Below are 144,179 nucleotides of genomic sequence, written 5' to 3'. Positions count from 1 at the left end.
TCACATCATATTTGTTAACATCTATTTGCACAGTTAATTCATCCACCTTATTGCGGATACTCCTTGCATTAAGACACAAAGCCTTCAGGCTTGTTTTTTTAACACCCTTTGTCCTTTTAGAATTTTGCTGTACAGTGGCCCTTTTTGTTCTTTGCCTTGGGTTTCTCTGCCCTCCACTTTTCCTCATCTCCTTTCTGTCTTTTGCTTTTGCCTCCTTTTTGTCTCCCTCTGTCTCCCTGCATTGGTTCCCATCCCCCTGCCATATTAGTTTAACTCCTCCCCAACAGCACTAGCAAACACTCCCCCTGGGACATTAGTTCCGGTCCTGCCCAGGTGCAGACCGTCCGGTTTGTACTGGTCCCACCTCCCCCAGAACCGGTTCCAATGCCCCAGGAATTTGAATCCCTCCCTGCTGCACCACTGCTCAAGCCATGTATTCATCTGCGCTATCCTGCGATTCCTACTCTGACTAGCACGTGGCACTGGTAGCAATCCCGAGATTATTACTTTTGAGGTCTTACTTTTTAATTTAGCTCCTAGCTCCTTAAATTCGTTTCGTAGGACCTCATCCCTTTTTTTTAACCTATGTCGTTGGTACCAATGTGCACCACGACAACTGGCTGTTCTCCCTCCCTTTTCAGAATGTCCTGCACCCGCTCCGAGACATCCTTGACCCTTGCACCAGGGAGGCAACATACCATCCTGGAGTCTCGGTTGCGGCCGCAGAAACGCCTATCTATTCCCCTCACCATTGAATCTCCTATCACTATCGGTCTCCCACTCTTTTTCCTGCCCTCCTGTGCAGCAGAGCCAGCCACGGTGCCATGAACTTGGCTGCTGCTGCCTTCCCTTGATGAGTCATCCCCCCCAACAGTACTCAAAGCAGTGTATCTGTTTTGCAGGGGGATGACCGCAGGAGACCCCTGCACTACCTTCCTTGCACTACTCTTCCTGCTGGTCTTCCATTCCCTATCTGGCTGTGGACCCTTCTCCTGCGGTAAGACCAACTCGCTACACGTGCTACTCACGTCATTCTCAGCATCGTGGATGCTCCAGAGTGAATCCACCCTCAGCTCCAACTCCGCAACGCGGACCGTCAGGAGCTCGAGGCGGATACACTTCCCGCACACGTAGTCGTCAGGGACACCGGAAGTGTCCCTGAGTTCCCACATGGTACAGGAGGAGCATAACACCCGACCGAGCTCTCCTGCCATGACTTAACCCTTAGATACACTTAAATTGGCAACAACAATGTTAAAAGTTACTGACTAATATAAAAAAGAAAAAGAAAAACTACTCACCAATCACCTGCCAATCACTTACCCCCTAGGCTGTGACGTCACCTTTCTGTTTCTTTCTACTTTTTTGCCTTCTCCCTGTAGCTGCACCGGCTAGCCTTTTATAGGCCTCTGCTGATCCCCGGACTCACGTCTCAGCGACCACGAACTCCCACTGCCTCTCGCGGCCTTTTATAGGCCTCTGCTGATCCCCGGACTCACGCCTCAGCGACCACGAACTCCCACTGCCTCTCGCGGCCTTTTATAGGCCTCTGCTGATCCCCGGACTCACGCCTCAGCGACTTAAAAGATAGGGGATAAGGGGTTATGGGGAGTGGGCAGGGAAGTGGAACTGAGTCCATGATCATATCAGCCATGATCTTATTGAATGGCGGAGCAAGCTCGAGGGGCCGTATGGCCTACTTCTGCTCCTATTTCTTGAGTTCTTATATAGTCGCTGTTGTAATGTAGGAAATGTGGCAGCCAGAATTATGCACAGCAAGCTCCCACACACACAACAATGAGGCACGTGACCAGATAATATGTTTTAGTGATGTTGGTTGAGGGATAAATATTGGACATGGACATCGGAGGGAACTCCCCTGCTCTTTTTCGAAATAGTGCCGTGGGATCTTTTATGTCCAGCTGAGAGGTTAGATGTCTCGGTTTAATGTCTCATCCGAAAGAAGATGCCTCCATAAATGCAGCACTCCCTCAGTGCTACACTGTAGTCCTGTTATGTCTTTAATACTCTTATGAATGACTCCACAAGGTCTAGTATTGTACTTGAGCTGTTGTGACCATAGTCCCATTTATTGTAACTCCAGAGTGAGGCACAAACATGGTGGGCAGCTTTTTATACTGGGCCCTGCACACCTATGCAGGTGACCCTCATGTCTCCCACCGCAGTGCCCTCTGGTGGCACACCTTGTGTGACTATACAGTTAGTATACATGGTCTACATACATGACAAGTCCCATCCTAGACATGTACTTTAGAGTAGGAGATTGCTGCCTTGTATTGAATCCTAGGAAGACATTATTCTTTGTGTTCATTCGCTGAGAATATGTACATATTGGCCCAGAAATTGCGGTTGGAGGCTTCCCGCAGGTGGATGCCTCCGACCTGAAGCCCAGAAGCATTGCGCTCCTGGGCCTCTATGCGAAGGCCAGCGTGGAGCCCCACGTATTCCAGGGATGTAGGAGCTTCGCACGCATCACTGGGATCACGTGGGCTGCCCAACCGATCCACGTAGGGGTATTCCCATTCATACTTGTGGTGAGTTCCGTTTGTACGGAATCACCATAAGTTATGAATGGGACTATGCACAAACACTTAAAATAAAAAAAATTATAATCATATTCAAAATCCATCAAAATTAAAATTATTTAAAGCAAAAATTTCATTTTTTGAAAAATAAATTACATATTTTAAAGGGTCTAATCTTATTTAACAGGCTTTTAAAAGTTTAAATTATTGAAAAAAAAAGTATTTTTCTGTCCTTTAAAATGTTACGCTGATAAAAGCAGGCCTTACGCCTACTTTTATCAGTAGTAAGAATTTCACGGGCATTCGCCGGGCAGGAGTTGGGCAAATAGCCTACTTTTGCCTGTGGGGGCTCCTTTACTTCCCAATGCGTGTGATCTGTCGAGAGGATTCTTGACCGCTCGCAAGTTCCGGGTTTAGGTGCATGCGCTTTGCATACCTAAACCCGGAACTTGCGGGGGCCCCCATACGGGGTGCGCACCTCGTACCTGCCCGTAGGGACCGCGAATTCAGAGCCAATATTATCTTGGATGTGAGATTCCGTATTATAAATAGTCACCGCTGGCTGAAAATTGGATTAATTGAATAATTTTGTGCCAATGGAAAATGACACTTGTGGATACAAACCCTTAAACAACGGTTGTATATCTGGATTGTGTTTAATGACATTTTTAATTATAATTATTGTTGTCACATAAACCAGATTCACTTTGCTACTTCAGTGCCATTGTTTCGCTGTTATCTTCACTGCTCATTAAATCTACGCAACAAAAGGTTGAGCAGCATTGCTTTGGGCTGAGCATTGTTCATACTTGCCAGCGGTCTCTGGCTGATGGAGGATGAATGGAGCTACGTGCAAAACTATTACCATTGGAAGGTTTCCGACAAGACCTTTGGTTGGTGGAGTGCACCATCATGTTCAAAATATGTTCTAAGCTTCATTTGTGTTGTGTCCTGCAGCTGTTAGACATGTGGGATATCTGAGCATAGTCGCTCTAAAAACAACAAACTCATCTGGAAGGAGGAGAGCATGCCGGGAGATCTCAAAGATACAGTAATCGTGACCATCTTTAAAAAAGGGGACAAGTCCGACTGCGACGACTCCAGGGGAATCTCCCTGTTATCAGCCACTGGGAAAGTCGTCGCTAGAATCCTCTTCTCCCTGTGGCTGAGGAGCTCCTCCTGGAGTCTCAGTGCAGATTTCATACTCTACAGGGAACAATGGACATGATTTTTTACGGCGCGACAGCGGCAAGAAAAATGCAGGGAACAGCACCAACCCTTGTACATGGCCTTCTTTGACCTTACAAAGGCCTTTGACATCGTCAACCGCGAGGGACTATGGAGCGTCCTCTGTTTTGGCTGCCCCCAAAAGTTCGCCACCATCCTCCGCCTGCTCGGCGACAACGTGCAAGTGCATTAGTTTTCTAATGACAATCTTGTCTATCAAGAGAATATCTCCTCCTAACATAAAGCAGATTATGTATATGGGGCAACTCCATATGCCCGCCTTTTCCCCATATCCCTTAATACCTTGGTTGACAAGGTAACATAAAAAATAGGAGCAGGAGTAGGCCCTTGGGCTTGCTCCGCTATTCAATAAGATCATGGCTGAACCTTTACATCAACCCCACCTTCCCGACCTATCCCCATTTCCCTTGATTCCCTTAGTGTCAATAAATCTTATTGATCCGAGTCCTGAATATACTCAACGACTGGGTATCCACAGCCCTCTGGGGTAGAGAAATCCAAAGATTCACAACCCTCTGAGTGAAGAAATTTCTCTTCATCTCAGTCCTAAATGGCCGACCCCTTATCCTGTGACTGTGCCCCAGAGTTCTAGACTCTCCAGCCAGGTGAAACATCCTCTCAACATCTGCCCTCTCAATTCCGCTCAGAATCTTATATATTTCAATGCCGAGGGTATTCGAGCCAAGAAAAGGTTGTCTGCACCAAATAAAGAAGAATAATGGAGATCTTTCAGTATCCGAGCCAACATTCTTCCCTCAACCAACATCAGTAAAAAAAAACACATCACCTGTCCATTCATTCATTTGCTGCTTTGCAGTGTGTAAATTAGCTACCTTATTTACTGTCGGAAAGGTTGGTAGAGGCAGAAACCCTCACCACATTTAAAAAGTACTTGGATGTGCACTTGAAGTGCCGTAACCTACAGCTCGGGGAGCTGCCCACAGGCTCACAGGTGATACAAAGATTTGTGCAGTGCAGATGAAATACATTAAGGAAAGCCTATGACGGGCACAGTCATGATGGGCCGAATGACCTCCTCCTGTGCTATGACACTGAGGATTGCATCAGCCTTGGCAGTGATGCCCCAGTATTGAATAGCCTAGCAGCAATCACTGGCTAGGCTCAATGTGAGGACCAGCCATACACTTAATAGTTGAACAAAAATCTTTTATCAATAGCTAACTTTTCTCTCTGCCTGATTGTCAACTAGTAATGCTCCGAGAGAATCTCACCACCGATACTTTTAAAATAAAAATTCAACTGCAAAAAGAATGATAATTAAGTCAAGATGATTTTGCCATTCCCATTTCATCATCATCATAGGCAGTCCCTCGAAGCGAGGATGACTTGCTTCCACACCAAAAAGGGATGAGTTCACAGGTGTTTCAATGAAGGACCTAATATTCCAGATCTCAAACTGCATGTTGAAGGGTGGAAGATGTCTGTGTGTGGATTTTTTTAACGTGGGGTGGCCGTTGCACACCAGCCCCCACACGGGCTTGACAGAGCTCGGTCTTGGTCCAGTGGCAAGGATTACCCAAGACGACTGGAGACCAGCTCTGCTGCATGGATCTAGTGCGCACACATATCGCAGTGTGGGCTGGCCCGTGCAGCCCCTGGTCTCTCGCCTCTTCTGGGCCCCAAACTCACTGGTTCCCCAAACTCCTAGACCCCCCCCCCGGTCACTTCCCTCCACAAACTCTTGCCACTCCTTCGCCCCTCCTGCTGTGCCTGCCCGCACTGCCATCAGCGACCTGGCTTCGTAGCCGTAGCCGATGGTCTTGCAGGCTGGGACCGCGTCGATTTACGGGCCGGACCGCCGCACGCTGCTCTCTCTAATGAAGCCTTTCAATTACCCCCTATCTAGACCCATCTTTTGTTTCTTTACTTGTCCCATTGCCATCTTTTAGCCTTGTACCATCATCCTTTTGTCATTTAATCTCTCCTGCTTTCCACCCTATCAAAGTCCTTCCCTTTTATTCTATCCTCCCCGTCTCTCCTTTTCCTGTCTCAGTCACTTGCTTAAATCCAGTCACCTCTTAACTTTTTCAGACGAAAGGTCGCCGACCTGAAACGTTAACTCTGTTTCTCTCTCCACAGCTGTTGCCGAGCGTTTCCAGCATTTTCTGTTTTTTTAATTTCAGATTTCCAGCATCCAGCCGTATTTTGCTTTGGTTTTATAATTAAGCGCATAATGCATTTGTATTTTGAGTCATTTTTCAGGGTAAATTTTGTTGCTGCAATTACTGGTGACATTGCAAGTGGTGTCTGCAGGAGAGGTTATTAAAACCTACAGGAGCCGGTTCAACATCAGTAGACAATTGTGTTCCAACACCCTTATCATTTAATTGACTGCATTTATTCAGCTCTCTCACACTTTCTGAGACATCAACTTATCCCAGCCCATTTCCTTGATGAACACTTGCATTACCTCGTATAAAAAGGAAAAAGAAAGACTTGCATTTATATAGCGCCTTTCACGACGTCAGAGCATCGCAAAGCGCTTTACAGCCAATTAAGTACTTTTGAAGTGTAGTCACTGTCGTAATGTGGGAAACAGGGATGAGAACATAGGAGCAGGAGGAGGCCATTCAGCCCTTCAAGACTGTTCCGCCATTCTATTAGATCATGGCTGATCTGTATCTACAGCTACCTGCCTTGGTTCCGTAACCCTCAATAGCCTTGCCTCACAAAAATCTAACAATCTCAGTTTTGACATTTTCAATTATAGAATCATAGACATTTACAGCACGGAAGGAGGCCATTCGGCCCATTGTGTCTGTCCGGCCGACAAAGAGCTACCCAGCCTAATCCCACTTTCCAGCTCTGGGTCCGTAGCCCTGTAAGTCAAGTGCACATCCAAGTACTTTTTAAATGTGGTGAGGGTTTCTGCCTCTACCACCCTTTCAGGCCGTGAGTCCCAGACTCCCACCACCCACTGGGTGAAGAAATTTCCCCTCAAATCCTCTCTAAACCTCCAACCAAATACTTTAAATCTTTAAACAAACCCAGCCTATCCAATCTTTCCTCATAGCTAAAATTTTCCAGTCCAGGCAACATCCTGGTAAATTGACCCCCTCGCCTCAACAGCTTTTTAGTGGAGAGAGTTCCAGATTTCAATGCTACGAAGGGGGCACCCGGATATATTGCAGATTCAGTCTCAAGGGCTGGAATTTCGGCTCTTTCGTTTTTGCGGCGACAACAGAGGTGGGGCCGGAAAATTACCGCCCGATTAGTGTTACCGATTAATTGCCTAACTCTTGGCATTTCTGCTCTGTGCCAGGGGGCACAGCGTAAAGGGAGGCGTTGAATTGTTTTCGCGGCGCAAAAACGCGATCCTCGCCAACTTTAGTGTGAGGTCGGGAGCGCTCCGAGAGAGGCCTTGGTTGGGGGGGGGGGGGGGGGGGTGAGAAAATTCACAAAAACATTCAAAAAAACATTGCCAACACCCTTACCTCATAAATCGCTGCAAAAAAAAACTTTAACTTGCCTTTTTTCCAGTTTATCCAACTCACCGCCGCCGGCAGGTCTGCACCGCTGTGTCTTACCTGGTGGTCACCGCGGGGCGTGTTTCGCAGCGTGCAGGTCGGGTGATTCTCCAAACTCGCAGCTATTGTGTCTGTAAGCACTCTAGTAATGACTCCACGAGGTGAGGTGTTGCACTTGAACTGTTGTGACCTTAGCCCATTTATTGCAGCTCTTGAATGAGTTTACAGTAAGGTTATTGTGTTCCGAACACAGATGAGGCTGCACACAGGGAGGTTAAAGTAACAGTGACCTCAGTCTTTATTAAGACACTCCAGAGTGAGGAACAGGCCTTAGGGGCCGGCTTATATACAGTGCTCCCAAGGGATGCGGGAATCCCTTGGGACTTCAGGGGATGCGCTCCATGGTGGTGGAACATGGGAGGGCATGCTTTACAGATACACAACATCACTCCCCCGCACAAAGTCAAAGTGAAAACTATTTACAAGGTGAGGCGGTCGGGAGCCTTTCTTTCCCTGATGGACCGCCTCGGTACAAATGTCTGTTCTGGTGTGTTGGCTGTGCCCTCGCTGGGCTGGCATGTTGTTGGCCCTGCAGGGCTGCTGGGTGAGCCTGGCCTTGCTGGGCTGTTGGGCGTGATGGGTTCGATTTTCTGGTCCGGTGTGGTGTCGCTGATCCTTTGGGTGTGTGTTGTGGGCTCGAAAAAGGTGGTGTCTGCTGTGGGTTGTTCAGGGCAGTCTGTGAACCGCAGCCTCGTTTGGTCCAGGTGCTTTCTGCAAATTTGTTCATTGTCTAGTTTGACTACAAACACCCTACTCCCTTCTTTAGCTAACACCATGCCCGTGATCCACTTGGGACCATGTCCATAGTTTAGTACATACACAGGGTCATTCAGATCAATTTCCCGTGACACAGTGGCGCGACCATCGTTTACATTTTGTTGCTGCCGCCTGCTCTCTACCTGATCATGCAGGTTGGGGTGAACCAGCGAGAGTCTGGTTTTAAGTGTCCTTTTCATGAGTAGCTCAGCCGGGGGCACCCCTCTGAGCGAGTGGGGTCTCGTGCGGTAGCTGGGCAGTACTTGGGACAGGCGGGTTTGGAGTGAGCCTTCTGTGACTCGTTTAAGGCTCTGTTTGATTGTGTGTACTGCCCGCTCTGCCTGTCCATTGGAGGCTGCTTTAAACGGGGCCGAGGTGACATGTTTGATCTCATTGCGGGTCATGAATTCTTTAAATTCGGCACTGGTGAAACATGGCCCGTTGTCACTGACCAGTATGTCAGGCAGGCCGTGGGTGGCAAACATGGCCCTCAGGCTTTCAATGGTGGCGGTGGCGGTGCTTCCCGACATTATTTCACATTCAATCCATGTTGAAAAAGCATCCACCACCAGCAGGAACATTTTACCGAGAAACAGGCCCGCATAGTCGACATGGATCCTCGACCATGGTCTGGAGGGCCAGGACCACAAACTTAGTGGTGCCTCTCTGGGCGCGTTGCTCAACTGAGCACACATGCTGCATTGCCGTACACAGGACCCTAAGTCAGAGAAAATAACAGGCCACCACACGTGGGATCTGGCTATCGCTTTCATCATTACTATACCCGGGTGTGTGCTGTGGAGATCCAAGATGAACGTCTCCCTGCCCTTTTTGGGTAGCACGATGCGGTTACCCCACAACAGGCAGTCTGCCTGAATGGACAGCTCGTCCTCTCGCCGCTGGAACGGCTTGATTAGTTCTTGCATTTCAACGGGGATGCAGGCCCAGCTCCCATGCAGTACACAGTTTTTTACTAGGGACAGCAGAGGATCTTGGCTGGTCCAAGTCCTAATTTGGCGGGCTGTGACAGGTGATTTATCATTTTCAAACGCTTCCATGACCATCAACAAGTCTGCGGGCTGCGCTACCACCAACAAGTTTGCAGGCTGCGTCATTTCTTCCCCCGTGGTGGGCAATGGTAGCCGACTGAGAGCATCCGCACAGTTCTCGGTGCCTGGCCTGTGGCGGATGGTATAGTTATACGCTGATAGCGCGGGTGCCCACCTTTGTATGTGGGCTGAGGCATTAGTATTTATCCCCTTGTTTTCAGCGAACAGGGATATGAGGGGCTTGTGATCGGTTTCCAGCTCAAATTTGAGGCCTATCAGGTACTGATGCATTTTCTTTACCCCGAACACACACGCTAATGCCTCTTTCTCAATCATGCTGTAGGCCCTTTCGGCCTCAGACAAGCTCCTGGAGGCATAGGCGACAAGTTGCAACATCCCCGCAATGTTAGCTTGTTGTAATACACACCCGACTCCGTACGACGATGCATCACATGCTAGCACAAGTCTTTTACACGGGTTATACAATACAAGCAGCTTGTTGGAGCATAAAATATTTCTGGCTTTCTCAAAAGCAATTACTTGGTTTTTTTTCCCCATACCCAGTTCTCACCTTTACGCAATAACACATGTAGGGGCTCTAAGAGAGTGCTTAACCCCGGTAGGAAGTTACCAAAATAGTTGAGGAGTCCCCGGAACGACCGCAGCTCCATGATGTTCTGTGGCCTGGGCACGTTCCTGATAGCCTCTGTCTTGGCGTTTGTGGGCCGAATGCCGTCCGCCGCGATCTTTCTCCCCAAAAACTCCACTTCTGTTGTCATGAAGACGCATTTCGACCTCTTCAGCCGCAGCCCTACGCGATCCAGTTGCTGGACAACCTCCTCCAGGATTTGTAGGTGCTCGATGGTGTCCCGACCCGTGACCAATATGTTGTCCTGAAAAACCACTGTGTGTGGTACCGACTTGAGTAGGCTCTCCATGTTTCTCTGGAAGATCGCTGCAGCCGACCGAATTCTAAACGGGCATCTGTTCTAGATGAACAGTCCCTTGTGCGTGTTGATGCAGGTGAGGCCCTTCGAAGACTCCTCCAGCTCCTGCGTCATGTAGGCCGAAGTCAGGTCGAGTTTGATGAACGTCTTGCCTCCTGCCAGCGTCGCAAATAGATCGTCTGCCTTAGGTAGCAGGTATTGGTCCTGTAGCGAGAAACGATTAATAGTTACTTTATAATTGCCGCAAATCCTGACCGTGCCATCACTTTTGAGTACTGGAACAATCGGGCTGGCCCACTCGCTGAATTCCACTGGGGAGATGATGCCCTCGCGTTGCAGCCTGTCCAGCTCGATTTCCACTCTCTCCCTCATCATGTGACGTACCGCTCGTGCCTTGTGGTGAATGGGTCGTGCCTCTGGGACCAAGTTGATCCGCACCTTCGCCCCGGAAAAGTTTCCAATGCCTGGCTCAAAAAGGGAAGGAAATTTGTTCAGACCTGGGTACATGAGGCCTCATCGACAGGTGATAGCGCTCGGATGTCATCCCAGTTCCAGCGGATTTTGCCCAACCAGCTCCTTCTAAGCAGTGTGGAGCCATCGCCCGGGACAATCCAGAGTGGCAGTTTGTGCACCGTGCCCTCGTAGGTGACCTTGACCATGGCGTTGCCCAGGACAGTGATGAGCTGTTGGGTGTATGTTCTCAGTTTCGTGTGGATGGGGCTCAGGGCTGGTCTGAGTGCCTTGTTGCACCACAGTCTCTCAAACATCTTTTTACTCATGATGGATTGGCTTGTGCCAGTGTCCAGTTCCATGGCTACGGGTAAGCCATTCAATTTTACATTTAGCATTATAGGTGGACATTTCGTCGGAAATGTGTGCACCCCGTGTAATTCAGCATCTGCCTCCTCTCTCTGAGGCTCAAAATTGCTTTGATCCACCATGAACCGATCTTCCTCTGCCACGTGGTGGTTAGCAGGTTTTGCAGAGCTTGCAGCTCATTGGAGGTGCCCCATTGTTCCACAGCTCTTGCAAATATACCCTTTGAAGCGGCATGAATAGGCTGAATGGAAGCCTCCACAACGCCAACAAGGTGTGAATTGCCTTGCATTCATCCTTTGTTGCGGACTCTGAGTCATCTGGGTCACCTGAGGCCTGCTGGCAGTTGCAGACACGCGGTTTCTGCCCTGTACATTTCTGCTCGCAAACACAGTTCCAGTTAATTTATGAACATTGCTAGCAATTGTGTGCTGAGAGATTTGTTTGGTGTTATCACTAGTGGACATAAACGCCTGTGCTATCGCAATGGCCTTACTGAGGGTCGGTGTCTCTACAGTCAAAAGTTTTCGTAGGATGGTCTCGTGGCCAATGCCCAGTGCAAAAAAGTCTCTGAACATCTGCTCCAGGTAGCCATCAAACTCACATTGTCCTGCAAGTCGCCTTAGCTCGGCGACGTAGCTCGCCACTTCCTGACCTTGAGTTCGCTGGCACGTGTAGAACCGATACCTCGCCATCAGCACGCTCTCCCTCGGGTTAAGATGCTCCCGAACCAGTGTACACAGCTCCTCATACGACTTATCTGTGGGTTTCACCGGAGCCAGAAGATTCTTCATGAGGCTGTAGGTTGGTGCCCCGCAGACCGTGAGGAGGACTGCTCTCCTTTTTGCAGCGCTTCCTTCTCCGTTCAGCTCGTTGGCTACAAAGTACTGGTCTAGCTGTTCGACATAGGCTTCCCTGTTCTCATCCTTCGAGAATTTCTTCAGGATGTCCACAGTTTGCTGCATCTTTGCGTTGAATTCATATACTCGTCGCCAGTTATTGTGTTCCTAACACAGATGAGACTGCACACAGGGAGGTTAAAGTGACAGTGACCTCAGTCTTTATTAAGACACTCCAGAGTGAGGAACAGGCCTTAGGGGCTGGCTTATATACAGTGCTCCCAAGGGATGCGGGGATCCCTTGGGACTTCAGTGGATGTGCTCCCTGGTGGTGGAACATGGGAGTGCATGCTTTACAGATACGCAACAAAGGTGAGCTCCTTTTATACTTGGTTACCTGCGGTGTGCAGGTGACCTCTAGGTCTCCAGCAGTTGCACCCACTGGTGGTACAGGCATATTGTATACAGTGCGAAGATACATTCAGTGGTCTTATGTAACTGTACATTAAGTGTACAGGGTATATATATATATATATACACAACAGCAGCGGTGTCGCAAGGCGAGCCGTTGCAAACCCGGCGCGGCTCTCCCCGGCGGTGCTTCCACGCGCTGCCGCACAAACCGAGCCGAGGATCGCGACCGGACTGTAAAACAGCTGAGCGCCCCATTTCCTGCTGCAGAGGGTCAAAACGCAGCGAAAACCCGGTCGCAAACCACCCGGAAATCCAGCCCTTAAAGGCATTCTGACAGTCCGTGTACAGCACATCCAGGCGTTCGGGGAATGTTTCGTTTAGGGCCAATGCCACCAGGTCGAAGGCAGTACCGCAAAAGCACCTCCCCCGCCCCTAAATCATTAAAACAATGCAAATACAAATGGTCCCTTCAAAGTAAGAGCGGCACAAAAATACACAGAATAACCTGAATCATAATCGTGTTGTCGTTTTTGTAATGACTCAAGAGTCTGATTCCTGTAAACTAACTCAGGTGCAACCTGATTCATCTTTATTCCAGCCCAAGAGTGCCAGCGTGACAACATGCGTACAGCCCGATGACCTCCGACCGCGACGCCCTCTGCTATCTGGTGACCCCCAAGCATTAACACATAACAGTTATCAAGGAGTATCCCAGGCCAGAAAGGGGAACAGTAAGCGCCGATTCCCACTTCCGGTTGCTACAAAGTACAACGTTTGCTGATCAGGCTTAGGCTTGACACCAGCTACAAAAGAAAGACATGCATGTATATAGCACCTTTCACGACCACCAGACGTCTCAAAGCACTTTGCAGCCAATGAAGTCTTGTCACTGTTGTAATGTGGGAAACGCAGCAGCCAATTTGCACACAGCAAGCTCCCACAAACAGCAATGTAATAATGACCAAGATCATCTGTTTTTTTTGATTGAGGGATAAATATTGGCTAGGACACTGGGGATAACTCCCCTGCACTTACTCTGAAATAGTGCCATGGGATCTTTTACATCCACCTGAGAAAGCAGACAGGGCCTCAGTTTAACATCTCATCCTAAAGACATCACCTCCAACAGTGCAGCACTCCCTCAGCACTGCACTAGGAGTGTCAGCCTATATTTTTTGTGCTCAAGTCCTTGGACTGGGGCTTGAACCCACAACCTTTTGGCTCTAAGGCAAGCATGCTACCCACTGAGCCACTGGCTGAGATAGGTATTGGTACAGCTACACTCGAACAGCCTTCTGGGCTGATACTTTGTCATGGCACTAAGTTGAAGAATGACTATTTGTTTGGTGGTTGAAGGCTGCTCAAGGGAAACTGCATGCTACAAGAATCAGCACCTTCAAGAGGAGAGAATATGTGGGGGAAAAAAATTCCGAATGTGATTGCCACCTTTATAACCTTTATGTGCTGGTGCCTCGACAGTACTCAGCATGCTTTAGATAAAACTTGAGCATAATTGGTCAAATATGAAACCGAAGATTTTAAATGAATGGATTCTCCTTGATGTTCAAAAAGCCTCTAGCTTTGTGTTTGCTATGTATGACTTCAAAGCCACTTTATTGGATTGCTGTTGCATGATTCATGGCCAGTTACCTCTTCAACTGCATTCTGTAAGGAAACGACTAAATTTCCTATTGGATATAAGTTTCAAATCCTTGTGTCAAATAAATGTAAAAGAAAGACTTTGTTTTTAAATGTACAACATTTATTACAGTGGTTGGTGAGTTGGTCACACCACAGGTAAGGGTTAGGACAGATAGTGAATGGGTGACCAAGAGACAAGGCAAGAGCAGGAAAGTAGTGCAGGGGTCCCCTGCGGTCATCTCCCTCCAAAACAGATATACCATTTTGGATACTGTTGGGGGAGATGACTTACCAGGGAAGGCACCAGCAGCCAGGTTCATGGCACTATGGGTGGCTCTGCTGCACAGAAGGGCAGAAAAAAGAGTGGGAGAGCTATAGTGATAGGGGACTCTATTGTAAGGGGAATAGATAGGAGTTTCTGTGGCCGCAACCAAGACTCCAGGATGGTATGTTGCCTCCCTGGTGCAAGGGTCAAGGATGTCTCAGAGCGGCTGCAGAGCATTCTGGAGAGGGAGGGTGAACAGCCAGTTGTCGTGGTACATGTAGGTACCAACGATATAGGTTAGAAGCGGGAAGAGGTCCTACAAGCTGAATTTAGAGAGCTAGGAGTTAAATTAAAAAGTAGGACCTCAAAGGTAGTAATCTCTGGATTGCTACCAGTGCCACGTGCAAATCAGAGTAGAGGGAACAGGATAGTTAGAATAAATATGTGGCTTGAGCAGTGGTGCAAGAGGGAGAGATTCAAATTCCTGGAACATTGGAACCAGTTCTGGGGGAAGTGGGACCTGTACAAAAGGGACGGTTTGCACTTGGGCAGGACTGGAACTGATGTCCTGGGGGTAACATTTGCTAATGCAGTTTGGGAGTGTTTAAACTAATATGGCAGAGGGATGGGAACCTATGCAGCGAGATAGGGCGAAGTAATATGGAGTCAGAAACAGATGGTAGAAAGGTAAAAAGCAATAGTGGAAGGCCGAGAAACAAAAAGGGCCACACTACAACATAATTCTAAAAGGACAAAGGGTGTTAAAAAAACAAGTCTGAAGGCTTTGTGTCTTAATGCAAGGAGTATCCGTAATAAAGTGGATGAATTAACTGTGCAAATAGATGTTAACAGATATGATGTGATTGGGATTACAGAGACGTGGCTTCAGGATGATCAGGGCTGGGAACTCAACATCCAAGGATATTCAACATTCAGGAAGGATAGAATAAAAGGAAAAGGGGGTGGGGTAGCATTGCTGGTTAAAGAGGAGATTAATGCAATAGTTAGGAAGGACATTCGCTTGGATGATGTGGAACCTATATGGGTAGAGCTGCAGAACACCAAAGGGCAAAAAATGTTAGTGGGAGTTGTGTACAGACCTCCAAACAGTAGTAGTGATGTTGGGGAGGGCATCAATCAGGAAATTAGGGGTGCATGCAATAAAGGTGCAGCAGTTATCATGGGTGACTTTAATATGCATATATATTGGGCTAACCAAACTGGAAGCAATACGGTGGAGGAGGATTTCCTGGAGTGCATAAGGGATGGTTTTCTAGATCAATATGTCGAGGAACCAACTCGGGGGGAGGCCATCTTAGACTGGGTGTTGTGTAATGAGAGAGGATTAACTAGCAATCTCATTGTGTGAGGCCCCTTGGGGAAGAGTGACCATAATATGGTGGAATTCTACATTAGGATGGAGAATGAACAGTTAATTCAGAGACCATGGTCCAGAACTTAAAGAAGGCTAACTTTGAAGGTATGAGGCGTGAATTGGCTAGGATAGATTGGCGAATGATACTGAAGGGGTTGACAGTGGATGGGCAATGGCAGACATTTAGAGACCGCATGGATGAATTACAACAATTGCACATTCCTGTCTGGCGTAAAAATAAAAAAGGGAAGGTGGCTCAACCGTGGCTATCAAGGGAAATCAGGGATAGTATTAAAGCCAAGGAAGTGGCATACAAATTGGCCAGAAATAGCAGCGAACCCGGGGACTGGGAGAAATTTAGAACTCAGCAGAGGAGGACAAAGGGTTTGATTAGGGCAGGAAATTAGAGTACGAGAGGAAGCTTGCAGGAAACATTAAGACGGACTGCAAAAACTTCTATAGATATGTAAAGAGGAAAAGGATAGTAAAGGCAAACGTAGATCTCCTGCAGTCAGAATCAGGGGAAGTCATAACGGGGAACAAAGAAATGGCAGACCAATTGAACAAGTACTTTGGTTCGGTATTCACTAATGAGTACACAAACAACCTTCCGGATATAAAAGGGGTCAGAGGGTCTAGTAAGAAGGAGGAACTGAGGGAAATCTTTATTAGTCAGGAAATTGTGTTGGGGAAATTGATGGGATTGAAGGCCGATAAATCCCAGGGCCTGATGGACTGCATCTCAGAGTACTTAAGGAGGTGGCCTTGGAAATAGCGGATACATTGACAGTCATTTTCCAACATTCCATAGACTCTGGATCAGTTCCTATCGAGTGGAGGGTAGCCAATGTAACCCCACTTTTTAAAAAAGGAGGGAGAGAGAAAACAGGGAATTATAGACCGGTCAGCCTGACATCAGTAGTGGGTAAAATGATGGAATCAATTATTAAGGATGTCATAGCAGCGCATTTGGAAAGAGGTGACATGATAGGTCCAAGTCGGCATGGATTTGTGAAAGGGAAATCATGCTTGACAAATCTTCTGGAATTTTTTGAGGATGTTTCCAGTAGAGTGGACAAGGGAGAATCAGTTGATGTGGTGTATTTGGACTTTCAGAAGGCTTTCGACAAGGTCCCACACAAGAGATTAATGAGCAAAGTTAAAGCACATGGGATTGGGGGTAGTGTGCTGACATGGATTGAGAACTGGTTGTCAGACAGGAAGCAAAGAGTAGGAGTAAATGGGTACTTTTCAGAATGGCAGGCAGTGACTAGTGGGGTACCGCAAGGTTCTGTGCTGGGGCCCCAGCTGTTTACATTGTACATTAATGATTTGGACGAGGGGATTAAATGTAGTATCTCCAAATTTGCAGATGACACTAAGTTGGGTGGCAGTGTGAGCTGCGAGGAGGATGCTATGAGGCTGCAGAGTGACTTGGATAGGTTAGGTGAGTGGGCAAATGCATGGCAGATGAAGCATAATGTGGATAAATGTGAGGTTATCCACTTTGGTGGTAAAAACAGAGAGACAGACTATTATCTGAATGGTGACAGATTAGGAAAAGGGGAGGTGCAATGAGACCTGGGTGTCATGGTGCATCAGTCATTGAAGGTTGGCATGCAGGAACAGCAGGTGCTTAAGAAAGCAAATGGCATGTTGGCCTTCATAGCGAGGGGATTTGAGTACAGGGGCAGGGAGGTGTTGCTACAGTTGTACAAGGCCTTGGTGAGGCCACACCTGGAGTATTGTGTACAGTTTTGGTCTCCTAACTTGAGAAAGGACATTCTTGCTATTGAGGGAGTGCAGCGAAGGTTCACCAGACTGATTCCCGGGATGACGGGACTGACATATCAAGAAAGACTGGATCAACTGGGCTTGTATTCACTGAAGTTCAGAAGAATGAGAGGGGATCCCATAGAAACGTTTAAAATTCTGACGGGTTTAGACAGGTTAGATGCAGGAAGAATGTTCCCAATGTTGGGGAAGTCCAGAACCAGGGGTCACAGTTCAAGGACAAGGGGTAAACCATTTAGGACCGAGATGAGGAGAAACTTCTTCACGCAGAGAGTGGTGAACCTGTGGAATTCTCTACCACAGAAAGTTGTTGAGGCCAATTCACTAAATATATTCAAAAAGGAGTTAGATGTAGTCCTTACTACTAGAGGGATCAAGGGGTATGGTGAGAAAGCAGGAATGGGGTACTGAAGTTGCATGTTCAACCATGAACTCATTGAATGGCGGTGCAGGCTCGAAGGGCCGAATGCCCTACTCCTGCACTTATTTTCTATGTTTTTAAGCATTTTGTGGCGACTTACACCAAATAAGAAAAAAAAAGACTTGCATTTATATAGCGCCTTTCACGACCCCAGTACGTCCCAAAGCGCTTTACAGCCAATGAAGTACTTTTCCAAGTGTCGTCACTCTTGTAAATGTGGGAAACGCGGCAGCCAATTTGCATGCAGCAAGCTCCCACAAACAGCAATGTGATAATGACCAGATAAACTGTTTTAGTGGTGATGTTTGAGGGTTAAATATTGGCCAGGGACACCGGGGAGAGCTCCCCCTGCTCTTCTTCAAAATACAGGCAAATCTCGATTATCCGGGTCCCTCAGGGATTGGGCTATGCCGGGTAAACGAGTTCTCCGTTAGAGCGAGTTGACATTATAAAGTTAAAACTTCAATGAATAAATACTGTGCAATCAGCTACAAACAGTAACAAGGCAGTTAAGTATGGACATTACCGGCATGCATGCAGGTGGCCTCGAGGAGGAGATTGTCTACCTCCGGGGCTCCGGGGCTCCGGGGCTCCGGAACGCCCTGCCTTCCGGGCCGAAAGGACTCTGACGTCAGCGGCGGCCGCGAGAGACAGCGGCTGCAGGAGCGCGCACACACACGGAATTTTAAATGCCGTTAGATCCGTGTGCTGATAATCGAGAGTTGCCTGTAGTGCCATGGGATCTCTTCTCCTAGGCGGTTAATGAGGTAATGTCTCCACCCATCCAGGCCCGACCTTGCATAGCCATTGCAGAATGAGTACTAATACTTGGATAAATATTTTCAAAGCTCGCTGTGGCTATTTTACCTGTACACCTGTACTTACACAGCGGAGTGCAGTTCTGTAAGTTTACCTGAAAGCACAGTCTGGGTTGCCAGCTACACTTTGCATTATACTGCTTAGACGCATATGCAGTATAACTGAAGTCTTAGTTACAACAACAACTTGTATTTATATAGCGCCTTTAACATAGTGAAACGCCCTTTGGGGGCAAAGTCCTCAGAATTTCTCGAGAGGGGCGGGACTTTCGCGCCGGGCGTTAAATTTCCGCGCCTCTCAGATTTTGCCATCCCCAAACGGCACAATAATGAATTTCAACCCCTATATGTTTCCTCCTGCTCCTACAAGTAAAGGAAACCATGTGAAGTAATATTTGTGGTGAATAAATCTGGTTGCGAGTCGGTTATCTCATTAAGCCACAAGTACTTCTTCCTTATAGGCCTTCTACATTGAAGAATTTGGGGTCGCCTAGTTGGAACTGAGATGAGGAGGAATTTCTTCTCTCTGAGGATCGTGAATCTTTGGAATTCTCAACCCCAGAGAGCTGTAGAGGCTGGGTCATTGAATATATTTAAGCTGGAGATCGACAGATTTTTGAACGCTAAGGGAGTCAAGGGTTATGGGGAGCGGGCGGGGAAGTGGAGTTGAGGCCAGGATCAGATCAACCATGATCTTATTGAATGGCGGAGCAGGCTCGAGGGGCAAAATGGCCGACTCCTGCTCCTATTTCTTATGTTCTTATGTACATCCCATGGAAGACCTAGTTCCCTTGTTCTATATCACACACCCTGTTTACATAAGAATTAGGAACAGGAGTAGGCCATTCGGCCCCTCGAGCCTGTTCTGCCATTCAGTGAGATCATGGCTGGTCATCTACCTCAACTTCACTTTCCTGCACTACCCCCATACCCCTTGATTCCCTTAATATCCAAAAATCTATCAATCTCTAAAGGAACAAAAGCAGAAAAGAACATTTCTCTAATCATTACTCTCTTAATACAGTGTATGAATGGAACACCAAGGCACATATGAGTTTTTAGGAATGAGAAAAGGCCATTAAAATGAACAATACTGTTTCTGACAGCAATTTTCTCTCGTTTTACCATTTTATTTTCCCCGCTGTATGCAGCCAATCCTTCCTGTAAAATACAGGAATTCCTGTTGAAGTGGAAACACAGTAATTGTAAGGAACAGTTCAGTAATGCAGGTTACCTTGGAACTGCATTGCTATGTTAGGTCGTGCCGCAGGTTAAGAGCCGACAGGAACAGAAGTTAAGCAATTAAAAAATAGGACTCTTGAGATGCAAGAAACATTAGGCAGAAAATGAGAAACAAATTGATTGGAGAGACCTGATAATTGCTCACTTCTATGAGACAGAATTCACAGTGAGACCATGTTATATTTTGCTTAGGTTATAATCAACTAAAATAATTAGAAACAGATTAAGGTATTAACCTGCAAGCTATAATAGAGGGAGGTCAGATATTTCATGAAATCTCAACTCACAGTCATGTCAATATTGGCAAATGGCGAGCAGCTAGCACTCTCGTCTCTGAGTCAGAAGGTTGTGGGTTTAAGTCCCACTCCAGAAACTTGAGCACTCCCAGTGCGATGCTGAGGGAGCGCTGCACTGTCGGAGATACCATCTTTCGGATGAGACTGAGGCCCTGTCTGCTCTCTCAGGTGGACGCAAAAGATCTCATGGCACTATTTCGAAGAAGAGTAGGGGTGATCTCCCCAGTGTCTTGGCAAATATTTATCCCTCAATCAACATAACAAAAAACCACATTATCTGGTCATTATCACATTGCTGTTTGTGGGAGCTTGCTGTGCGCAAATTGGCTGCTGCGTTTCCTACATTACAACAGTGACTACACTCCAAAAAGTGCTTCATTGGCTGTAAAGCGCTTTGGGATGAAGGGACCAAATGTAATGTAACCAAGTTTGCTGATGATACAAAGGTGGATGGGAAAGCAAGTTGTGAGGAGGACACACAAAATCTGCAAAGGGATATAGACAGGCAAAGTGAGTGGGCAAATATTTGGCAATGGAGTATAATGTGGGAAAGTGTGAGGTTATCCATTTTGATAGGAAAAATAAAAAAGCTAATTATTATTTATATGGAGAGAAACTACAAAATGCTGCAGTACAGAGGGACCTAGGGATCCTTGTGCCTGAAACACAAAAAGTTAGGATGCGGGTACAGCAAGTAATCAGGAAGGCAAATGGAATGTTGGCCTTTATTGCAAGGGGGATGGAGTATAAAAACAGGGAAGTCCTGCTACAACTGGGTATTGGTGAGGCCACACCTAGAGTACTGCGTACAGTTTTGGTTACCTTATTTAAGGAAGGATATACTTGCATTGGAGGCAGTTCAGAGAAGTTTCACTAGGTTGATTCCGGAGATGAGGGGGTTGACTTATGAAGAAAGAATGAGCAGGTTGGGCCTATACTCATTGGAGTTTAGAAGAATGAGAGGTGATCTTTTGAAACATATAAGATACTGAGGGAGCTGGACAAGGTAGATGCAGGGAGGATGTTTCCCCTCGCGGGGAAATCTAGAACTAGGGGGGCATAGTTTAAGAATAAGGGGTCGCCCATTTAAAACTGAGATGAGGAATTTCTTCTCGCAGAGGGTTGTAAATCTCTGGAATTCTCTGCCTCAGAGAGCTGTGGAGGCTGAGTCATTGAATATATTTAAGGTGAAGATAGACATTTTTGCTCTCCGAATCCATATTTCATACATCAAAAATGATTATGCCTGAAGGAACATAAAATAATTGGAATTTATTTAAATATAGACTCAAGGCTATCTCCAATTGCAAACGTCAATCAGTAAAAAGTGATAATTGAGCAGTAATAGGAAAGTCAGACTTTCTTTCACTGTCTAACTGACTATTATTATTGCCTGTAATGCTTCATAAGAACTTATCATGCACTATTTCACTGCCATTTTCAAGAGATCCACTGTTCCTTTTGTAACACTGTACATGACGTACATTTGTAACACTACATACAAAAGCTGATGCTGGTACATATGGCAATACAGAGTGAGGTAAGGCCATTTGTTCATCAGAATTATGTACAGTCTTCACTTTGATGGCTTATCACAAATTGATATTGTAAGCGAGATGAAAAGGTGGAACAAGAAAATTGCTATTTTCCCACTAAGCCCAATCCTTCCACGGACCGTGTACAATCCACCCTTCCATGGACTCAAACGCCATTTATTTGATCTCTTGAGAAAAATTTCTACCTGACCGAAGCAAAACTCTAAAATCTTCGCCTATCATTACAGATCTACTATGCTAGCCTGGCTGGTTGCTTTCCACAGAGCCTATCAGCTTCACGTCCCATCGCAGCCTTGATCCGGACATGAGCACCGGAGCTGAATGCTGGATGGAGAGGTGGACGTAGCCGCCCTCAATATCAAAGCAACATTCCACCGAATATGGCACCAAGGAGCCCTGGCAAAACTGGTTCGTGGGGTCAAAGAAAACGCCCTTCATCCTTGGCCTAAACCTGGACTGGACTAGCCATATCAATGCCATAGCTACATTAAAAGAACATAAGAAATAGGAGCAGGAATCGGCCATTTGGCCCCTCGAGCCTGCTCCGCCATTCAGTAAGATCATGGCTGATCTGATCTTGGCCTTAGCTCCACTTCCCCGCCCTCTCCCCATATCCATTGACTCCCTTATCTTTCAAAAATCTGTCTATCTCCGTCTTAAATATATTCAAAGGGCGGAGGATAGCTAGTCTGCGATGGGTAGCTCACTTCTTGACTCCAAGCCTCTCCACTATCTGCAAGACTCAAGTCAGGAGTGTGATGGAATACTCCCAGTTGCCTGGATGAGTGCAACTGTAACATAGAAACATAGAAAAATAGGTGCAGGAGTAGGCCATTCGGCCCTTCGAGCCTGCATCACCATTCAATAAGATCATGGCTGATCATTCCTTCAGTACCCCTTTCCTGCTTTCTCTCCATACCCCTTGATCCCCTTAACCGTAAGGACCATATCTAACTCCCTCTTGAATATATCCAGTGAACTGGCATCAACAATTCTCTGCGGCAGGGAATTCCACAGGTTAACAACTCTCTGAGTGAAGAAGTTTCTCCTCATCTCAGTCCTAAATGGCCGATCCCTTATCCTAAGACTATGTCCCCTGGTTCTGGACTTCCCCAACATCGGGAACATTCTTCCCACATCTAACCTGTCCAGTCCTGTCAGAATCTTATATGTTTCTGTGAGATCCCCTCTCATCCTTCTAAACTCCAGTTGATCCAGTCTCTCCTCATATGACAGCCCAGCCATCCCTGGAATCAATCTGGTGAACCTTCGCTGCACTCCCTCAATAGCAAGAACGTCCTTCCTCAGACTAGGAGACCAAAACTGAACACAATATTCCAGGTGAGGCCTCACTAAGGCCCTGTACAACTACAATATTCAAAACCCCTAGCTATGAAGGCCAACATACCATTTGCCTTTTTTACCGCCTGCTGTACCTACGTGTCCACTTTCAATGACTGATGTACCATGACACCCAGGTCTCGTTGCACCTCCCCTTTTCCTAGTCTGCCACCATTCAGATAATATTCTGCCTTTGTGTTTTTGCCCCCAAAATGGATAACCTCACATTTATCCACATATACTGCATCTGCCATGCATTTGCCCACTCACCTAACCTGTCGAAGTCACCCTGCAGTCTCTCAGCATTCTCCTCACAGCTCACTCCGCCACCCAGTTTAGTGTCATCTGCAAACTTGGAGATATTACACTCTATTCCTTCATCCAAATCGTTAATGTACATTGTAAAGAGCTGGGGTCCCAGCACTGAGCCCTGCGGCACTCCACTAGTCACTGCCTGCCATTCTGAAAAGGACCCGTTTATCCCGACTCTCTGCTTCCTGTCTGCCAACCAGTTCTCTATCCACGTCAGTATATTACCCCCAATACCATGTGCTTTGATTTTGCACAACAATCTCTTATGCGGGACCTTGTCAAAAGCCTTCTGAAAGTCCAAATACACCACATCCACTGGTTCTCCCTTGTCCACTCTGCTAGTTACATCCTCAAAAAATTCCAGAAGACGCGTCAAGCATGATTTCCCTTTCATAAATCCATGCTGACTTGGTCCGATCGTGTCACTGCTTTCCAAATGCGCTGTAAAAATACTCATGAGGCTCGACACTATCCAGTTCACTTAATTGGTGCCCTTGACACTGGACTCAGCATCCAGCCTCTCCTCCTCTGATGCACTGTGACTGCAGTGTGTACGATGTGCAGGATGCATTGCAGCAACTCACCTGTGATATATTCTTTACGACATCACAGACACACAAGATGGCGCTACAGGAACTTGTCACGTAACCTTGTACACATGACCCTTTTATTGTCCACAGTTGCATTACCACAGTAGTCCACTGAGTGGAGTAGAGGGGACACTCTATATGACATCATCAAGGTTACTTCAACAGCACCTCCCTCCCCGTGACCACTACCGCCAAGAAGAACAATGGCGTGGGAACACAGTCACCCTCAGGTTTTCCCTCCAAGTCACACAGCGTCCTGACTAGGACAGACGTCGCTGTTGCTGGGTCAGAGTTACCATCTAAGAGCATTGTAGGAGAACCAGCACCACGGCAGATCAAGGAGAAGACCCACCCTCAGCTTCTCAGGGCAACTAGGAATGGACAGTAAATGTATCCCTCCCTGAATAACCACAGCCCGTCACAGCAACAACAACAACTTGTATTTATATAGCGCCTTTAGCGAAGTAAAACGTTCCAAGGCGCTTCACAGCGGTGTTCGAAGACAAAACAGATACATTTGACACCGAGCCACATAAGAAGGAATTATGGCAGATGACCAAAAGCTTGGTTAAAGAAGTAGGTTTTAAGGAGCGGTTTAAAGGAGGAAAGAGTGGTAGAGGCAGAGAGGTTTCGGGAGGGAGTTCCAGAGCTTAGGGCCCAGGCAACAGAAGGCACGGCCACCGATGGTTGAGCGATTATAATCAGGGATGCTCAAGAGGGCAGAATTTGAGGAGCGCAGACATCTCGTGGGGTTGTGAGGCTGAAGGAGATTACAGATATGAGGGGTAGGGGGGTGGGGGGGGAATGGTGAGGGGCGAGGCCATGGAGGGATTTGTAAACAAGGATGAGAATTTTGAAATCAAGGCGTTGCTTAACCGGGAGCCAATGTAGGTCAGCACAGTGGTGATGGGTGAGCGGGACTTGCTGCGAGTTAGGGCACGGGCTGCCGAGTTTTGGATGATCTCAAGTTTCCGTAGGGTAGAATGTGGGCGGCCGGCCAGGAGTGCGTTGGAATAGTCAAATCTAGAGGTAACAAAGACGTGGATGAGGGTTTCAGCAGCAGATGAGCTGAGGCAGGGGCGGAGATGGGCGATGTTACGGAGGTTGAAATAGGCGGTTTAGTTATGCCGTGGATCTGTTGTCGGAAGCTCATTTCAGGGTCAAATATGACGCCTGGGTTGCAAACAGTCTGGTTCAGCCTCAAACAGATGCTAGGGAGACGATGTGCCCTACAGTATTTGATTTTCTCTATCCATGCTATCAACAAAGCCAAATCAACTACTTGACACTTTTCTTAAAATTCCACTTTATTCATTATTTTAAGGAAAATCTATTGTATTTATTGTGTCCCGAACACAGATGAGGCTGCACACAGGGAGGTTAAAGTAACAGTGACCTCAGTCTTTAATAAGACACTCCAGAGTGAGGAACAGGCCTTAGGGGCCGGCTTATATACAGTGCTCCCAAGGGATGCTGGGATCCCTTGGGACTTCAGGGGATGAGCTCCCTGGTGGCGGAACATGGAAGTGCATGCTTTACAGATACACAACAGTATTCACTACGTTGCAGATTGAGATTTAATTGAAAAATAAAAGCTCCTGTGGTAACTTCTTTATACCAACCCAATCTTCCAGATTCAGGAATATAGACCAGGTGCAAAGAATATAAAGAAACAAATTACAAAGTTCAAATATATTTGCTACCCTTTCGGTTTGAGATCTTCCTTGACGTGAAACATAGGGTAGACATAGCGAGGATGTTTCCACTTGCAAGCGACACCAGGATTAGAAGCCATAAATATGAGATGGTCAGCAATAAATCCAATCGGGAATTCAGCAGAAACTTCTTTACTCAGAGAATGGTGAGAATGTGGAACTCGCTGCCATAGGGAATTACATCGATGCGTTTAAGGGGAAGCTGGATAAGTACATGAGGGAGAAAGGAATAGTGATGGGGTGAAAGAAAGAAAGACTTGCATTTATATAGCACTTTTTACAACCACCAGACGTTTTAAAGCACTTTGCAGCCAATGAAGTGGAGTGTAGTCACTGTTGTAATGTAGGAAACACGGCAGCCAACTTGCGCACAGCAAGCTCCCACACAAACAGCAATGTGATAATGACCAGATAATCTGCTTTTGTTATGTTGATTGAGGGATAAATATTCGCCAGGACACCGGGGATAACTCCCCTGCTCTTCTTCGAAATAGTGCCGCGGGATCTTTTACATCCACCCGAGAGAGCAGACGGGGCCTCGGTTTAACGTCTCATCTGAAAGGCAGCACCTCAGACAGTGCAGCACTCCCTCAGCACTGCACTGGGAGTGTCAGCTTAGATTTATGGGCTCAGGTCCCTGGAGTGGGACTCGAACCCACAACCTTCTGACTCAGAGGCAAGGGTGCTGCCCACTAGACCACAGGTGAGATGAAGAGTGGTGGGAGGAGACTTAGTGTGGAGCATAAACACCGGCATAGAGCTGATGGGCCGAATGGCCTGTTTCTGTGCTGTAAGTACTATGTAATATAACTTTACTGAGATGAGCTCTATATATTACGCTATTGTCTGATAGTTTCATGAAGTAGTTTCAGGGAAGATGGAAAGTTATGTGGCAGTAAGTGGTTGGCGCCCAACTGAAAATGGTGGCATTCTTCACATAGACCGCAAGACTAATTCAAATACTCTCTGATCCAAAGAACATTGGGAGGGGAGGGGCGAGGTACTAGGGAAGTTTCATCTTTCGCATAGAATCATAGAGCAGCACAGCACAGAAAGAGGCCATTAGGCCCATCGAGTCTATGCCGGCTCTTTTGAAGGGCAATCCAGTTAGGGCCGCTCCTCCCCTCGCTCTTCCCCATATCCCTGCAATTATTTTCTCCTTCCAAGTATTTCTCAAATTAAAGGATATGATGTAGTCGCCAATGCAGAGACCTGGCAACAAGCTGGGTGTAATGTATTTGCTTCATGGGTTCTTTGCTGAAGAATTCATAGCAACACGTTGCTATTAAAAACTAGCTGGTTTATTTGCAAAAGGTTTAACAATCACACCACACATTACCAGTTCATCCACCAGGCTCACAACCACCTGCCTCATCGTGGATCCCCCGAACCCAACTGGCTGGGGTTTTATTGAGTCTTGTGAACATCACGTGACTGGCTAAGCCACTCCCAACTCAACAGCTCTACAACTATTTTGAGTAGAAACTTTAAATCAAGTGCCTGGAACAGCGCCACAATTATTTTTGTGAATTTATAAATCAAGTGCCCCCTTGTTATGGAGGGGGGGGGGGGGGGCACTAAAACCAGCAAATTAAACAAATTAACTTTTAAACTTTAATGATCAAATTAAAATTTGGTTGCCGGAGGTGATGATGCACTCCACTCCCTCCGGTGCCCACCTCTCGCGGAAGGCCGCAAGCGTACCAGTGGACACCGCGTGCTCCATCTCCAGGAATACCCTGGCTCGGATGTAACCACGGAAGAGAGGCAGGCAGTCGGGCTGAACGACACCTCAACAGCTCTACAACTATTTTGTAGACACAAATAAACAAGTGCTTAAAGGGACACTCTAAAATAAAACTTTCCAAGTGTCCCCCTTTTTTTTGTCTTTTCTTTTTTTTTGAGGGCACGAAAACACAAATTATACAAGTGCCTCCTGGCTAAAAGGGAGGGGAGGGGGCACTAAAACTGACAACTTAAACAAATTAAACTTTAGACAAACCTATGAGCATACTCACAAGTGCATACGTTACACTGGGCATGACTTGGGGCTAAATATTCCAGGCTGTAGGATCCTCAGAAAGGACATGTTCTTATGACAGGGAAATTGGGAAAGGAGGAGGAATAGCAACATTGAGAAAATACACTAGTAGAGCAGTGGAACGGAAGGATTTCAGTGCGGGTGATCAAACGCCCCTCATTGGTTTGGCAAAGTCAAGCAATAACTTTGACCTTTTCCATATTATTATCTGCAGGCTGAACTTTTTGCTAAGTCAATGTTTAAAGGTCAGCTCGGTGTTAGAGCCGAATCACTTAGTCGTTCGCTACTTGACATCAATGTTTAAAATTCTCGGATCAAGAACATGACTTACTATCTCTAATGCACATATAATTTTACAGCACTACCGTCAAATACATTAAATTATTTTGCTATTTACTGAATGATTCATTGCTGATGGAGCAGTCAGCTACCACTCTCTGCAATAATAACTGGGCCCTAGGTTCACCAAAGGTCTTTACTGGGTTATGGCTTGCTTGGGGGGGTCACAAGGTGAGGGATAGCAGAACTGAAAATGAGGTTAAATCTTTCAACAGGGTTTGGAGAATGTGAGATTTAGTGCCTTGACCAATTTCGAAGTCACAGAATAATGCGGAGGAGGTTGGGACGTTGAAAGAAGGGTATTGATTCTGCTTTCTCAGAATGATTACTGATGTTAGGAAAGACATTAGCTTGGATGATGTGGAATCTATATGGGTAGAGCTGCAGAACACCAAAGGGCAAAAAACATTAGTGGGAGTTGTGTACAGACCTCCAAACAGTAGAAGTGATGTTGGGGAGGGCATCAAACAGGAAATTAGGGGTGCATGCAATAAAGGTGCAGCAGTTATAATGGGTGACTTTAATATGCACATAGATTGGGCTAGCCAAACTGGAAGCAATACGGTGGAGGAGGATTTCCTGGAGTGCATAAGGGATGGTTTTCTAGACCAATATGTCGAGGAACCAACTAGGGGGGAGGCCATCTTAGACTGGGTATTGTGTAATGAGAGAGGATTAATTAGCAATCTCATTGTGCGAGGCCCCTTGGGGAAGAGTGACCATAATATGGTGGAATTCTGCATTAGGATGGAGAATGAAACAGTTAATTCAGAGACCATGGTCCAGAACTTAAAGAAGGGTAACTTTGAAGGTATGAGGTGTGAATTGGCTAGGATAGATTGGCAAATGATACTTAAGGGGTTGACTGTGGATGGGCAATGGCAGACATTTAGAGACTGCATGGATGAACTACAACAATTGTACATTCCTGTCTGGCGTAAAAATAAAAAAGGGAAAGTGGCTCAACCGTGGCTATCTAGAGAAATCAGGAATAGTATTAAAGCCAAGGAAGTGGAATACAAATTGGCCAGAAATAGCAGCGAACCCGGGGACTGGGAGAAATTTAGAACTCAGCAGAGGAGGACAAAGGGTTTGATTAGGGCAGGGAAAATGGAGTACGAGAAGAAGCTTGCAGGGAACATTAAGGCGGATTGCAAAAGTTTCTATAGGTATGTAAAGAGAAAAAGGTTAGTAAAGACAAACGTAGGTCCCCTGCAGTCAGAATCAGGGGAAGTCATAACGGGGAACAAAGAAATGGCAGACCAATTGAACAAGTACTTTGGTTCGGTATTCACGAAGGAGGACACAAACAACCTTCCGGATATAAAAGGGGTCAGAGGGACTAGTAAGGAGGAGGAACTGAGGGAAATCTTTATTAGTCAGGAAATTATGTTGGGGAAATTGATGGGATTGAAGGCCGATAAATCCCCAGGGCCTAATGGACTGCATCCCAGAGTACTTAAGGAGGTGGCCTTGAAAATAGCGGATGCATTGACAGTCATTTTCCAACATTCCATAGACTCTGGATCAGTTCCTATCGAGTGGAGGGTAGCCAACGTAACCCCACTTTTTAAAAAAGGAGGGAGAGAGAAAACAGGGAATTATAGACCGGGCAGCCTGAGCTCAGTAGTGGGTAAAATGATAGAATCAATTATTAAGGATGGCATAGCAGCGCATTTGGAAAATGGTGACATGATAGGTCCAAGTCAGCATGGATTTGTGAAAGGGAAATCATGCTTGACAAATCTTCTGGAATTTTTTGAGGATGTTTCCAGTAAAGTGGACAAAGGAGAACCAGTTGATGTGGTATATTTGGACTTTCAGAAGGCTTTCGACAAGGTCCCACACAAGAGATTAATGTGCAAAGTTAAAGCACATGGGATTGGGGGTAGTGTGCTGATGTGGATTGAGAACTGGTTGTCAGACAGGAAGCAAAGAGTAGGAGTAAATGGGTACTTTTCAGAATGGCAGGCAGTGACTAGTGGGGTACCGCAAAGTTCTGTGCTGGGGCCCCAGCTGTTTACATTGCACATTAATGATTTAGACGAGGGGATTAAATGTAGTATCTCCAAATTTGCGGATGACACTAAGTTGGGTGGCAGTGTGAGCTGCGAGGAGGATGCTATGAGGCTGCAGAGTGACTTGGATAGGTTAGGTGAGTGGGCAAATGCATGGCAGATGAAGTATAATGTGGATAAATGTGAGGTTATCCACTTTGGTGGTAAAAACACAGAGACAGACTATTATCTGAATGGTGACAGATTAGGAAAAGGGGAGGTGCAACGAGATCTGGGTATCATGGTACATCAGTCATTGAAGGTTGGCATGCAGGTACAGCAGACGGTTAAGAAAGCAAATGGCATGTTGGCCTTCATAGCGAGGGGATTTGAGTACAGGGGCAGGGAGGTGTTTCTACAGTTGTACAGGGCCTTGGTGAGGCCACACCTGGAGTATTGTGTACAGTTTTGGTCTCCTAACTTGAGGAAGGACATTCTTGCTATTGAGGGAGTGCAGCGAAGATTTACCAGACTGATTCCTGGGATGGTGGGACTGACCTATCAAGAAAGACTGGATCAACTCGGCTTGTATTCACTGGAGTTCAGAAGAATGAGAGGGGACCTCATAGAAACGTTTAAAATTCTGACGGGTTTAGACAGGTTAGATGCAGGAAGAATGTTCCCAATGTTGGGGAAGTCCAGAACCAGGGGTCACAGTCTAAGGATAAGGGGTAAGCCATTTAGGACCGAGATGAGGAGAAACTTCTTCACCCAGAGAGTGGTGAACCTGTGGAATTCTCTACCACAGAAAGTAGTTGAGGCCAATTCACTAAATATATTCAAAAGGGAGTTAGATGAAGTCCTTACTACTCGGGGGATCAAGGGGTATGGCGAGAAAGCAGGAAGGGGGTACTGAAGTTTCATGTTCAGCCATGAACTCATTGAATGGCAGTGCAGGCTAGAAGGGCTGAATGGCCTACTCCTGCACCTATTTTCTATGTTTCTATGTTTCTATGTGCCAAAACGAGGGCTGGGAGTCAAAGGTTCTTTTGACTCTCCAGAAATCAAAATCAGTCGCGTTCATTAAGGTGAAGGACGTCAGGGCCGAGGAGCTGAATATTTTCCCACTTTGTCATCCAGTTACAGCACAAAATAACCCACAGCCCAGCTATCAGTCTGAGCCAAGTTATCAAGTGAGGTTCAACCCTGGCTTAGTGGGCAGCACACTCACCTCTGAGCCAGAAGGTTGTGGATTCCAGTCCCATTCCAGAGACCTGAGTGCAAAAATCTAGGCTGACACTCCAGTGCCGTCCTGAGGGAGCGCTGCACTGTTGGAGATGCCGTCCTTCGGATGAGACGTTAAACCGAGGCCCCGTTTGCTCTCTCGGGTGGACGTAAAAGATCCCATGATACTATAACGAAGTACATCAGAGGAGTTATCTCTATTTATAGAGATTTTTATTTATCCCTCAATCAACATAACAAAAAAACCCAGATTATCTGGCCATTATCACCTTGCTGTTTGTGGGAGCTTGCTGTGCGCAAATTGGCTACCGCTTTTCCCACACTACAACAGTGACTACGCTCCAAAAAGTACCTTATTGGCCGTAAAGCGCTTTAAGACATAGGGTGTTTTTTTTTCATTGAACTCGGCGTCATTTTGACGGCAAACTCTGGGCCATTGTGTTTTTGTGCTGCTAACCTCGTTAAAACGGCCAATCTTTGCACATTATTTACCAATTAAACTTGCTGCGGAAAGATAGGGCTGGAGCCTAACAGCGTAAGCACCTTTTTAATGACGAGATTTATGTTCCCTCAATGCCACTCAAGGGAGCAATTTAAACTGTGGAGTCTCATTCCTACAGGTAGTAAATTGTTGTGAGAGATTTTTAAAATAATTTTTTTTGAAGTGTAATAATATTAAATTTAATTATATTAAAAATGAAGGCCCTGAAATTGCCCTTCGCCCCAACTGGGCGTGGTAACCTTCCGGAGCCAGGACTTCTTGTGCCCGTCGTGGAACTCCCACCTCCGATGCGGAATTGGGCCTTCGGCGCTCTGCCTTGCTGGAGGGGCGCTCTCAGGACGGCAGCTCGACACTGAGAGCAGCGTCACACCTCAACGTCCCAACCTCCTCCACACTGTTCTGTGACCTCGAAACTGGTCAAAGCACTGAATCCCGCATTCTCCAAACCTCACTGAAAGATTTAACTTCATTTTCAGTTCTGCCATCCCTCATCTCCAAGCAAGGCGAAACCAAGTAAAGACCTTTAGTGAACCCAGGCCTAGTTAGTATTGCAGAGAGTGGTAGCTGTCAGCTACACCAGCAATGAAGCATTCAGTAAATAGCAAATTAATTTAATGCAGTTGGCAGTAGCGCTGTAAAGTGCAGGCCAGTGGTGCTCCACGTGAGGCGCTACAACGCCCCTCCCCTTTAATTAAAGGGGAAGGCCGCTGCACACTATGCAGGTCCTTTGTATGGCCGCCACTGGGCTACCACGGACGCGATTGACGGAGTGCCAGACTGCACGACGGCGACTCGGTTTACGCGAGGGCCGCCATCGTCGGGCTGACGCAAGAGTCGGGCGACAAATAAAAATGACGGCCCGAGGCGCTAAAGGCCTCCCCTTCGAGGGACGCCCCGGCAGCGATTGTATGCCAGCTGAGGGGGCGGTGAGGGGGGGGTCTGCGCGCATTGGCGATAGCGTCATCGCTGGTTGCGCGCCGGCCCGGGTCTCTAATCGCGGGGCGCGCAGCTGCTGGGCTAACGTCCCCCCAAACCTCCGGGGCAACTTCCTTGGAAGAGCCCAGGGTGAAAACGCCATTGCGCCCCATTAGTGCCCCCCGGAAGTGCGAACGGAGCCATAAAAACAGGCAATTTCGCCCCCGAATTCTTTATTAATGTGCAACAGATGTATCAGGAACCAAGCCCTGAAGTGTTGACTGTCAACGAGGAAAATATTTGACTGCCTAAAAACGCCTTGAAGTGCAAACTTTAACTTAAATAGTCCATTGAGTTGGAAAGTGTAATTATTTAACATGCAGGCAGATAAAGTCTGTGAGATGATGCATATCAATTAAATTGCCAGAGAGTAAAAAAATTCATTAGGATTATGCAATTATCAGCATTCAGCCAAGACAGATCTCTTTATGGCGGAGTTGGAATCGTTCAGAAGTCAAACTCTGCAACGACATTTAATTAAGTTTGCATGTAATTAAATTCCGGGGAAGAAGAGGCTGCGCATCGTAACAGTGCGGAACTGCTCCTGATTGGCTGTTACTAAACTGAGAGGCTTCACGGTCATGGAATTGTACAGCACTGATAAAGGAGGCACTCGTGCCTGTGCCAGCTCTTTCCAATGAGTCCAAACTCACCTGAACAAATGTTCCATGCTCGCAGTGAAATATAAGAACATAAGAAATAGGAGCAGGGGTCGGCCATACCACCCCTTGAGGCAGCTCCGCCATTTAATACAATCATGGCTGATCTGATCATGGACTCAGCTCCACTTCCCCGCCCGCTCTCCATAACCACTTATCCCCTTATCGTTTAAGAAACTGTCTATCTCTGTCTTAAATTTATTCAATGTCCCGGCTTCCACAGCTCTCTGAGGCAGCGAATTCCACAGATTTACAACCCTCTGAGAGAAGAAATTTCTCCTCATCTCAGTTTTAAATGGGCGGCCCCTTATTCTAAGATCGTGCCCTCTAGTTCTAGTCTCCCCCATCAGTGGAAACATCCTCTCTGCATCCACCTTGTCGAGCCCCCCATAATCTTATAAGTTTCGATAAGATCGTCTCTCATTCTTCCGAATAACAGAAAGATTAAAGGCAAGGGCAGCTGCTTTCTTATTAAAAGTAACAAATACAGGCGAGACAAAACTTTCACCGTCTAGACACAAGCCGTTTTGTACAGCTGAGGCATGAGCGACCCGCCGCTGGCTCGGGGATCGGATCCAAAGAATGGTGGAGCCGTGCAGCTCAGGAATCGCGGTTGCTCCTGTGCAAACGCTTCACGCACTGCTCCTAAATTCCCCAGCTCAATGTTGGATGACTGCCCCCGACAGAGAGAGTGTTTTAGTGGATCCACAATGCCGGAACTGGGGCTTATTTACACTGCCAGAGGGCAGCCGTTGTCGAAAGAAAGACTTGCATTTATATAGCGCCTTTCACGTCCCAAAGCACATTGCAACCAATGAAGTGCTCTGTACTTTTTGAAGCGTGGTCGCTGTTGTCATGTAGGAAGCGCGGCAGCCAATTTGCACACAGCAAGCTTCCGCAAAACATCAATGTGATAATGAGCGGATAATCTGCTTTTTAATGATGTTGATTGAGGGATAAATATTGGCCCTTGGACACCAGGGATAACTCCCCCTGCTCTTCTTCGTTATAGTACCATGGGATCTTTTACTTCCACCCGAGAGAGTAAACGGGGCCTCGGTTTAACGTCACATCTGAAAGATGGCGCCTCCGACAGTGCAGTACTCCCTCAGCACTGCACTGCAGTGCCAGCCTAGATCTATGTGCGACAGCATACCACTGCAGAGAGCAGAGCGTGCTGCTGCAGGAGGGCGACGGCTGACTGCAGTGCGGGCAGGTACAGCAGGAGCGGCGAGGTCAGGGCGAAGGAGCCGGGAGAGACTGTAGAGGGATGTGATCGGGGCCCAGGAGAGGCGAAAATTTGGGGCCCAGAAGAGGCGAGAGACCAGGGGCAGCACGAGCCAGCCCACACTGCGATATGTGTGCGCACTAGGTCCGTGCAGTAGAGCTGGTCTCCAGTCGTCTTGGATAATCCTTGCTACTGGACCAAGACCTAGTTCTGTCAAGCCCGTGTGGTGGCTGGTGTGCAACGGCCACCATATGTCAAAAAAATCCACACACAGGCATCTTCCACCCTTCAAGATGTAGTTCGGGGTCCGGAATATCATTGAAACACCTGTGAATGCATCTGTTTTCGGTGTGGAAGCAAGTCATCTTCATTTCGAGGGACTGCCTATGATGATGAGATTTATGTGCTCAAGTTAGAATGCACTAAGAAGGTCCAGCTTGGCCCAGTTAGTAGCACGCGCACCTTCTGAGTCAGAATGTTGTGCGTTCATGGACACTTGAGGAACCAAGCATATGAACCGGGAACTCTAGAGCAGTCCTGGATAAGTGCAACATTGTCAGAGTGTTGCCCTGTAGATGAGACTATGGAAGACCCTTTAGATAAAAACACCATATAAATGTTACCCCCATCTATCTGTTCAGATAAAGATCCCATGGCACTATTTGAAGAAGAGCAGAGAGGCCTCCCGGCTAATATGTCCTCAATGAATAGCAATGATAGATTAATTGGCTATTCATGTTGTGCTTAATTGTGTGGACAAAATAAGTGGCTACACTTCAAAGTCATTCATTATATTTGAAGCACTTTCTGATAACCTGAGAGATGTGAAGCACGATAAAAATGGGCATCCTTTCCATTCGTGCAAATCCTCATCTCATTGCTTTTTCTGAATTTCACACTTTGCTACTGACATCGGCACCTGTAGAGGCTAGAAGAGTCCTTGGTGTAGAGAGTATCAAGCTGCAACATAGGGTTTTACATGATATGAACTCATAACCCAAGGTCACATAGGGTATGGAGTGGTAACCTAGGCTCTTATAGGGTATGAACTGGTAACCTAGAAAAAAAGAAAGAGTTGCATTTATATAGCGCCTTTCATGACGTCCCAAAGCGCTTTACAGCCAATGAAGTACTTTTCACTGTTGTAATGCAGAAACGCCAATTTGCACACAGAAAGGTCCCACAAAAAACAATGTGATAATGACCAGATAATTTGTTTTTTTGTTAGGTTGATTGAGGAATAAATATTGGCCCCAGGACACCGGGGATAACTCCCCTGCTCTTCTTTGAAATAGTGCCGTGGGATTTTCACCTGAGAGGGCAGACAGGGCCTCGGTTTAACGTCTCATCCAAAAGATAGCACCTCCGACAGTGCAGCGCTCCCTCAGCACTGGACTGGAGTGTCAGCCTGGATTTATGTGCGCGAGTCTCTGGAGTGCGACTTGAACCCACAACCTTCTGACACAGAGGCGAGAGTGCTGCCCACTGAGCCACGGATGGTAGCATGATGGATTCACGAGGCAGTGCAATGCCTTTCTGGAGAGAGAATGGAGTGAGGAATTATGGTGAGTGGGGCATATTTCAAAAAAAATGTTCCGGCTTGTTTTGTCTAATGGCCTTTTGAAGTAAGCTAAACAAACCTCATGGTGCTGCTGGCCAGCACTGCTTGTAAATGTGATTGAATCAATAATCTGCAAGTCCTCAAATCAGTGCTTTTTTTCACCCTTTGCTTCTCTCGTCAGCATCAAGAACAATAATAACAACAATTTGTATTTATATAGCGCCGAGGTTCTTCACAAGGTGTTACAAGACAAAAATTTGACACCCGAACCACATAAGGAGAAATTCTGACAAAGGGTTACAGACCTGAAACGTTAACTCTGTTTCTCTCTCCACAGATGCTGCCTGACCCGCTGAGATTTCCAGCATTTTCTGTTTTTATTTCAGATTTCCATCACCTGCAGTATTTTTGTTTTGTTCGGAGAAATTAGGGCAGGTGACCAAAAGCTTGGTCAAAGAGGTAGGTTTTAAGGAGCGTCTTAAAGGAGGAGAGAGAGGTAGGGAGGCAGAGAGATTTAGAGAAGGAGTTCCAGAGCTTGGGGCCCAGGCAACAGAAGGCACGGCCACCGATGGTTGAGTGATTATAATCAGTGATGCTCAGGAGGGCAGAATTAGAGAAGAGCAGACATCTGGGGTGCGGGGGGAGGGGGGGTGGGGGCTGGAGGAGATTACAGAGATAGGGAGGGGCGATGGCCATGGAAGGATTTGTAAATAAGGATGAGAATTTTGAAATCGAGGCATTGCTTAACCGGGAGCCAATGTTGGTCAGCGAGCAGAGGAGGTGATGGGCGAGCGGGACTTGGTGCGAGTTAGGACACGGGGCAGCCGAGTTTTGGATGACTTCAAGTTTATGTAGGGTAGAAGATGGGAGGCCAGCCAGGAGTGCGTTGGTAGTCAAGTCTAGAGGTAACAAAGGCATGGATGAGGGCTTCAGCAGTGGATGAGCTAAGGCAGGGACGGAGACGGGCATCGCTCGATTTCACTTGGAGGGACCAGAAGGGTCATGGGTGATGCGGGTAACAGGCAGCAGGATTTTACAGGCTATGAGCTTGTAAAGTAGGACTTCCCAGGATGTGGGCCTGTAACACAGGATCTCATAGGGTTCCTTGTGTTCCTGTTCACCAGCGTTCCCTGTAGATGTGATTGAATCAATAATTTGCTCCTTTCTTCCAATTTGGATTGCAGGCTGCAATAAAATGGATTCACGCAAGTGGAGCGTTGGGACTGACACAGCATACATGTTGATTTGTCATTTTTCTTTCTAGACGAACGGATCCAATCTATCTTCCGCCAGTTGCCAAAGGGGCATTGTTGGACCTTGTACAGCAGACACCACAAATCGCTGGAGAAATACCACCAACGATGTCTCCGCAAGATCCTACAAATCCCCTGGGAGGACAGACGCACCAATATTAGTGTCCTCGACCAGGCCAACATCCCCAGCATCGAAGCACTGACCACACTCGATCAGCTCCGCTGGGCAGGCCACATTGTTCATTGAGACTCCCAAAGCAAGCGCTCTACTCCTACCCGGCAGGTGGGCAGAGGAAACGTTACAAGGACACCCTCAAAGCCTCCTTGATGAAGTACAACATCCCCACTGACACCTGGGAGTCCCTGGCCAAAGACCGCCCTAAGTAGAGGAGGAACATCCGGGAGGGCACTGAGCACCTCGAGTCTCGTCGCCGAGAGCATGTAGAAACCAAACGCAGTCAACGGAAAGAGCGTGCGACAAACCAGCCTCCCCACCCTTTTCCTCCAACCATTGTCTGTCCCACCTGTGACAGAGACTGCAATTCCTGTATTGGACTGTTCAGCCAACTGAGTACTCATTTTTGGAGTGGAAGCAAGTCTTCCTCGATTTCGATGGACTGCCTACGCTGCTGATGATTGTCGGTGTACGTCGCTCATTGAGCGACAATCAAACAGATGATTTGTACAACGTGACCCCATGGTGCCATACCACCTGCTTAACTGCTGTGAAATTAAATGGCTGCTGAAGCATCATCAGAATTTCAAACTCGGAGCATATGGCTTATTTACATGGTTAGTTGAAGCGAGAGTCCTAAACCTTCTGGAGGATGTGGGTGCTCTTTATTAAGGACCATCAGCAGCATTTTTGAATATCCTAACCAAGAACGTCATCACTAAAGAAAGACTTGCATTTCTATAGTGCCTTTCACAACTACCGGATGTCTCAAAGCAATTAACAGCCAATGATATACTATGGAGTGTAGTCACTGTTGTAATGTGGGAAACGCAGCAGCCAATTTGCACACAGCAAGCAAGCTCCCACAAACAGCAACATGACAATGGCCAGATAATTTGTTTTTAGTGATGTTGATTGAGGGATAAATATTGGGCCAGGACACCAGGGATAATTCCCTTGCTCTCCTTCGAAATCGTGCCTTGGGATCTTTTACATCCACCTAAGAGAGCAGACAGGGCTTCAGTTTAACGTCTCATCCGAAAGACAGCACCTCTGACAGTGTAGCACTCCCTCAGCACTACACTGGAGTGTCAGCCTAGATTTATGTTCTCAAGTCCCTGGAGTGGGACTTGAACCCACAACCTTCTGACTCAGAGGCGAGAGTGCTGCCCACTGAGCCACAGCTGATACTGCAAAAGTCATTGCTCATGGTGAAAAAGCATCACAGCCTTCCATGTGCGTGTCTTGCGGCAAAAATATAATTGATTGTTAAGTATGCCACTGTCCTTGCTTCAGAAAAAGTCCCTAATTCTTTTGATTTGACTGTGTCTGGTTGTCAACTGCACTATTGAGTATCTCTGGCAGCAGACTGGGTCCATAGCACCATATATAAGCAGTGGAGATTGCTCAGTTGAAATTTATTATCTTACTGTTTGATTCTCCCCCCAAACCTGTCTTAGAATCATAGAATCACTGAACGGTTACAGCACAGAAGGAGGCCATTCGGCCCGTCGAGCCCATGCCGGCTCTCTGCAAGAGCACTTCAGCCAGTCCCACTCCCCCGCCTTTTCCCCGTAACCCTGCACTTTTTTTTCCTTCAGGCTCTTATCCAATTCCCTTTTGAAAGCCACGACTGAGTGAACCTCCACCACCCTCTCAGGCAGTACATTCCAGATCCTAACTGTTATGTGTGTAAACCTGTAAATACTATATCTAACCACCAGAGGGCTCATCCCCTGGAGTCTCAAGGGATCCCACAATCCCTTGGGAGCATCTGTATACAAGGAGGCCTCACAGGCTGGAGAGGGACTCTGAGATCTATAATAAAGGACTTCGGTCACACCTTACTTTGAGCTTGCTGTATCAAGTCTGACTCTTTATTTAAGACATAACACTAACCACTCACTGTGTAAAAATTTTTTTCCTCATGTCGCCTTTGGTTCTTCTGCCAATCGCCTTAAATCTGTGTCCTCTGGTTCTCCAATGGGAACAGTTTCTCTCTATCTACTCTGTCCAGACCCCTCATGATCTTGAACACCTCGATCAAATCTCCTCTCAACCTCCTCTGCTCCAAGGAGACCAACCCCAGCTTCTCCAGTCTATCCACGTAACTCAAGTCCCTCATCCCTGGAACCATTCTCGTAAATCTTTTCCGCGTGCTGCCGCTGTCCCTTTTATTCCACGGGCTTCAACTTTGTTGGCAAGCCTATCATGTGGCACTTTATCAAACGCCTTTTGGAAGTCCCGAGTACACCACATCAACCGCATTGCCTTCATCGGACCCTCCCTGTTGGCGCGAGCGGATGTCAATGCCAGGTCGCGTGTCGCGAAGCTGGCCGACATCCGCTGTCGGGACGGTGCCTTCTTCCCATGTGAGAGCCCCAACCTTTGCTTTTCCCCCTTCAACATTTTTTATAAAGTTAAGATCAAAGGAGCTTTTCCACTTCCTGGTCTGTGAGAATTCCCACTTCGCTCTTTGTGAGAATTCTGCCTTTTGATTGGTTGCTTAGACAGCTGGTTGGCGTCACGGCAGCTCTGCGCTGGGAATCCCCGTCAACTTGCGCTGATTTCAATGGCGCGCGGGAAAAGCCAGAACTTCTCGCCACCGAGCCCGTGCGGTGTTTGCATTAAACCCTTACATCAGGGCCAGCGGCAAAAGCCTTTGACTTGCCGCAGACCGCAACATTTCCGACCATTGTGTTTTTATTATTCGCTCTCGGGATGTGGGCGTCGCTGGCAAGGCCGGTAATTATTGCCCTTCCCATGTTGTCCTTCATGAATTCAATCCCCAAATTTAGGTTTTTGGTTGTCGGACTTCTCCCCACCTGCCTGATGCTATGTGATGGGCCATGTAATGTATGCATCATAGGTGGTCCCTCGAAACGAGGATGATTTGCTTTCACACCAAAAAAGGATGAGTTCACAGATGTTTCAATGAAGGACCTAATATTCCGGATCCTGAACTACATGTTGAAGGGTGGAAGATGCCTGTGCGTGGATGTTTTTAACATGGGGTGGCCGTTGCACACCAGCCACCACACGGGCTTGACAGAGCTAGGTCTTGGTCCAGTGGCAAGGGTTAACCAGGACGATTGGAGACCTGCTCTGCTGCACGGACACATATCGCAGTTTGGGCTGGCCCGTGCTGCCCCAGGGCCCCTGGCCCCGAACTCATGCCTCTCCTGGACCCTGATCACCTCCCTCTACAATCTCTCGACTCTCCTTTGCCCTGACCTCGCTGCTCCTGCTTTATCTGCCCACGCTCCAATCACCGACCTGGACCTTGATGACGTCACTCTTCGCTGCTGTCGCCCTCCTGCACCAGCTCGCACTGCTCCCTGAAGTAGTATATCTCCACGCCGCTCCTGAGGCCGCTCGCCGCTCCTTCTCACGCAGGTCAGGGTCTCCACGCACCTACAAGGACGCTCACAGGTTTGTAGGGCTGTTGTCTCACTGCCTTCCCCAAAAACTGGAGGGACTTGAGTGCATCATTACAACAGGGAACAGAACTTTAATTTGATTTGTCAAGGTTCCCTTTAACGTTTATTTGTTCATTTGTGGGCTCTAGTCATGGTGACCCTTGGCTTTATTTGTTTAATTTTAAAGAGTTGTAGAGCTGTTGCATTGTGAGTGGCTCAGCCACTCAAGACTCAATAAAACCCCAGTCAGTTGGGTTCGGGGGATCCCCGATGAGGTATACAGTTGTGAGCCTGGTGGATGAACCGGTATTGTGTCATGTGATTGTTAAACCTTTGTTAATAAACCAACTAGTTCTTAATAGCAATGTGTTGCTATGAATTCTTAAGCAAAGAACCCATGAAGCAAATACATTACAGACATAATGCAGGACGGTGGGCTCAATCGCTCGAAAGGCATCAACGCATTGGCTTTGGCTCCAGAACTGTTGTTGGGGTCGCCAACCCTCCAGGATTGTCCTGGGGTTACCAGGAATTGCAGATAAATCTCTGGGGACACTGCTGCGAGAAATACAAGGAGCATTAAATAACATTTGCTGCATTTTATTCATTTGCGTTGGGCACTTTTGTTTCTTAGTGGGGCAGGCTGGACGCAGGAGGTCATGTAATAAAAGCTCCAGGAATACGTCCAGCCAGAATTGGCAACCCAACTGTTGTGTTTGTGTACAATAGGACTTGACTAATATTTAAGTAAAATCACTCATTTTACAAGAACAATGTATGTGGATCTTTAATCATCAGCGCTTCTCAACCAGAACTTTACCAAATAGAATTTTTTAGCATTTACCTCCAGGCGTCAACTCCCTCTGGTTGACAGATGTCTAATTGTTTAACAGCCTGAAACATAGGAACAGGAGGAGGCCATTGAGCCCCTCGAGCCTGTGGGAGTGGAGCGGAGAATGTCTGTCACTTTAATTCTCCCTCCACTCCCACTCTGACCTCTCCGTCCTTGGCCTCCTACACTGTTCCAACGAAGCTCAACGCAAGCTCGAGGAACAGCACCTCATCTTTCGTTTAGGTACTTTACAGCCTTCTGGACTCAACATTGAGTTCCAACAATTTCAAACCATAATCTCTGCACCTATTTTCTAACAATGACAGCTGTTGATGATTCTGCTATTCCCATTTGCACCTCACCTTTTTCTTAACTTGTCCCATTACCATCTCCTTTTGCCTCGCACCATCATCCCTTTTGTCTCTCTAATCTCTCCTGCCTTCCACCCTATCACAGACCTTCCCTTTTGTTCTTTCCTCCCCTCCGTCCCCCCCCCCTCCTCCCTGCCCTTACACTTGCTTAACATAGAAACATAGAAAATAGGTGCAGGAGTAGGCCATTCGGCCCTTCGAACCTGCACCACCCTTCAATATGATCATGGCTGATTATTCACCTCAGTACCCCATTCCTGCTTTCTCTCCATATCCCTTGATCCCTTTAGATGTCAGGGCCACATCTAACTCCCACTTCCGAACTGGCATCAACAACTCTCTGCGGTAGAGAATTCCACAGGTTAACAATTCTCTGAGTGAAGAAGTTTCTCCTCATCTCGGTCCTTATTGGCTTATCCCTTATCCTTAGACTGTGACCCCTGGCTCTGTGCTTCTCCAACATCGGGAACATTCTTCCTGCATCAAACCTGTCCAGTCCCGTCAGTATTTTATATATGTTTCTATGAGATCCCCTCTCATCCTTCTAAACTCCAGTGAATACAAGCCCAGTCGATCCAGTCTCTCCTCATATGTCAGTCCTGCCATCCCGGGAATCAATCTGGTGAACCTTCGCTGCACTCCCTCAATAGCAAGAATATCCTTCCTCAGATTAGGAGACCAAAACTGAACACAATATTCCAAGTGAGGCCTCAGCAAGACCCTGTACAACTGCATTAAGACCTCACTGCTCCTCTACTCAAATCCCCTAGCTATGAAGGCCAACATGCCATTTGCCTTCTTCACCGTCTGCTGTACCTGCATGCCAACTTTCAATGACTTAAAAACCTGTTACATCTCTAACTTTTTCCAGTTCTGACGAAGGGACATCGACCTAAGAACATAAGAAATAGGAGCAGGAGCCTGTTCAGCAGTTGTGGGCCCACTGTTCATGACCTTGTCGAGGATTTGCTAGCCCCAGAGAAGACGACAACGAAAATGTTTGCGGAGCTCATAAAGCTGATACAGGAACAGCTCAAGCTGACAGAGAGCATCCTCACAGCCAGACACCGGTTCTACAATAAATCGCAAAATATGCTGCAGACCTAAGACGATTGGCTGCACCGTGTGATTTTAATGACCACCTCACCGAAGTACTGAGGGACGTTTTTGTTGGTGGAATCAGCCACGAAGACCTCCTCCATAAGCTGCTCTTTGCGGACACCACCGTCACTCTGCAGAAAGCAATTTACGTGAGCCAAGCGTTCATGGCCTTGGCCTGCGATTCCAGAAGGATGATGCCTCAACCCCAGGACTCCAACACGGCAAGTACAGTGAACCGAATGGCGCCTTTCAGAGGCAAGACTGCAACTCCGAGCCCCGCAACCCTGAGTTCGCTGCAGGAGGCCAACCCCATGCTGGCGCTGTGGAGGAAATCACAGCCCACCAATGCCGATACAGAGACTATACTTTCAAGGGCTGTAACACGAAGGCCATCTACAGCGAATGTGTAAAATAAATTTTACTCACAGAGTCGCTGAAGAGTTGGTCGATCACATAAGAACATAAGAATTAGAAACAGGGGTAGGCCATCTAGCCCCTCGAACCTGCTCCGCCATTCAACAAGATCATGGCTGATCTGGCCGTGGACTCAGCTCCACTTACCCGCCCACTCCCCGTAACCCTTAATTCCCTTATTAGTTAAAAATCTATCTATTTGTGATTTGAATACATTCAATGAGCTAGCCTCAACTGCTTACTTGGGCAGAGAATTCCACAGATTCACAACCCTCTGGGAGAAGAAATTCCTTCTCAACTCGGTTTTAAATTGGCTCCCCCGTATTTTGAGGCTGTGCCCCCTAGTTCTAGTCTCCCTGACCAGTGGAAACAACCTCTCTGCCTCTATCTTGTCTATACCTTTCATTATTTTAAATGTTTCTATAAGATCCCCCCTCATCCTTCTGAACTCCAACGAGTAAAGACCCAGTCTACTCAATCTATCATCATAAGGTAACCCTCTCATCTCCGGAATCAGCCGAGTGAATTGTCTCTGTACCCCCTCCAAAGCTAGTATATCCTTCCTAGTATATCACCCGGGCTCCAGCGCTGATGAAGAGGAAGCGAGAGTCCAGGAGGCAGCTGAGCCCCAGGAAGAGGTGTACGGAGTGTTTACCTGCTCCACCGAGAGTTGAAAAGGTGTTAAGATTTTGGATGTCATGTTTGTATGAAGGACTGAATTTGCAACTTCTACATTATCGTTGAAAGTAGAAGTTGAAATCTACAGTGTTCCAGTCTCGATGGAGGTCGACACAGGGGCGAGCCAATCGCTGATGAACCAGGCGGCCTTCGAGAAACTCTGGGACAACCCTATCGAACAACCTAAAATGCTACCAATCCAGGCGAAGCTGCTCATTTACACAAACGACACCATCCCAGTCGTTGGCAGTGTGGATGTCCAGGTGTCCTCGGGCAGCGCGATGCACAAGCTACCTTTGTGGATCGCTGCTGGTGATGGTCCAACACTGCTAGAAAGAAGTTGGATAAGCAAATCCAAATCTGTTGGAGCTGGGAAAGCCTTCAGGCCCCGGCGATCAACGTCCTAGGCGGTCCCAAATTTGGATCCATTGCAGCACCTGAAGATCCTCCCGTCCAACTCGACTGCGCAGCAACGACACAGACCGCACTACCCAACGGCGAGGTCATCCAACCCGAACGACCAGAACTCACTTTTTGGGCCGTGGCAGGACACCGAAGGGAGAAAATCGACGCAGAAGGTAAAGCCCCGGCTTCAGTGGCAGAACCTGGGGAGAGAAGGATCACCACAGCCTACCTCGTGGAGAGAGAAAAGATGGCGCCCGTACCACGAGGCAAAGTGCCTGAAATCAAGATGGCCGCGACCAGACTTTGAGGGACAGCATTGAGGGAGCAAGGTTCAGTGCTGGGACCCCAGCTATTTACCATATACATCAATGATTTAGATGAGGAATTGAATGTAATATCTCCAAGTTTGCAGATGACACTAAGCTGGGTGGCAGTGTGAGCTGTGAGGAGGATGCTAAGAGGCTGCAGGGTGACTTGGGCAGGTTAGGTGAGTGGGCAATTGCATGGCAGATGCAGTATAATGTGGATAAATGTGAGGTTATCCATTTTGGTGGCAAAAACAGGAAGACAGAATATTATTTGAATGGTCACAGATTAGGAAAAGGGGAGGTGCAACGAGATCTGGGTGTCATGGTACATCAGTCATTGAAGTTTGGCATGCAGGTACAGTAGGCGGTGAAGAAGGCAAATGGCATGTTGGCCCTTAATAGCGAGAGGATTTGAGTACAGGAGCAGGGAGGTCTTACTGCAGTTGTACAGAGCCTTGGTGAGGCCACACCAAGAATATTGTGTTCAGTTTTGGTCACCTAATCTGAGGAAGGCCGTTCTTGCTATTGAGGGAGTACAGCGAAGGTTCACCAGATTGATTTCTGGGATGGCAGGACTGACATATGAGTAGAGATTGGATCAACTGAGCTTGTATCCACTGGAGTTTAGAAGAATGAGAGGGGATTCTTAGAAACATATGAAATTCTGACGGGATTGGACAGGTTAGAGGCAGGAAGAATGTTCCCGTTGCTGGAGAGTTCCAGAAAGGGGTCACAGTCTAAGAATAAGGGGTAAGCCATTTAGGACCGAGATGAGGAGAAACTTCTTCACTCAGAGAGTGGTTAACCTGTGGAATTCTGTACCGCAGAAAGGTGTTGAGGCCAGTTTGTTAGATATATTCTAAAGGGAGTTAGATATGGCCCTTACGGCCAAAGGGATCAAGTGGTATGGAGAGAAAGCAGGAAAGGGGTACTGAGGTTGAATGATCAGCCATGATCTTATTGAATGGCGGTGCAGGCTCGAAGAGCTAAATGGCCTACTCCTGCACCTAATTTCTATGTTTCTAACACGTGATGCCGAGCAGCGAACCAGATTGAGGTAAAGATTGCAAGGCCCTCTTAAAGGAGACTGGCAACCCAGAACAATTAAAGGGACAGTTCAACTTTTTGTACAGCGATGTCAGTGATACTAATGTGAGAAATGTAATTAACAAATGCAAGTATTTAAATGTACCGTTGAACAGTGATGCCGGTAGCATACGCGGAAAAGACGTCATTGATGAATACAAGTATCTAAATGTAACATTGTACAACGATGCCGGTAATATACAGGGAAAATATGTAATTGAGGAAAAAGATGTAATTGACAAATGTGAACTAGTACCTGAGTGCGATCGGAGCCAATGTATCATGAATGTAAACAATGGAATAATGTGTGATGCCGGGTCTAATATGCATGCCGACAAAACCAAGGGCAATCTCCCGTTTGAAGCACCCAGGTCCAGCGGGCTACCCGATCATGTAGCCTGCGCCTCCGGGACCAATGTGATGCCCCAGGGAGTGTGGCCACACACAGTGGGAGCTTACCCACTGCATGGCCAGCGATCAGCGGACGGCACAGGCACCACTACTGGCACCCTGCCCCAGATCGGCTCTACCCCTCTGGCCACCAGGCCTGGCACCGGGAGCAAGAGGCCAGCACCCTCCCGATGGGACCTGGGATGACCAGGCTCCCACTACCGCTGAAGGTCAGCAGGGAGACCCCGCAGCCCTCAAAGGAGGACAGGGAAGCCACACATTCCTGTGGCTCTTCCCACCACTAGACAATGGCAGAGGCCCTGAGACCCAGCCAAGGGAGCGATCCGAGCCTACCCAGCTGGCAGGGGGTGCAGCGCCGTCATCAGACAATCTGGACACAGTCCAGTTACTCTGGAACTAGCGTCCTCACCCACCTGCACCTACACCCCAGGGGCAAGACTGTAATACCACGTATGTACTACTGCTAAACCCAAACAGTGATGTAACCAATCCTACTTTTTTTTCCATTCTCTGTACATGTATGTAAATGCAAATGTCGAGCCACACACATGGTTTATGTATGGGGGGAGGGGGGGTGGGGAATGGGGGTATGTAGCCATGGACACATGGATCACACCCAGAACCCACTCAAACCCCCACTTTAACCTCCAACTGTCCATTGCTGACCATTTCCCAATGTCGTGGCAAGAAGGACTTGGGGTGTCTACAGGGAGAGAGCCATTCCCAAGCACAGACAAAGTGCTAGGACTTTGGGCATTCAAGTCGAGGGCCAGAGCACACAGTGCAAAGACCAGTGGCACAAGATTTAAGGGGGAGTGATGTTGTGCATGTATATACCCTGTACACTCAATGTACAGTTACATAAGACCAATGAATGTATCTTTACAGTGTATACAATATGCCGTACCACCAGAGGGTGCAACTGGTGGAGACCTCGAGGTCACCTGCACACCGCAGGTAGCCAAGTATAAAAGGGAGCCCACCATACTGTACCTTCATTCAGGAGCTGCAATAAATGGACTAAGGTCACAACAGTTCAAGTGCAATACCTTACCTCGTGGAGTCATTACTAGAGTGCTTACAGACACTACATCTGTAATCCCCTTTCAGCCTCACAACTCCCACGAGATGTCTGCGCTTCTCTAATTCTGTCCTCTTGAGCATCCCTGATTATATTTGCTCCACCATTGGTGGCCATACCTTCTGTTGTCTGGGCCCCAAGCTCTGGAGCTCCCTCCCTAAACGTCTCCTCCTCTCTACCGTTCTTTCCTTCTTTTGGTCGTCTGCCGTAATTTCTTCTTATGTGGCTTGGTGTCAAATTTATCTATTTTGTGTTATAACGCTCCTGTGAGGCGCCTCGGGACGTTGTACTACGTTAAAGGCGCTATATAAATAAAAGTTGTTGTTGTAACATAACCACGACCGTTACTGTACCTGTCACATTGAAAATTCCAGCAAAATTGTTTGTGTTTTACGACGCCTCAGCCTGCGGTTTCTGGTCACAAGTCATATGACTGTGGTGTCAACATGGATCTATCACGTGTCTGAACGCAGGAAGCTGCAGCTGTGATATTCACCAAGCTGCTTCAACCCTCCTCTTCCTTCACTCGTAACAATATTTTGGTCGGTCATGTCACAGGAGGGCACAGCTGCTGGACACACGTGTCATTCCTCTTGTTTGAGGTGGCATATATTGAAATTTATAGAAAAGAAGGACTTGCATTTCTATAGCGCCTTTCACGACCACCTGGACGACCCAAAGCACTTTACAGCCAATGAAGTACTTCTTGAAGCAAAGTCACTGTTGTAATGTAGGAAACGCGGCAGCCAATTTGCACACAGCAAGCTCCCACATGCAGCAATATGATAATGACCAGATAATCTATTTTTGTTATTTTGATTGAGGGATAAATATTGGCCAGGACACCGGGGATAACTCCCCTGCTCTTCTTCGAAATAGTGCCGTGGGATCTTTTGCGTCCACCCGAGAGAGCAGACGGGACCTCGGTTTAATACCACATCTGAAAGACGGCACCTCCGACAGTGCGGCGCTCCCTCAGCACTGTACTGGGAGTGTCAGCCTAGACTTATGTACTCATGTCCCTGGAGTGGAACTCAAACCCACAACCTTATGACTCAGAGGCGAGGGTGCTACCCACTGAACCACGGCTGACACTGACACAGGTGAGATGAAGAGTGGTGGGAGGAGACTAATGTGAACCATAAACACCGGCATGGACATGATGGGCCAAACGGCCTGTTTTTGTGCTGTAAATACTATGTAATATAACTGAGAGAACTCTATATTATGCTATAGTTTCATGAAATAGTTTCACTGTTGTAATGCAGGAAACGTGGCAGCCAATTTGCGCATAGCAAGCTCCCACAAACAGCAATGTGATAATGACCAGATAATTTGGGGGCCGCATTTCCTACATTACAACAGCAACTAAACTTCAAAAAAGTCCTTCATTGGCTGTAAAGCGCTTTGAGGAATCCGGTGGCCATGAATCCAAACCCAAGTCTTTTTTTACGATGTTACTGCAAGTGAGGGATTATATTGGATTACACAGGATATTCAACACAGAAACAGGCTATTCGGCCCAACCAGTCCATTCCGGCGTTTATGCTCCACTCGAGCCTCCTCCTGTCTTTCCTAATCTAGCTTTATCAGCATAACCCTCTATTCCCTTCTGGCTCATATGCTTATCTAACCTACCCTTAAATTCATCGATACTATTTGCTTCAACCACTCCCTGTGGTAGCGAGTTCCACATTCTCACCACTCTCTGAGAAAGAAGATTTCTCCAGAATTTCCTCTTGGATTTCTTGATGACTATCTTATATTAATGGCTTCTAGTTAAGCTCTTCCCCACAAGTGGAAACACTCCCTGTGTCTACTCTACCAAAACCTTTGATAATTTTAAAGACCTCTATTAGGTCACTCTTCAGCCTTCTCTTTTCAAGAGAAAAGAGACCCAGCCTGTTCATCCTTTCCTGATAGTTACTTGAGCACATCAATCTAGACTGCTACTCCCAGTGCAATGCTAAGGGAGCGCTGCACTGTCGGAGGTGCCGTCTTTTGGATGAGACGTTAACCCGAGGCCCCGTCTGCTCTCTCAAGGGGACCTAAAAGATCCCGCGGCACTGCTTCGAAGAAGAGCAGGGGAGTTATCCCCGGTGTGCTGGGGGCCAATATTTATCCCTCAATTCACATCACTAAAACAGATGATCTGGGTCACTATCACATTGCTGTTTGTTGGGCGCTAATTGGCTGCCGCGTTTTCCGGCAGTACAGGAGCGACTACGCTGCCAAAAAAAAAGTACTCCGTTGGCTGTAAAGCGCTTTGGGACGTCCAGCGGTCGGGAAAGGCGCTAAATAGATGCAAGTCTTCCTTTCGTTCTGTCGGTACAACCCTCGCAGTTCTGGTATCACCCTTGCCAAATTGACGATGCATCCTCTCCAGGGAAAGGGTTAAAGTTGGCAGGGAGACGTCACAATCCTCCCAGCAGTGTGAACATGATGTCACCTTGAACTGGACCGTGACGTCACCTTTAACTGGGTGGTGACGTCATTGACCCCCCCCCCCCCACGTTGCGTTATAAGAGGAGGTGACGCAGGTCTGGGTGAAGAGGCGCAGCGACCAAGATGGCGCCGATGGGGCTGAAGGCAGTGGTCGGGGAAAGTAAGCGTTTATCCTCCTTTAGCTTTATAAAACATTCCTTCTTTGTACGCGAGTCGAAATATTTTATTTTCAGGTACAGAATCAAAAGGGGCAGGAAAAAAAAAGGGGTGACATCGATGTTTTGTTTTTTTGTAAGAAATTCTCAGCGGCCCGATTCTGACAGGGCAGGTCCCGCCCCCTAGCTCTCTCCTGATTGGCTCGCCGGCCCGGCACGTCCTCTGCCCTCCTCTCCTGATTGGCTGCCGGCGCTGTCGGTCAAGCACCAAGCAGCACTTCCTGTCGGCCTTGCTGGTTTGGAGGGTTTGGGATCTGCTTGCAGGCAACAAGTGGTGGGCTCCAAATAATTAGCTCCAGGGTCTGTTGGGCTGGAACTCTCTACTTTCTAAAGTGGGTTTTCTTAAATTTAAGCTTTTATAAAGAGTTTATTTTACATGCATGTACACTGAATTTAAAATTACACATACATACATACATACATACATACATACATACATACATATACACACACATCCAGAACCCTTGGGGCCTGGCCTGTTCTGGTTAAAGGGATTTTTCTGAAGGAGGGGTAGTTGCTTTAAATTGGATGGTACTAAGCAAGGGGATATTGGGGCTGGGAGTGTGGCAGAGAGATCATGGGGTGGCGGTGGATTGCGGGGTCAGGCCAGCGATTGTGGGAGTCGGCAGTGGGAAAGGACTTCAATTTGTTCATGTTGGAGTTCTGTGCATGTGCCACCCGGTGGTTGAGAATGGTTCCAGAGGAGGTGTGATTCTGGATAAGGGAGTATTAACATCATGGGCAGTCCCTTGGTGTTGAGGATGACTTGCTTCCACTCTAAATGTGTGTTCTCAGGTGGCTGAAGAGTCTAATGTGGGACCTGCACTCTGTCACAGATGGGGAGACGGTGGTTGAGGGGAAGGGGGGAGGGGAGGGAGGAGCCTGGGTGAACACACGTTCCTTCCGCTGTCTGCGTTTCTGAAAAGCTCTACTCGGAGCTTTGTCACGACAAGCGAGCCCCAGGTGGGCAGAGAAAATGCTTCATGGACACCCTCATAGCCTCCTTGATAAAGTGCAACATCCCCACCAGCACCTGGGTATCCCTGGCTCAGGACCGCTCAATGTGGAGAAGCATCCGGGAAGGCACCCTAGGTGGAGGGCACTGAGCACCTTGAGTCTCGTCGCCGAGAGCAAGCAATATATGCACACACTGAGTTGAGGCTAAAGGAATTTTTTTTGTTTTTTTAAAAAAAAGAGGAAGGTGAGCTGTAGTTCCTGATAATTTATTTGATTATCTCGTCCATCAGAACTGTTAGCCCAAGTTCGCTCTAGTAGTTTCCTGTTTTGCAGAAGTTGTGAAATGCAACTTTAGATTGTTAATTAGTTTTTATTTGTAAAGAACATTCTGATTCATAAGAGTTAAAGGAGGCAGTCTTTTTGGGGGCCACAGTGGAAAGAATAAGATGCCCTGCCCACCCCCAGATATAAACTCAGTAAAAACCACAGTCAAAGTGTGTGTATGTGTCTTTGTTGTCTCTTGCTGTTATCCAGCTAGCTGATCCAAAGGATTCTGGGTACTTTTGTGGGTTGGCTTTTTTTGGGTGATGAAACAAGTTCTCCTCGTGACAAAAACAAAGTGTTCGAAATACACAGCAGGTCAGGCGGCAGCTGTGAAGAGAGAAACCAAGCTAAAGTTTCAGATCGGTCAACCTTCATCAGTACTGGAAAAAATTAAGAAATGTAGCAGTTTTTAAGCAAGTGCAGGGGCAGGGAAAGGAGGGAGGGGAGCAAAGAACACAAGGGAAAGTCTGTGAAGGGATGGAAGGCAGGAGGGATTAAATGACAAAAGCACTGATGGTGCAAGGCTAAAGGAGATGGTAATGGGTCAAGCAAAGAAACTAAAGATGGTCTCGAAGAGGTGTAAATGGAATTGGCTCGTCAACAGCTGCTGCCTAAAAAATGGGGGTAGAGGTTATGATCTGAAATCGTTGAACTCTGTGTTGAGTCTGGAAGGTTGTAAAGTGCCTGATTGAAAGATGAGGTGCTGTTCCTCAGGCTTATTGCTACTCCAATGTCAAGAATAGCTGTATTACTGAAATCTCATTACTTAAAAAAATCTCAATACTAATAAAGACAAGTGCTAAAAGATAAATTGCTTTTAGATGTTTTTCCTTTTTAATGTATTTGAGTTTAAATAACCGTGCCTCGGTGCATGTTTCATATAAATATAGGTGTCTCTGACTTAGAAGGGAGCTGATTTTTTTTAAGCAAAAAAAATGAATGTACATTGATATAGCTACATAGAATGTGAATCTGCTTACTTGAGAACCTAGCTTTTCATTTAAATAGGAAAAAAGTCTACTGCAAAGAACTTTTGTTTTAAGCCAGTGAGGAGACTGAACAGTATAGTTTCCCCTGGTTGGAGCAGCCAAGTCAAAGTATCTTGTGAAATGTGAACTGCTGTTTATTTAAAGCTGAGCTGAGGAGGAATTTTTTCTCCTGAGGGTTGTAAATCTGTGGAATTCACTGCCCCAGAGAGCTGTGGAGACTGGGTCTTTGAATATATTTAAGGTGGAGATAGACAGATTTTTGAGCAATAAGGGAGTCGAGGGTTATGGGGAGTGGGCGGGCAAGTAGAACTGAGTCCATGATCAGATCAACCATGATATTAAATAGCGGAGCAGGCTCGAAGGGTCAAATGGCCTACTCCAGCTCCTAGTTTTTGTGTTCTTGTGTTCAGCATCTCCAATTAACCAAATATTTGACACGAATGTCAAAAACATTAATAGAATCATAGAGATTTATAGCATGGAAGGAGGCCATTTCAGCCCATCGTGTCCGTAATCCAACTTTCCAGCTCTAGGTCCGTAGCTCTGTAGGCTACGGCACTTCAAGTGCACAGCCAAGCACATTTTAAATGCGGTGAGGGTTTCTGCCTCCACCACCCTTCCAGGCAGTGAGTTCCAGATCCCCACCACCCTCCTGGGCGAAGAAATTTCCCCTCTACCAATTACTCCAAATCCATGCCCCCTGGTTATCGACTGCCCCACCAAGGGAAACAAGTCCTTCCCCTCCACTCTATCCGGGCCTCCCATAACTTTATGCACCTCCAATAAGGTCTCCCCTAAGCCTCCTCTGCTCCAAAGAAAACAAACACATTCCCGGGTTAAACATCACTAAATCCAACAACACACAGTCTACTATATTTATAAAGAAAGCTTAGTAAGTTTGAATGTTACAGCACACAAATTTCAAACTAATAATGGAAGTTTTGTAATAGCCTTTTATTGCACAAAATGTGCAATTTGTAATGCTTTCTCGACATAAGTTGAAATGGTTTCCTGTATTTAGTATTTCTGATTAAATGTTGGTGGATCTTTTCTGCTGTATGTGGTTTAAAATTAACAATACTTTCATTTAAAGGTTTGAATTATCCTTGTGCCCCATTTTACTGCTTAATCATTGCTCTGTCATTTTGACTCTCTCTTTGACCAATGCTAGCAGAATTGTTGTTTCACATCATCTTTTGATGTATTTGGAGTGGACGACCTTGACACTTCTGCGAGTGTATTTTGTGTGTGGATTGGCTTATATTTTACAAGGCATTTGCAGCGCAGACAGCCCATTCGGCCCAATGGCTCCATGCCGGTGTTTATGCTCCACTCGAGCCTCCTCCCACCCTTCTTCATCTCAACCTATCAGCATATCCTTCTGTTCCTTTCTCCCTTGTGTTTATCCAGCCCCCCCCCCTTAAATGTATCATTGCTATTCGTCTCAACCACTCCCTGTGGTAGTGAGTTCCACTTTCTCATCACTCCTCCGGGTAAACAAGTTTCTCCTGATTTCCCTATTTGATTTATTAGTGACTGTCTTGTATTTATGGTCCCTAGCTTTGTTCTCTTTCCTTCTCTTTCCTCCCCACACTTGAGGGGAAACATTTTCACCCAGAGGGTGGTGGGGGTCTGGAACTCACTGCCTGAAAGGGTGGTAGAGGCAGAAACCCTCGCCACATTTAAAAAATACTTGGATGTGCACTTGTTGTGCCGTAACCTACAGGGCTACGGACCCAGAGCTGGAAAGTGGGATTAGGCTGGGTAGTTCTTTGTCGGCTGGCGTGGACACGATGGGCCGAATGGCCGTTTTCTGTGCTGTAAGATGATTTCTATGTGGAAACATCCTCTCTACATCTATCCGATCAAACCCTTTCATAATCTAAAAGACCCCTATATTGGGTCACCCCTCGCCTTCTCTTTTCTAGAGCAAAGAAGCCCCAGCCTGTTGTATTTCCTGATACTTTACCAGTATTATAACTATGATGGTGGAGTGTTAAAATGTTCCCAACACTGTTATTCCAAGGGTTAAAACTCGAGTGCATGGCCAATGAGTTCGGTAGGTTGGACTGAGGTCAGATCAGGTGCTCGCACCCCCTCTATGGGCCAACAGGAGCTTTCAGTGAACCCTATTGGACCAGTGCTCTTGTTGGGGATTGGTTTTGGCCACAGTGAGTCTTGGAAGCTAAGCAGAATCAAGCCTGGTTTAGTTGCTGGAGGGGAGACCACCTGGGGCAAAAATGGAAACACTGCCGATTCTGTAAGTTGTGGGATTAATTGGAGATGCTGAATTAAAAAAAAAATCTCGACAATTTAACTGTCATATTAAAGCACACAGCCACCAATCTCTCCCAGTTTTGTTTAGAATGTCTTCAACGCCACAAGCTGACACTTGTGGATGGTTTCAGATAAGTTCATTTGCGAATGGATGACGTCTTGGTTAGTGGTGTAGCTACTGTGATGTATTGCAAGCAGGAACCCTCCAACAGTTGGTGTTGCTGCTCAGTCAAGATTGAGGCTTTTGTGCAGCACTCCAGTTCTCCGAATCTTTGTGTGATTGTGATCCGAGACTTTGATGCTTAGTTTAGAGGTTTTTTTGACCAAGTGTAACTTTGACCAGCAGTATGTAGCATGATCAGTTTGTGACATTGAAAAACATAGCCACATGCCTGGAAACTTTAACATCCTCTACATTCAAATTGCAAATTGTACGATTCCCGTGACTTGCAATCACCAATAAACCGCTGTAATCTAATCTACAAAAAGGAGCTGGTGCCATTCACGCCTTTCATGACCACCGGGCATCTCAGTGCGCTTTACAGCCAATGAAGTACTTTTGGAGTGTAATCACTGTTGTAATGTTGGAAACGCGGCAGCCAATTTGCGCACAAGCTCCCACAAACAGTAATATGATAATGACCAGATAATCTGATTTTGTTATGTTGATTTGAGGGATAAGTATGCTTGAATTGCTTATTAAATGCACACTTTTTTCTTTTTAATTTTGGAGTGTGTATTTTTTTATTGAGTGCCCAAGCCTTTTGAGAGTTTGATGTGGTTACATCACGGGTTTAGGTGCTTCAAAACCCTTGCTGTCTGAATGCTGAAACAGTTTCCTGGGGGATGGCCAGTCTCCACAGACTGCAGCTCATGCAAATGTGGTGCCTCAGGCACGCCATCTGCACCAGACTCTACTGGCTCCATCCCGCTCAGCAAATTGATGTTATGATCCTTGTCCTTGCGTTCGCATCAGTCCTTGATCTTATCTCATCCCGCTCTATCTCGGTGATCCCCTCCAGCCATGTGCTCCTCGGGCACCAGATTACGCTTCATTCCATCTGCTTTCCACTGTGGCATTAGCAGAAGGTCCTTTAGCGATAATCCCCCGCCCTCCGGAACCCCCTCCCCCAGGACCTTTACTGACACCAGACCCTTTCCCTGCCTTCGAAAGTCTCCTTGAGATCCTTCTCTTTGACCATGCTGTTTCCTACATTACAACAGTGATTACACTCCAAAACTACTTCATTGGCTGTACAACGTCCGGTGGTTGTGAAAGGCACTATATAAATGCAAGTTTTTCTTTCCTGTTGCTCCGCATTCCTCCTTTCCTCCTTTCAGCTTGGCATGTGCCACCCTTCTCTACCACTTTCTGGGATGTGTCTCGACACATGAATCCCAGGTAGGAATCACAGCACCACTGCTATCTTTCTACCGACAGTTGGTGTTCTGGCAAGGAGGGTGTTGAATATACAGTTAAGAGTTGCCCCAAGAACAGTCATTCACTTCTCCTCCCTCACCCACTGTTAGTAAAGTGAACAGGTCAAAAAAGATATAGTGGCCTATACTTCACATTATTGTGAAACTCGCGTGCATGAGTGCGCCTTTCGGGCAGAGTTCCAGACCCCCACCACCCTCGGGGTGAAACATTTCCCCTCAAATCCCCTCTAAACCTCCTACAAATTACTTTAAATCTATGCCCCCTGGTTGTTTACCCCTCTGCCAAAGGAAACTGGTCCGTCCTATCCATTCTAGCTAGGCCCCTCATAATTTTATACACCTCAATAAGGTGTCTCCTCCACCTCCTCTGTTCCAAAGCAAACAACCCCAGCCCATCCAGTCTTTCCTCATGGCTAAAATTCTCCAGTCCAGGCAACATCCTCGTCAATCTCTTCTGTACCCTCTCTCTGGTGCAATCACATCTTTCCTGTAACGTGGTGACCAGAACTGCTCGCAGCACTCTAGCTGTGGCCTAACTAGGTTATCCTGAACCAGTCGGTCTTGCACCTCTCTGGAGTATGTTGAACAAGTGCCCGGATGTCGGAGGACCTCCAAGGCATTTTATAAACTTACTCCAGACTCTGTTAAGCAGACAGTCCTACCCACGCTCTCAAAAATGTACAGGCTAGAGAGCGGAGCTTGTAATATCTCACATATTAGCACCACCCCTGCAGAGCTGTCGCCTGGCAGGCAGAGTGTGATTCACAGCTACAGACAGCCTGCAGTATACCGGGAGCTTGCCACCTGAACTTAGTACCCTGCAGTTATTGGGCTCGGGTGGGTAGTACAGTTTAAGTGTAGCCTTGGGCAATCTGCAGATTTATTTTATTTCTACTTTGCACACTGTGATGCTGATGCACTAATATAATCCTACTGCACTAAAGCAAATATCTAACGCAATTTTGACCCAAATACATTTTAAACACTTTATCTGTGGGCACCCATTCTTTCGCTTTTTCCCATTTTCTCTTTCCGATTCACTCTTTCCCATGTTTTTACATCGCGCATGTAATGCATGTGTAGTAAGGCTGTCTTGCTCTTTTCACCTCGTTGCTTTAACTGTCGAATTACATGCGCACACACACAGTTGTAGCAAAAGCCGGATCGGGACTTTTATTCAGACATTCATGAGCCACAAAACACAAGCCAACTCTCTGCTTGCAACAGCAGCTCTCCAAGAAGTGTCACTGGTGTCCATGTGCGTCAAACTCTCATCTTTATACCAAAAAAGCCTTTGAACCCTTCTTTCTTTGCATAGTACATTTAGACAATTAACAAGCAGACGATGTTATCAAATGGTAACAAGGTACTCAAATACAGACAATGTCATGAATTACTCTACACAAACCAGGTGATCGTCATGCATAGATAGTATCGATGATGCATACAAATAATTAAGATACAGATGACCAGTACTCATTTCAATGGCGAAACATAGAAAATAGGTGCAGGAGCAGGCCATTCGGCCCTTCGAGCCTGCACCACCATTCAATATGATCATGGCTGATCATGCAACTTTAGTACCCCATTCCTGCTTTCTTTCCATACCCCTTGATCCCTTTAGCCGTAAAGGCCACATCTAACTCCCTTTTGAATATATCTAACGAACTGGCCTCAACAACTTTCTGTGGTAGAGAATTCCACAGGTTCACAATTCTCTGGGTGAAGAAGTTTCTCCTCATCTCGGTCCTAAATGGCTTACCCCTTATCCTTAGACTGTAACTGCTGCTTCTGGACTTCCCCAACATCGGGAACATTCTTCCTGCATCTAACCTGTCCAATCCCGTCAGAATTTTATGTTTCTATGAGCTCCCCTCTCATTCTTCTAAATTCCAGTGAATATAAGCCAAGTCGATCCAGTCTTTCTTGTGTCAGTCCTGCCATCCCAGGAATCATTCTGGTGAACCTTCGCTGCACTCCCTCAATAGCAAGAATGTCCTTCCTCAGATTAGGAGACCAGCAAAGGTCCCAACACTAATCCTTCAGGCACCTCACGAGACACCTCCCAACACTCCAATGCAGCTGCATGAACAGCCATCATCTGCCTCCTTGCAGCCAGTTAAGAGTCCATTTTGTTTACTGCCGAGCTGGTCTCTGCTTTTCCACCTATAGACCAATCTGCTATGGAGTACTATTTCGGAAACAAAGCTTAAAGCCAAGGTAAATGGTATCTATACTTTATTTATGTAGTGCCTTTAACGTAGTGAGACGTCCCAAGGCTCTTCACAGCCGTATTAAGAGATTTAAAACATTTGACGCCAATGCACAAACACATTTGTCAAATGCAGTCTCTTCTGTCGCTACCTAGCAGATCTATTCTGATTTCCCCTGATGACCATGCGTGGTTAGGTGTTTCGCAATACCCTTCTTCAGGATAGCAGCTGACATTTTACGCATGAAAAATGTCCAAAGCAATTTTGCAGTGGCCATTTATCTTGCACAGAAGAATGACGACAGCATGGTAATTAGCGTCCCTAAACTGTGTTTCAGGCACCTGATTTACTATCTTTCCACTCGCAGTGCAGTGAAGAAATAGGACATCGATTTTAATGCAAAGCAAGGCATCCTCTGGGCCTTTGGTAACGCGAGGCACAGGGAAACTCGCGAAGGGGAGCGGGCGGGCGGAGGGAAGAACAAAAGGAATCACATGCTGACATAAAAAGCAGTCCTAGCAGAACAGGAGTGCTGCCGTGCTGGAAATGTAATCAGTAACCCTGTACATATGGGCTATTGCAATTGCACAGAATTAAGGACCCTCATGTTTCAATAAATGACCGAAGCTGGCACTTTGCTGTCTTTACCGTATTGATACGTTGATGTGCTATAGGAAATCGGTTTCAAAATTCTCATCCTTGTTTTCAAATCCTTCTATGGCCTTGTTCCTCCCTATCTCTGACCTCCTCTGGCCCTGCAGCCCTCTGAGATGTCTGCGCTCCTCTAATTCTGTCCTCTTGAGCATCCCTGATTATAATCGCTCCACCATTGGCAGCCGGGCCTTCTGTTGCCTAGGCCCCAAGCTCTGGAATTCCCTGCCTAAACCTCTCGGCCTCTCTTCCCTCCTTCAAGACGCTCCTTAAAACCTACCTCTTTAACCAAACTCCTGCCCTAATTTCTACTTGTGTGGCTCGGTGTCAAATTTTTCTGATAATACTCCTGTGAAGCGCTTTGGGATGTTTCACTACCTTTTAAAGGTGCTATATAAATACAAGTTAAATCTCACTTTAACTAATGTGCTTTAATGTTGTGTAGTCTGGCTGTAGTGTGCTACTCCATTTATCACTTCAAATTGTTCCTATTGTAACCACCAGGACCAGTGACTGACCTGTCACCAATGTTCCCGGTAAGCTGTGCAGCCACACAGCTATCTGGTGGTCCCATGCAAGCCACTTACTGTAACTACGGATTCTTTTCCCTCAATCTGGTTCAGCGAATTCACTGAGTCGAACACCGTTGCTGCTTATAACAAAGCAGACTTTATTGATTGTTTCACCGGCCGGGACTTATCAGAAAGAAGGAATGCTCTCCCTTTAGAATGCACCCACTCCCTACGGACAAGTCCCGTTGCATTGTAAAGGAGCAACGGTTATACATTGTCACTCTAATTGTATCTTGTACTGAAATTCAGTTCAGCCTATCCCCTTTGATCCCTCCTTCCCTTTGTCCACTCATGAGCCGACATCTGTATGGGCTGTTTTTACACAAAGAGCCTTTCTTTCCCTTGTTAATGTTTCAAGTTTACTGGTGTGACTTAGCAAGACCTTGGAGCCAGCCTGTTAGTTGTATCAATGTTGTAACATTTACAGTCTGACATTCTTAAGGCGTGCTCCTGCACCTATTTTCTATGTTGGGCAGGAAACATACTCATCACGAAAGTGCTCCTGTACACATTTCAGGAATTCTTCGCCCTCCTTGCCCTTTACACTCTCGCTGCTCCCCATCTTATATTAGGATAATTGAAGTTCCCCATTATTACTACTCTTTTACTTGTTTGCAGATTTTCTCCTCCGTCTCCTTTTCACTATTTAATAGTCTATAGTATACACCCAGCAACGTAACAGCTCCTCTTCGGCTCCTTAACGCTATCTAAATTCTGTCTTTGAACCCTCAAGCACTTCATCCATTTCCAGTGTTGGAGCAGTATCTTTGATCAATACTGTCACCCATCTCCCCACCCCCTTTTTATCTTTCCTTATCCATCTTGAATACATTGTAGCCAGGAATATTAAGTTCGCATTCCAGTCCTTGTTTGAGCCAGATCTCGGTTATTGCCACTACAGTGAAACATGTAAATCGCTGTCCTTTTTTTGCAGGTGTCTGTCATTTGGCAGTATCTGTTTTATATAGGTTTCACTGTATATCATAAACTCGTGTTGCAACTTGTGCCTACAGCTCACCTACCTTATTTGTCACACTCCATGCATTTGTCGCGCTCCACGCTATAGTGTCAGTTGTGCCTCAGTGGATCGCACACTCTCCTGAGTCAGAAGGTTGTGGGTTCAAGTCCTACTCCAGGGACTTGAGCACATAAATCTAGGCTGACACTGCAGTGCAGTACTGAGGGAGCACTACACTGTCGGAGGTGCCGTCTTTCAGATGAGACATTAAACCGAGGAGAGCGTAAAAGATTCCATGGTGCTATTTCAAAAGAAGAGCAGGGGAGTTATCCTCGGTGTCCTGGCCAATATTTATCCCTAATCTGTTCCATCATCCACATCAACATAGCCCCAAAGCGGCGACGGCAGCAGAAGCAGTGCCGCAAAAAAACAACGCCGGGACACTCAAAGACCCAGCTAAGAGAGCTCTATACAGCCAGCACCTCACTGCTAACCTGGCGACCTTGATGATCCCGAGACGCAGAATGCCCACAGTGCTTGGTCTGCCCTCCAGGCCACCATAATCAGTGCCTGCGAAGAGACGCTCGGTCACTCAACCAGGAAACACCAGGACTGGTTTGATGAGAATGACCAGGAGATCCAAGAGCTAATAAATCGCAAGCGCAGGGCATTTCTGAACCGAAAACAACAACCCAATTCAGGAGCAACAAAGCAGCTTTACAGATGGCTTAAACCCAGGGCGGGGGACCGGAGGGGCCACATTGCAATGGAGGTTTGGGGGAGCGAAGTGTGTTGGAGGGGTCGGCCTGGGAGCTCGGTGCGGGAAGTGTTGAGTGGGGTGGACAGGTTGACTGCACAGATGGTGGTTGGTGGATGTGGTGTGATTGGCGTCGCGGGGACGTGGCTCCGGGGTGTCTGGGGGCTCGACATCCGGGGGTGTTCGGCATTTGGGAAGGATTCTGATGGGGTGGGTTGGGTGTGGGGGGGGGGAGGGAAGTGTTCCCGGTGTTGGGTGGGTCTGGAGCCAGGGGGAGGGGGGGGCACGCTCTTGGGATGGGGGTGTGGGCTGTTTGGGAGCTGAGATTGGGAGAGACTTCACTCGGGGAGTTGTTGGCCTGTGGGGTTCCCTGCTGCGGAGAGTTGTTGATGCCAGTTCATTGGATGTGTTCGGGAGGGAGTTGGATGTGATCCTTGCGGCTGGGGGGTGTGGAGGGGGCGTGGGGGGGGGGGAGGTGCTGGGTTGGGTGATCAGCCATGATCTTGTTGAATGGCGGTGCAGGATCGAAGGGCCGAATGTCCTAATCCTGCACCTATTTTCTATGTTTCTATTCCTCCATGAATCCTTTGTTCAATTTCACTGTCTCTATACAGTTTTCCCACATTCTCAACTTCAATGTCTGTATACATTCTCATTCCCCCCTTTTATCATTCAATGATAACCCTTAGGATTATTCTAGGAGTATCGCATTCAGCCGTTCACACTCTCTTTCCTGATCCTCCTTGTCGAGTAGGTCTTTAGTTTGCTGGATCATAATCCGGGAGCCCATGGCCACAGGAGGGTTTGCTAACCTTGCCATCATGACTTTACAACAAAAGCAACCAACAATCAAGCAACAGGTGATTATTACTATGATGAGAATAATTGCCCCATGCAATAGGATCCCCAGGATCCACCTAATAGCCAATCAAACCAGCTAGATCCTCCTGCTGGCGTGGATAACTCCTTCACCTCCCTTCTTATGTGATCAGCGAGATTGGTTATGTTTTCTGAACTATCGGGAATGTAAGTGCAACATTCAGATCCTATCGGGGCACACGTTCCCCCTTTCTCAGCTAACAGATAATCGAGGGCAATTCGGTTTTGTAATGCTACGGTCCACATTGCTACCATTTCGGCCGTGATGTCCTCCAGAGTTTCAGCTGTATAGTTAGCTATCTGTTCCAATACCCTCTCTAGGTTCTGTACTTCATCCATGGTGCGTCCTATCCCGAATGGGAACATCGTGACCCCAAAGAACCTTTCGGCGGGGGTGAGGGCTCGCCTGTGTCGGCTGGAGGCATGTGCTTCCGCCAGGGTACGTATTTGTCGCACAAATGGCACCACATATCCCAGATAGCAGGACCCTGTCCATCGCCTAGGCAACCAGGGATATGCCCTATTCCCGCGCACAAAATACGTGCCGTTATACGCTGCCTTCTGATATATTGTGTTGGGGTCCCAAGACTGGGCCCACAGACCTCCACCTGTTTTATTCGGAAGGTGAGAGAGGATAGTGACTCGTGCACCTGTTGTGATGTTGAGACTGTGTGGGAAATCGCTGTACCCTATGATGTGTCCCTTGCTACTGATGTCATTTCGGGTTAAACATATGTTCCCGGTTGGCCTCCCGATCCCCGAGGTATTGGTCAGGGCTAAGAATGGGGGTTCCTTTTCACAGTCGTAGGTTGGTTGGTACCATCCCTGGAACGTTTGACTAATGGGGTACCCAGCACTCTTCCACTTAGTGACGTCCCCGTGGTTGTCCACACGGTAACGGTATGATGCTCCTCCTGCCCTCCGTGATCCCTCTGACGATACTTGTTAGATTGCAATCTTTGAAAGCAAGAGGGATACGTGAGAAGCAAGTATCGTTATTATCTCTTTCACAGTTGGGGGAAAGCTCCGAAAGGCAGGTCGCCTCGCAGCTGAAAGTCTGGTTGCTCCCAGACCAACATCTTGACCCGCCTTTCATCTTTCGTATTGCCCCTCCCTCCTCCCATGCTAGTCTGGCTCACAAGCCACTTGACAGTCTCAGTTAGGGTCAGTGGAACGGGGCGCAAAGGAATTCCCCCTTTGGAATGTATAGGGATATGTGACCACACCCAGCATCTAGAAAAGTTCCCATTTTGCTCATAAACATAAGACATGTACAAAAAGGTGTTTACATGGAGCTCTCGCTTCAGTCTCTCTTCCCACGCGTCGCATCTGACGTACACCAACGCTACTATACAGACTGTGGCACACAGACACAGTTTCATCTTATCGCTCGAGGTTAACAATTATTCGGGAACAAAATGTTTCTTGTAGCGTCTCTATGGACAAGGATAAATAGTCCAAATATTTTGCTGATTCAAAGAGTTCGGTTTTCTCGCCTCTCTTCTCAGGTCACCGTCGGTGTAGCTGGTTGTCTATCACTACAGGTAGGAGTTCAAACTGTTCTCCTCGGGACCCATTTGGCTAGTCAGGACGCTCCTAGGAAGAACCTTATTCAGCTATGGAGAAGAGGAAGTCTGGAACAGAAACAGGAGTTAGAATAACTAGTAAAATAGGTTCGTTAGAGGGTGGTGAGCTTGCAGTGGTGCAGGTGAACCCAGGCACTTCTCCCCTCAACCTTAGCTGCAGTGGGGGTAGTAAGTAACACTGAAAAGGCCCCTCCCATCGTGACTAATCCCTTCCGAATCCATCAGGACATACTTCCCTGGTGCCACGAGGGACGATTCGGGTAAAACTGGGAGGTCGAGGTGAGCATCTCGGACCTGGTTGTGGGCTATTCGCAGATCCTGAGTCCGAGAAAGAACATAGGTGGTCATTTCCTCAGTCATGTGGTGGAATTGGACAGTGGAGGGGACATTCTGATTCCAGGGGGTCCTAAGGGGCCTACCATAAATGACTTCAGCGGGGGTCAGTCTATCCTTACCGGTGGGAGTAGTTCGGATCTGGAATAGGGCTATGGGAAGGAGTTTGAGCCAATTGAGTCAGGTTGATGCTACCAGTTTTGCAAGCTTGGTTTTAAGAGTTTGATTAGCACGTTCAACTAGTCCTGCAGCTTGGGGTCGGTAGGCACAATGCAGCTGCTGGTTAATGCGCATCTGGGAACAGAATTCTTTGTTAACTTGGCCAATAAAGTGAGGGCGATTATCGGAACTCAGTCGAGCTGGGATACCATATCTAGGAACAATTTCCCTCATTAACACCTCAACAACAGTTTGAGCCTTATTGTCCAGGGTAGGGTAGGCTTCGATCCATTTTCTAAACACATCTACTATTACTAACACATATTTGTAACACTGAACTCTTTGCAACTCAATGTAGTCCAACTGCAAGGTCTCAAAGGGACCTCCTGGTAGGGGCGTCTTAGCCCAATCAAAGGGGACTCCCTTCCCTGGATTATGCTGTTGGCAAACAAGGCAGCGACTACTGATGTTCTGGGCCAGCGCCTGGAGTCTAGGGTGCCACCAAGTGGCCAAAAGTATGTCACTTGTTGTCCTTGCTCCACAATGAGTAGCAAAGTGCATATATTCAATAACCTATAGGGCCAACTCATCAGACATGCAAGTCTGTTCTGCGGGAGTGGTCCAGAGTTTAGAAACATTGTCATAAGTACATCCATAATCTTTCCACAACAATTTATCTTTTTCAGGAGCGTCCTCCTGTGCTTTAATGACATCTTGGATGGTTGGCATTGGTTTTTCCGAGGCTAACTTATCCTTTGCAGGATTTTTAGTCTGACTCATCTTTTATCCATGCATGTCGAGGTCACTCCGTGAAATCGGAGGTCAGGGTTAGGTTGGGTTTGTGGATCTCTTTCAGCTTATTTATCTTAGCCTTTTAACTCTTCAATTTGTTTTGTTTGAGTATCTATTTCTTTATTGTATCAGGCAAGTATTATTACATAAGCTAGTTCTGTTTTTATTCTTCTTCTGACTATCACACCATTTCCTCTGTTAGGTGAGTCTTTTTTCTATTAAGAAATCCAAATTAATAATGTTCAGTATAAAACGGCTGTCAATGGAAAGGGTTAACTCCTTTTATAGGTTTGTAAGAAGACCTGATGTCATTACATGACTTCACGTAATCATCTGAAAAAAAAAGTCTTTGTGCCTTCAAAACTTGCTTAGAAATTAGGAATCCGTTAAACAACAGAAATCATTAGTAAAGCCGTCATAACAAAAGTCTTCTCATCAGGAAAGGCAGCATTTAGATTAAACTCCAATTTTTTTTTAACAGTTTGAGTCAACAGTGCTGTCTGTTGAGAGTCTTCAAGGGGATATAGACAGACTAAGTGAGTGGGCAAGAACATAATATGGAGAAATGTGAAGTTATCCACTTTGGTAGAAAAAAAATAGAAAAGCAGAGTATTTTTTAAATGGTGAAAGATTGGGAAATGTTGGTATTCAGGGGAACCTGGGTGTCCTTGTACACACATCTCTGAAAGTTAATGTACAGAAAGCAATTAAGAAAGAACATTGTATGTTGGCCTTTATTACAAGAGGGTTTGAGTAGAAGAGTAAAGATGTCTTACTGCAATTAGGGCCCTGGTGAGACCACACCTGGAGTATTGTGTACAGTTTTGGTCTCTTTACCTAAAAGTACTTGCCAAAGATTTTTTTTTAATTGATTTAAAACGAGACCACACATTTTTAATAGCTATTTGTTTACTGAAATTCAATTTCGTCATCAGCCTCGGTCAATGCAAAGCCAACCATTTGACTATGTAGTCTATCGATACCTTGCTCAGAGGTCCCAGTGGAACTCTTAGTACGTTTCTCGTGCGCGCACTCTTTCTTTAAGACGTCTTTTTTTTTTTCCTTTCAGCACCTATTTAGTACGTTACGTCTTTTTTTTTTAAGATCTGCTTTCTTCAAATTAGGTTTTGTATTTTACACAGAGGGCTCGGGTCTCGGTAAATTTGTTAATTTAAAATCTCAGGCAATCGAAGACATTTTTTCTTTCAAATTCGTTCAGTTTGTTTTCTTTCAAGGTTGCGTCTTTTTTTTTGTCTTTTCCATAACTAGAGGGGAGTCTAGCACGTAGGCTGAGGGCTGCTTTTCGTTATCTCAATTGTTCCAGCCTCAAGGTCGTGTTATACTGTCTCTTTGAAACTGCAGATTTAATATAATAATTTTTTTTTGAATCCACCTCAGTATTTTGCTGTGCCTTCTCTGAATATCTCAAAATCCCAATTCAAACTTTGTAATTTCAATCTTTAGTTAAAACTTTTTTTGAGCTTAGAAGCTTTTTTTTAAAAAGACATTCTTTATCTCATTCCGAGACTAAATTTATGTCTTTCAACCCAATGTAATCAATCATTGCATGTTTTCTTTCGACAAGTAAGTGAGCATGCCAAATAAATTCTTTCTTTTTTTTTTCAACCACCGGGACCATGTATTTTTTATCTTTTACTCAACAAACCTATCCTTTGTGCATTTCCTAGCTCCGTAACTTATCATCCGAATATATGTAATTCAATAAGGTTCACACACAAAACTTCCCACATACAGGACAACACTACGAAGGGTTAAAAAAACTTTCACTCTGTTTGTTTGAAAAAGTGGGTGGAGCTAAAACAAACCACAACTCCCCGGTTTCCCAAGCAGGCTTTCTTATCCACAGTCAAAATCACACAAGCACTTCTCATTTAAAACAGACGTTCACAAAGCTTTCATATCCACAATCAAAATCACACAAGCACTTCTCATTTATAACAGACGTTCACAAAAGTCTCTCTTCTTTCCTATTAATTGTTTTGGCCGGCTCTATTTTTGGATCCATGACCTTTCAGGGAATTCGTAGTTTTATCTAAATTACCCATCCTCGCGTCGCCCCGCGTAGGATCAGGGTCCTAATTAGTCCCGATTGTCCCCGCGGTGGTTTAAGTTATCTTATCCAGAGCCTAGGCGGACCAAGTGATATACAAGATCGACGCCGTACCTGAAATAAGTACAATTTTAAATTTACACAGTCCCGCGTCGCCCCGCGGATTAATTTTACATAATTCCCTAACATCCGCGTTGCCCCGCGGTTCGCGCGATTGTCTATCCCTCCGCGTTGCCGCGCGGTTTCCTGTTCGCGTCGCCACGCGATTGTCTATCCCTCCGCGTCGCCCCGCGGTTCTCCTGTTCGCGTCGCTGTGCGATAAGCCTTAATTTGTTCTAGGTTCCAGATTTCCCTATCCTTCCACGTCTCCCCGCGGTTCGTGCCGCCGCGCGATTTAAATCCAATCAGTGCCTAGACGGGCCAAGTGATATACAAGGTCGACGTCACACCTGACTTGGACACTTATTTCCTAAGTTTAGAAGGTATTCGCCAGATTGACCTGGATCTCGTTCAGACACTACCTGAGCAACAGCGAGTGGCCAAACTTTCCTCAGACTTTTGAAACTGAAGGAAACTGGAGTGGTATTTATAGTATACTCACTCCAGTGGCCACTTTCCTCCCGTCTCGACCAAGGCTAGTCTGGCTCTTAATTCGCAAGTTTTCGGCAGTCGTCTGTTGAGATCCCACTTCTGACACCAAATATAAATGTGGATTCTTTTCCCTCAATCTGGTTCAGCGAATTCACTGAGTCGAACACCGTTGCCGCTTATAACAAAGCAGACTTTATTGATTGTTTCACCGGCCGGGACTTATCAGAAAGAAGGAATGCTCTCCCTTTTAGAATGCACCCACTCCCTACGGACAAGTCCTGTTACATTGTAAAGGCGCAACGGTTATACATTTTCAGTACAAGATACAATTCGTGACATTCAGTTCAGCCTATCCTCTTTGATCCCTCTTTCCCTTTGTCCACTTATGAGCCGACATCTGTATGGGCTGTTTTTACACAAAGAGCCTTTCTTTCCCTTGTTAATGTTTCAAGTTTACTGGTGTGACTTCGCAAGATCTTGGAGCCAGCCTGTTAGTTGTAACATTTGCAGTCTGACATTCTTAAGGCTATTCCTCCATGAATCCTTTGTTCAGTTTCACTGTCCCTATACATTTTTCCCACATTCTCAACTTCAATGTCTGTATTCCCTATCCTTCCCTATTCTAAATTTAAAAGGTATTCGCCAGATTGTCCTGGATCTCGTTCAGACGCTACCTGAGAATCAGCGAGTGGCTAAACTTTCCTCAGACTTTTGAAACCGAAGGAAACTGGTGTGGTATTTAAAGTATACTCACTCCAGTGGCCACTTTCCTCCCGTCTCGTCCAAGGCTAGTCTGGCTCTTAATTCGCAAGTTTTCGGCAGTCGTCTGTTGAGATCCCACTTCTGACACCAATGTCTGCGCTCCTCTAATTCTGTCCTCTTGAGCATCCCTGATTATAATCGCTCCACCATTGGCAGCTGGGCCTTCTGTTGCCTAGGCCCCAAGCTCTGGAATTCCCTGCCTAAACCTCTCAGCCTCTCTTCCCTCCTTCAAGACGCTCCTTAAAACCTACCTCTTTAACCAAACACCTGCCCTAATTTCTACTTGTGTGGCTCGGTGTCAAATTTTTCTGATAATACTCCTGTGAAGCGCTTTGGGATGTTTCACTATCTTAAAGGTGCTATGTAAATACAAGTTAAATCTCACTTTAACTAATGTGCTTTAATGTTGTGTAGTCTGGCTGTAGTGTGCTACTCCATTTATCACTTCAAATTGTTCCTATTGTAACCACCAGGACCAGTGACTGACCTGTCACCAATGTTCCCGGTAAGCTGTGCAGCCACACAGCTATCTGGTGGTCCCATGCAAGCCACTTACTAGCTTTTGAATGGGAGACTTCGCACATGTGTGAAATTTTGAATGGGCCACGCAGCCTATTAAAGGGACCACGTACCCCAAAGAAAATTGGTAGGAAACATTGCCTGTCACCATCATTATTTCACTCATGTTTTCTGGAGCTCAAAGTTCCGGAACAAGTCTTACCACTGTCCGACTTGGTGTTTTTTTGCAGTATTTTATTTGAATATTTCACCCCCATCACTAAGATCTTAGTGACAACATTGGTGCAGATTGTGGGAGAGCTAAAACTGATATTTTCAGGAAGTTGGAGAGATGTTTTTATGTTTAAAATCTTACCACAGAAACCTGTTTCCTGTTTCTTCACTTTTTAGCAAGATAGCAAATCAAGTTCCTGGAACGCAGTTTAGAGATGCTTATGATTGTAAAGCCATTCATCTGTGCAAGATAAGTGGCCAGGCCAGTTTGAGTCAACAGTGCTGTCTGTTGAGAGTCTTCAAGGGGATATAGACAGACTAAGTGAGTGGGCAAGAACATAATATGGAGAAATGTGAAGTTATCCACTTTGGTAGAAAAAAAATAGAAAAGCAGAGTATTTTTTAAATGGTGAAAGATTGGGAAATGTTGGTATTCAGGGGAACCTGGGTGTCCTTGTACACACATCTCTGAAAGTTAATGTACAGAAAGCAATTAAGAAAGAACATTGTATGTTGGCCTTTATTACAAGAGGGTTTGAGTAGAAGAGTAAAGATGTCTTACTGCAATTAGGGCCCTGGTGAGACCACACCTGGAGTATTGTGTACAGTTTTGGTCTCTTTACCTAAGGAAGGATATACTTACCATAGATGGAGTGCAATGAAGGTTCACCAGACTGATTCCTGTGATAGGGAGATTGTCCTATGAGAAGAGATTGAGTAGTCTAAGTCTATAGAGTTTAGAAGAAGAGATGATCTCATTGAAACATACAAACTTCTTACAGGGAGGATCAGTCTGGCTGGGCAGTCTAGAACCAGGGCTCACAATCTCAGAGTAAGGGGTTGACCATTTAGGACGGCGATGGGGAGAAATTTCTTCACTGAGGGTGGTGAATCTTTGGAATTCTCTACCCCAGAGGGCTGTGGAGGCTCAGTCGTTGAGTATATTTAAGAAAGTGATCTACAGATTTTTGGATATTGAGGGAATCCAGGGATATGGGGATAGGGCAGGAAAGTGGAGTTGAGGGAGAAGATCAGCCATTATATCATTGAACGGTGGAGCAGGTTCGAGGGGCCGAATGGCCTACTTCTGCTATTTCTTATGATCTAGAGCTGGTTGAAATGACCTGTTAGTTTTATTTTCAGCCTTCCCAATGGTCCAGTTGGTAACGTGGTGCAGGGAAATGGAGTGGAGGGAGCAAAATCTATGCTACAAGACTAATAGCTTACATTTATTTAGTAAACGTTCTGAGGTGCTTCACAAGTGGGATAGATGAGCAGTAATCGATATATTTAAAGGCAAGTAACTGCCAAAGAGGTAGTAATTTGAGGAAGTTTTTGAAAATGAGATGGAGAAGGTGGAGGGGTGTAGGGAGAGTTCCAGTGCAGAGCCCACAAAGCTTTGCCATCATTGGTGGAGCAGCGAGTGTGACCGAACCTAAAGAAAGCCACAGGAGATTGGTGTATAGGCGCTGGTATGTCGGGCTGGTGGAGTTTTCCAAGCTCGGTGGGGCAAGTGATTTCGAGTAGTGTTGTGCTTCAATTGACATTTTTGACAGTCGAAGTATTTCTCTTTTTAACGCAATCTCCTACCTTGCCAAAACCTGCATTCTTGAAAGTGGATGTTCTGCATTGCTTGCATTCCTGCCACTCATCAGCCTGTCGCTACGTCCCCAAGAGAACAACTATGACCAATATAAAGCTTAATGTGGTAGCTCATGCTTTGTGATTTTAGAGCTTCGAGTTGGGTTTGCTGTGAGTTTTATTTCAGATTAATTTAATAAGAGTTTTAAATATTTTCAAATTTATACTCTTTTAGCTGCTGCTGTAACCAGCATCGACAGTTCTTCACTCAGTTATGATTTCTCTTTGATTCCCTCTTTTTATGGTAGTCGTTTTGAAAAGTATTTCGACATCTAGGAGCTGGGTGAGGGATCCCCTTTTTTTTTATTTAAAAAAAAAAAGTCTTAAAAATAACTGGGTATTCTACGGGAGGGGTTTACCAGCATATCTTTTATTTCTATGCAGTCGCGCTAAAGCTATTGGTCGTGGGCTGCCCTGACCTGTGTGAGAACACCATCGCAGGTCAGGGCTATAAATAGAGCTGGAGCGCCGGGCCCTGGAACATCGAGGGCGAAGGTGTGACGAATGGGGGTATGGGGCCCAGAAGAGCCGAAGGCCCAGGGCCAACCCACACTGCAACATGTGTGCGCACTAGATCCGTGCAGCAGAGCAGGTCTCCAGTTGTCCTGGTTTCCCCTGGCCACTGGATAAAGGCCTAGCTCTGTCAAGCCCGTGTGGTGGCTGATGTGCAATGGTCACCACATGTTTTTTTTAAAAAATCCACACACACCCATCTTCCACCCCCTCAATTGGAGTTCAGGACTGGAACATCAGGTCCTTCATTGAAGCATCTGTAAACTCGTGGAAGCAAGTCATCCTTGTTCGAGGGACCGCCTATGATGATGACTGGTTGTAGTTTATATAATTTTTAATGTGTGTGACTACATTGTACAAATCAGAAGGCTCCAGGTTTGACCCCACATGCTTTTTTGTATTTGTTCATGGGATGTGGGCGTCGCTGGCAAGGCTGGCATTTATTGCCCATCCCTAATTACCCTCGAAGGTGCTGATGAGCTGCCTCATTGAACCGCTGCAGTCTGTGTGGTGAAGGTGCTCCCACAGTGCTGTTAGGGAGGGCGTTCCAGACTTTGGCCCAGCGACGATGAAGGAACGGCGATATACTTCCAAGTCAGGATGTGTGTGACTTGGAGGTGATGGTGTTCCCGTGTGCCTGCTGCCCTTGTCCTTGTCGAGATTGCGGGTTTGGGAGGTGTTGCCAAAAAAGCCTTGGCAAGTTGCTGCAGTGCATCTTGTAGATGGTACACACTGCAGCCACGGTGCGCCGATGGTGGAGGGAGTGAATGTTGAAGGTGGTGGATGGAGTGTCAATCAAGCTTTGTCCTGGATGGTGTCGAGCTTCTTGTGTTGTTGGAGCTGCACTCATCCAGGCAAGTGGACAGTGTTCCATCACACTCCTGACTTGTTCCTTGCATATTATGGCAAGACTTTGGGGAGTCAGGAGATACTCGCCGCAGAATACCTAGAATGGCCTGCTCTTGTTGCCACAGTATTTGTGCTGGTCCAGTTAAGTTTCTGGTCAATGGTGACCCCCAGGATGTTGGTGGGGGATTGGGCGATGATAATGTTGTTGAATGTCAAGGGGCGGTGGTTAGACTCTCGCTTGTTGGAGATGGTCATTGCCTGGCACTTGTGTGGCGCGAATGTTACTTGCCACTTATCAACCAAGCCTGAATGTCATCCAGGTCTTGGAGCAGTCCATGCCCGCATACAGCATTATCTGAGGAGTTGCGAATGGCACTGAACACTGTGCAATCATCAGCGAACATCCCCACCTTTGACCTTCATGATGGAGGGAAGGTCATTGATGAAGCAGCTGAAGATGGTTGGGGCCTAGGACACTGCCCTGAGGAACTCCTGCATCGATGTCCTGGGGCTGTAATGATTGAACCATCTTCCTTTGTGCTCACCTGACCTGAGTTAGCTGGTCTAAGTTTGGCATGAGCTGAGGGGCTGCACTTGGCCTCAACAATCCTAGGAAGAAAGCGCCCCCCCACCCCCTTCCAAAGCCTGCAAATTTGTTTGGTAAATAGATTAAAATGGTAAAACTTACTTTTTGACTGTTCTTCACACCCTCCAGTATGGCTTGCACATGAAGAATGGTTGCTGACTAGTTGTTTTTGTGTTGTATTTTTTTCCATAACCATTTGAAGTTTGCAAAAATTGGATTCTGTATGAGGGGTACTGGGTGTTCTAGGAGTAGCCCAGCAACAGGTTTTTTGGGGCACCCCTGCATTTAGAAACCCCATTGCCGCAACAACAGGAGAAAGAGGCAGGAGGCCAGGAACAGCCCCTCCCACTTCACCTGTTTTGTCGACAGACTTGCAGAACCAGCTCTTCCTCCACCTGCGAAGACACAGAACCATAAAGTGGGCAACATAGTTGATCTCCGCTCTCTCCTCTCCCCCTCCCCCGATCTTTGCACCTGGGGAAATGGGCGATCTAGAGGGGGAAAGATCAGGAAAATCAGCCTCTGGATATCTGGTGAGGACAGGATTAAGCTTTCCTGTGATGACCCCCGTGACTGAATGTCCCGCCAGCATATTTTGCATGGGCTTGCACCTGCAGAATGATTGATTGCTGCGTACTTGTGGTGGTTTTCAGTCTCAAAAGCTGGATTCTGTTCTAAGGGGGTACTGTTGTGGATGGCTGTCATTCAAAGTCAGAAAATCATTTTGCTGAAAATCGCGAGTCGGCCTGTTCTTGGAGGCAGGAGGTTTGAATCGGGCTGGTATAATTTCTATTAAAACCAGAGTATTGTGCGTATGTTCTAATTCCTGCTGCTACCTGGCTGAAAACCGTATGTAAACCACGGGATAGCACACTCCATTCATCTCAATTTGAATGTGACCTAAGGATATAGTATAAAGTGGGTATTAGTGAAATTATAGTGCAGTCTTCTCAACAACTGGGTTGATTTAGCTGGGTGTGGAGGTGGGCCTTCACACCCAGTATGTCATCATTATGCCTTTGCCTACCTATTCTGGCTAATTAGAGGAGTTGCTGCGAGCAAGGTTAGCCCTGCAAAGTCCTACTCACCAACATCTGGGGTCTTGTGTCAAAATTGGGAGAGCTGTCCCACAGACTAGTCAAGTTTGACCTAGTTATGGTCACAGAATCGCACCTTTCAGCCAATGTCCCAGACTCCTCCATCACCCTCCCTGGGTATGTCCTGTCCCACTGGCAGAATAGACCATCCAGGGGTGGCAGCACAGTGATACACAGTCGGGAGGAAATGGCCCTGGGGGTCCTGCAACATTGACTCCGGACCCCATGAAGTCTCGTGGTTTCAGGTCAAGCTTGGGCAAGGAAACCTCCTGCTGATTACCACCTACTGTCCTCCCTCAGCTGATGAATCAGTACTCCTCCATGTTGAACACCACTTGGAAGAAGCACTGAGAGTAGCAAGGGCATAGAATGTACTCTGGGTGGGGGAACTTCAATGTCCATCACCGAGTGGCTCAGTAGCACCATTGCTGGCTGAGTCCTGAAGGGCCAAACACAAGGGGAAGAACCTACTTGACCTCGTCCTTCCCAATCTACCTGTCGCTGATGCATCAGTCCATAACAGCATTGTGGAGATGAAGTCCCGTCTTCACACTGAGGACACCCTCCATCGTGTTGTGTGGCACTACCACTGCACTAAATGGGATAGATTCAGAATGGATCTAGCAGCTCAAACTTGGGCATCCATGAGGCGATGTGGGCCATCTTAGCAGCAGCAGCAGCAGAATTGTATTCCACCACAATCTGTAACCTCATGGCCTGGCATATCCCTCACTCTACCATTACCATCAAGCCAGGGGACCAACCCTGGTTCAATGAGGAGTGCAGAAGAGCATGCCAGGAGCAGCATCTAGCATACCTAAAAATGAGGTGCCAACCTGGGGAAATGGTAAAACAAGACTACATGCACGCTAAAAAGCGGAAGCAGCATGCTATAGACAAGGCTAAGCAATCCCACAATCGACGGATCCGATCAAAGCTCTACAGTCCTGCCACATCCAGTCGTGAATGATAGTGGACCATTAAACAACTAACTGGAGGAGGAGGCTCCATGAATCTCCCCATTCTCAATCATGGCGGAGCACTTGCAACCATCTTCAGCCAGAAGTGCCAAGTGGATGATCCATATCGGCTGCCTCCGGAGGTCCCCACCATCACAAGCCAGTCTTCAGGCAATTCGATTCAGGCAATTGGAGTGGAGAATTAAATTGGATCCAGGTGATTTGCAATATGTTCAGGGAGAAATAGTCTGAGAAGTGGGACAATTGTCCATTGTATCAATGTTTCTCTGGGGATTACTAATGACGTACAGTACCTGGGCTACACAGGAGTCTCAGCTTGATTGAGAAACAGAGAGTCAGTTGGACTCCGTGGAATGCTGTGCTAATTAAAGGAAGTTTAGCATAAATGAATATCAGTTTATGCGCTTCCACAGATCTGCAGTTCTGTGCATTTAATGTCTTGAGTATGTTGGCCTCTTGGACTGTGGTCACATGGCACAGGAAGTTGCAACAGTAAAGTTATATCTTCATTAGCATGTCCAAGTCTGAGTTTAGAAGTGGCTGCATGCCACATATCTTGGGGTGTGTGCTGCGAAAGTTGTTTTTGTAACATTAATGCTGTTCTGGCGATTTTCTAAAGCGTTTTGCTGAATACTAGTGTCCTGTTAATCATTTGTCCTTCTCTTTTCTTCCCCTTAATAATTAACTCCCAATTGTTTTTAAGACAGGAAGTCACTGGAGCATATATGCTTTTCATTTCTGAAGTCATGAGATTCCAATTTGGGGGGAAATTTTTGAAGGTGCTGAGGTGGTGATACAGATTAGTACCTGTTACTTTTAAGGGGGTGTTAACGTGTCGGCTGTAGTGATCGTGACCATCTTTAAAAAAGGGGACAAGTCCGACTGCGGCAACTACAGAAGAATCTCCCTGCTCTCAACCACTGGGAAAGTCGTCGCGAGGGTCTTCCTCAATTGTCTTCTCCCCGTGGCCGAGGAGCTCCTCCCAGAGTTGCAGTGCGGATTTCATCCCCTCCGGGGCACAATGGACATGATTTTTGCAGCGCGACAGCTGCAGGAAAAATGCAGGGAACAGTGCCAGCCCTTATACATGGCCGCCTTCGACCTTACAAAGTCCTTTGACTCTGTCAACTGCGAGGGTCTATGGAGCGTCCTCCTCCGTTTCGGGTGCCCCCAAAAGTACGTCACCATACTCCGCCTGCTCCACAATGACATGATCCTTCTCAACGGATCCATCACAGATCCAATTCATGTCCGGACCAGGGTCAAACAGGGGTGCGTCATCGCCCCAACCCTCTTTCTCAATCTTCCTCGCTGCCATGATCCACCTCACAGTTGATAAGCTCCCCACTGGTGTGGAGCTAAACTACAGAACTAGTGGGAAGCTGTTCAACCTTCGCCGTCTCCAGGCCAGGTCCAAGACCACTCCAACCTCTGTCGTCGAGCTACAGTACGGGACGACGCCGGCATCTGCACAGAGGCTGAGCTCCAGGACATAGTCAACGTATTTACCGAGGCCTATGAAAGCATGGACCTTACGCTAAACCTGAGCAAGACGAAGGTCCTACACCAGCCTGTCCTCGCCGCACAACACTGCACCCCCCCCCCCCCCAAGATCCACTGCGTGGCCCTGGACAACGTGGACTACTTCCCCCTATCTCGGGAACTTCCTATCAACAAGAGCAGACATTGATGATAAGATCCAACACCGCCTCCAGCGTGCCAGTGCAGCCTTCAGCCGCCTGAGGAAGAGTGTTTGAAGATCAGTCCCTCAAAACTGTCACCAAGTTCATGGTCTACAGGGCTGTAGTAATACCCGCCCCCCCTGTATGGCTCAGAGACATGGACCATGTACAGTAGACACCAAGTCGCTGGAGCAATACCACCAGCGATGTCTCCGCAAGATCCTGCAAATCCCCTGGCAGGGCAGGCGTACAAACATTAGCATCCTCGTCCAGGCCAGCCTCCCCAGCACTGAAGCACTGACCACACTTGATCAGCTCCGCTGGGCAGGCCACAGTTTGTATGCCAGACACTAGACTCCCAAAGCAAACTCTGAACTCATCCACGGCAAACGAGCCAAAGGCGGGCAGAGTAAACGCTACAAGGACACCCTCAAAGCCTCCCTGATAGTGCGACATCCCCACTGACACCTGGGAGTCCTTGGCCATAGACTGCCCTAAGTGGAGGAAGTGCATTCAGAAGGGTGCTGAGCTCCTCGAGTATCGTCGGCAAGGGCATGCAGAAATCAAGTGCAGGCAGCAGAAGGAGCGTGCGGCAAACCAGGCTCCCTGCCCACCCTTTCCCTCAACGACTATCTATCCCACCTGTGACGGGGACACTGGTCCTCGTATTGGACTGTACAGCCACTTAAGAACTCGTGCTAAGAGTGAAAGCAAGTCTTCCTCGATCCCGAGGGACTGCCTATGATGAGCTCAGCGGGTGGCACCCTCGCCTCTGAGACAGAAGATTGTGGATTCAAGTCCCACGCCGGAGACTTGAGCACATAAATCTACGCTGACACTCCAGGGCAGTGCAGCGCTCCCTCAGCACTGTCGGAGGTGCCATCTTTCGGATGAGACGTTCAACCTAGGCCTCCTCTGCTCTCTGGTGGATGTAAAGGATCCCACGGCACTATTTCAAAGCAGAGCGGTGTCCTATCCAATATTTATCACTAAAACATATTATCTGGTCATCACATTGGTGTTTGTGGGATTCCACTGTGTGCAAATTGGCTGCCGTGTTGGGTCATCCGTTGGTCATGAAAGGTGCTAAATAAATACAAGTCTTTTTTTAAACGTGCAACAATGTTATATTAAAGCAGGTGGTGCTATGGCCTCAGCACCATATCTGACGCTGTAGTAGGTTATGTGGCACAGCTATTTTAATAATTTTTTTTTTTCCCCAAAAACTTTTATGTACTATGAAAAGCTAATAAAATATGGTCTGATGCTGTGACATCTTATTTATTAAATCAAGATGTTTTTTTTTTAAAACTAGGAAAATTATGCATTACATCCCACTGAGTTGAAGCATTTAGCACTAGCTTTGGGGCCCAGAAGAGGCGAGGGGCCCAGGGGCAGCACCGGCCAGCCCACACTGCGATCTATGGATAGTAGGAGCATGCATACGCATTAGGCCCGTGCAGCAGAGCTTGGTCTCCAGTCGTCTTGGGTAACCCTTGCCACTGGATCAAGACCTAGCTCTGTCAAGCCCGTGTGGTGGCTGGTGTGCAACGGCCACCCCAAGTTAAAAGAATCCACGCACAGGCATCTTCCACCCTTCAGGATGTAGTTCAGGACCTAGAATGTCAGGTCCCTTATTGAAACACCTGTGAACTCATCCCTTTTTGGTGTGGAAGCAAGTCATCCTCTATACGAGGGACTGCCTAATACTATACTATACATTTATTTGGTGCCTTTAACCGGAAGATGCTTCCAAGTTGGAGGTCAGAACTTGAGTAGAAGGGAAATTGGGGGAGGTGGTTAAAGGCATTGTCAGATAGTCTGTCAAGGGCGCTTTTGAAAGTGGTGAGGGAGGGAGTTTCAAAGTGTGAGGGTGAAATGGCTGTCGGCTCTACCACCGACTATATGCAACAGACTAGAATTTGAGATGGGGATTTGGGGCTGGAGAAGGTTGTGAAGGTCGAGAGGAGCAATCGAACAACAACAACAACTTGTATTTATATAGCGCCTTAAACATATTGAAACGTCCCAAGACGCTCCACAGGAGTATTAGGACATAAAAATTTTGACACCGAGCCGCATGAGTAGTAAACATCATGGGGACAAGGGCGAGACGTGCACTGGATGTGTGGGGTAGGCCGCTACTGGAGGTTAGCAAGCACCAGCGTGATGGATCACTGACCCTTTGTGCAGAATCAGGTGCAGGTGTCCGAATCCTGAATGTTGGAATTTAGGTAGGGTGCAGATCGGGAGGCCATTCAAGTCTGTATTATGATGCACCCTGGGTATATCCCTGTTGATTTCCAAAGTAATATCTCTTTTTTCCATTTTGGCAAATGATTTTGTTTTGATGCTGGCAATAAAATGACATGATGTGGAAACCTGCAGCACAGCTTGCTAACAAAAGGTAGTAAACAAGCCAATATTGCAGAGCAAACAACTTCTTTTGTTATCCTGTCTCTCTCCTTTTTGGATACTGGTGGTAGGGTGAAATTCCACAGGTACCAGGAGACCTTTCCTTTTTCTTCCCCCGGCCCCCTGCCAGTACCCCAAACAGTGAGCCATTCATCCTGTGTGGGCCTAGCTTTTGAATCTTTTGAGTCTCAGTAGGCCAGGGCAACTCTGGTCTTCTATTTCTTCCCAGCTAGTTTGTCCTGTTTGAGTTTTGTGGTCCTGGAGGTTTGAGAAGGTTGGTCTTGGCAATATTGCTTCATTGGTGGGTTACTTATGAGGAAAGATTGGATAGGCTGGGGTGGTTTTCTTTGGAACAGAGAAGGCTGAGGGGAGATTTAACTGAGGTGTATAAAATGATGAGGGGCGGAGAGTGGATAGGAAGGACCTATTTCCCTTAGCAGAGGGGTCAACAACCAGGGGGCATAGATTTAAAGTAATTGGTAGGAGGTTTAGAGGGGAGTTGAGGAGAAATTTCTTCACCCAGAGGGTGGTGGGGGTCTGGAACTCACTGCCTAAAAGAGTGGTAGAGGCAGAAACCCTCACCACATTTTAAAAAGTACTTGGATGCCTGAAGTGCCGTAATCTACAGGGCTACGGACCTGGTGCTGGAAAGCGGGATTAGGCTGGATAGCTCTTTGTCGGGCGGCATGGACACGATGGGATGAAATGGCCTCCTTCCGGGCTGTAAATTTCTATGATTCTATGTCCACAATCGGAATGCCTAGTTTGTTGGTACCTGTAGTTAATACGTATGCCAATTAATGAAAACAATGATTTTAAACTTTTAAATGCAGCCTGTATATACAGACTGTCATGGTTATTCGCCTAAGTAGCCCATGAAGACGCTAAGGTTGGCGGCATCTTCCAACAGTAGGCTATTTGGAAGGTGTTGGAAGTAAGCCTCACGCTATCCTTGCAAACCATTCACGTGCGCTGGTGTTTTTCGACCAGGAGCACAGGAGTGGGAATCCGAAGTGATTTCATTCCCCACCCAGGGGTGTTGAAGCCAATTGCAGTGCCCAAACTGCGTTCCCCACTGAAGTCAATGAACTACAAACCAGACGAGTTGTATCCGAGCTGAAGGGTTGATTTTTATCTTCTACCAGGTTCGCGACTTGTCTTGTGCAAGCTGAGAGACCTCCCTGGCCTGAGCCTCGGTGAATCTGGGTCCCATCCGTTTCTAACCGGGTGTTCCTTCTCCGCAAATCCCGGCGAGGGGAATTTCGTTAGCTGTGTGAGACCCGTGTGTCAGAAGTCCGTGCCACTAAGACGGGTCTTGGACAGAATAAAAGCAGCTCAAAGAAAAATCTTCCCTGATCTAGGCGGGGCCAAATAACTTTCCAAATGCACTTGGCTAAGTTCCTCACGTGGTGCTAAACTGAAATAGTTGGGTGGAGAAATTGAGCTTTTTAAGCTTCCAGTGAAACTTGTTTCGCTGTATTGATCCCGTGGCATATCTTCCGTTTTTCAGTGTTGCTGCACACTATGGTTCCATTCCTGTGGCAACTGGCCCAATTATCTTAAATCACTTGAATGTTTCTGTAATTGCTGAAGATTGCCCAGCTTTGATCAACAACTTTAAGATGTCAGAGGCATTTCCAGTACACATTTGGATAACAGCATCCTAATGCTGATAACCTGACTCTCTTTTAAAACCGTCTGGCACCATCATCTTTTTAATGGAACTCTTGAAAATGCAGAGCTGCTCCAGAGGAGACGGGTTGTTGTCTGTGTTGAAGCACTATCCCTGTTACAGGCAGAAAAGCAGAGTCTTGGAAAGGCTTTGGTGAAAACTCGCAGAATTTTACAGCACGGAAACAGGCCTTTCGGCCCAACAAATCTACATCAGTTTCTGCTCCAAACGAGCATCCTATGCTCTACTTCATCTAGTCCTATCTGCAATTCTTTCTATCCCTTTCTCCCTCATGTACTCATTGTCTTTCGGATGAGACGTTAAACCGAGGCCCCATCTGCTGTCTCGGGTGGATGTAAAAGATCCCGCGGCACTATTTCGAAGAGGAACGGGGGAGTTACCCCCAGTGTCCTGGCCAATGCGCGCCTAAACCTGGAACTTGTGGGGCCTCTTCGGGCACATGCACACCCAGAGAGTCCCCAATTTCCAGCCCATATCTTGAGTCCTCAAATTGATCAATTAGTTGCAGTGCTTCCTCCTCCATTACCCTTTTCTTGCTAAAATACTGGAAACTAAATTAACTCTTGTACAATAAACTTATAAATGTGAATAAAATGGCAATGTTCATGATTTATGTAGCTTCTTAGTCGAGGGTGACTTGCTTCCACACTAATGAATTCTCAGGTAATTGAGACCAATGCGGAATCTAGAGATTCTGTCACAGGTGGGGCAGACGGTGGTTGGAGGGACGGGTGGGTGGGGCACTTGGGTTGCCGTGCGCTCCTTCCGCTGTTTCCGCGTGCTCCCGGCGAAGAGACTCTGTGTTTGGCGCCTTCCCGGATGCTTCTCCTCCACATTGAGCGGTCTTGGGTCAGGGACTCCCAGGTGTCGGTGGGGATGTTGCACTTTATCAAGGAGGCTTTCAAGGTGTCCTTGAAACGTTTCCTCTGCCCACCTGGGGCTCGCTTGCCGTGTAGGAGTTCCAAGTAGAGCGCTTGCTTTGGGAGTCTTGTGTCGGACGTGCGGACAGTGTGGCCTGCCCAGCGGAGCCTGATTACAATCGCTCAACCATTGATGTCTGTGCCTTCTGTTGCCTAGGCCCCAAGCTCTGGAACTCCCTGCCTAAACCTCTCTGCCTCTTTCCTCCTTCAAGACGCTTGTTAAAACCTACCTCTTTGACCAAGCTTTTGGTCACCTGCGCTAATTTCTACTTGTACGGCTCGGTATTGAATTGTTTTATCTCATAACACTCCTATGAAGCACCTTGGGACGTTTCAGTACGTTAAAGGTGCTATATAAATATAAGTTGTTACAACTTCAATTTGTTTTGTAACCTAACTAGAGTTTTTTTTTTAACTCTCTTCATAGAAATTTTAACTGGAGTCATCAAGCACCTGAAGAAGGACGGAGAATGGAAGGTACGTGATTGCTGTTTGGATCGGAATAGCGCAAATACTTCAGCATGGGAAAATATTTGTCTTCCTGCAGCCGGTTTTGTTGTGAACTTGGGCGTATCCAATGGTTCAAATGCCACAGATTTTGCAGCTGATAGAACACTGGTTTGATCCTTGTGGGTGATGGTCGACAATTGCCTTAAAGTGCCTTTTCCTGTGGCAGTCCTGCAATGCCTTCCTGGGGAAATTCAGTCCTTGAATTACAGCAACATTTCTACTGGGATGGTACAAGTATAACGCAGAACTGATCTGATAAATGCTAGTGGTTGAAGTTAAATAAAATGTATGCACCCTTAGCTTGCACGTACGGGTGGCAGGACAGTGAAAAATTCTTGACAATAATTAATGACTAGGCAGAGTGGTGGTCCACACGCAATGTTTAAACACGAATGATTTATGGTACTTACACTTCCAAAAGCTTGGGATCGTGTTCTGCCTGAAATGCTGCGACATAAGCTTAAGGCATCCGTGGCGTAAGAAAAAAAAACTTGCATTTATATAGCACCTTTCAAGACCACCGGACACCTCAAAGCGCTTTACAGCCAATGAAGTACTTTGGAGTGCAGTCACTGTTGTAATGTGGCAACCAATTTGCACACAGCAAGCTCCCACAAACAGTAATGTGATAATGACCAGATAATCTGTTTGTGATGTTGGCCAGGACACCGGGGATAACTCCCCTGCTCTTCTTCGAAATAGTGACATGGAATCTTTTGCGTCCACCTGAGGGGCCAGGCAATGCCTCGGTTTAACCTCCCATCTGAAAGACGGCAACTCCCTCAGCACCGCACTGGGAGCGTCAGCCTAGATTTATGTGCTGAAGTCCCTGGAGTGGGACTTGAACCCACAACCTTCTGATTCTGAGGCAAGTGTGCTACCCACTGAGCCACAGCTGACACCTTAGAAGAGAGACAGGACCCGGTCCCAGGGGACCCAGGCAAAATTTGTAAGCGAGTAGAATTGAAGTAGATGGGTTGTGACTCAGAAGAGAGAGAGAGAGGACCAGGTCCTAGTTGGGGAGCCCAGAAACCCCAGGAGGACCCAGGCAAAATTGCAAGCGGGCAGAATTGAAGTAAACAAAATTCAACGTGGACAGGTGCGTGGTATTGCATGTTGGAAAAACATAAGAAATAGGAGCAGGAGTTGGCCACTTGGTCCCTCGAGCCTGCTACACCATTTAATAAGATCATGGCTGATCTGATCATGGACTCGGCTCCATTTTCCTGCCCATTCCCCATAATCCTTTACTCCCTTATCACTCAAAAATCTGTCTATCTCCGCCTTAAATATATTCAGTGACCCAGCCTCCACAGCTCTCTGGGGCAGAGAATTCCATAGATTTACAACTCTCAAAGAAGAAATTCCTCCATTTCAGTTTTAAATGGCCGGCCCCTTATTCTGAGAATATGTCCCCTAGTTTTAGTTTCTCCTATGAGTTGAAATATCCTCTGCATCCACCTTGTAGAGCCCCCTCATTATCTTTTATGTTTCAATAAGATCACCTCTCATTCTTCTGAACTCCCATGGGTATAGGCCCAACCTATAAGTCAACCCCCTCATCTCCAGAATCAACCTAGTGAACCTTCTCTGAACAGGCTCCAATGCAAGTATATCCTTCCTTAAATACGGAGACCAAAACTGTACGCAGTACTCTAGGAGTGGCCTCCCCAATACCCTGTACAGTTGTAGCAGGGCTTTTCTGCTTTTATACTCTATCCCCCTTGCAATAAAGGCCAACATTCCATTTGCCTTCTTGATTACTTGCTCTATCTGCATACTCACTTTGTTATATGCACAAGGACCCCCAGGTCCCTCTGTACTGCAGCACTTTGCAATTTTTCTCCATTTAAATTATAATTTGCTTTTCTGTTTTCTGCCAAGTTGTATAACCTCGCATTTTCCCACATTATAGTCTATCTGCCATTGTTTTTTCTCCACTCACTTAGCCTGTCTATATCCCTTTGCAAATTTTTTGTGTCCTCCTCACAATTTGCTTTCCCACCCATCTTTGTATCATCAGCAAACTTGGCTACATTACACTCTGTCCCTTCATCCAAGTCATTAATATAGTTATTAATAGAAAGAATGAGAAACACACATTCAATAAATTGTTTTGAACTAGGCAGGTGAGCTGTAAGATCTGCAATTGACTGTGTACTTGGCTTACCAATCAATGCAGACAGTACTCGGTAAGGCGATAATAAGAACATAAGAAATAAGAGGCCATATGGCCCCTCGAGCCTGCTCCGCCATTCAATAAGATCATGGCTGATCTGATCAAGGACTCGGGTCCACTTCCCTGCCCGCTCCCCATATCGTTTAAGAAACTGTCTATTTCTGTCTTAAATTTATTTAATGTCCCAGCTCCAACGGCTCTCTGAGGCAGCAAATTCCACAGATTCACAACCTTCAGAAGAAATTTCTCCTCATCTCCGTTCTAAATGGCAGCCCCTTATTCTAAGATCATGCCCTCTAGTTCTAGTCTCTTTTCCCCCCCCCCCCCCCCACTAGTGGAAACATCCTCTCTGCATCCACCTTGTCGAGCCCCCTCATAATCTTATACGTTTCGATAAGATCACCTCTCATTCTTCTGAATTCCAATGTGTATTGGCCCAATCTACTCAACCTTTCCTCATAAGTCAACCCCCTCATCCCTGGGATCAACCTAGTGAACCTTCTCTGAACTACCTCCAAAGCAAGTATATCATTTCATAAATATGGAAGCCAAAACTGCATGCAGTATTCCAGGTGTGGCCTCACCAATAGCCTGTATAGCTGTAGCAAGACTTCCCTGCTTTTATACTCCATCCCCTTTGCAATAAAGGTCAAGATTCCATTGGCCTTCCTGATCACTTGCTGTACCTGAATACCATCCTTTTGTGACCTATACTACTAGGTCAATAGAGTTCTATGTCTGAGGCAATACCACTGAAATTGTAGTGTGTTCTGATCATGTTACAAAGGAAGCCTCCGACCCTAGGAAGTGGCTCAGGGAAGTCTCCCCCACCCCCACCCTAAACTCTAGTGCCACCAGTCTAAATAATGAGGATATGCAAGAAAACCTCAAACTTTTCAGTCTTGGGAGGAGATAAATGAGAGGGGACTGATAGAGGTTTGTTAAATTCGGAGTGGAATAGAAAAGTTAAATCCATAACACTTTAAGTTGAGCTTTCTAAGTGTAGGACAATGGGACATGGGTACAAACTAGCAAGGAGCAAAATAAATATGAAGCAGTATACACAGTGATTAATTTTTGGAATAGTAATCTGTGTAGGGTGGTAAGGACTCTAGGTTTTATTGGGAGAATAAACTAAGTGGATCAAATGACCTCGCTGATCTTGGTGTTTGGAGTTCACTTTGATTCCTCACGCATGCGCTGGTGGTCATTTTCAAACACTGCAAGATCAGCAGCTTGTTCGGAAAGAAGGAAGAAGCTGAATCTTTACAGCCCAGACAGGGACAAAAGAGTTAATGGAACTTAGTGTCGCTTGTAATATATGAAATGATGTAGGCAAGGTCACCTCAGAAAATGTCTTCGCAGTTGAGTTGGGCCAGCAGGGCAGACAGTGTCATTAAATTAGTTGAAAGTATGATTAAAAACTAATGTTAAGAACTCCTTTTGTTAAAGGATAATAAACATTTTGGAGTAATGCAGCATACTAATGATAAAAACATTAGATGCTTTCCATTGCTACCCTACGCAGAAAATCATTCCAAAAATGAATCCCGGTCTAAACTGATGCATGATATCTATTTTGTCCTTTGCCAGTTTGAAGCCAAGCCCAATGTTCCCGTAAGCTGCACGGCCCCTCCAGGGGTCCTGCGTAGCCAGCCTGCCAGCTTTTCAAACAGCGGTATTTTAAAAGGGTCGTGCGGCCCAAAAATAAAAATTACAGGGAACATTGCCCATGACCCATTGTCCTGAACTCAAAAAAAAAAAAAAAAAAAATTTAGTTTTTAACACCCAATTTTGGCATCACCTAACATTACTTTTTGATTTTTGTTTTCTCTCCAACTCCACTCTCTCAGCTTTGGTCCTTCACCCAGATTTCACAAACCTACAGTACAGTATAAAAATTCTATTTGACGTGACCTTGTGTCAACCCTTTTACTAGGTGCTGCTTGTGGATCACCTGAGCATGAAGATCTTGTCGTCCTGCTGCAAGATGTCGGACATCATGGCGGAAGGCATAACCAGTAAGTAAAGCTGAGCTTCGACAGAGCCATTGTTTGAATTCTGGGGCGGGGGGGAAGGGATAATGGCGGGGATGCTGTAGACGAATGAAATGTAGAACGTACAGACCCCTGGATTGGAAAAGAAACTCCTGTAGTCATGGGCCGCTTCGGGAGTCCCTGGAACTGTAGAGGAGTCTCCAATATAAGTTTGGAAATACCTCCGCAGGAGAAGCTCGTGTTAGGCATTTCGTTTTCCGTCTTTTACATTGCAAGATAAACATGGCGATGTAGTTCAAGTGAGTAGAGCAGCCGGCCTGTGATGCGTCTGCAAGCTTCTGTGAGACAAAAAGACATGCTGTCCTGGTGCAGAATGTTTCTTTGTGTGTTGTGAAAAGCATTATTAGCATCTGTGTAACCGGTAATGAAATGACCGTATCAAGGAATTCACGGCAGGAATCGTGGAATGCTGGTTTACAAATACCAGAATCCCATGTAATAACCATCTAGTTAGTTATTCAGTCACCGTAAGCCAGTGGTCCTGATTATAAGGCAAGCATCCCATTCATATGTTCTAGACATGTTTCCGTGCCTTGTGGCAAGCCGTCACATGCAATCCCCCTTTTTAAAAAAAAAATGAATTTCTCATTTTATAAAAAACAGTCCCGGTGAGCCAGTGGTGCTGGATAGATAGAGAGCAATTGTGGTGGGAAAGATGAAAGGAGAGTGAAAGCAAGATTGCTGCAGGCTTAGGAGTGCAGTGTAAGACTTTGCACTGTATTTTCGGTTGTCTAACGCCTCAGTTAGCGGCCAGCAGAGGCGTTAATGGGAGCATAAGAGGTTACCAACCGCTTTTAGCACCCCAACCGCAAATTCATTAAGAGGCTCACCGGGGGCGGAAACCAGCAGATAATCTGTTTTTGTTCTGTTGATTGAGGGTTAAATATAAGGCCAGGACACCAGGGATAACTCCCCTGCTCTTCTTCAAAATAGTGCTACGGGATCTTTTACGTCCACCCGGGACCTCTGTTTAACGTCTCATCCGGGAAACTGCACGGCCAACAGCACAGCACTCCCTCAACACTGCACTGGAGTGTCGGCCTAGGTTTTTCAGGAATACATATATAGAACCTGTTAAACATAATCATAGTTTCTGGTCAATGGACTGAACAGTGTCATATTATTTATAAACTGTATCTGAATGCGCTTCAGCAGTGTTGACACCGCATCCGGGGTAATTATATGCCTACTTGTTTTGCATTTGTAGTGTATACATGCAACTGTCAAACACATCGACTGCTAAAAAAAATTATGTTTTTACGTTGCACAACCTACAATTTCCATCCTAGCTACTTTGCTGTGCTCCCACCCTGTGTGTCCCTAGAATTGGTTTAGAAAATATGGTCACCCTATTGTACAGGGTATTTTCAACTTGCACAATATTTTTTTGAGCAGCAGGTTAACATGTCTGTCTTCTGTGTACTGCAGTGTTAATTAACACTCAGCAATGCTTGAAGCCCTGTTTACCACATTGATCTTTTTGTTCCAGTTGTTGAAGATATCCACAAGCGGCGGGAGCCAATTCCCAGTCTGGAAGCCATCTATTTGATCACACCATCAGAAAAGGCATGTGCTGAGTGCAAATTGCAAGTACAGACACTGTTTTCAGTCCCGCCACTGGGCCCATTATGGTTGTGTGTTTGTCAATGTGTTCGGTAATCTTCACTTTGACACCTGGGTGTGGCATAGATCTATTGCAATGCATATCTCCTGCGTTGCCCAAGAATGCAACTCCACCCCAATTGAAGGAATGCCACACTGGTCTCCTAGTAACCAGATTGACTGCATCTAATATTAGGTTTAATTTGTACTGAAACTATTCAGGTTCTGCTTGCATTGGGGGTGGCTGCTGCTGCTGCTGTAGAACCTGCCCTATTTATATTGTGGGGGAATTCCATAGCCCCACCAATGTATCGTGTATGCATCTGTCAGTATGCTCACAATAGAGCTGTTTTATTGTGAGTGGCTTAGCCAGTCACATGATGTTCACAAGACGCCATAAAACCCCGGCCAGTGGGTTGAGATCATCCATAAGAACATAAGAATTAGGAACAGGAGTAGGCCATCTAGCCCCTCGAGCCTGTCCGCCATTCAATAAGGTCATGGCTAATCTGGTCGTGGACTCAGCTCCACTTACCCGCCCTCTCCCCGTAACCCTTAATTCCCTTATTGGTTAAAAATCTATCTATCTTTGACTTGAAAACATTCAATGAGCTAGCCTCAACTACTTCCTTGGGCAGAGAATTCCACAGATTCACAACCCTCTGGGAGAAGAAATTTTTTCTCAACTCGGTTTTAAATTGGCTCCTCTGTATTTTGAGGCTGTGCCCCCTAGTTCTAGTCTCCCCCACCAATGGAAACAACCTCTCTGTCTCTATCTTGTCTATCCCTTTCATGATTTTAAATGTTTCTATAAGATCACCCCTCATCCTTCTGAACTCCAAGGAGTAAAGACCCAGTCTACTCAATCTATCATCATAAGGTAACCCCCTCATTTCTGGAATCAGCCTAGTGAATCGTCTCTGTACTCCTTCCAAAGCTAGTATATCCTTCCTTAAGTAAGGTGACCAAAACTGCACGCAGTACTCCAGGTGCGGCCTCACCAATACCCTATACAGTTGCAGCAAGACCTCCCTGCTTTTGTACTCCATCCCTTTCGCAATGAAGGCCAATATTCCATTTGCCTTCCTGATTATCTGCTGCACCTGCAAACTAACCTTTTGGGATTCATGCACAAGGACCCCCAGGTCCCTTTGCACCACAGCATGTTGTAATTTCTCCCCATTCAAATAATATTCCCTTTTACTGTTTTTTTTTTTCCCCCCAAGGTGGATGACCTCACACTTTCCGACATTGTATTCCATCTGCCAAACCTTAGCCCATTCGCTTAACCTATCCAAATCTCCTTGCAGCCTCTCTGAGTCCTCTACACAACCCGCTTTCCCACTAATCTTAGTGTCATCTGCAAATTTTGTTGCACTACACTCTGTCCCCTCTTCTAGGTCATCTATGTATATTGTAAACAGTTGTGGTCCCAGCACTGATCCCTGTGGCACACCACTAACCACTGATTTCCAACCGGAAAAGGACCCATTTATCCTGACTCTCTGCTTTCTGTTCGCCAGCCAATTCTCTATCCATGCTAATACATTTCCTCTGACTCCGCGTACCTTTATCTTCTGTAGTAACCTTTTGTGTGGCACCTTATCGAATGCCTTTTGGAAATCTAAATACACCACATCCATCGGTACACCTCTATTCACCATGCTCGTTATATCCTCAAAGAATTCCAGTAAGTTAGTTAAACATCATTTCCCTTTCATGAATCCATGCTGCGTCTGCTTGATTGCACTATTCCTATCCAGATGTCCCGCTATTTCTTCCTTAATGATAGTTTCAAGCATTTTCCCCACTACAGATGTTAAACTAACCGGCCTATAGTTACCTGCCTTTTGCCTGCCCCCTTTTTTTAAACAGGCGCGTTACATTAGCTGCTCTCCAATCCGCTGGTATCTCCCCAGAGTCCAGAGAATTTTGGTAGATTATAACGAATGCATCTGCTATAACTTCAGCCATCTCTTTTAATACCCTGGGATGTATTTCATCAGGACCAGGGGACTTATCTACCTTCAGTCCCATTAGCCTGTCCAGCACTACTCCCCTAGTGATAGTGATTGTCTCAAGGTCCTCCCTTCCCACATTCCTGTGGCCTGCAAATTTTGACATTGTTTTTGTGTCTTCCACTGTGAAGACGGAAGCAAAATAATTGTTTAAGGTCTCAGCCATTTCCACATTTCCCATTATTAAATCTCCCTCCTCATCTTATAAGGGACCAACATTTACTTTAGTCACTCTCTTACGTTTTATATATCGTTAAAAGCTTTTACTATCTGTTTTTATGTTTTGCGCCAGTTTACTTTCGTAATCTATCTTCCCTTTCTTTATTGCTTTTTTAGTCATTCTTTGCTGTCGCTTAAAATTTTCCCAATCTTCTAGTTTCCCACTAACCTTGGCCACCTTATGCGCATTGGTTTTTAATTTGATACTCTCCTTTATTTCCTTGGTTATCCACGGATGGTTATCACTTCTCTTGCCGCCCTTCTTTTTCACTGGAATATATTTTTTTTGCGCACTATGAAAGAGCTCCTTAAAAGTCCTCCACTGTTCCTCAATTGTGCCACCGTTTAGTCCTTGTTTCCAGTCTACTTTAGCCAACTCTGCCCTCATCCCACTGTAATCCCCTTTGTTTAAGCATAGTACCCTCATTTCTGATACAACTTCCTCATCCTCAATCTGTATTACAAATTCAACCATATTGTGATCACTCATTCCGTTTATTTTTCCTGTCTCATTACACAGGACCAGATCCAAGATGGCTTGCTCCCTTGTAGGCTCTGTTACATACTGTTCTAAGAAACAGTCCCGTATGCATTCTATGAATTCCTCCTCCAGGCTACCCCCTGCGATTTGATTTGACCAATCGATATGTAGGTTAAAATCCCCCATGACTACTGTCGTTCCTTTTTCACATGCCTCCATTATTCCCTTGATTATTGCCCGCCCCACCGTGAAGTTATTATTTGGGGGCCTATAAACTATGCCGACCAGTGACTTTTTCCCCTTACTATCTCTAATCTCCACCCACAATGATTCAACATTTTGTTCATTGGAGCCAATATCATCCCTCACAACTGCACTGATATCATCTTTTATTAACAGAGTTACCCCACCTCCTTTCCCTCCTTTCCTGAATCGTCAGATACCCCTGTATGTTTAATTCCCAGTCTTGGCCACCTTGCAACCATGTTTCTGTAATGGCCACCAAATCATACCCATTTGTAATGATTTGTGCCGCCAACTCATTTACTTTTATTTCGAATGCTGCGTGCATTTCGGTAGAGTGTTTTCATCCTCGTTTTTAAACCATGATTTTTAGTTTTATATTCAGTGGCCCATTTTGTTTCTTGCCTTTGGTTTCTCTGCCTTCCATTTTTACTCATCTCTTTTCTGTTTTTTGTTTTTGTCTCCTTTTTGTTTCCCTCTGTCTCCCTGTATTGGTTCCCATTCCCCTGCCATATTAAGTTAACTCCTCACCAACAGCACTAGCAAACACTCCCCCTAGGACATTAGTTCCGTTCCTGCCCAAGTGCAGACCGTCCAGTTTGTACTGGTCCCACCTCCCCCAGAACCTGTTCCAATGCCCCACAAATTTGAATCCACAATGAGGCAGGTGGTTGTGAGCCTGGTGGATGAACTAGTAACGTGTATTGTGATTGATAAACCTTTGCTAATAAACCAACTAGTCCTCAATAGCAAATACATTACAACCAGCAATGCCGATATCGAAGCTTGCGTAGTAAAACGTTTCAAGGCACTTCACAAAATTTGACACCGGTCCACATAAGTTATTAGGACAGCAAAGAGGTAGGTTTTGAGGAGTATCTTAAAGGAAGAGTTAGTGAGGGAATTCCAGAGATTTTGGCTTAGGCAGCTGAAAGCATGGCTGCCAATGGTGGGGTGAAGAAAATCAGCGGGGTGCAAGAGTCCAGAATTGGAGCACAGCGATCTCTGAGGTTTGTAGGGGCTGGAGGAAGTTACAGAGATAGGGAGGGTGTGAGGCCATGGATTTGAAAACCAGGATGTGAATTTTCAAATCTAGCTGTTGCCAGATCGGGAGCCTGTGTGGGTCAGCGAGCACAGAGGCGATGGTGAGTGGGACTTTTTGCGTGTTGGAACACGGGCAGCAGAGTTTTCGATGAGTTCAGGTTTACAGAGGGTGCAAGGTGGGACAACACTCAAAGCTCAACACCTTCCGGGACAAATCAGCTTGATCCGCACCCCATCCACCACCTTCAACATTCACTCCTTCCACCACCGGCGCACAGTGCACACTGCAGCCACGATCTACAAGATGCACTGCAGCAACTTGCCAAGGCTTCTTCAGCAGCACCTCCCAAACCTGTGACCTCTACCACCCAGAAGGACAAGAGCAGCCGGCACATGGAGGGGAACGTGGAGGTGGTGGTGTTCCCAAGTCACACACCATCCTGCCCTTGGAAATATATTGCCGTTCCTTCATCGTGGCTGGGTCAAAATCCTGGAACGCCCTCCCTAACAGCACTGTGGGAGCACCATCACCACACAGACTGCAGCGGTTCAAGAAGGCAGCTCACCACCACCTTATCGAGGGGCAATTAGAGATGGGCAATAAATGCCGGCCTTGCCAGCGACGCCCACATCCCATGAACGAATAATTTTAAAAAGTTGCTCCCCCTAACTTCTGGTTGCAGTGGAGACCCTCTTTTTTTTTCTCTGGGTCTCTGGATTTGCCTCCAGTAGAACTGTTTCCTCCATGGATCTAGTTGTACTGAAGGAGGCCAGATCCCCGACCAAATATAAAAATGGGAGCGAAAGGGAGGCATTGCACTCCCAAGACCCAGCCCTGCCAAGGCAACAATGTAAACTGCTACTTTTGTATAACGGGAAGCGCTTATTATGGGATGTCTACTTTGGCTCCCTATTCAACGGCTTCTTGAGATGCCGAGTGGAGAAATGAGCTGCCTCCCGCAACAGATCTCTGGGCAGGTTGATGCAATGTGTTCCGTGGTCTGGGACTCGTGGCCGTACTTCGGGTCGCCCTTCATTTCCACGTGTGGAGCAGGAGGCAGTGTGCGGATTGGGTCAAGCGCTGTCCCCTGTCTCCCAAGGGAGGTCAAAGCCAGGGACCTCTGCTGTTGGTTGGGTTCTTTTATATTGCATGCGTCCCATAAACCATGTAAAAATGCCTCGTAAGTGCTTAACCAGACTTGGTTTAACTCCTAATCTTAAAAACAGCAAATGCTGGAAATCTCAGCGGGTCAGGCAGCATCTGTGGAGAGAAACCAGAGTTAACATTTCTGAACCGTTAACTCTGTTTCTGTCTCTCCACAGATGCTGCCTGACCCGTTGAGATTTCCAGCATTTTCTGTTTTTTTTTAAATTTCAGATTCCACCACCTGCAGTATTTTTCTTTTGTATTTGGTTTAACCCCTGATCGCCTGACTGAAAGCCTCTACACGTCTTATTGCAAACCTTGCAACTGATTTCTATTTTAAATGAGCGAGTGACATCTTGGCCAAGTGTATGGTGGCGAGGTGTAGGCAGATGTGCTGGCGGATTCAGTGGCTTCTTGAGATGCCAAGTTGAGAAATAAGGTGCCTCCCGTGACCGATCTCAGTCTCCCAAGAGTTTTGGGCTGTCACGAGCCGTGCCGGGCACTCCACTCATTATCTCCTCTCCAAGAGGTGTCTGCATTCCCGATTTGTGATTTCTACCTGTTGTTCCCTTTCTGTTGACACCTAGGAGTCCCTGGCCCAAGACCGCCCTAAGTGGAGGAAGAGCATACAAGAGGGTGCTGAGCACCTCTCGTCTCAACGCCAAGAGAATGCAGAAATCAAGCGCAGGCAGCGGAAAGAGCGTGCAGCAAACCAGTCCCACCCTCCCCTCCCCTCAACAACTATCTGTCCCACCTGTGACCGAGTCTGTCGTAATGGACTGCTCAGCCACCAAAGAACTCACTTCAGGAGTGGCAGCAAGTCTTCCTCGTTTCCGAGGGACTGCCTATGACTATATAATGATCCCTTTCCGTTACTTCCTCTTCTCCCATGCCCCGTTTTTTATTTCCGTCCCAGTTCGCAGATCATTTATCTTGTAGTACAGGTAAAAAGAGCAAACTTCAAATGCTGCCGCTCTGAAATAAAAGCCCAAAATGCTGGAAATACGCAGGTCAGGCCACATCTGTTTAGGGAAAAGGCAAGTTTAATACCTTGGGTTCTGAACTGAAAGATAAATCAAACTTGCATCCTCTGGGTTACTGGTCTAGTACCATAACCACTAAACTGTGGTGCCCTACCGCTGCATGTTCAACAGTGGAGTTGTTCCCTATTATGTACAGGGGTTGTAAGTTACAATATGAGCAAAATATTCATGTTTCTGGTTTCTTTTAGTCCTGGGTGCTATATTTTTTTTTTCTTCCAGTCTGTGCGAGCCCTGATTAATGACTTCAAAGACACGCCAACATTTATGTACAAAGCCGCTCACGTTTTCTTTATTGACAGTAAGTGTTAAAGGTTCTGTTTCCGTTCCTTTCCCTAATCAGAATGTGAGCAAGCAGCAACTCGAAATGTGTGTCGCGGGGTGTCTTTCATCACTGCTGTATTGATGTTGGAGTACTGGGACAACTTGTGCTATTCCCAATGTTGCTCTCTGTCTTTATAGAATTTTTTTTTTTTAAAACACAGTTGGCCCTTTTTTGAAAGGAAATGCATGTTTTCCATGTTGCTGCAAGATTTTGAGGTTCCAGAAATGTATGCCAGTTTAATTTATATTATATTATAATTTATAAATTGTAAATAGGAATGCTTACCAAGGCTGGCTGTTGTGGCAGAGACGATTCTTAAGGGAATTTAATAGGAAAAAAAAATAATAAATGGATATGGGAGTACGGTAGTGATAAAAGAAAGACTTGCATTTAGATGGCGCCTTTCACAGCCACTGGGCGTCTCCAAGCGCTGTACAGCTAATGGCATGCTGCTTATATTGGTGGCTTCTATGCTCTTCCCTACAAGTGGAAACATTCTCTCTGTATCCACTCCATCAAAACCTTTCATAATTTTAAAGACCTCTATTAGGTCACTCCTCAGCCTTTTTTCAAGAGAAAAGAGACCCAGCCTGTTCTTTTCTGATGGGTATACCCTCGCATTTCTGGTATCATCCTTGTAAATCTTCTCTGCACCCTCTCCAGTGCCTCTACATCCTTTTTTATAATGTAGCGGCCAGAACTGTATGCAGTACTCCCAAGTGTGGTCTAACCAAGGTTCGATACAAGTTTAGCATAACTTCCCAACTTTTTTCAATTTTCTAGAAATTAACATTAGTGCTTGGTTTGCGTTTTTTAATGGCTGATTCTAAAAAGTTATGTTGGGCATTGATCAGTATGTTGGTTTGCTTTCAATCCCAATGCTCTTCTCAGCCTGCCCCGAGTTGCTGTTTACCGAGCTTGGAAAGTCACGATGCACGAAAGTCGTCAAAACCCTCAAAGAAATCCACGCATCCTTCCTCCCTCTTGAATCCCAAGTGAGTAACTGCAGCATGTCTGCTTTAATAATGCTTTTTTTTAACCTTGTGCAGTCTTTCTGATGCAAACAGCATGGATAAGTGGCATTCACCATTTACTAATGATGCCAATGCCTTTTCAATTCAAGGTCATTTTTTTTTTTAAACTGGCATTGCTTTCTAATTAAGAAGTGCCTTTTCAGTTTCTTTTGTAACAGAAGTTAAAAGGGTTGTCAAAATTGTGCTAATAAAATAAAAAGCATTATAAAATACATTTTGGGAGACTACAACCTATTCACAATATAACCCGTTCTTTTAAATGTGAGACATTTTCAATTTGACTTGTTTCTCAACTTTATTTTTAACTATACTTTGGGATTGTAAAAACCCATGTGGTTCACTCATGTCCTTTTCAGGGAAGGAAATCTGCTGTCCTTGCCCGGTCTGGGGATATAAGTGACTCCAGACCCACAGCAATGTGATGGACTCTAAACTGCCCTCTGAAATGACCCAGCGAGACACTCAGTTGTATAAGGCGGCTCACCACCACCTTCTCAAGGGACAATTCGGGATGGACCAATAAATGCTGGCCTTGCCGGCGACGCAAACGTCCCGTGAACAAACAAATAAATAAATAAACAAAACATTTTTCAATATCTATAAATGAAACTATGTTCTCGAGACCATGAGGCATGCCAGCGTTTTGGGGTTGAGTAGTTTAACCCATAGATACGTGGCAGCTCCACAGAGACAACTGCCTCCTGCGGCAACCTCTTTTATATTTAAAAGAAAGTGGTGAACATGTGCCCTTTGACGTGATTAATCTCATTTTCTTGAACAGCTTCATTCCTGTAATAATCTTTATTCAAATAAGATCCGGTGAAAATTAATGTGTTTTCTGTGAGGTTCTGTACAAATGCAAGGAATTTTATTGCTTTCATTTCCATTTGAAAGAAGCTGCAAATGTTATGTCCTGTCATGCTTCACATTTTTCTTGAATAAAACTCCTTGGGCTGGATTCTTGTTTGGCTTGCTCCTCTGTTAGCGCCCCGGAGAGGAGGTAAAGGGTCTGGAAATGCTTACCTGCCCGGGTGGGCAGCTTCCAGCGCTCGCCCGCGGACATTTGGTGCTGGTTTTGCAGCGATACCGCCCGGGATCTCGAAATTTGTTTTGCCCTGACCCCGTAGCTAACCCGCCTGAGAAAGCTGGCGGTCAGAGCTGTCCCGGCAGTAGTGAGGGAAAGACTGACTGTGAGTGAAGTGTGTTTTTTTTTTTTTTTTTGGGGGGGGGGGGGGTGCGGGGGGCGATTTTATCTTTATTTGGGGTGAGCAATGTATTGGAATGTTTTTTGTGCTGATATATATTTTTTTTCTCCAGGGAAGCCTCTCTCAGGACACTCTGTAACCGGCTCTTTAGCTCGGGATTTTCAGTTGCTCGCCCAGCCTAGTGCCCCAAAAGAGGTGCAGAATGCCTCCCTAGCGCTCCGCTCTACTCTCGGGTCGCAGCAAACACATTTGTTGGCCGTCGCAAACCATTTCCAGGTGCAAAATTAGCACCCTAAGAAGCCTCCATCGGAAAATCCAACACCGTGTTTCCGGCTCCTTGCCTATGGCATTCAATGTTCCCTCTAAATTTTGTGTGGGGGGGGGGGCGCGGGGTGCGGGGTGAGCGGCCCCTTTAATGGGTCCATTCAAATTGCCGCACAAGCGCGTTTCTTTCCCCATTTGTGAGCCAGCTGCACCTCCAGACCGCTGCGTAGCTGTGCAGTTTAAGGGAAACATTGAGAGTATTCTGTGTTTGTGCTCAATCCAGTGACTGATGTGTGTTCTGTGTGTGTGTGTGTGTGATTTCCATAAGGTGTTCTCGCTGGATTCTACGGATTCATTCCACCACTTCTTCAGCTCCCACACAGCAAATAGCAGCAACACCCTGTTGGAGGATTTGGCTGAACAGATAGCGACGTTGTGTGAAACGCTGAAGGAATATCCAGCTGTGAGATACAAAAAGTAAGTCTGTTCACAAGTTACAATGTTGGCGACATAGCGTTTCTCCTTGTCCAGTGTCAGCCGTGGCTCAGTGGGCAGCGCACTCGCCTCCTGAGTCAGAAGGTTATGGGTTCAAGTCCCACTCCAGGGACTTGAGCACAAAGAAATCTAAGCTAACACTCCAGTGCAGTGCTGAGGGAGTGTTGCACTGTCGGAGGTGTCATCTTTTTGGATAAAACGATTAAAAACCGGTCCAGTCTGCAACTGAACGTAAAAGATCCCATGTCATTATTTCGAAGAGCAGGGGAGTTACAAGAACATAAGAAATCGAAGTAGGCCCTACGGCTCCTCGAGCCTGCTCCACCATTCAATAAGATCATCATAACTCTCTCTTATTTATATAGTGCCTTTAACGTAGTAAAATGTCCCAAGGTGCTTCAGGTGTTACAAGACAAAACAGATAAATTTGACACCACCAGCGAAGAAATTAAGGCAGATGACCGAAAGCTTGTTTAAAGCGGTAAGTTTTAAGGAGCTACTTAAAGGAGAAAAGAGAGACGGAGAGGTTTAGGGAGGGAGTTTCAGAGCTTGGGGCCCAAACAGCTGAAGGCACGGCCACCGATGCTTGAGCAGTTATAATGAGGGATGTTCAAGGGGCCAGAATTAGAGGAGCGCAGACATCTTGTGGGGGTTGTGAGGTTTGAAAATGATTACAGATAGGGAGGGGCAAGGCCATGGAACAATTTGTAAACCAGGGTGAGAATTTTGAAGTCGAGGCGTTGTTTAACCGGGAGCCAATGTAGGTCAGAAAAGCACGGGTGATCGTGACTTGGTGCGAGTTAGTACACTGGCTGCTGAGTTTTGGATGATCAAGTTTACATAGTGTGGAATGTGGGAGGCCAGCTAGGAGTGGGTTGAAGTATTCAAATCTCGAGGTAACCACGACATGAATGAGGGTTTCAGCAGCAGAAGAGCTGAGGCAGGGGCAGAGACGGGCAGTGTTAGAGGTGGGAAAACAGCGGTTTTAGTTATGCTGCGGATATGTGGCTTGGGAATTATTTCAGGGCGGATAGAAGAAGTTAAGATACAGATCAGTCATGCTCTAATGGAATGGCGGAACAGGCTCGAGGGGCTGAATGGCCTCCTCCTGCTCCTATCATCCTGTCACCAAGGTGGAAAGGAGAGATGGTGAGGGAAGTCGAGGGAGTGATGATTGGGTTACGCCAAGTTCAGGTTTAAAAGCCTGTAGGTTGTGTGACGAAGGGGATATTGATGGAGGTAAAATGAAACACAATTTTGAAGTTCTGGGAAAGAGTTTTCTATGAGTAGAAAACACTTCAGTATCTCTTGACTTGGAAAAATTGGCAGTGCCATTATAGTATAGGAGTCGGGTTTCATGTTTAATAATTTACCTTGGAAGATTTGGTTTCGATGTTTTTAGAGGTTAACAAAAGAACCATTTTGTCAGGAGTATTTACTCCAGCTCCAATTATTTTCTAGTAGTGCCCTGCATTATGCTGGATAATTGTAGTCCCATGGTAGATGCTGGCATGTCAGTTACTGCTATAATGGTGTGTGGGGTAATTGTAATAATATTTCACAGTGCAGAAGCTTCAAGTTAAACCCCAGGGTGCTTTATCGACCTGAATTACATTAGGTTTTGTTAACTTCAGCTGAAGTAGGAAGTAAGGAAAGTCGTTCTGAGCTGACCCCATATTTTCATTACAAAGACCACCTCATCATAGGCAGTCCCTCGAACGAGGATGACTTGCTTCCACATGAATTCACAAATGTTTCAATGAACTCCAGTTGAAAGGGTGGAAGATGCCTGTGCGTGGATTTTTTTAACGTGGGGTGACCGTTGCACACCAGCCACCACACGGGCTTGACAGAGCTAGGCCTTTACCCAGTGGCGAGGGGTAACCAGGACGACTGGAGACCTGCTCTGCTGCATGGACCTGGCGTGCGCGCACATCGCAGTGTGGGCTGGCTCGTGATGCTTGACAGGAGAGCACCTACACCTGCTCTAGCTCCACGCATCCACCTGGTACGTAGCTACATCGCCTCTAAGCTCGACTACCTTGGTACCGCTCTCTGAAATTCCCTTGGACTCTCCACTACTCTCCTTTTAAGGCGCTTCTTAAAACCCAATCCTTTGACCATCTAATCTCGCTTCCTTTTGGCTCGATTTCCATTTTCCTCATGCTTTTATGAAGTGCTTTGGAATATTTTTCTACGTCACAGCTGCTATATAAATGCTAATTGGTATTGTTGTAGTCATTCTCCTGTCAAGCAGTCCTAGCTTTCTAACCTAAAAAGAAATTGGCATGAAATATAAATCCAACAGGATTTCATTTGCTCCCTATGCGTTTTTTTTAAAGTATATTTTTACAATAACAATTTGAGGAGCTTGTAAGTGCAGTGGATTATGCAAGATCCTTTTGGGACCTACCTTCAAATCGGGTCAAGACTGATGCAGTGACGGTCTCCTCTAAAGGTCTGTTATGAATTGTGTTTGGGCAGTTATTAGCCAGTTTCCAGTAGCTGCAAGCTCACCGCACAGCAGCTCTCCATGTAAATTGGTAATCTGTCATGCCCAGGAAGACAACCGGTGCAGGAAACTGAAAATGTGCACTGATGCAGTAAGTGGGAATGCTCTGTAAAGGTTGGCAGAGTAGAGAAAGCTTTACACTTGACCTTGCTCTGTTTGGGCCTGCGAGTGTTTGCGGGCACGGCATGCCAAAACTATTTCTCGGGCACAGCGCGGAACTGAAGTATGCTGGTGCTGTGCTAAGTGGTGAAAGAAAATGTTGAAACTAAAGGTTTGAGGCAGGAAATTCGGTTGAAGATTTCTTAAGGCGCTAATGTTGGGCGGTTGCTGAATTTAGCACTGGAAAATGGCAGCTAAACATTTCAGTGGTTGCGCCCGGAGAGTGGATCGGAGCCCTAAGGGAGGCGTTCCACACTTCTCTTGGGGCACTAGGCCGGGTGAGCGATTGAATATCCCGAGCTAAAGAGCCGGCTTCATAGCGCCCTGAGCGAGGCCTCCCTGAAGAAAAGTCTGACCAAAAAAACATTCCTTATACGTTACCCCAAATAAAGTTAAATCGTGAAACTGTCACACTTGCCTCACGCAGTCGTTCTCTCCCTTAGCGGCCCGGGGCAGTTCTGCACGCCAGCTTTCTCTGGCGGGGTCACTAGGGGGCGCTACTGGGTGCAGCGCAAATCGAATGTTGTTTCCGTGTCGATACCGGCGGTGTTGCACACCGGCATAGCGCTCCCGGGCAATACTCCTCAGCGCCGCTGGTACTGAGTTTGCTGAGCGGCGCGATAGCCAGCGCTCACGGCTGCAAACCCTTTAGCGCCTTTGTTCCGACCCTTGCAAGGGGCGCTGTCCAAACTAGTTTCTAGCCCCTGGTGTTTTTAATGGTTTTCATTCTATTCAGTTCCTGTTTTAAGAATTTATCATTGTATCTTTACCGCATTCACTGGCTGAGGGCAAGAATGAGCCAGGAGTGCTGTTGCTTCAAAACAAAGTGTCAAAGCCTCTGGATGTCAAATTTCCCCCATTCCTGTGGGAGCAGTGCTTGCCCACCACTGGGTAATAATCCCCATCGTGACTGTAAATGATGCACGAGGTTCAGTAGGCAAAAATCTGTCTTGCACCCATCAGTGTGTCGTGCTGGCCTTAAGTTCACAGTTGGGGAAACTGGCATAACTGATGTTTACGTCAATGGCTAATCGATTTAGGTTCAGCCGGGGCCAGTTTTAGTGTTTTATTTTTTTTTTAAATATGATGGTACAGGTACAACGTCTGAACCGGAATCCTTGGAACCGAGTCCGTGACGGTTTTTGTGTTTTGCCAGATTTCAGACAAGACAATTAATAATCTGGAATCCTCGGGACAGAATCCATGCCGGATTTTGGAACTTGCCACATTCCTGACCTCTCTGCGCGCCGATTCCCTCCGCTCCTCGCCAATTTCCGTCACCTGCGACCGCCCCCCCCCCCTCCCCGGCCGCTACGTTTTTTTACCAGTTTCCTCGTCTCTCGCTGCCTGACGTCGCCATCTTGGTCGCCTCAAAAATGTTTGTTTTGTGGACAATTTCGGGCCGTTGTACCTATACTTAAACTGAGAGATTCTCGAGTGTTTTTTTTCAAATCTTGGATAGGCACTTGAAGTGCTGTAACCTACAAGGTTACGGACCAAGAGCTGCAAAGTGGGATTAAGCTGGATAGCTCTTTCGGCTGTCCGAGACATAATGGGCCGAGTTGCCGCCTCCTGTGCTGTAAATTTCTGATATTCCTTTGGTTGAGGAATGCATCAAAAATTAGGATAGTTAAATCCCAAATTAAATGCTGCGTTTGGAATATTGATTTTTAACAATATTGTGTGACAAGTACTATAGCCTTCTGAATTCCACTCTACAGTCAGTGGCTCAGTGGGTAGCATCCTCACCTCCGAGTCAGAAGGTTGTGGGTTCAAGTCCCACTTCCAAGACTTGAGCGCAAAAATCTAAACTGACGAGCTAGTGCAGTACCGAGGGAGTGCTGCACTGTCGGAGGTGCCATCTTTTGGACGAAAGGTTAAACCGAAACCCCGTCTGCCCTCTCGGGCGGACGTGAAAGATCGCACGTTTCGAAGAAAAGCAGGGGAGTTACCCGGTGTCCTGGTCAATATTTATCCCTCAACCAACATCACTAGAGCAGATCATCTGATCATTGTCACATTGCTGTTTGTGGGAGCTTGCTGTGTGCAAATTAGCTGCTGCGATTCCCACATTCTAACAGTGCCTATACTTCAAAAAGTACTTCATTGGTTGTAAGGTGCTTTGAGACATCCAGTGGTCGTGAAAGGCGCTATAGAAAAGCTATAAAAACGCTATCGCAAGTCTTTCTTCTTGATTTTAGGCTAAGTGAGTGAAGGGTTTGGGTCTAGGGTTCTCCACCCTCCCCCATCCCCGTCACTCTGTTCTAAAATGTGGAAAAAGCGCATCCCTTGAGGCGTGAATTTTACCTTTTTCTAATTTGTCGTGTTTTTAGGGGCCCAGAAATCAACTCGACACTGGCGAATCTAATTCACGACAAGCTGAACGCATACAAAGCTGACAATCCCAGCATGGGGGAGGTGAGTAATATCATGGATATATGCAACTGATTATCATCCGCTCTGTCATTTTACTTTTCACTTTCTGCCTTTTTGCTGAAATTATTTGAAAAGTTAACCACACCATGGGGACCAATGGCATTCCTGCTGACAAACAGCAGTGCAAATATCCAGCTTAAAGGAATGCCTCCCAATTAGTCTTTAAAGCATGGATTTATACTTGACTCATCCTTGTGCTAATGCATCAAACATTATCTTTTTTTTGGAGGCCATGGGTTTTTAGAGTCATTGGTTATAAATTAAATCCTCTTGGTATATTTCAGTCTAATTTTCTTTTTTGAAGTACCCTTTAAAAGCTGTGGCTGATTAAGCGTGTCTCCGAGGCTGGAAGATGCCTCATCGCTACATGGAGTAGTGGGGGTTGGTGGTAGGGAAACCAAGGCGCTGGAAAAATTTGCATCTCGAGGGGGCTCTCCGTAATCTGAGGAAGGACATTCTTGCTATTGAGGGAGTGCAGTGAAGGTTCACCAGACTGATTCCCGGGATGGCAGGACTGACGTATGAAGAAAGACTGGATCGACTCGGCTTATATTCACTGGAATTTAGAAGAATGAGAGGGGATCTCATAGAAACATATAAAATTCTGGCGGGATTGGACAGGTTAGATGCAGGAAGAATGTTCCCGATGTTGGGGAAGTCCAGAACCAGGGGTCACAGTCTAAGGATAAGGGGTAAGCTATTTAGGACCGAGATGAGGAGAAACTTCTTCACTCAGAGAATTGTAAACTTGTGGAATTCTCTACCGCAGAAAGTTGTTGAGGCCAGTTCGTTAGATATTTTCAAAAGGGAGTTAGTTAGATGTGGCCCTTATGGCTAAAGGGATCAAGGGGTATGGAGAGAAAGCAGGAATAAAGTAATGAAGTTGCAAAAATGATCAGCCATGATCATATTGAATGGTGGTGCAGGCGCAAAGGGCCAAATGGCCTACTCCTGCACCTATTTTCTATGTTTCTATGTAACCTTAATGGAACGGCTTGTTGAGGTCATTGCTGTGCGTGCAGAAGCTGAGCTAGCAAGATAAAGCTATTGACTGACTCGGGAGTCCAAAGCAATTATTTTTGTTTTTTGCTTCTGAGCTGTGTGTGTGAACTCTGAATATTTGTCACCTACCGAGGTTCAGCGGCCGCTCTGAATGTTACCGGTGCATGCGATGTTTTTTTTTAAATAATATATAACAAATTGACCTTTTTAAAATGAGCTGAGGTTGGAATTACCAGATCACTTCGTAATGATCTGTGCTGCAAAATTCTACAGTCTTTGACACAGCAGTGCTGCGCTTTGCTGGCTCGGCTAACTTCCATTGGCCACCAGGGGCAGTTGTGTCTAGTGCCCGTGAGTTTTGAGCTGCAATCGCTAGCTGATGTTTTCAGTGAAACATTTCCCAGAAATTTAAAAACCTGGCAAAAGGCAGGTGAAGCAGAATAAAAATGAAAATGTCTGGTACCTTTTTAAAGTGTCTCCGCTTCCATCCCTGTCCCCTTCCAAATACTTAGTTTAAAGTATTCCCTTCCCGTCTAGTGCACCTCCGAATCTCGGGTCGCTCCCCTGCGGTCTTGTGGATAAAGATGAAGCAGGCCGGAAATCAGCCACGGCTCTCGCTAATGGTCGCAATTCCAGAAATACCTGCTCAAAACTTTTAGGCGGCAACAGGATTGGGGTTCGATGTGATGCCCTCTGTGGTTGATTAGTCTGTCGGTACTCGTCTGTCTGGGCTCCCAAGTGGAGAATGGCTACTTGGCAGAGGGCTGTCTCCTTGGAAATGTAACCCAAGAGTCCGTGCCCTCCAGTAGTATTTGATTTTTCATTTGTACTCCTCCCACCTCAGTTGGGCTTTGATTCTTCCTGAAAATGTTCCGATTTGTGTTTTTTTTCAATCGCAATTGTTGCGGCAAAATCTTAATGCGACGAAGAATTCGTCATTTTGAAGATGAACCAGTTTGACTTAACTCTTCCCCCCCCCCCCCCCCCCCCCCCCCACCCCCTCCAACCCCAATCTTTCAGAGAACATTTTGAAGGTTTTTTTTACATAAACATAAATGAAAAGGAAGGGTGAACATTAAGAGCTTCGTTCAAGCTGGAGAATCATGTTTTTAAAATAAAGAAAGCCAGGACATTGATCCGGAAGCTGAAAGGTGCAAGCGGTTATGATTAGGGTCTGCTTCAATCATCCAGATTTGCCCATCGAGAGCACCAATGTTTCCCATAAGTTTTTTTTTGTGGTGGTGGGGCATGCTGTGTCCCATTCAATAGTCCGCATGTGTATGTATTTTTTTCAATTTAAAAGCTAACTCACCGGGCGCGTGGGGCCCCTAGTGTGCAGCTTAAAGGGAACATTGGAGAGCACTACAGCAATGATAGACCACGTTAACCGCTAAACATCATGCTGAAGACCCCAGACTACCTGTGAGCAACACCACACCAGATGTGCTAGTCATTTTTAAAAAGCAGACTTGTCTTTTAACGCAGCCCAGAAGGTGATGTATAAATGTGATGTAATTAAAATGAGTGCTCCCTGGAAAGTCTGTTTGGAGTAAGTGTGATGGGGAAAGGGCTCAGCTTACAGGTCTTTATTACAATGTTTCTTACTTTCTTTTGTTTTCCTTTCTCTTTCCTTCTGTCCCTTCCTTCCTTCCTTCCTTCCTTCCTTCCTACCTTCCTTGTCCATCTCCACTTTCCTGTTCTTTTCTTCCAGAATACGAACGGTCACTACATTTCAGCCGAGGGTAAATAAATAACCGTGCATTTATTTCTGTGGGTGTTACTGTGCCTTTTGATGCTTTCAGCAGATACAGAGCCAGTTCCTGGTATCGGCTTTCTACATACTGTGCTACTTCAAAATGAAAGTGGCAGACACATAATACATGCTGCAAATCCTGCTCTCTCAAATGTCACCAAATTGCGAAACTGACAGGCGGGTACTGTTACTCATTTGTCACACTCCGATTGGGCAAGAAATGGCAAAGAAAAGCCAGCAGAATTGGAGAAACCAGTTTCTTTTATTTAAATGTGCTGCACTACTTAAAAATATAAGTTGCCGTGAAAGACACTATATAAATACAAGTCTTTTTTTTTCCCCCATTCTTTTGTTGCCCCAGTTCTTGCATTTGTTTTTTGATAGAGATAATAGTGTAAATGTAAAAATTTATGCGGTTACAAGTTATTGAGGCGCAGGGGGCGGTGGTACAGTCGGCAGCAGCACCCCTGGGTCAGAGAAGGGAAAACGTACATGTCACTCCACCCACACACCTATGTGCGCGCCACACCTTTTTACCTCAGTCTTTATTGGAATTGCATACCTGTGGATACTGATTGAGGACCGGATAGTTTGGCTATGATATCCTTCCAGTTATAGGTGTCCGCCTTAGTTCAGTGGGTAGCACGCTCAACCTCTGAGTCAGAAGGTCGTGGGCTCGAGTCCCACTCAAGAGACTTGAGCACAAAATCCACGCCTACACTTCTGTGCAGTGCTGAGGGATCGCTGCACTGTCACAGGTGCATTTCTTTGGATGAGACATTAAACCGTGACCCCCATCTGCTCCTTCCAGGTGGAGGTAAAGGGTCATTATTAGAAAGAAGAGCAGGGGATTTTATCCCTGGCCAATATTTCTCCTTTTTTTTTTTAAAAACAAAACAGATTATCTGGTGATTTAACTTGTTGCTGTTTGTGGGAGCTTGCTGTGCACAAATTGGCTGCTGCGTTTCGTACATTACAACAGTGACTGCACTTCAAAAATACTTCATTGGCTGTAAAGTGCTTTGGGACGTCCTGAGATCGTGAAAGGCACTTTAGTAGTGCAAGTCTTACTTTCTTAAATAGCCTGGCAGCATTTGCTGTTTGAGGCTCGCAAACAAATAATAGTGTCTTGATTAAAGAGGAGACTGTCTGTCTGTAAACTGTGAAACTAGCCCCAGTGAGGGAATCATCAACTTTAGAGGGAGGTTAAATGTTTGTGGTGTGGGAGCAGTTGGAGTATTTCCATAATTAGTTTAATTACAAGTGTGTATCATTAATGTAGTTGTACGTTAATTATTTTTTAAACTTCATCTAAGAAACTCATAGCTTTGCAAACTTATTTCTCATATTTATTAACACTTGTACAGTTGTATAATTGTGCATTTGGCTCCATCTGGTGTTCCAGCAAATGCTTGGCATAGAGATTTTTAAAAAATTCATTCACGGGATGTAGGCGTCACTGACAAGGCCGGCATTTATTGCCCATTCCTGTAATATAACGCCATACAGTGGTGATGCCACTGCTGATGTCAGATGACCTGACCCGTTATTGTACTTACAAGTTCCTGTACAGCCACCTTGTATGTGTGTGTTTATGATGTAAAGAAGATTTCACACATCTTTAATTACCCTTGAGGTGGTGGTAGTGCTGAGCCCAGCCGCCTTATGCAACTGAGTGTCTCGCTGGGCTATTTCAGAGGGACAGTTAAGAGTCAACCACATTGCTGTGGGTCTGGAGTCACATATAGGCCCAGACTAGGTAAGGGCGGCAGATTTCCTTCCCTAAAGGGCATTAGTGAACCAGATGGGTTTTTACGACAATCCAGTAGTTTCATGGTCACCATTACTGATACTAGCTTTTTATTCCAGATTTATTTAATTAACTGAATTTAAATTCCCCAGCTGCCGTGGTGGGATTTGAACTCCCGTCTCCGGATTATTAATCCAGTAACATAACCACTATGCCCCCGTACCCGAAGAGATGGAAAAAATGTCATTCACATTTGCAATGATTGGGTTTTCCTGAATTCCTATATCTAACCAGTGCAGAGTGTTTTATGCCGATCTTGGTTCAGAGTGCAGACTTCCACCCGAGGGAGGTGGGCGTGAGTTCTACTATGAAGCAGAAAAATCGGTTCAGACTAGTGGAGACGGCTGATGTAAATCTTCAATTTTGTGTATGTGAAACCTTCGGTACATGTTTATTAGGCTGCTAATTTAATGCCAGTAACTGGAATAGGCCACAGGGGAGATTACGTGCCTGGAGGTCACGTTGAGTTCAGGTCATTGCAATCTGACCTTACCTGGGAAAAAAAAGTTGTGAGCCTACACCGAATTATACTCCTGAATCGAAGGGCAAAGCGCCATAGGAGATTCTATCTATTTCTGTTTGCATTTTAAAGTGTTTTCTAACCCAAAAGTCATTACATTTAACTAACTTCTACAGTCCATTCTGTTACAAATTCCTCCATGGCCTCGCCCCCTCCCTATCTCTGTAATCGCCTCCAAACCCGCCCCCCCCACCCCCAGAGATGTCTGCGCTCCTCTAATTCTGCCCTCTTGAGCATCCCTGATTATAATCGCTCCACCATCGGTGGCCGTGCCTTCAGCTGCCTGGGCCCCAAGCTCTGGAACTCCCTCCCTAAACCTCTCCATCTCTCTACCCTTCTCCTCCTTTTTAAGACGCTCCTTAAAACCTCCCTCTTTGACCAAGTCACCTGCTGTAATTTATTCTTGTGTGGCTCGGTGTCAAATTTATTTTTTTGTCTTAAAATACTGCTGTGGAAGCGCCTTGCGACGTTTTACTATGTTTAATACGCTATATAAATACAAGTTAAGTTTAACATCCAGTTTACGCAGTCTGAATAGGCTGATGCTATTTCCTTTCCCAGATTCTGGAATTTCCAAATAAACATTCCTTTGATTTGGTGTTTGCAATCTGGTAAAGCTGTTCAGGGTTAAATGTTGATGAAACATTTCCCTATGCTGCTTTACATTTATTGCACTCTACAATCGGATAAAAGTGGTGCTTTCGGGAAGCACAATCGGTATCTTGTTGTAATTAGCTCGTTTATATTTTTCCAAACTTTCACTTCAGAAGAAAATACTTTTGGATTTCAGTAGCAGACTCTTGCCTGCTGAGGTCACAAAGCACTTATTTCTTATGTTCACGTTTAATAACCTATAGGAGCACTGCCCAGAGCAGCTTCCTGTTTAGTTTGAATTGGAGTAAATAAATTGCCGAGCATTAGGTTGTGATTCAACTTTTCCTTCGATGGTTGCAGAGATGATGTGCTGTGTAACAGCTCCCTCTACCTGCAAGTTTTGAGCATTGCAAAAATCAATCACTTCTCCAACCCATAAGGGCAGTAATCTACCACAAATGGCCCTCCGTTGCAGTAACTCAACAAAAATCTGGACTTTGATATTTTTTTTTTTTTACTGAGCCCCATTTTGATCAGTGCTTGTATATCCATCTAATTGTATTCTATACAGCTGTCCTTGTACAGTGCTTTATTTTCCTCGAATGCTTTTCCATTGCTTATAATGGCATTCCCTAGTACAAAGCAATTTTCGTGTGTTCAGTCACATTTCAACTTGAGTCTCAGTTTAAAGGAATCGTTTGAGTGCTAGTTGTCCACTTTAATTTAAAAAAAATGAAGACATTTGCAGTGCAGAAAGTGGCCATTCGTGCCTGGGCTGGCCCTTGAAAGAGCTGCCCAATTTAGTCGCCCGCCCCCCCCCCCCCTGCTTTTTGTCCGTAACCCTGTAAGTTCCTCCTCAAACACTTGTCCAACTGTCTCTTAAAATTATTTATAGAATCGGCTTCCACCTTTTCAGGTACAGCGTTCCAGACCCTGAGTGAAAAATTTCTCCTCCTCTCCCCCTAGATCATCTCCAATGATTCTGAATCTGTGACTTCCTAGTTATTGACTCACTCGCCAGAGGGAATATTTTTTGCCCATTTATTCTATCATCTTGAAAACTTCCATTTGGCCACCACTTAACCAAGGAGAACCGCCCTAACTTTTCCAACCTCCCCTCTGCTACTGATAATGCTGCCACCAGGGTTTCAGCCCATGACACTGTGCCCAGTCAAACTCTGTCAAAACACCCAGCATTTCAATTATAAACTTTCTCCATCCAAACTTGGTTAGCGTCTCACGCTGTATTACACGAGGATGGGGTACAAGTGGTTACAGGTTGGTGGGTGGGAGGGCATTTGAAATAATGAATTAAGCTATTGTTTTCCATGCCATTTTTATTTTACCATACTGATGCCAAATCATTCTAAGCCTAATGTCACTTCTCTGTTTGTACGCCATAAGGACAGCCAAAAGGGTTTATGTTGTACATGCTGCCCCATGTCCTAACCCGCACCAAGTCCCGCTCGCCCATCCACCCCCTGTGCTCGCTGACCTACATTGGCTCCTGGTTAAGCAACGCCTCTTTCAAAATTCTCATTCTTGTTTACAAATCCCTCCATGGCCCTCGCACCTCCCTATCTCTGTAATCTCCTCCAGCCCCACAACCCCCTGAGATGTCTGCGCTCCTCTAATTCTGCCCTCTTGAGCATCCCTGATTATAATCGCTCAACCATTGGCGGCTGTGCCTTCTGTTGCCTCGGCCCCAAGCTCTGGAACTCCCTCCCTAAATTTCCGCCTCTCGAACTCTCTTTTTTCCTCCTTCGGGATGCTCCTTAAAACATACCCCTTTGACCAAGCTTTTGGTCACCTGTGCTAATTTCTCCTTATGCGGCTCGGTGTCAAATTTTCTATCTCCTAACACACCTGTGAAGCGCCTTGGGACGTTTCACTACGTTAAAGGCGCTATATAAATACAGGTTGTCATGGTTCTGTATTGGATAGATAAATCAAGGCGGCCTTGATCTTGTGTCTACTTTATAGTTCACTCAAACCTGCAATCTTTTGTCCAGGGTCCTGAAAAAGCACGTTCTCAACTGCTGATAGTCGACCGAGGCTATGACCCCGTGTCCCCGATTCTGCACGAGCTGACCCTCCAGGCAATGGCCTATGATCTGCTACCGATTGATCAAGATATTTATTCGTAAGTTAATTACAAATGTTTTTTTAAACCCCTTTTTTAATAATAAAAATTGCATTGAACCTTGATCCAAAGCTTTCCAGCAACCTGTTCTGTGGTACAATATGTTGAGCGTTGTGACTGATATTGTAAAAGAATTCTTGTTAAAATTGAGGATGGTTTATACAGTAAAGGCCAATTTGAACCGAGTATTTAAAACAAGGCTACAAAAAAAATCAGAACTCTTGCCACAGTATTCGGGAATTCCACTCGCAATCTTGGGAGATGTCTTGTTCCCAGTCCGTTGTGGGTTTCAGAGGACATTGCTTATGTCACTACTGCAGAGATGGCAGCTATTCAGGGCTCCATTGTAAACTCACATTCTTTCGGCTTTAGTTACTGATTTTAGTATTTCATTGTGAAACGTGAGAATAGTGTTGGATGCTGTTGAAGAGAGATTTTGTTGTGTGGGGAGGGGGGGAAATGGACAGCAGGGGAATGAACTTCATCTTCGAGAGGACCCAACCTACAATTCCTTCGCAGTATGTTTGGATACACGGTTGGAGATCTTTGTCGCTTTATTCCGCAGGTACGAAACTGCGGGTGTTGCAGAGTCGCGGGTTAAAGATACTCTCCTTGATGAGGATGATGAGCTTTGGCTGACGCTGCGTCACATGCACATTGCCGACGTCTCCAAGTGAGTGTGTGTTAATTAGCAACTTGACACATTTATCTTCAGCTGTCAGCCGTGGCTCAGTGGGCAGCTTGAGTGGAGCACCTCGAGTCTCGTCGCCGAGAGCATGCAGAAAACGAGCGCAGGCAGCGGAAGGAGCGTGTGGCAAACCTGTCCCACCCTCCCTTTCCTTCAACCACTGTCTGTCCCACCTGTGACAGGATCTGTGTTTCTCGTATTGGACTGTTCAGTCACCTAAGAACTCCTATTTTTAGAGTGGAAGCAAGTCTTCCTCGATTTTCGAGGGACTGCCTGTGATGATGAGTGGGTAGCTCTCTCGCCTCTAAGCCAGAAGGTTGTGGCTTCCAGCCCCACTCTAGAGACTTGAGCACTAAATCCAGGCTGACCCTACAAGTGCAATGCCGAGGGAGCGCTGTCTTTTGGATGAGATGCTAAACCGAGGCCCCGTCTGCTCTCGGGTGGGCGTTAAAAGATCCAGCAGCAAACCAGTCCCATCCACCCTTTCCCTCAAGGACTGTCTGTCCCACCTATGATGGGGTCTGTGTTTCTCCTATTGGACTGTTCAGTCAACCAAGAACTCATTTTTAGAGTGGACGCAAGTCTCCCTCGATTCTGAGGGGCTGCATATGATGATGATGAAAAGATCCCACTGCACTAGTTTGAAGAACAAGGGGAGTTATCCCCAATGTTCTGGCCAATATTTACCCCCACACCCGACATCACTAAAACAGATTGGCCCCGAACTTGGTGCACTCACCGACCGCCGAGTTTTCTGGGCGGTCTCCCCTCTGTGCCAGTTTCGTGGAGGGCTCCCGCTGAAGTAGAGGGGGCACAGTAGTTTGGAAAAGAGGATTCTGAATAGGGCTCGGAGAATAGGCCCTCCCACTGGTACCGAGGTGAGGAGAAAGATGGAAGGCTAGAGTCGGAGGATTGAAAGATGCTTCAATTTTAATCTGTATACAGTGTGGTAACAGCTGGTTATTACAGACTCCATCCACTGAGCACTATTAAAACTCTGGAAATTTATACTGTTTTGAGAGTTGATGCCCTGCTGTGCTGAGTAAATTAAAAGTGTAACGGCTCAATGCATCATATAAATGCACGCGTACAAAGTTCTCTCCTGAGAGCTTGATTTGTAGCCAGGCTGGGCCATTAGTACAATTTAACCACATTCTGTGGCCCTGTTCAAGTAGATTGCTTATTTCCATCCAGGAGCCCACACGCTTATGTCTGCCTTGTATTTTTTTTTTCCCTCTTAACATATAGGAAAGTAACAGAGCTGTTGAAGACCTTCTGTGAAAGTAAACGCATGACAACTGATAAGGTGAGCAGCCATTTTCTTGAATGTTCACAACTGTACCAACACTGTTTCCTAAATACAAATCCACTTTTAAAATGCTTCCATTCCCCCTTTCTGTTGAGGGGGCTAGTAGGGCGGGGGCAGTTAAGTTTTAGGGTAGTGACACAAAGCAAGGAACAGCAGCTAGAGAGAACGGAGCCACCCACAGTGAAACCCACCCATCTGTCCTATGAGGAGAGATTGGGTAGGCTAGGCTTGTATTCTCTCGAGTTTAGAAGAATGAGAGGTCATCTCATTGAAACATACAAAATTCTTACAGGACTAGACAGGGTAGATGCAGGGAGGATGTTTCCCCCCCCCCCCCCCCCCCCCTGGCTGCGGAGTCTAGAACCAGGGGTCACAGTCTCAGAATAAAAGGTTAACCATTTAGGGCTGAGATGAGGAGAAATTTCTTCACTGAGGGTGGTGAATCTTTGGAATTCTCTGCCCCAGAGGGCTGTGGAGGCTCAGTCTTTGAGTATATTCAAGGCAGAGATCGATAGATTTTTTGAATATTAAGGGATATGGGGACAGTGCTGGAAAGTGGAGTTGAGGTAGAAGATCACCATGATCTCATTGAATGGCGGAGCAGGCTCGAGGGGCCGAACGGCCTATTCCTGCTCCTAATTCTTATGTTCTTATGAGGGAAAGGGAAATAGAAAGATATGCTGAAAGGCTGAGTTGAGTTGTGAAATGGGAGGAGACTCGTATGGAGTATAAACAGCAACACAGACTAGTTGGTCCGAATGGCCTAATTCTGTGCATTAGCTACAGTCCCTTTTTTTGACTTTTTTTCAAACCTTTCAAACTCTCAATCTATGCAGAAGAGTATCTAATTTTAAACAATTCTTTACTGTCTCAACGTTACTCTGCATTTTTTTTTAAATGTCTGGTTTTTCACCAGATGACGGCTCGTCCACTAGCAGTAGATATGTTACCGGTCAGCCGTGTTGCCGCATCATCTGAATGTGGTGACCTCATGAAGCAATCGGCCACATCCAAATGCTTTTTGGAGTTTCTTGTTTTCACCGAGCCAAAGAGACACCACGTGCTTGTTGCTGGAATATTGGACTCAGCAGCTCTGGGCAACAGACGTTGACACTCCAGTGTTCTGGCAGCACATGAACAGGGCACCAGGGTTTTCTTTGTATTCATTCCTGGGATGTGGGCGTCGCTGGCAAGGCCGGCATTTATTGGCCATCCCTAACTGCCCTTGAGAAGGTGGTGGTGAGCCGCCGCCTTGAACCGCTGCAGTCCGTGTGGTGCAGGAGCTCCCACACAGTGCTGTTAGGGAGGATTTTGACCCAGCGATGATGAAGGAACGGCCGATATATTTCCACGTCGGGATGGTGTGTGACTTGGAGGGGAACGTGGAGGTGGTGGTGTTCCCATGAGCCTGCTGCCCTTGTCCTTCTAGGTGGTAGAGGTCGCGGGTTTGGGTGGTGCTGCCGAAGAAGCCTTGGCGAGTTGCTGCAGTGCAGTTGTGTCTAATGTAAACCTGCGAACTTGCCCCTTCACCCACACACACGCATACCCCTTTAAGCAAATACTTGGTTATGGTACAAAATTCTAACTTTGGAATTAAAATTGTACTTTGTTCACATTTTTTAATTTGTTTTCATGTCCACTTGTTTTATGGATCAGTCTGATGTGTAAATGTCAGCACTACAACACAAAAACCAATTCGCTTTCATTCAGTAGAGGGGTAATTACTGGAGTAATTGCATTGGGCTTAAGGTGAGTCACTTAAGCATCAGTGCCTCTTTCTATATACTGACCTTTAAAGGACATTTGTGTATAATTATAGCAGGCTGACCGATCACTGAGTAAGTGCACCATCCAATGTGATACAAAGTACAACCAGTAAGTCATGGGTTGAGTTCCCCCAATCTCTGCCTGGTTAGCTGGAGCAGCGGGGAGGGGGAAGGGGGGTCCATTGACCTCGGGACCCCTGGGGAAGGGAGAGAAAGAGGCTACACCTGCACACTTGATCACTATCCCATGATCCCCGCAGAAAAGCGGATGTCCGATTTGGACAGGATGCTATTCGGCTGTGCCTTATGACTGACTAGCAGTCCGGGTGTGAGCTATCTATGCTCTCACCTGAAGGGTGGCTGCTTGGGCCTCACGGCATTGGAGCGCCCCAGCAAGAGGCAAGCAACTCGGCGAGAACCGGAGTAACTATCACAACTTGCTCTTCTTTCAGGCTAATCTGCGGGATCTTTCTCAAATACTGAAGAAAATGCCTCAATACCAGAAGGAGCTCAGCAAAGTGAGTACCATCTTGTCTTCTATCTCTACGTGAAGGGAGAAGGGAATGAATGAGCAAGTGTGACCCTGAGCTTCCAGTCGCCTGTCACTTTAATTATTCTCTCCATTCCCACTCCGACCTCTCCGTCTTCGGACTCCTGCACTGTTCCAACAAAGCTCAACGCAAGCTCAAGGAACAGCACCGCGATCGTTCGTTTAGGCACTTTTACAGCCTTCTGGACTCAACATCAAGTTCAACAATTTCAGAGCGTAACTGCTGCCAATCATTGGCTCCCTTTCCCCTCCCCCGAGCCTGTTTCTTTTATTCTCCTCTTCTCTAATGGCAGCTGGTCATTATCCCACTATTTGCACTCTATCTTGACTAATATTTTTCTAACTCCTGCCATTACCATTTCAATTTGGCCCAACATCCCTTTTGTCTCTAATCTCTCCTGCCTTCCCCCCCCCCCCCGACCTATCTCAGACCTTCCCTCTTTCCTCCCCTCCCCCTTTCAGTGCTTCATAAGAATGTGTTCTTTCCGAACACACTCCAGTTCTGACGAAGGGTTGTTGACCCGAAACGTTAACTCTGCTTCCTCTCCACAGAAGCTGCCCGACCCGCTGAGATTTACAGCATTCTCTGTTTTTATTCCAGATTCCAGCACCCGCAGTATTTTGCTTTTGAATGAGCACGTGTTTGTAACATTCATTCTGTCACTGTAGAGCTGGTATTTAGTGAAAAATAACCAGTTAAACTAGTTAATAAGTTGCATCCTATTGAATAAGCTGTACCAGCTATCTTGACATTTTAAAAGGACAAGCACTGAATAATGCAAACAGCCCTATTTAAGTTTGGTAAAAGTGCACAGACTCTCCAGGAAGTAGCACAAATAAGTCATGATTAGGGGCTGTGCTACAGAGAAGAATGTGAATCTGTGAGTGAGCCCTAAACAAGGGAGGAAGAGCGTAAGTGCAACTCGAGAGCTTAAGTGTCAGCTGTGGCTCAGTGGGCAGCACTCTCGCCTCTGAGTCAGAAGGTTGTGGGTTCAAGTCCATTTTCAGGGACTTAGAAACATAGAAAAATAGGTGCAGGAGTAGGCCATTCGGCCCTTCTAGCCTGCACCGCCATTCAATGAGTTCATGGCTGAACATGCAACTTCAGTACCCCATTCCTGCTTTCTCGCCATACCCCTTGATCCCCCTAGTAGTAAGGACTTCATCTAACTCCCTTTTGAATATATTTAGTGAATTGGCCTCAACAACTTTCAGTGGTAGAGAATTCCACAGGTTCACCACACTCTGGGTGAAGAAGTTTCTCCTCATCTCGGTCCTAAATGGCTTACCCCTTATCCTTAGACTGTGACCCCTGGTTCTGGACTTCCCCAACATTGGGAACATTCTTCCTGCATCTAACCTGTCTAAACCCGTCAGAATTTTAAACGTTTCCATGAGGTCCCCTCTCATTCTTCTGAACGCCAGTGAATACAAGCCCAGTTGATCGAGTGTTTCTTGATAGGTCAGTCCCACCATCCTGGGAATCAGTCTGGTGAACCTTCGCTGCACTTCCTCAAGTTAGGAGACCAAAACTGTACACAATACTCCAGATGTGGCCTCACCAAGGCCCTGTACAACTGTAGCAACACCTCCCTGCCCCTGTACTCAAATCCCCTCGCTATGAAGGCCAACATGCCATTTGCTTTCTTAACCGCCTGCTGTACCTGCATGCCAACCTTCAATGACTGATGTACCATGACACCCAGATCTCGTTGCACCTCTCCTTTTCCTAATCTGTCACCATTCAGATAATGGTCTGTCTCTCTGTTTTTACCACCAAAGTGGATAACCTCACATTTATCCACATTATACTTCATCTGCCATGCATTTGCCCACTCACCTAACCTATCCAAGTCACTCTGCAGCCTCATAGCATCCTCCTCGCAGCTCACACTGCCACCCAACTTAGTGTCATCCGCAAATTTGGAGATACTACATTTAATCCCCTTGACTAAATCATTAATGTACAGTGTAAACAGCTGAGGCCCCAGCACAGAACCTTGCGGTACCCCATTAGTCACTGCCTGCCATTCTGAAAAGTACCCATTTACTCCTACTCTTTGCTTCCTGTCTGACAACCAGTTCTCAATCCATGTCAGCACACTACCCTCAATCCCATGTGCTTTAACTTTGCACATTAATCTCTTGTGTGGGACCTTGTCGAAAGCCTTCTGAAAGTCCAAATATACCACATCAACTGGTTCTCCCTTGTCCACTCCACTGGAAACATCCTCAAAAAATTCCAGAAGATTTGTCAAGTATAATTTCCCTTTCACAAATCCATGCTGACTTGGACCTATCATGTCACCTCTTTCCAAATGCGCTGCTATGACATCCTTAATAATTGATTCCATCATTTTACCCATTATCGATGTCGGGCTGACCGGTCTATAATTCCCTGTTTTCTCTCTCCCTTTTTTAAAAAGTGGGGTTACATTGGCTACCCTCCAATCCATAGGAACTGATCCAGAGTCAATGGAATGTTGGAAAATGACTGTCAATGCATCCGCTATTTCCAAGGCCACCTCCTTAAGTACTCTGGGATGCAGTCCATCAGGCCCTGGGGATTTATCGGCCTTCAATCCCATCAATTTCCCCAACACAATTTCCCGACTAATAAGGATTTCTCTCAGTTCCTCCTCCTTACTAGACCCTCCGACCCTTTTTATATCCGGAAGGTTGTTTGTGTCCTCCTCAGTGAATACCGAACCGAAGTACTTGTTCAATTGGTCCGCCATTTCTTTGTTCCCCGTTATGATTTCCACTGATTCTGACTGCAGGGGACCTACGTTTGTCTTTACTAACCTTTTTCTCTTTACATATCTATAGAAACTTTTGCAATCCGTCTTAATGTTCCCTGCAAGCATCTTCTCGTATTCCATTTTCCCTGCCCTAATCAAACCCTTTGTCCTCCTCTGCTGAGTTCTAAATTTCTCCCAGTCCCTGGGTTCGCTGATATTTCTGGCCAATTTGTATGCCACTTCCTTGGCTTTAATACTATCCCTGATTTCCCTTGATAGCCACGGTTGAGCCACCTTCCCTTTTTTATTTTTACGCCAGACAGGAATGTACAATTGTTGTATTTCATCCATGCGGTCTCTAAATGTCTGCCATTGCCCATCCACAGTCAACCCCTTAAGTATCATTCGCCAATCTATCCTAGCCAATTCACGCCTCATACCTTCAAAGTTACCCTTCTTTAAGATCTGGACCATGGTCTCTGAATTAACTGTTTCAGTCTCCATTCTAATGCAGAATTCCACTATATTATGGTCACTCTTCCCCAAGGGGCCTCGCACAACGAGATTGCTAATTAATCCTCTCTCATTACACAACGCCCAATCTAAGATGGCCTCCCCCCTAGTTGGTTCCTCGACATATTGGTCTAGAAAACTATCCCTTATGCACTCCAGGAAATCCTCCTCCGCCGTATTCCTTCTAGTTTGGCTAGCCCAATCTATGTGCATATTAAAGTCACCCATTATAACTGCTGCACCTTTATTGCATGCACCCCTAATTTCCTGTTGGGGAGGGCATCAAACATCACTACTACTGTTTGGAGGTCTGTACACAACTCCCACTAAAGTTTTTTGTCCTTTGGTGTTCTGCAGCTCTACCCATATAGATTCCACATCATCCAAGCTAATGTCCTTCCTAACTATTGCATTAATCTCCTCTTTAACCAGCAATGCTACCCCACCTCCTTTTCCTTTTATTCTATCCTTCCTGAATGTTGAATACCCCTGGATGTTGAGTTCCCAGCCCTGATCATCCTGGAGCCACGTCTCCATAATCCCGATCACATCATATTTGTTAACATCTATTTGCACAGTTAATTCATCCACCTTATTGCAGATACTCCTTGCATTAAGACACAAAGCCTTCAGGCTTGTTTTTTTAACACCCTTTGTCCTTTTAGAATTTTGCTGTACAGTGGCCCTTTTTGTTCTTTGCCTTGGGTTTCTCTGCCCTCCACTTTTCCTCATCTCCTTTCTGTCTTTTGCTTTTGTCTCCTTTTTTTTTTCCCTCCGTCTCCCTGCATTGGTTCCCATCCCCCTGCCATATTAGTTTAACTCTTCCCCAACAGCACTAGAAAACACTCCCCCTAGGACATTGATTCCGGTCCTGCCCCGATGCAGACCGTCCGGTTTGTACTGGTCCCACCTCCCCCAGAACCGATTGAAATGCCCCAGGAATTTGAATCCCTCTCTGCTGCACCACTGCTCAAGATCATAAATCTAGGCTGACGCTCCAGTGCACTGTCGGAGGTGCCATCTTTTAGATAATACGTTAAACCGAGGCCCCATCTGCTCTCTCAGGTGGACATAAAAGATTCCATGACACTATTTCGAAGAAGAGTAGGGGATTTATCCCCAGTGTCCTGCCCAATATTTATCCTCAAACTGTCTTTTCGTTATGTTGATTATCTGGTCATTATCACATTGCTGTTTGTGGGAGCTTGCTGTGTGCAAATTGGCTGCCGCGTTTCCCACGTTACAACAGTGACCACAAAAGTATTTAATTGGCTGTAAAGCACTTTGAGGCTTCCGGTAGTCGTGAAAGGTACTATATAAATGTAAGTCTTTCTACAATTGAACTACTTCTAGTCGAGATCTGTTTCCATCTAAACTACTTCATTCTAAGTGAAGGGCAAGGATTGGAGCATCCCTGTTTTGTGTACTGCCAGTCTCTGATTTCTCAGTCATTTGCACCCCTGTGACGAGTGTAGCGCTCCTTGCAATCATAGAAATTTACAGCCCATCGTGTCCGCGCCGGCTGACAAAGAGCCACGCGGCCCTCGGTCAGCAGCCCTGAAGGTTACCTATAAACCTATGAACAATGGCGGAAAGGTCAAGAGCAACCAGTCCGCCCCACACAACTGCGACACCCCTTACTCCGAAACATTCTACACTCCACCCCAACTGGAGCCATGTGATCTCCTTGGAGAGACAAAAACCCAAGCCTATTGGAGGGGAGGGATAAAAATCTGGGAAATTCCATTCCGACCCTTCCAGGCGATCGAAACTAGTCCAGGAGATCACCGTGGCCATATTCAATTCCCTGCAGTACTTAATGTCCCTCCTTTGTGTTTCCTTCCAGTACTCCACGCACTTGCACTTGGTTGAAGACTGTATGAAGCACTTCAAGGGCTCGGTTGAAAAGATGTGTAAAGTGGAGCAGGTCAGTACGTTGAGAGTGTGCACTAATCTCAAGTCAATATTAGTGGTCGTTCAGTAGCTTTGGTCATCATAGGCAGTCCCTCAAAATCGAGGAAGACTTGCTTCCACTCTTAGAATGAGTCCTTAGGTGGCTGAACAGTCCAATACAAGAGCCACAGTCCCTGTCACAGGTGGGACAGATAGTCATTGAGGGAAAGGGTGGGTGGGACAGGTTTGCCGCACGCTCTTTCCGATGCCTGCGCTTGGTTTCTGCATGCGCTTGGCAATGAGACTCGGTGCTCAGCGCCCTCTCTGATGCGCTTCCTCCATTTACGGCGATCTTTGGCCAGGGCCTCCCAGGTGCCAGTGGGGATGTTGCACTTTATCAGGGAGGCTTTGACGGTGTCCTTGAAACGTTTCCTCTGCCCACCTTTGGCTCTTTTGCCGTGGAAGAGTTCCAAGTAGAGCACTTGCGTTGGGAGTCTCACGCCTGGCATGCAAACAGTGTGGCCCGCCCAGCGGAGCTGATTTGAGTGTGGTCAGTGCTTCAATGCTGGGGATGTTGGTCTGGTCGAGGACGGTAACGTTGGTGCATCTGTCCTCCCAGGGGATTTGTCACCGTGACCATAACAACAGCATCTGAAGTCTTTTCAGTCGATGCCTTTCAAAATCTATCTCATTGTATTTTGACCTGATTAAAATTAAGTAGTCTTTGTAATTTCTCTGTGTAAAAACCTGTAATTCTAAAGAATATTTGTACATCAGATTAACAAAATAACCTTGTGGCCTATAAACAGGACCTGGCCATGGGAACTGACTCCGAAGGGGAAAAGGTTAAAGATCCTATGAAAATAATTGTGCCGATTTTACTGGATACCAACATCAAATCCTATGACAAGATTAGGATTATCCTTCTGTACATCTTCCTCAAACAAGGTGCAGTATAACTTTCAGAAAAAACAGCATTTTTGTATTTAATTCCAACGCATTGACCAATGCTCGCCTACAGTGGTCGTCAATTTTCACCCCTCGCACGCAACCGACCAGGACTCTTGGTTCAATCCTAATATAGTTTTAGCACTGGTGTTGACAAACTCTTTGTGTTGCCTCAGTGTAAAACTGCAGCATAACTTTTGAAGTAAAGTAATTGAGTTGCTGACCCAGAACATTTTGGCAAGTGGGACTGGGAAGTGGGTGGTTCCTCGCTGGCCCCTCGCCTCTGCAACATGGGTTTAAATCCAGACAGACTGACTGTGTCAGCCGTGGCTCAGTGGGTAGCACACTCTCTCCTCCGAGTCAGAAGGTTGTGGGTTCAAATCCCCACTCCGGGGACTCGAGGACATAAATCCAGGCTGGGAGGGAGCGCTGCACTGTCGGATGTGCCGTCTTTCGGGTGAGACGTAAAACCGAGGCTCCGTCTGCCCCCTCGGGTGGACATAAAAGATCCCGTGGCACTATTTTGAAGAAGAGCAGGGGAGCTATCCCCAGTGTCCCGGCCAATATTTATCCTTTAATCAACATAACAAAAACAGATTATCTGGGTCATTATCACATTGCGGTTTGTGGGAGCTTGCTGTGTGCAAATTGGCTGCTGCGTTTCCCACATTGCAACAGTGACTACACTCCAACAGTACTTAATTGGCTGTAAAGCGCTTTGTGACATCTGGTGGTCATGAAAGGCGCTATATAAATGCAAGTATTTTTATTTTCTTCTGGTTGTGCAGGTCCAATGTGCAATGGGTTTGGGCGGTCGAAATCCTGTCTTGTGTGGGCATGAGCCTGTGCTGCAAAACAGGCCTAAATTCTCTGCTAATTGGCAATAGTTGTCAAGGCTGAGATCAATAAATTTTTGGGCACGAAGGGAATCGAGAGATATGGGGTTTGGGCGGGAAGATCAGCCAATGGCGGAGCAGGCTTGAGCAGTATGGCCTACTTCTGCTCCTATTTCTTGTGTCCTCGCAACAGAATGTTGATGTAGGAAATGGGGCAAAATGGGCACATTGACGTATTATGGGTGCTCTTCGAAGGTTGGGGCAGAGGCAGTGTTCGAGCAGAATAGGTGACCTTGTACACTGCATTAATCTGGGAGTGCTTGATGCTAACGCGGCTGCCTGAAATAGAAAGTGTTTCTTTCCTTAGCATTAACATCCCTCACCTTGAGCGCACACATTTTACCTTTTTAATTTTATTATAGAAGCATTTTTAAATAAAAGATGAACAACTGAGGTAATTTGACAAATGTTTGATACCCTTGAGTGAAGTGGCGCTTGGAGCATTGGAAGTAGAACATTTCTTTAAAATCTGACGCATTAATTGAAGTCCCGTTAAACTTGAACTTTTTTTGCATGATACTGAGCCGTGCACACAGGAAGGTGCCGAGTTCAATCACCTCTGTGCTGAGTTAACTGGTCTCCGTCAAGCTTGCACTTGGCCTCAGAACCTTGGGAGAAGGCAAACGTTCGCTGCCGATCGCTGTCCAGTTGCCGCTGCTGGAAAGTCTTGCTGTGTGGATGTTTGGCAAGGATTTGTGCGAGCTCAGCTTGGGTGTCTGCCGCATTAATGTTCCCTGTCATTTTTGGGGGGGGGGGGGGGCCACTCGGCCCCTTTAACAGGCTGCGCGGTCCATTCAAAATTCTGCGCATGCGTATTTTTTGTTCCATTTTTAGAAGCCCTAGAGCGCCGCGCAGCTAAATAGTGCCTTTAAGGTAAAATGTCCCAAGGCACTTCACAGGAGTGTTGCGCAATAAAATGTGACTCCGAGCCGGATAAGTAGAAATTAGCGCAGGAAGCTTGGTCAAAGACATAGGCTTTAAGGAGCATCTTGAAGGAGGATAGCGAGGTGGAGAGGTTTAGGGAGGGAGTTCCAGAGCTTGGGGCCTCGGCAACAGAAGGCATGGCCACTGATGGTTCAGCGATTTATAATCAAGGATGCTCAAGGGGACCGAGTTAGAGGAGCGCAGACATCTTGGAGGGGGGGGTTGTGGGGCTGGAGGAGATTAGAGATAAGGGAGAGGCGAGACCATGGAGGGATTTGTAAACAAGGATGAGAATTTTGAAATTGAGGCGCTGCTTAACCGGGAGCCAATGTAGGTCAACGAGCACAAGGGTGATGGGTGAGCGGGACTCGGTGCGAGTTAGGATACAGGGCTGCTGAGTTTTGGATCACCTCGAGTTTACATCGGGTAGAATGTAAACGGCCAGCCAGGAGAGCGTTGGAGTAGTCAAGTCTAGAAGCAACAAAAGGTATGGATAAGGGCTTTAGCAGATGAGCTGAGGCAGGGGAACATTGTTCCACATGCAGACAGCCCTGCCAAAATCCACTGTCATTGGACCAATATGAGGAACGGCAAGTTGAGCAACATCCCAGAAGGCCATTGGTTCTTGTGGAAGCATAACCCCTTGCGAGCCAAGAGGGGAGACTGTTATAATAAACATTTTCTTCATTATTGTAAGATATTTATATTGTCTCATTTTCTACTGTGCTTGGTTATTTCAGGGATCACCGAGGAGAACCTCACCAAGCTTATACAGCACGCAAACATTCAGGATGACAGCAATCTCATCCGAAACATGCAGAACCTGGGCACGACCATTGTAACTGGAGTATGTATCGCCTGAATTGACAACATTCGGTTTTTAGGTCACATTTAAATGTGTGCAACAACCCAGCCAGTAACATTTCAGTGCCAGCTGTGGCTCAGTGGGCAGCACACTCACCTGAGTCAGAAGGTTCTGGATTCAAGTCCCACTCCAGAGACTGGAGCACATAAATCTAGGCTGACGCTCCCAGTGCAGTGCTGAGTGAGCGCTGCACTGTCTGAGGCGTTGTCTTTCGGATGAGACGTTCAACCGAGGCCCCGTCTCTCAGGTGGATGCAAAGGATCCCATGGCACTATTTTGAAGAAGGGTATTATCCCCAGTGTCCTGGCCAATATTTATCCCTCAGGATGGTGGGTGACTTCATAGAATCATAGAAATTTGCTGTATGGAAGGAGGCCATTTCAGCCATTGTGTCCGCGCCGGCCGACAAAGAGCTATCCAGTCTAATCCCACTTTCCAGCTCTTGGTCTGTAGCCCTGTAAGTTACGGCACCTTCAAGTGCACATCTGAGCACTTTTTTAATGTGGTGAGGGTTTCTGCCTCTACCACCCTTTCAGGCAGTGAGTTCCAGACCCCCACCGCCCTCCTGGGTGGAAAAAAATTGCTCTCAAATCCCCTCTAAACCTCCTACCAATTACTTTAAATCTATGCCCCCCTGGTTGTTGACCCCTCTTCTAAGGGAAATAGGTCCTTCCTATCCACTCTATCTAGGCCCCTCATAATTTTATACACCTCAATAAGTTCTCCACTCAGCCTCCTCTGGAGGAGAACTTGGAGATGATGGTGCTCCCATGCGCCTGCTGCCCTCATCCTTCTAGGGGGTAGAGGTCGCGGGTTTGGGAGGTGCTGTCAAAAGTCTTGGCGAGTTGCTGCAGTGCATCTTGTAGATGGTACACACTGCAGCCACGGCGTGCCGGTGGTGGAGAGAGTGAATGCTTCACACAGTCTAGCAGAAGACCAGAAAAGATCATCGTGTCCTGATTTGATTTGGAAGTGGCAAAGAAACCTAGGTTGGGCGAATGAATGTGTGGTGACATTTTGGATGTATCCCCTTCAAAGTAAAGTTGACAAACTGCCATCAGCAAGATGTCGAGAAATGTTGAAAATGGAAAAAGACAGCACATGTTGGGAATCTGAAATTGGAGATGTTAACATGTACTTTTTTTCCCTTCATTTTAAGAACGGATCCTCTTCGAAGTCTAAACTAGAAAGAAAATTACGACCAGAATCTACTTACCAGCTCTCCAGGTGGACTCCAGCCATCAAAGATATTATGGAGGTACGGTGGTGGACGTGTCAGAGTATGGGCCTCCGACCTGCGGGGGGAGCTGTTTGCTACATTACGGCTGCTGTATATTCATTGATTGTAGAAAATGAGCAGTGTTTCTGCATCTTATTGCTTGCTGATACCTCAAGGGTTTCACCAAGAAGCAGTGGGATATGTGTCTTTTGACTAGCAAAATTAGAGGTAGAGAATACAGTGTTGTATATCATATAAAATAGAGAATAAACGATTCTTGGGGAATGTTGCAGTTGTAAAACACTCTGACTATCGATGATGGCATAAGCGATGCTGTTGTTCATAATGTCCTTGTGTGTTGGATATTGAACACACTACTAAAGGTAGTATATGTACTCAGCATCTCATCTGAAAGATGTATTATTCTGTGTTGTGAATTGGACATCTGTCCAAATCTATTGTGTTGCAATGGTGTGTACATTTCATCTAATGACTTGTAATTCTCACAGGAAGCCACAGAGGAAAAGCTTTGCAAAAAGCTATGGCCCTTTGTGTCGGACCCTGCCCCAACTACAGCAGCACAGACAGCAGTGAGGTACGTGAGCGATGAGCCCCCTGCGTGCCTGCTGGGATTGCAATCCCTTTGTTACCTCTAGACTTGCCTATTCCATCGCACTCCTGGCTGGCCTCCCACATTCTACCCTACGTAAACCAGAGGTGGTCCCAAAACTCGGCTGCCCGTGACCCAACTCGCACCAAGTCCTGCTCACCCATCACCGAACTAAATATTTAGGTTGTTTTACATTGAGAACTTCTAATTTAAAATAACAGTAAAATGGCAGCCGGTCAGAGACTGCGGTGGGACAGAAAAGGACCCAACGAGTTCTTCCATTTTGCCTGTGAATGTTTTAGGCCCAATTTAAGATGATGTAGCTCGCTGACCTACATTGGCTTCCGGTTAAGCAACGCCTCGATTTCAAAATTCTCATCCTTATTTTCCAATCCCTCCATGGCCTCTCCCCCTCCCTATCTCTGTAATCTCCTCCAGCCCCACCCCCGAGATATCCGCGTTCCTCAAATTCTGCCCTCTTGAGCATCCCTGATTATAATCACTCAACCATCTGTGGCCGTGCCTTCTGTTGCCTGGGCCCTAAGCTCCGGAACTCCCTGCCTAAACCTCTCTGCACCTCTCTCCTCCTTCAAAGACGCTCCTTAAAACTTACCTCTTTGACCAAGCTTTTGGTCACCTGCGAAAATTTCTCCTTGTGCGGCTCGGTGTCAAAATGTTTTATCTCCTAATACTCCTGTGAAGCACCTTGGGACGTTTCACTACGTTAAAGGTGCTATATAAATGCAAGTTGTAGTTGTCATTCGTGGGATTTGTTGCATTGATTGAAGAATGATGCCTCCGGAGGGGAAGAGCTTCAATGCTAGCAAATGTGACCAGTTTCATACCATCAGTTTGTTTCTCCATGCCTCAAAGATTATGCTCCGATTGCTTAAAGGATGGTGAAGAACAAAAACCAGAACAATATCTTGGCAAAGACAAATTTGGGTTTTGCAGAGAATGTAGAACGAGAGGGGAAATAGGGTTACTAAGCGGAGGCAGATTCAATCGTGGCTTTCAGTAGGGAGTTGGATAAGTACCTGAAGGGGGAAAAAAAAATGTGCAGGGCTACAGCCAAACAGCGGGGGAGTGGGACTGGCTGAGGTGCTCTTGCAGAGAGCCGGGACGGGCCAAATGGCCTCCTGTGCTGTAACCATTCTATTGATTCAACACAAGAAAATGGGAATATTCTTTCTGTAGAGGTGCTGCTGTGTAAAGTCATTGTACATATTGGAGAGGGTATGGATAGTGTAGAGATTATGTTGCTGGTCTCATAATCCAGAGGCCTCGATAAATAATCCAGTGTACATGAGTTCAAATCCTACCGTGGCAGTTTGAAAATTAAAAAAAAATGTAATCTGTAACTTTAAAAGCTGATATCACCAAAACTGCGCAAGAAGCTGTCAGATTGTTGTGTAACCCAGCCAATGAGCTGACTTTTAAATTGGGGGGAAAAAAAATGCCCAGCCCTTTTTAAAGGGCCCGCGCGTCCCAAAAATAAAATACAAGGAACATTGGTCCCTTACTCGATCTGGCCCATATGCAACTCCAGTCCCACACCAACGTGGTTGATTCTTAGCTGCCCTCAAGTGACTGAGCAATGCTCTGGACAATTAGGGATGGGCAATAAATGCTGACCTTGCCAGCGACGCCCACTGCCCAAAGTAATGGCTTCTTGCATTTATGAGGGTTCGATTGTTTGCGTGCACATTGTATTCCAATGCTGAGATTCTGCAAGCCTTTTGTTAATGGCACATGGGAAAACTTTAACTAGTAAAGTGAACTTTTGTTACTTCCCCCAAGCGCCCGCTTTGGCCATTGGCACAAGAACAAGACCCCAACTGAGTACAGAACCGGACCCCGGCTCATTGTTTTTATCGTCGGAGGTATCTCCATGTCTGAGATGCGCTGCGCATACGAAGTAACGAAGGCCACAGACAACAAATGGGAGGTGTTGATTGGTAAGTCTGCCAGCTCTGTTTCTCTCCATCGTTGGCCCCCACTGCAAATGCATTGAACCCCCCCCCCCCCTCCATGCCAAACCTTTTGACTTCTGACCTAATCTGTCTGGCAGTGTTTAAAACTGAGTGAATATTGACACCGCTGTATCAACCAATGAATTGGAGGCGGGGTATGGGATTTGTGGTTTTAATTTATTTCTAAACTACAGCAAACCCAAGTCTCCGAACCCATGACCAAACTACAGCAAAGTCTCCCGACTACAGCAGAATTATTTCTTCAGCACACGATTGACGGAATCGCCCAGTCATCTCCATTCTGGCCGGGACTTGTGTCCGCCGGGCTCAGTGCGTAGCACCCTCGCCTCTGAGTCAGAAGGTTGTGGGTTCAAGTCCCACTCCAGAGACTTGAGCACATAAATCTAGGCTGACACTCCCAGTGCAGTGCTGAGGGAGCGCCGCACTGTCGGATGTGCCGTCTTTCAGATAACACCTTAAACCGATGCCCCAACTGCTCTCTCAGGTGGACATAAAAGTTCTGGCGGCACTATTTTTAAGAGCAGGGGAGTTATCCCCGGTGTCCTGGGGCCAATATTTATCCTTCAATCAACATAACAAAAACAGATTATCTGGTCATTATCACATTGCTACTTGTGGGAGCTTGCTGTGCGCAAATTGGTTGCCACGTTTCCCACATTACAACAGTGACTACACGCCAAAAGTACATCATTGGCTGTTAAGCGCTTTGCGACATGTGGTTGTGAAAGGCGCTATATAAATCCAGCATATTTAAAATCGTAACCCCCCCCCCCCCCATAGTTTTTCTTTTACATTTAATACTGTTTTTGTCCATTTAACACTTGATTATAAATGTAGATACCACCATGCAAGATTTAACATTGGTGGAGTAAGGCGTGCAAAATAACTGTACATCCTTAATGGTTTAAATTTATTCAGAGGGAACTTGGAATAACCTGCTTGGAATTATTTTAGAATTTGGAACAGCATTCCTCATTGGGGAGGGAGAGACAAGTTTAACACTCGAGACTTTCACAGGAAGAAAGAAACTCGGGCAGAGCTACGGCCTTTCAAACCTGCTCCAATAAGATCGCGGCTAATCATCGACCTCAACTCCGCTTTCCTGCCCGATTTCCATATCCCTTGATTCCCCTAGACTCCAAAAATCTATCGATCTCAGCCTTGAATATATTCAGAGACTCAGCATCCACAGCCCTCTGGGGCAGAGAATTCCAAAGATTCACAACCCTCTGAGTGAAGAAATTCCTCCTCATCTCAGTCCTAAATGGCCAACCCCTTCTCCTGAGACTGTGACCCCCTAGCTCTAGACTCTCCAACCAGGGGACACATACTCTCAGCATCTACCCTGTCAATCCCCCTCAGAATCTTGCATGTTTCAATGAGATCACCTCTCATTCATCTAAACTCCAGAGAGTATTGGCCCATTCTACACAATCTCTCATCATAAGACAGCCCTCTCATCCCAGGAATCAATCTAGTGAACCTTCGTTGTACGGCCTCCAAGGCAAGTATATCCTTCCTTAAATAAGGAGACCAAAACTGTGCACAGTACTCCAGGTGTGGTCTCACCAAGGCCCTGTACAATTGTACCAAGATTTCCTCACTCTTTTATATCTCCTTGCAATACAGGACAACACGCCACTTGCCTTCCTTATTGCTTGCTGTACCCGCATGCTAGCTTTGTGGGGCTACTGTATTTTTTTTCCCCTTGACAAAACTTTCTGCAGGGGAACATTCTTGGGAATGAGACATTCTATAGTTTGATCAACTCCAGGCCAACAATTACCTGCCTTTTGTCTCCTCTAGGTTCCACTCACATCCTGACTCCTGAAAAATTCCTGGACAGTCTGAAGAATTTAGACACACCTCTGGAGGCTCAAAGCTGAAACTACCCTTGGATGTTCCGCGAGCCCTTCCAGCAACTTGGAATTTTCTGACTGTGATTAAACCCACAGAAAAGTGAAAGAGTGACTCTAAATCAACTGGCTGTATGTTAAGCTCATGGAATTAGATGTAATTATTTATTTATCTTTTAAATTGAAGTTTACAGTTGTATCTTTTTTAATTGTCGAGCGTGGGTACCATCAGTGCTAATTTACTTGCCAATTAGAGAATTGGGCAATTATTCTCTTCCCCCAGCTCATTTCTCCCCACGCCCTTTTCTCGTCTGAAGATGCCAATTCTTGCTTGGACTTTGGTTCATAAAATGCTGTCAATCCCCCTGTACCTCAATCCTGTCCTCACCTGGTGTGTGTATATGTGTGAATATACATAATATAATATATACAAACACACACACCTTTCCAACAAAGATCAGTTAATTTTTTCTTAAACGAGTAGCAAGTTGACTTTGACAAGTTTGTTGTGGTAACGAAGCATGCAGGTCAGGGAGCTTCCATCTTCGGTGCCTGGCCTGCATCGGATTTGCTGACCTCAGCCTGGTTAGCACACTGGCAGTGCTACACTTGGCCTTAAGCCGTGGCTCAGTGGGCAGCACTCTTGCCCCGGAGTCAGAAGGTTGTGGGTTCAAGTTCCACTCCAGAGACTTGAGCACAAAAATCTAGGCCGACACTCCCAGTGCAGTGCTGAGGGAGTGCTGCACTGTCGGAGGCGCCATCGTTCAGATGAGAGGTTAAACTGAGGCCCCGTCTGCTCTCTCAGGTGGACGTAAAAGATCCCATGGCACTATTTAGAAGAGCAAGGAAGTTCTTCCCCACTGCCCAGGCCACTATTTCTCCCTCAAACAACATCGCACAAATAGACTATCTGGTCATTGCCACATTGCAGTTTGTGGGAGCTTGCTGTGCTCTAAATGACTGCCGGGTTTCCTGCATTACAACAGTGACTACACTCCAAAAGTACTTTATTGGTCGTAAAGCACTTTGGGGCATCCGGCAGTCATGAAAGGTGCTATATAAATGCAAGTCTTTCTTTAGGAGTGAGGACCCAGCCTTATTATTTCCTCCCTGGCCCACAGTCGTTTGAAGTTGGCTATAGCAAAACCCCCCCCCTCATCTTGCTTAAGGTGAGGTCTGCAGACTCTGCACAGGCTAGCAATTAAACCCCACCCCAGGCTAGGGATTAAACCTTGCCCCTTTCCTGGTCTGTATGTCTCTGTAGCATAACAAACCTGTTGAAGTTAACTCGCTATTGCATTGTCAGTAAAACTTTTTAACCAGCAGAAATTAATCCTGAGAAGGGCCATAGCATGCACCTCTGGTACAGACGAGAAGCTGGTCCATTGGGCAGAGAATGAGTTGGCAAGAGCCCGGGTGCAATGAGCGACTGAAGGGGGAAGGATAAGATGCACTGATGCTGCCTATTAACTTGTGAAGTGCTTTGATTTTTAAGCTCAACCAAAGCTGGTAAGGAACTTGCTTCCTGGTTAGTTGTTTTCAGTTACGACGGAGGTTAAAAAGCCTTTCTATTAATGTATTATTGCATTGCGTGCCTCTTGACCAATGGAAACTCCCGTGTAAACACATTTTAATGCACTTTGCATTCTCTGTAAACTGGAAGCAGGGACCAAATCATAAAGGATTGTATATTTGTGGTGTGTTGCATAATCTTTAACTTTACCTCCTTTGCTTGCAGTTGTTCTGCAATCTCAACAGGCAATTAAACTTGTTTTAAATTATTTAGGTTCAGATAAAGGTAAGGCCCTTCCGATCCTTGCAGAATACCAACCAACAGCCTTCCCATTATTGCTTTTTTTTTAAATACAGGCACACATGACCTCTGTTTAACATTCACCGAGCAACAACATTTTATTTGGTTAAAAAATGTAAATAATGAAAAAGTAAATTTATGGCAAAATTATGTTATCAAGATCAAGAGCTCGATGGGACAGATGTTGAGTTTGGACATCACAATCACGGATGTTAATCTGAGGCCAAAACAAATTACATGTAACGCTTTTCATATCCGTAACATTCGGTAATCCTCCTTAAATTGACAGCCTGTCAGATTATGGTGATTTGCTCTGGTGTTGATGGTGCATTGCAGTGTTGGGTTCCCCCGTGACCTATTCAGGAGTCTCTGTGTATTGCCATTTCCCCTCTTTTACCCCTCCCCATCCTTTTAGAACAGGCCCTCTCCACTCCCCTGGCCTTTGGTGGCAAGCAGGAAACACGAGGGGGGCGAGAGGCGACTGACTTGCTCTCCGACTTTTCCTTCTACGGGGAAGGATCTAACTTCTCCTAGTTTCCCCCCCCCTCCCCCCAGGCCCTGCCAAACCTGCTATGTGTGGAATCATGGTATAAACCTACATCCGACCACTAGTTGGCACCATGCATTGCAGCAGCTGGCACAACACATCCCATCGGTGTGAAATAAGAGACATCTAATCAATTACTTTAATCTCGCTAGTTGATCCAAAGATGATACTTTAATAACATTTATATTTGCATCTGAACACTTATTACCTCAAGACAAACTATTCGTAGAGAGATAGAGGAAATCCTATTGCTAGGATGAACGCTTGCCTTTTGGGAGTATTCTGAATTTATTTGTCAGTAAGCTCACTAACACGACAGGAGAATGTGATGCCCGGAGAATCTGCCTCCCCCTCTCCTCAAAGTTTTCTCTGAGATAGAACTGTCGCATGTCCTTGATCCGTAGCGGCAACGGGTGTGGCATGTTTGTGTTTTTTTTTCTTTCTTTCACACCGGCACAAAGACCACTCCTGGTTGCAAACCCCCCCTCCACACATTTGCCAAATTTCGCACCCAAAGGAGATATTGCAACTGTCGCAGCGCAAGACCAATCTGGCCAAGTGTTTCCCCGGGAGGTCGGCAGGAAAGTGACCGTACCCTTTGATCCGCGCCAGTTCTGATTCTGTGAGTGTGTCGGTGTAGATTGCATGTGTTCACTTTCGAAGCTTTATTGCACTAACCAAATGCATTGCAGCCACTCTGTGCACAAGTTCAACTGTATATGAGAATTTTTTTTTCTTTTTTTGATGCATTAGATGTTTGTAAATTTGGTTTCAAATGAAAGCCGTACCGTGTGTGTTAATTCATCTGTCTACATTGAGATTTCCTTTATTTTAAATGACATGTAGACACTTTGGGTGGATCCATCTGGTCATGGATAACATTACAATCCAATCTTTGTTTAAACTATTCACTGAGAATTTCTTGCATGCTACTGTTTTAATACTTGTGCCTTGATCTCGTGTTTGCTCATGATTTGTAATCAGTTTAGTTACAATGTACGTTTGAACTTCAGAATTCCACCCACTCCCACGACGCCAGTTTTGCAAGGAATGTTGAATGAGGGTAACGCATGCTCTCTGACCTCTTTACTGCAATCATTTTAAGAAATCTCCTGAAACTTGATTGTAACAAATGTGTTTTACATTGGGGCATTTAAGAAGCCGGTCCTGTGGTAAGCACCATTTACAGCTCCAGACGCACTTGTGCAGATCTGTCATGACTGGACAAATACACAATAATATTTAGTGTGTTTTTAGCGGGGGGGGGGGCGGGGGGGGGTGTTCGCTGCACATGCACGAAGCTACCAATTTAACGGTAGAAGCTGTAGAATACTGAGCCTAGCTGGCAGTGCCCAGGCCCGTACCGCTCGGGCTGCGTCTGGCTGTGGATTGCGCTCTGTCCGCTAGGCAGAAGCTCTCCCACGTATGTCCTGACACGCGGACTCCACTCGTCTGAGGGGGAATGCTCAAAAGCATGGGCCGGAAGGCCCACTTTCCCATAATATTGAACTGGTTCGGCAGTGAGTTTGTATGTTTACCAGACCCTCCCCCGGTGCACTTTTTAGGCCCAGCTTCACACCGTGCTGGTGGTGTATTCCATACAGTGCCATGCCCTGTGATGCTTTAACCACCCCCCGCCCCTCCCAAAGAACACCGTCTTACACCATTGGGCTTCAGTACGTTCCCCCTGAATCTGATCAATGCTTCACTCTCCGTGGTCCTGCTACCATTTTTACACTGGTGTACACAGTCTAACCACGGCCTTAATATTGGCCACAGTTTCTGTTCCCGGGCCTCTCCTTCCTTCACCAATTGAACTTGAGGTCGCTCATTTTGGGAGGGTATATAATCACATGCTCACTCTTGCCATGGAGCAGTTAATCGCAGCCTTGGTGGGGGAGGCTAACTAGCTCTCTCTTCTGACCTATTTTAATCTTTTGTGCCCCACCATGTAATCTGCCTGTGGGTGACCATTTCAGTGGGTTTAATTGCATTGTGTTCATGATTTATCTAGACGGCAAAAGTTGATGTAAATATTTCCTCTTTTAGTAGTAGTAGCCAGAATCATTTTTGTATATGTGCATTTAATAATTAAAGTCCTATAAACTCATACGGTTTACGTTGTATATCTGTGCACTCTGTGTATATGTAATGACTGTACCTGTTTGGTATTTACTTACTTGAATTCATCTGCAGTATGTCATGTATTTATAATTTTTTGTTTAAGCAAGAAAGGCCTTGCATTTATATTGTGGTTTCACAACCTCCGGATGTCCCAAAGCACTCCATATCTAATTAACTATGTTTGAAGTGTAGTTGCTCTTGTAATGTACGGAAATGCAGTAGTCAATCTGCACACAAAACAGCTGATGGATGACCACACACTATGTTTTGGTGATGTTGGTTGAGGGATAAATATTGGCAAGGATACCAGGACTTCCTTGATCCGCCTTCTTGAACTGCTCTAATCCGTGTGGTGAAGCTACTCCCATCGTGCTGCTAGGGCGGGAGTTCTAGGATTTTCACCCAGCGATGATGAGGCGTCCCAAGTCCGGATGGTGTCGAGCTTGTCCTTCTAAGTTGGTGGAGGTCACGGGTTTGGGAGGTGCTGTCGAAGAAGCCTTGGCGAGTTGCTGCACTGCATCTTGTAGATGGTACACACTGCAGCCACAGGTGGAGGGAGTGAATGTTGAAGGTGGGTGGACAGGGTGCCGATCAAGCGAGCTGCTTTGTCCTGGATGGTGTCGAGCTTTTTGGAGCTGCACTCATCCAGGCAAGTGGAGAATATTCCATTGCACACTTGACGTACCTTGTAGATGGTGGAAAGGCTTTGGGGAGTCAGGAGGTGAGACACTCGCCACAGAATACCCAGCCTCTGACCTGCTCTTGTGGCCACAGTATTTATGTGGCTGATCAGGTTAAATTTCTGTTAAATGGTGACCCCCCAGGAAGTTGATGGTGGGGGATTCGGCGATGGTAATGCCGTTGAATGCTATGGGGCGGTGGTTACTCTCGCTTGTTGGAGATGGTCATTGCTTGGCACTTGTGTGGCACGAATGTTACTTGCCTGATGAAAGGTGAAGCGGGCACATCCTGATCAGGTGACTCATTGCCACAGAATGCTCCGCCTCTGACCTCTTGTATTTATGTAGATGGTCCAGTTAAGTGTCTAGTCAATGTTCACCCCCCAGGATGTTGATAGTGGGGGATTCAACACTGGGAATGCTATCAAATGTCAAGGGGAGATGGTTAGATGATCATTGCCTGACACTTGTGTGGCATGAATGTTACGTGCCACTTATCAGCCTAAGCATGGCTGTCATCCAGGTCTTGGTGCACATGGACACGGACTGCTTCATTATCTAAGGAATTGCGAATGGAACTGAACACTGTGTAATCATCCCCACTTCTGACCTTTTTATGATGGAGGGAAGGTCATTGAAACAGTTGAAGACGATTGGGCCTAGGGCACTGCCCTGAGGAACTCCTGCAGCAATGTTGCATCATCTAATGAACCCTTCACCTTTTTCAGTGATATCCATTATGTAATGAGATTGCCAAAACTACACCGTACTCTACCCAAGACTAACCACTGATGTACAATTTTAGTACTTTTTTTAAAATTGAGCCAGAAGGGCATTGAATCACATTAGCCCTTATTGCCATTTTAGAAAGAAAAAGACTTCCATTTATATAGCGCCTTTCACGACCACCGGATGTCTCAAAACGCTTTACAGCCAATGAAGTACTTTGAGTGTAGACACCGTTGTAATGTGGGAAACGCGGCAGCCAACGTGCGCACAGCAAGATTCCACAAACCTAGAATCCTGCTTTTAAAGGCCTCCTTGAAGACGAGCAAATATTTATAGTCATACTTTTTAAACATTTGATCGTTTTACAGGCTAGGAATTGCATCTGTCGAGGGGAGGGGAAGGAGCAGGACCAGATGCTGATTGCACGAAGTGTGTGTTGGGGTTGACTGGAGAACTCCCCTTGACTTGACACTGGGGACAGCTCTTCGAAATAGTGCCATGGGATCTTTTGCTTGGGATCGGCCAATAAATGCTGGCTTTGTCAGTTCCCGTATTTGAATAGGCAGACGGGGCCTCTGTTTAATGTCTCATCTGAAAGTCGGCACCTCCGACAGTGCGGCGCTCCCTCTGCACTGCACTGGAGCGTCGGCCTTGATTACGTGCTGGAGTCTCTGGAGTGGGTGACTCTTGAGGCGGGAGTAAAATTACTGCCAATGGATCCACAGCTGACGTTTGCGAACTTCGATCATCTCTTTACCTGCCTTGTATTTTAATGATGTCGGCCTTTTTGGTTTTAACTAAAAGGAATCCTTTAACATATTCAAAAGGAAGTTAGATGTGGCCCTTACGGCTAAAGGGATCAGGGAGTATGGAGAGAAGGCTGGGGTGGGGTACTGAGGTTGAATGATCAGCCGTGATCATATTGAATGGCCTGCTCCACCTATTTTCTATGTAGATCTCAACCTTGTGCTACAATCAAATCCTAAGTTTGGGATACATATTGGGAACGCCATTTAATTTCTTAGGAGTAATGTTGGTGCCCAAAAATGAGCAGTAGGTCAATTGCGATGCAGGGGAGAATAATTGTCACACTTTTTTTACTTGCAAAACAATGGCATGCTATGAAGGAAAGCGGTGATGTCACAATAGAATAAGCAGTTGCATCGGACTGCAATAGAGAAACCTCTGGAGACAGTGCAGTGGTTTGCAAAATTGCTGTCCATATATTTTTGTTAACCATGTAAAAAAAAATAATGAAATTAGCTTACATTTATATATTTATTTTGATCCTACTACACTGTTGGTGTTCCCTTGGTAAGTATGAGTTCTAGTTGTTTCGGGTTAGACTGTGTCCGGAACCTGTGCTGTTTCCCAATTCTGTCCCGAGGGGTATACTTAACATAACGTAAGAAATAGGAGCAGAAGTTGGCCATTTTTCCCCTCGAGCCTGCTCCGCCATTCGATAAGATCATGGCTGATCTGATCATGGACTCAGCTCCACTTCCCCAACTGCTCCCCATAACCCTTCACTCCTTGACCATTCAAAGATCTGTCTATCTCCACATTTTTAAATATATTCAATGACCCAGCCTCCACAGCTCTCTAGGGCAGAGAATTCCAAAGATTCACGACCCTCTCAGAAGAAATTCCTCCTCATTTCCGCTTTAAATGGGCAATCTCTTATTCTGAGACTGATTCCCCAACGAGGGGAATCATCCTCTAGTTGAGCCCCCTCAGGATCTTATACGTTTCAATAAGATCACCTCTTATTCTTCTAAACTCCAATGAGTATCGGCTCAACCTTTCTTCATAAGACAACCCCTTCATCTCGGGAATCAACCTCGTGAACCTTCTCTGAACTGCCTCCAATGCAAGCATATCCCTCCTTTTTTAAATGCGATCAAAACTGTATGCAGTACTCCCAGTGCTATACCTTTCCCAATGTGCAGCAAATAAAGCCTGATACAGGTTGAGCGTCCAAAATCCGGAGTTCCAAAATTCGGAATGTTCCGGATTCTGGACACCAGGCCGATCCGTGGTGGGGTCATCTGGAAACTGGAAAATGCTCCGAAATCCAGACTCCCCCACCCACCCCTGCCTCGGCGGCCTGACCTTGCCCGGTCCCGGCTCCTCTTACCCCGGCTACCGACCCCACTTACCTCGACCCAGGCAAAGACATTCCAAAATCCGGAATGGCCTCGGTCTCGGACGCTCAACCTGGACTCCCTTCAGATTAAGTCACAGTTTAATCAGGCCTGCCAAATTGTAGCTGTCAAACAGTCACCTACCCCGCCCCAAACATCCTGAAAAGAATGGAACCCATAAAAGTGGCTGCAGTGTGTTTGGAGATTTAAACTTACTACGAAGGTGAGGTGACCTTGTATGCTCGTTACGCAGGTTTGCTGTGAAAATGAAAGGAGCCCATTTTTTTTTTTTGTTGAAGAAAATATTTTACAATGAGCAGCAAATTCCTCTTTAGAATGAGCATGTCTTGGTTACCTAATAAAATCCCCATGATATTACACGGATACTCGGGATCACAACCAATCCTGATCTAATTCACATCTGAGACTTTCTGGTAGGAGCAGACACCCGAACTGCTTGTTCTCCTCTAACCCAACCCCACCACCACCCTGGTCCTTGCCCCCTGCCTACGGGCACTCGTTTGTGATAGTTGTAGAAACCCTGAAAAGATTTGCATTTATATAGCGCCTTTCACGACCACCGGACGTCTCAAAGCGCTTCACAGCCAATGAAGTACTTTTGGAGTGTCGGCACTGTTGTAATGTGGGAAACGCAGCAGCCCATTTGCGCACAGCAAGCTCCCACAAACAGCAATGTGACAACAAAAGAAAAGATTATCTGGTCATTATGTTGATCGAGGGATAAATATTGGCCAGGCCACTGGGGATAACTTCTCTAGTCATCTTCGAAATAGTGCCATGGGATCTTTCACATCCACCCGAGTGGGCAGCCGGGGCCTCGGTTTAACGTCTCTTCCGAAAGACGGCACCTCCAACAGTGCAGTACTGTCCCTCAGCATTGCACTGGGAGTGTCAGCGTAGATTTATGTGCTCAAGTCATTGGCGTGGGACTTGAACCCACAGCTTTCTGACTCCAAGGTGCGAGTGCTGCCCACTGAGCCACAGCTGACACCTAGCTGCCACATACTATCCTGACATTAACTGATGCTGGGACCTTCCCAAGTCTGCACAACTTAGTTGCCCACTTGTACATAACAATTCAGCCATTGTGGTTGTTATGTATGAATAAAGAGTCTGACTGGATACTGTGAGCTCAAAGTAAAGTATGACCTTAGTCTTTTATTGCAGGTCTCCAGAGTGCCTCTCCAGTCTGTGAGGCCTCCTTAAGTACCTGTGCTCTTGAGATTGTGGGATCCCTTGGGACTCCAGGGGATGAGCCCTCTGGTGGCAGTACAAGATATATACAAGTTTACATATATAACAGTGGTAGCTGTGAACATTTTGGCTTGGGAATAACTGTATGAAGAGAGCACAATGGGGCAAAACCCAACAGCTCAGGTCCTGAACCTATCAAATCTCTGCTAAATTTTATAGGTTGTGGCGTGCCACTCATAAAATATGAAAGTAACTATGCCAGAGAGATGCGTCCTGGAGAGTTCCCATGGCAAGTCCAATTGCAGTTGAACTGGAGGTACTTGTGCGGCGGTGTTATACTGGACCGGTGGTGGGTTCTGACAACTGCACACTGCATTTTCATGTTGTAAGTAAAGTTGTATTTTACATAAGAAATAGGAGCAGGAGTCAGCCATTTGGCCCCTCGAGCCTGTTCCGCCATTCAATACGATCATGGCTCATCTGATCATGGACTCAACTACACTTCCCCGCCCGCTCCCCATAACTCTTGACTCCCTTATTGTTCAAAAATCTGTCCACCTCCACCTTAAATATATTCAATGACCCAGCCTCCACAGCTCTCTGGGGCAGAGAATTCCACAGATTCACAACTCTCAAGAAATTCCTCCTCATCTCTGTTTTAAATGGGTGACCCCCTTATTCTGAAACTATGCCCCCAAGTTCTAGATTCCCCCACGAGGGGAATCATCCTCTCTGCAACTACCCTGTCAAGCCCCCTCAGTATCTTATATATAGATCACCTCGTATTCTTCTAAATGCCAATGAGTATAGGCCCAACCTGCTCAACCTTTCTTCATAAGGCAACGCCCTCATCTCAGAAATCAATCTAGTGAACCTTTACTGAACTGCCTCCAATGCAAGTATATCCTTCCTTAGTTACAGAGACCAAAACTGTACGCAGTACTCCAGGTGTGGTTTCACCAATACCCTGTACAGCTGTAGCAGGACTTCTCTTCTTTTATACTCCATCCCCTTTGCAATAAAGGCTGACGTTCCATTGCCTTACTAATTATGTGCTGTACTTGCAGGCTAATTTTTTGGGACTTCTCGTTTTTGGCTACTGTGAAGAATCCCATATGCGTATTGTCTCAATATTCATTTATTGCCCAATGACTACGCCAGTATCAACACCCCACTGCCTGCTGTACTCAAACTGTAGTGACCCTTGGTCCTTTATTCGTAACTCAAGTGAGGCACAAGCACGGTGGTTGCCTTTTATACTGGGCCCTGCACACCTATGCAGGTGACCCTCAGGTATCCCACTGCAGTGCCCTCTGGTGGACAGCCTCTGCCACGGGGCAGGAAACCCCGGTCTCCACTAGTTGCACCCTCTCGTGGTGCCAGCATAATATATACACAGTGTAAACGTTATTGATAGTACATCAGGTAACAAGTCTCCATCTTATGCAACTATACAGTGACTACACAGAGAGTATATCTATAGTCTGTATATATAACAGTGCTAAGTGTTCTTTGCAGCTTGAGTGGAAACCTTCTAAAAGATGCACAGACTCCTTTCAATAATTGGCACAGAATAAAAGTCTTACATTCCCATATGTTTCCCAAAGCTCTCCACCACTGGAGTTTTCCTCAGATCCTGTCTGGATCTGTTGTAGACTAACTGATGAGAGACTGATTGCCATGATTGGTCAACAACTCCGTTATCGTTGTACCAAAGCAGGTTGGTAGAAGGTGAACGAGATGGACCTTGATCTTTTCTCATCTAGCAATTCCATATTCATAAATAACAATTATTTTTTTTAAATGAGGCAATCGGATGGTAATTTCCTGCTGGTTTTTGCCGAGTTGACCTAACCTCTGTGCCCAAACCTGCCACCTCTACCACCTCAAAAGGGCAAGGGTAGCAGGCAGCATGAGAACACACCAAGTTCCCCTCCAAGTCACACACACCATCCTGACTTGGAAATAGATCAGCCGTTCCTTCATCGTCGCTGGGTCAAAATCCAGGAACTCTCTCCCCAACAGCACTGCGGGAGTACCTTCACCACACGGGACTGCAGTAGTTCAAGAAGGTGGCTCACCATGACCAATTCTCAAGGGTAATTAGGGATGGGCAATAAATGCCGGCCTTGCCAGCAACGCCTACATCCCATGAACAAATTTTAAAAATAATTTATGGGCATCTGCAATCTGGAGTGAGCTTCCTTGAGCAATGGTAATTTGCTTTTAATTGATCATAGGATGACCTAATTAGATCACTACCTCCAAAGGGAGTAATTGAGCAGGTAGATCAAACCTGGTCTGGTCTGTGGTTGTGGCCTTCAAGGTGCAGATAGCTTGGACACACTATCATTTCAGCAGTAGACAGCTTTCCTCAAGCATGCCCCTTTATACACACACACACAGCTCTCGAGGTATAAACTGTCATGTATGTAGACCATATATACTAACTGTATAGTCACATAAGGTGTGCCAACAGAGGGCACTGCGGTGGGAGACCTGAGAGTCACCTGCATAGGTGTGCAGGGCCCAGTATAAAAGGCTGCCCACCATGTTTGTGCCTCACTCTGGAGTTACAATAAATGGGACTAAGGTCACAACAGCTCAAGTACAATACCAATACAATTCCCCTCGTGGAGTCATTCATAAGAGTATTAAAGACATAACATAAACATTTCCCTCATATAGTAATACAATGTTGTTATAAGGTATAAGAACATAAGAAATAGGAGTAGATCATGGCTGATCTGGTCTTGGCCTCAGCTCCACTTCCCTGCCCACTCCCCATAACCCTTGACACCCGCGTCATGGGATCTTTTACGTCCACCCAAGAGAGCAGACAGGGCCTCGTTTTAATGTCTCATCTGAAAGACGGCCCCTCTGACAGTGCAGCGCTCCCTCGGCGCTGCACTGGGAGGGACAGCCTAGATTTTTTTTTGTGCTCAAGTCTCTGGAGTGGGACGTTGAACCTACAACCTTCTGACTCCGAGGTGAATGTGCTATCCACTGAGCCACGGCTGACATGAAGTGGATGAGGGAGGCAGACGGGAAAAGGTGTTGCTCTGAAATTGCTGAAGTCCGATGCCAACGGAGCTGCTGTGTGTTTCTAGCACGTTTCAGCTTATTTCCAATGCGTGTAGCCTGTTCTTGTTATATTCTTTACTGAGCCATATTTCATCTCTTGTCTTTTACGTTGTTCAACAGCTCCGAGGAACTATATGAAAGTTTAGTCATTATTGCAGGGACACTTGAGGTGGAGGACGTACAAATTATTTACAACGTTCACAAAGTCATTTTGCACGAGTTCTTTATGTTCGACCTGTTCGGGAATACAATCTCCGACAACGATGTTGCTCTCATAATGGTGAGAGAACCATTTCTCTTCAACAACCTGGTGTCCCCAATCTGCCTTCCAGACGACCGGCACTTGGATCTGGACACTGTGTTGAACTGTTGGGTTACCGGATGGCAACTAAAAAGTGTAGGTAATTAATTTGCATTTTCTTTCAATGAAGTCAGTGTTCCTTGCCCTCCCTTAGACCCCATACACCATTGGCATCATGGGCCCAAGCCCCTTCCTCACAGTTCACAGAAGGTTCACTAGGTTGATTCCGGGGATGAAGGGGTTGACTTATGAGGAAATGTTGAGAAGGTTGGGCCTCTACTCATTGGAGTTCAGAAGAATGAGAGGTGATCTTATCGAAATGTATAAGATTATGAGGGGGCTTGACAAGGTGGATGCAGAGAGGATGTTTCCACTGATGGGGCAGACTAGAACTAAAGGGCATGATCTTAGAATAAGGGGCCGCCCATTTAAAACAGAAATGAGGAGAAATTTCTTCTCTCGGAGGGTTGTAAATCTGTGGAATTCGCTGCCTCAGAGAGCTGTGGAAGCTGGGTCATTGAATATTTCTGTCGTAAATTTAGACAGTTTCTTAAACGATAAGGGGTTACGGGGAGCGGGCAGGGAAGTGGAGCTGAGTCCGTGATCCGATCAGTCATGATTGTATTAAATGGCGGAGCAGGCTCGAAGGGCTGTATGGTCTACTCCTGTTCCTATTTCTTATGCATCAGCCAGTGCTCTACGTGCAGGAAATACGCAATGGTCATGTGGAGTGGTGTTCCTACCAAACGCCCTTTACTCTTATAAAAGTAGGTTGTCCTGTTCCCCAGTGCCTTTAGAGGCTAGATAAGATAAGAAACATTTAATAACATCATGGTTGATCTGATCAGCTCCACTTCCCTGTCCGCTCCCCATAACCCTTCACACCCTTATCCTTCAAAAATCTGTCTCTCTCCACCTTAAATATATTCAATGACCCAGCCTCCTCAGCTCTCTGGGGTAGAGAATTCCAAAGATTCACGACCCTCTGAGAGAAGAAATTCCTCCTCCTCCTCTGTTTTAAATGAGCACCCCTTTATTCTATGCCTCCTAGTTCTAGATTCCCCCATGAGGGGAAACATCCTCTATGCATCTACCCTGATCCCATGGTGCTATTTTGAAGAAGAGCAGGGGAGTTATCCCCATTGCCCTGGGGCCAATATTTATCCCTTAATCAACATCACTAAGACAGATTATCTGGTCGTTATCACATTGCTGTTTGTGGGAGCTTGCTGTGCACAAATTGTCTGCCGCGTTTCCCACATTACAACAGTGACTACACTCCAAAAGTACTTCATTGGCTGTAAAGCGCTTTGGGATGTCCGGTAGTCATGAAAGGTGCTATAGAAATGCAAATCATTCTCTTTGAACTCATCAGTTTCGAAAGGTCAGGATCTCAGTCAGTTGCACTGCATGGTAATTATATATTTTTTTCCCGATGCAAGTCATTGTGTTAACTCTTAGAGCGGCCCTCCATCTGACATGACCCCGAGCAGTTTTGACCCTGTTTGCTTTGTGTGTGTGTGTGTGTAGCTCGACCACATTCCTCCAATTTACCAAATGGCGAAGCAGAACGTAGGCCATGAGAAGCTGGCAACTTGCGAGAAATTCTACCCTGAAAACCTGAGGAAGAACGTGATTTGCGTGACCAACTGGAACAAGAAACAGTCACTCTGCATGGTAATTATATATTTTTTCCCGATGCAAGTCATTGTGTTAACTCTGAGAGCGGCTCTCCATCTGACATGACCCCAAGCACCTCCCTCCGTTTGTTTCAGACAATACAAGCAGCTTTTCTACAGCTTTTTTTCTCCCCTCTCTCCAACTCTGTAGCAGTGGTGTTGAAGCTAGCAGTTCTTGCTCAAGGTAGGCCTCTTCCTCCTCTCTGGGAGACTGTGGTTGCAGGCAGGCAGGCAGATAGTTGCAGCAGCTCAGTCTCCACAGGCTCCCAACTCCCAAGTGGCTAAGCCACTCCCACAACAGCTCCACAACTATTTTGTTGTTGAACATTAATGCAAGTGCCCCCTGATTTAAAGGCACTAAAACCGGCAAACTTAATTAAACTTTAGACAGTCAACTTAAATCAAATTAAAATTTGGTTGCCGGGGGTGATGATGCACTCCAGTCCCTCTGGCGCCCACCTCTCGCGGAAGGCCGCGAGCGTACCGGTGGACACCGCGTGCTCCATCTCCAGGAACACCCTGGCTCGATGTAACCACGGAAGAGAAGTAGGGCATCTTTTCTACATCCTCTTTCTCATTATCATCAGGCTATAAGTTCCCAGTCCTACCT

General features: G+C 46.3%; 1 protein-coding gene across 1 annotated transcript; it reads left to right on the top strand.

Annotated features, from left to right (window-relative positions):
• Positions 1 to 50,135: 50,135 nt before the first annotated feature.
• On the top strand, positions 50,136 to 132,876 carry stxbp2 (syntaxin binding protein 2). The gene is made up of 19 exons (XM_070867252.1): positions 50,136 to 50,215; positions 82,117 to 82,166; positions 86,318 to 86,399; positions 87,925 to 88,001; positions 94,452 to 94,530; positions 95,446 to 95,549; positions 97,386 to 97,534; positions 102,557 to 102,641; positions 110,351 to 110,481; positions 111,047 to 111,154; positions 112,418 to 112,475; positions 114,697 to 114,762; positions 119,895 to 119,975; positions 120,751 to 120,889; positions 123,450 to 123,556; positions 124,734 to 124,832; positions 125,303 to 125,388; positions 127,204 to 127,361; positions 129,204 to 132,876. The coding sequence occupies exons 1-19, from the start codon at positions 50,179 to 50,181 to the stop codon at positions 129,281 to 129,283; spliced, it is 1,776 nt and encodes a 591-aa protein (XP_070723353.1). The 5' UTR covers positions 50,136 to 50,178; the 3' UTR covers positions 129,284 to 132,876.
• The last annotated feature ends 11,303 nt before the right edge of the window (positions 132,877 to 144,179 follow it).

The sequence above is a fragment of the Pristiophorus japonicus genome, chromosome 24, assembly GCF_044704955.1.
Source record: "Pristiophorus japonicus isolate sPriJap1 chromosome 24, sPriJap1.hap1, whole genome shotgun sequence".
NCBI classification, from domain to species: domain Eukaryota; kingdom Metazoa; phylum Chordata; class Chondrichthyes; family Pristiophoridae; genus Pristiophorus; species Pristiophorus japonicus.
Note: the sequence above shows the minus strand (reverse complement) of the source record. Positions and strands in the feature narration are given on the sequence as shown.

Excerpts from the sequence above, each read along its gene's own strand:
- stxbp2 (XM_070867252.1), top strand. The coding sequence starts at position 50,179 with ATGGCGCCGATGGGGCTGAAGGCAGTGGTCGGGGAAA. Across the intron at positions 97,535-102,556 it reads CCAGCTGTGAGATACAAAAA|GGGCCCAGAAATCAACTCGA; the intron begins GTAAGTCTGTTC and ends TCGTGTTTTTAG. Across the intron at positions 110,482-111,046 it reads ATTGATCAAGATATTTATTC|GTACGAAACTGCGGGTGTTG; the intron begins GTAAGTTAATTA and ends TTTATTCCGCAG.